At 38.1% G+C, this 144,179-nt stretch overlaps 2 protein-coding genes and 2 pseudogenes across 3 annotated transcripts; 2 read left to right on the top strand and 2 right to left on the bottom strand.

Moving 5' to 3' along the window:
* The first annotated feature begins 44,178 nt into the window (after positions 1-44,178).
* LOC149781371 (uncharacterized) lies at positions 44,179-55,015 on the top strand. The gene is made up of 2 exons (XM_089935459.1): positions 44,179-44,926; positions 50,430-55,015. The coding sequence occupies exons 1-2, from the start codon at positions 44,615-44,617 to the stop codon at positions 51,051-51,053; spliced, it is 936 nt and encodes a 311-aa protein (XP_089791585.1). The 5' UTR covers positions 44,179-44,614; the 3' UTR covers positions 51,054-55,015.
* Positions 55,016-80,768: 25,753 nt separating this feature from the next.
* LOC149781368 (cytochrome c oxidase assembly protein SCO2-like) lies at positions 80,769-135,819 on the bottom strand. The gene is made up of 7 exons (XM_089935458.1): positions 135,623-135,819; positions 128,086-128,247; positions 119,355-119,460; positions 111,478-111,675; positions 100,577-100,669; positions 83,225-83,340; positions 80,769-81,107 (listed from the first exon to the last, which is right to left on the bottom strand). Exons 1-7 carry the CDS (start codon positions 135,701-135,703, stop codon positions 80,970-80,972), a joined length of 894 nt encoding a protein of 297 aa, XP_089791584.1. The 5' UTR covers positions 135,704-135,819; the 3' UTR covers positions 80,769-80,969.
* On the top strand, positions 85,191-87,249 carry LOC149781370 (uncharacterized; annotated as a pseudogene).
* On the bottom strand, positions 87,435-90,203 carry LOC149781369 (uncharacterized; annotated as a pseudogene). The gene is made up of 3 exons (XR_016414502.1): positions 89,572-90,203; positions 89,170-89,281; positions 87,435-88,758 (listed from the first exon to the last, which is right to left on the bottom strand). The product of XR_016414502.1 is annotated as an uncharacterized LOC149781369 (transcript).
* Positions 135,820-144,179: the final 8,360 nt, after the last annotated feature.

The following is a 144,179-nucleotide window of genomic DNA, read 5'->3' as shown; positions in this document are numbered from 1 at the left end:
TAGGTCGACTAGACTATAAGTCCCCTCCCCCCATTTTAAGGTTATTAAAATGCTATTTTTTTTGGACCCTCCTATAAATCTGGAGTATTTTGCAAGCAAGATATGAAACAGAAAGATAAAACTGGTTTAATATACAATGGAATAAGTCACAAATAAATTGACAACGACATTTTACCCATCTGCGCATAAGAAAATCCATTAAAATCCAAATGACTTGACATTTTGAATCCATTTATATGATAAATCCATGAATTAAATTAGAAGTTTTATACCAGTATATAAATAGAGGTTCAAATTTCAATACACGGTCCTTAGTTAATTCCACACGGCTTATAAATAAACAATGGATGTAAAGTCCACATTTTTGTGACTTTCAATATTCTATAAGTGTCACTATGTCACATATAAATTGACAACTCACAATACGTCCATCTTGATACTAAAAATCCATTAAAATTCATAATATTTCACATTTTAAATTCATTTATGTGATAACTCCGTGAATTCAACTGTACATACATGTGCAGAAATTGTAATTCAGAATAATCAGCTTCACAGTATCCCGTAATAGGTTAATTCCACACTTCTTATAAATAATGAATGTTAAGTCCCGGATTTTTGCGATCCATGGTATCCAGTAAATGTAACTATTTAATGTCATCTAGTATAAAGACCGAAGTTTCATCTTCACTAGCTGATAAAGCACTGGACTCCTCCATTTTCGTCTAGTCAATAAAAATAGTCGTTTATTCAACGTAAATATAATCCGACTCCGTTTCCTCGGCTTCACTGTCATATGTAGGCGATTACGTTGACACATAGCTTGGGCTCAGTAACATTTTCATCACACATTCTGTGAACTCTATTTAACGAGGTTACTGAACACGTATCAATTGTACGTGAAGATCGAAGGGAGTTTGAATAGCCACCCTCTGCTACTTAGTACTGAGAGCGTATCAAACTCGCGGCTCAATCAAAGTATTCAGGTGAAAAAAGGGACTCTACCTTCACAAGCTAAGGTATTTCAGGTCAAACATGCAAAATATGTTTGTTGAACAAATATTCAACTCGAGATTTGATTTTTTTAAAAAAATGTTATCAACTTGAATAAAACAAAGTGAGGTTCCATTACAAGCCAAGGGCTTTTCTGGCGACGTGCAAAGTCAGAAAACTTAGAAAGTATCACTTCGGAATTAAATCTAACTTATGGAAAAAAAGAATACACAAATTAAAACAAACTTCTATGGCGTCAAACAGAGTGTTTATACAGAAAAACACTAATATTAATACAAATAAAGATTCTTCTGACTTGCTAGTAAACACTTAAAGCAAACAACATCGACGGACACATTACTTTCTGATGTGAAGTATTTAACTTACCGGTAATATGTTCAAATTATTAAAATCAAAATAACTGTAGATACCCGCGATATTTAATGAATACTGACATGAAACGGATAAACATAGTGCATTCAATATATGAATTCATGAATGGGAATAGTGGCATATAAAGGTAAAAAAATTTGAATTTACAGTATTTGTATGTACTGCAAACACATAGTTTATCATTTTTTTGTATGTCTTTCTGCTTACAAAAAGCCTACATTTCATGAATCGAATTTTCAGTAAACCAAAAAAGGAACATATAAACGAGTATATACGGTAATATACGGGAACAGCTCTACACCGATGTCTCTGATGTCAGCATTCTTATATTTTTCTCACTGTTTTTTCATTGCTATGTCCCCACCTAGACAATGGTAGGAATATAGTATGGACCTTATCCGCCATGACGTCGCGTGAGGTCTTGCGTTTAGATCAGTATTTAGGCATTGTATGTAGAAGAAGGGGTCTCCTCTGACACAGCATGGGAAGTGACTGTTCTTATTTCAGAATTATCACGATTTTGCAGTGTGCGTGACTATGTATAAGATTGGATAACTTTCAAACGATTGCTACTAAGACATTTCTGGGTCAAAAGAAGAAAAGACAGGGGAGAGATACAAATTTGGTTTTCTCTGTTAGAAGCAACAACAGGGTTTACATTATGCATACAGATTGATCGTCTTGATTCATTTAGGTTTATTTGTAACTAGTAGAAGAGTGGGTCACTAAAGAACCAAACGGGGAGCGGGTTTCTCCATGTTCAATAGGATCAAAATAGTATAGAGACAAACGAGATTATAACATAGGAGCCATAATTTTATAAGAGCATTTACAAGAGTATAGCATGTATAGCATAAGATGACAGTCTGCATGCGAACGGATGTACCAGATGACATCTGATGTTTCACAGGATGAGTCTGTAACATATTTGCGAGTGTTGAGCAGGAAATGCAAGTTTTTCTGCTCTCTAAATGAACTGCTGTACGGTAGTGTGTTAAAAAGGGTCGCATATTTATAGGGACAAACGAGAAATTAACATGGGAAAATTAATGGACAGAGTTTATAGGGACGAAGGGTCTAACATTTTTTGGACAACTAGGAAATTAGCATACGGCCACCATGTTGAAAGGTATATGCATGGACTCTAACATGATGCGACAGTCTGTTCTCGATCTGACACGTGTTTCACGTGTCTGTTTGCTACATTGGTTATTTTTTTCGGGTGGGGGGATGTAAAGGGTTAGAGCGGTAATGTGAGTTTGTTTGCCCTCAAACTATACTGACGAAACGCTTCTATGTTAAATATGGTAACAAATGTACCTAGACAAACAGGACTGTTGTAACTTCAGATAACAAATGTACCTAGACAAACAGGACTGTTGTAACTTCAGATAAGAAATGTACCTAAACAAACTGGACTGTTGTAACTTCAGATAATAAATGTAACTAGACAAACAGGACTGTTGTAACTTCAGATAACAAATGTACCTAGACAAACAGGACTGTTGTAACTTCAGATAACAAATGTACCTAGACAAACAGGACTGTTGTAACTTCAGATAACAAATGTACCTAGACAAACAGGACTGTTGTAACTTCAGATAACAAATGTACCTAGACAAACAGGACTGTTGTAACTTCAGATAACAAATGTACCTAGGCAAACAGAACTGTTGTAACTTCAGATTGCATTTTCGGTGCATACAACTAAAACAATGTTAGAATCAAGCTAAACGTTTTCAGTGCATATAAACTAACGAATTGTTGTCAAGCAAAAAAAATATGTCTGCAATGGAAAGCTTTGAAAGCTTTGAGATTACTCCATTCCTGATATTGAAAACAATAATATTAGGTAATCACCCAGTCATGTATCATTTTAGAGGTAACATTAGCATTATTCAATCATCCACACAAAATTATTATTATTATTATTATTATTATTATTATTGCACGATAAGAGGTATTTTTCGAGACAATAGTATCCAAAAGCAGAACAGATACTGCTGTGCTTTAATCTAAATAATTCTATAGGAACCTAAGTGTGCGTGTTTTTGAAACAGCGTAACATACAGGCAGATGAACCTACTAGGAAAACTACAGGCGTGAGCAACGGACCTTTGGATCACTGTATATGTATGTGAGTCAGAGAAAACGAAAACACACACACACACACATATATATATATATATATAAATATATATATATATATATATATATATATATATATATATATATATATATATATATATATATATATATATATATATATATATATATATATATATATATATATATATATATATATAATTTGTATTGTGTGATTGATCTATTTCCATAAGGAGTTGGGCCTACATGTCTAACATCATGTAGGGAAAAAACATGTTTACTCATCTGAATTCTGGATACAGCCATGATTCTGACTTTAGAATTTTCTAGAAACGAATTATGTTTACAGTTTGATGGAAACTTTCATTAGGATGACAGAATAGTGGGAATCAATAAAAAATTGTTTAGAACTTAAAATATTCTGAAATTGAACTTTTGACTCTTTTTTCGGACTAAATCACTATTTTGCTAATATTGTGAATTCATTCAATAACATTTTAGATTCTATCGTTATGATACATCAAGATTGTTGACACATTAGCGCATTTGAAGCTATTGGCACATAAGTGCATTCAAAATTTAAATTCATTCGGGACACCCTGGAATTCATTCGGAACTCTAAACTTCTGGACTTGCTCTAGCACTTTTAGGACATTTGGAATTAATTCACAATACTGAAGGTTCTTTTAAAATTTTCACTTTGTATTCTTAGCAAATAAATTATTTGTTAACATTTACAAAACGTGATGGTTTTCACTCATTTCTGCTGCTTAGTTTAAGACCATAGTGTCCTAACAATATATCTTCTCTTTTAAAGCCCCTTTTACCTTGTTTTACATTCTTTTTGAAATTCTTTGCCGGGATGGATTCTTCTGCTATTTCAGACATACTGTATTATTCCTTTATTACAAACATACGTATTTCTTTATATTTAAAATTCTATTCAAAGAAATAAAGAAGGACGAATTCATTATTGTATTATGTGTATCTGTACTGTGCTTTGCTTGAGCCCATGATTGTAGATTGTACTTTAAGATAATGATCGTTTGAAAAAGCTGTTTACATAGCTACTTTATTTTAACATGATTGTAATTCCGCTCACGGAAAGAGCAAAATAAAATTTGATATTTACAAATCGAGATGGACTTTATCAATATAAAGTGATGCCGTTTGGTATGAAAAAATATTCATTAATATTCTAGCATTTACTGAACATAACATCTGCACTAAATAATTTTGACGCGTACATCGATGACGTCATCAGCTACAACAATACCTGGAAAAATTTCTTGGAAGCTATTCACAATTTCTTCGATCGACTCAATGATGATTAGTTTAGGCAAAAGCTAGTTTTGCCGTGTTACATTCTAGGACACATTGTAGGACAAATTAAAGTTAAACCCGAAGAAGCTAAGGCCAAGACTATCTCGAAATACCATGTTCCTAGCCAGGGGCGGATTAAGGCTCACTGGTGCCCTAAACACCGACAAATCTTGGTGCCCCCCTCCTTTCCACGCTGACCCAGTCCATTTTAGTTGTTGACCTGTCTGACCAGATATACAATGCAGGTTGCAGCAGTATAAAAATTTATTCATATGATAACACAATATACTGTAAAACTAAGCCAAGCTCAACTTTGTGGTGCCCCCTTTGGCCCTGGTGTCCTAAGCACGTGTTTAGTCTGCTTAATGGTTAATACGCCCCTGTTCTAGCAACTGATGCAATTTAAGGTATGACTGGATACTGTTGGTAATTTTGCTCAACTTTATCAAATATTGCTGAACCACTACCCAATTACTGAATAAGAAATGCAAGCTTCATTTGTCTGAAAAATGTCAGGAATCTTTTGAAAAATTAAGGGCTATGCTTAAGAGTACACCAATTCTTTCAGCACCAAATTTCACTCATTTATTTAAAATGTCTATTAGGGTTGTTGGTGTATATTCATTCAAGAAGATACAAATGGTGTGGATCATCTAGCGTGCTTTTTTTCTACAAGTCTACACACGCACTAGAGAAATCATTCTGCAATAAAAAAAATGTTTTAATAATTAGCTTTGGAACACTTTGAAGCGTGAACTTGTTCAGCTACTCCTATTATTGTATTCAATGATCGCAACCCACTTTCTTTGATTAACAAAAATAGAAAACAAAAATCAGAGATTTTTAATTTAGAGTTTTATGTTGCAAGAATGCTATACTGACATTATGCATATCAAGTGAAAAGATAATCGAATTACAGATGCACTTTCACTTGTATAAAACTAATATATTGCTTGATACATAGTTTGTGTCATTCATAAGACATATTTTTATGTTATTTTAATTATCATAGTATCATATGTATATTTGACTAATATGCAGATGAAAGCTTTATCGTATAAATCTTTATTTTTGTTTATGAGGAGCTATTATGTTTAATTTATATTGAGTGTTTTACCTTTATCCATGATTGAGGTTAGAGTTTTGGCCAACCTAATTTTTGCCAATTTTAAAGATTTCTTTTCGGTTTGAGACGAAGGCCTAACCTTTTTAACAAACTTATACTGTTTTAGAAGAGTACTTTTTATAGTTTGATGGGATCTTCCTATCAAAATGACCCAAATCCTGTGCTTTTTATTCCGTCTTAGGTCAAGTGAAATTAGCATGTAGGACGAGGTAAACAATTTTTCACCTATGGGGATCTATGTTCATAGTATTTTTTAGTTCCGTTCAGATATAATTTGACAGGAATCATTTATTTAAATTATTCATTTTAATTACAAAGTGCTTTTTGACGTTTTGGACTAAAACACTTCCTTGGTATTTTTGTGAATTCCTTCAAAGACTTTGCCTATTACATGACTGTGATACGTCAAGACCATCGGTACGTCAGCACATTCAAGATCAATGGAATTCTGTCGGAACATTATATAATATTGGACTTGTTATAGAACATTCAGGATTATTTGGGATTTAATTTACAATGATGTCAGCGTCTTTTGAAGTTTCACTTTGTATTGTAAGGAAATAAATTGTTGGTTGAAATTTACTAAACTTGACAGTTTTGCTTCTTTCTGTTACGTAGTTTAAGACCATGGGATCGTAACTAAAGTAGTTTTACGTGTTTAAGCTCTTACGAAACATAAAAAGAAAATAGTGAAGACAACAAGCTTTATACAATCTATCGAATAATTTATTTCCCTCGAAAAACAAGGTAAAAATGAGAAAAGAACTTACGGTTCTACGAATCAAATCCAAAAATAATCGAAGAATAAGCAAATAATTAAAAAATAGAAGTCATAATAATAAAAAGTCCTAATTAAACTGAGTTCGAATCCCTATCAAATCCAAATATGAAAGGTAATGATGTATGATGTAGTCAGCTTCGTGCTTGATGTATCAACAGTTCTTTGTTCAATCACAGAAAATAATATTCCAGAGTAGTGAATGGGGGCGCTTTACGGACAATGGGAATTAGCATTAAAAACACCCCTGGGTCACTTTACGGACAATGGAAATTTAACATGGAGAAAAATCGTGGGTCACTTTACGGACAAGGGAATTTAACATGGCAATAAATCGTGGGTCACTTTACGGACAAGGGGAATTGAACATGGCAATAAATCGTGGGTCACTTTACGGACAAGGGGAATTTAACATGGGATTTTTTTTATAAAAAATTTTAAAAAAAAATTAAAAAAAGGGGTAGGCAATTCAAAGACTATCTCTTTTCGAGAAATATGGCTGGCCCTGAAAAGGGCCTTTGGGTTTTCTTCTAATTTCTTCTTTTCCTCCACCAAGTTCTTATTTTATCTCCTACACTCTTCTTCTCTTTCTTTTTTTTCTTCTCCTCTTCTTTCTTCTCTTCCTCCTCTTCTTTCTTCTTCTTTTCATTTTCTTCTTCTTTTTCAATTTTTTCGTTCCAATTGCGTATTCTTATTCTTTCCTCTTCATCCTCCTTCTCCTCCTTGATCTCTTTCATGACACCGCTAATCTTGTCCTTTGCTTTCCTTAAGTTATTAATTTCCATCTTCACACGATGGGGACTATAGGAATAATGGTCTTCAACCAGTCTTAATAGCATCTGTTCCATTATTCCTAAGTTGTCTAAAACGTCTTGCAAGGTTTGCAATTTGTCCATTTGGTTTGACGCCATCTTCTTTGCATTCTTTGCAGAATGGTTTGAACAACGAATACTGTGGGTTCTTATACGAAAAGCGCGAACGTGAAGGAAAACATCCCCCTAAAACATAAAATGGATCTTACCTAGATGATGACCAAACATCGCGCGGACGTGAAGGAAAACATCCCCCTACTTTCTCATTTCATATAATCAAACCCTAACTATACTCTCCACATACGTTAAGAAACAATAAAGAAACCCATAATCTACTATTCACACAAACTTACTTTATTAGTTACTAACACAAACACAAACACACAATCACATACACTTCCACTATTAATAAAGAGTTAGTGTTTATATTCACACTACTCTACCTACACACATTGGCAAATTGATGGTTATTTCTTTTCTAGAGTATTGGGTAGCCCTGAAAAGGGCTGTTTTGTCTGGAACTTCATGGACACCTGGTTAATGGTGGCACCTTCCAGGCCTGGCGCCACATACACATCTTATCCCCCAGTTACTTTTTACCTTTTGGGGGGAGAGAGCAGAGGCAGGATATGTTGCTTCAGAATCCCAATTTTCGCTCTCTGGGATTTTGAAATTTCTTCTCTCCTTTTCCTCCTCCTCTTCTTTGTTTCTTCTTTCCTCTTTATATCTTCTTTCTTCTTCTTTATATCTTCTCTCCTCCTCTTCTTTGTTTCTTCTTTCCTCCTCTCTTATCCTTCCCTCCTCGACAATGGCTTCCGCGGCCAGTTTATTTAATATGCGCCTGGCATATTCCAGATGCACATGAAGCTCCAACAGTTTCTCAAGTCTCGTGTTCATTTTTTGGTGTTGATCAATCAACAAGGGTAGCTGGACTGCCGAACGAGTTTCAATTTATACTGAAAGCGCGGACGTGAAGGAAAACATCCCCCTAATAACATAAAATTCATCTTACCTAGATCATGACCAAAAAACAACAACAACGCGCGGACCTAAAAGAAACACTCACTCACTTTTTATGCTACCCATCACTATTTTAAAATTTTTTTTATAAATCACTTCAATGGACTATCCATATACGCAAATCAATTCAATCTAACTCCAAATATACACCTCAAACACCAAAAAAACATCATTTTAATCTACTATCCATACCAACTTACTTTATCTCTTACTAACACACCATCACATACCCTCACATTTTTTAAGAAAAGAGTTAGTGTTTATTTTCACACTACTCTACCTACACTCACATTGGCAAATCTATCGTTACTTCTTTTCTAGAGTATTGGGGTAGCCCTGAAAAGGGCTGTTTTTTTGTTTGCTATGGCATTCTTTTTTAGTTTCTAAGAATGCGATGTCCTCTGAGGATAGACTTTCTGGCGATAGGTCTGCTTCTTCGGAAAGAGAAGAAGAACTCTTTGGTGTCGATACGGCAATCGACAAAGCCTCTGTCAGCTTCAGGTTGCTGCTGTTGTTGCTGTTGTTGCTGCTGTTGCTGCTGTCTCTGAAGTCTGTACTTCTCTGTCCATTCTTCTTTTTCCCTGTTCATTTCTTCTCGGAAGAGCTCTTCTATCAGGTCTTCAGTGATTTTTAACATTCTCACATTCTCTATTTCTTCTGGTTTCGGTATCAGACTGTGTCTGACCCTATGCAGATTCACGTAGGCTTCGTTGAGCTTAGCTAGTTTGGAGCACATCTTCTTAGGAGGATGAGTCGACAATGGATGGCTAGACTGGGAACAACCACGTTCTTAAAGTTAAAGCGCGGACGTGAAGGAAAACATTCCCACACGGTTTTCGAGCCGCAACGTTCATGAGAGGGATAGTAAGAAATGAAAGAGCATCAATCCAACATTCTTATAGCTAAACAAACCACAAAGGCATTTTTTTCTAAACACAACATTTTTTATTCAAAAATCACTTAACACTAACTAACAACAACAACAACTCTAACAATAATCCAACATCATAACATCAAACAATATTTTTTCAAATGACAAACATTTTTTTCTTCAATTACTAACTACTTTGAACAGGGCTGACAACGTTGTGAATGAAATTGTGATTTCCACTGTTGGAAATCATTAGGCCATTGATGGACACTACGTTTCCTAGCTTGAGACAAAAGATAAGCATAATGGTCACAAAACCATCGATCTACTTTCACATCGTTTCTAGCAGAAGAACGAGGATCAAAATGAGTCACTAAATGTTCTAAGGAATAGCCCAGGCTGCGATGATGCAGAAAATACACACAATATTGTCCACACACCAAGGAATCTGTGCCTTGTAATTTCACATTATTGAATCGGGTGGTCTGAGCATTTCTTCTCATAAAGTCGATGATATCGTCTTCCAAAGGGGGCAATCCGTACGAATCGAAATATTCCACACATCCTTCTTGAGGAAAGTAAACGGCTACCCAGTGGGTTCCTGGGAGATGACTGTCGTCCGTGTTGATCACGTAAGCTTGATGGTCTTTAGGTTTGCGATGAGGGAGTTCATCTTTAGCACAGACGACAGGATTCCAAGAAGCAGTGTACGAACTGTGGTTCAAAAGGTAATAAAGTTCCCAGGTATCCATTGTTTTGTGTTTGTTTTTCTTCTTCACAGGTAATAATACGTTGTCAATTCGATCCTGACTTTTTGCTTGAAAATGTCTGAGGAATAAACGGTTATTCGTTCTGTTTCCTCACTCTGATTCAGGAGAGCTTCGATACGATGGATCTCTTGAGTGGTTAATGGTGGACAAGAATGTTCACGCAAGTCTTTATACCACTGGTGCAACACGTCTTTGTTCGAGATGAGACTCCAAGCTTCGTCCAGATATTCGTCCAATTTTTCTTCTTGACTCAACATCAGGCATTTATCGTGTTGAATTTGACTGGGATGATCGTTTTGACATCCATAGCAATTTTTCTTGATCAATTCCGTCATTTTGTCGACCAAGTGTTTGGCAAAACAGGAGACTAAATGGGCTTCTTGTTCTGGCCATCTCGACTTCATCATGATATCTTCTTCGTCTTTGTCTTGAGATTCTTCTCCTTCCACGGTCTCCTTACATTCCATCTCCAAAGTTTCTCCACTAGGTAAAGAGGGATAACAGTCTTCCATGGCTTTCTAATAATCTAGAATGACTTCTCTCAAACTGTTGATTTCTATGGTATTATCGAATTCGGCATACAGGATGACGTTCACTGTCTGTTTCAGTGTTTCTCTAAACTGAAGTTCCACACGAATCTGGCCGGATTTTATAGGGTGGAAATGTCCTTCGTCGCTGCCTTGGTCTGGAGTGAAATCAAAACCCCACAAAGTATAGCCTTCTGCATATTCTTTGTAATCAATGCCGTGACTGGTGTTGGTTCCTAACTGGCCGGTGGCTTCGTACAGGGACAAGTACGATCTCAAGTAATTCATCTTTGTGGACTCAAAGTTAGGTTCGAAAGGTCGGGTACACAAGGTCTTGCCATCGCGACTGACTTCGATCTTGGACACGTTGAAGTGTTGAAAGTTGAAAGGATTTTCAGCGAAGGCTCCGTTGAAGGCTGCATTCGAGACCATACCAAGGATCAAACGTTTGGGTAACTGTCCTTGAAACAGATGATCTTCGATTATGGATTGCAGTCCAGTAGAAATGGTGAACGTTTTCACTTCCACACGTCGTATGGGATACTTGGCGGTCGTTCTGCTCAATGTCTGACTGATTTCGTTTCCCACTTTAGGTAACACTTCCACGCGTCGTACGTAGAGTCTGGCCTGTTCGATTTGACTTTTAGGATTGCCACCTTTAGTAGCAGTTTCATCAGCCAACAAATGGAAAGCGGCACTGCTGCGATTCAGTCTCAGGCGCACATTGACCCCGTTCAGCAAATATTTCTCTTGCAACCACATGTCCAAATGCAAACGATCCATCAGTTCTAAACTCTTTTTGCCTGTGATTCTGTCTCGTCTTGCCACAAAGCCGTCATTGTCACCTGCGTCAGCTATCTTAAACTTGCCCGCTTCGTCATCTACCCACAGCACACAGGCATTGAGATGACTTGTCTTGGCATCAGGTCCGTACGTCAAGAGATTTTCCAGGTAGGCACGGTAAGGGTAAGTATCCATGCTGCTGCTGACCAGTTTGTTGTTCAAGTACAAGTCCACTGAGCTGAACAAGGAATGCATGAAATTGTTGACGGGAGCTATAATCTCATCGCTTACTTCACCATCATCCTTATCTAGAACTTGGACTTTCAAGTACAAGTAACTGCTATTCAGATCGATGTAATCTTCGGGCTGTCCTTTGATTTCAAACTCGATGGGAGCTGAGGCTGTCAATGAGGAGACGTGATGAAATTCCACCCATTGGGATTCTTGCATCGTCATCATGGTGGGGGGCATGGCAAACAGATCCAGTTCCGTCTTGGAAATACTGGCCAAAAGACTCGTTGCTGTAAATGACGGTTTTTTGTTTTAGTGTATGTTCTACTTTCTTCCTCATCTTTACGTCACCACCCAACATGTCAAACAATTCATCACAAAAATAGAAACCCATGATTTTTTCCTCAGGAAATTTCATCAGGAAGCGACGAGCTATTTTGTGGTATTCCAGGGTGACAGCTTTGGACTTGAAAGTCTTAAAAGCTTCCCCAAACACACCATTTAACTTGGAGGCTATGGCGCTGACCAAATGTTGACCACTAAAATAATAGTCCGAGGGAATGAACAACTCATAGTCCATCCAATTTGGATTGACTTTGTTTTTTGTTTTATGGGGATATTTGTTATTCTCATTCATCCACTTTTGCAATTGTTCGTCATAAACTTCCACCGTAAATTTACTTTGATTGTCAATGACATTGAAGACTTGGGTTGGGTGAATTATTTCTACCAAAGCCACTTCCCAATGGGCTTCGTGATCTAAGGGGATGGCCTGAGGTAATTTGGCTGTGTAACAGCACAACTTGTTGTTGGGAAACACCTCCATGGAACTGTCACTGGGTAAGGTTAAGTAAAATTGGTTTTGGTGACTCATAATTCCAGAGTTCTGTGGCTGTCCGAGGGGTTAGTGGATGTCAGAGGCGTGTCTCCGCCCAAAATGGGGTTCTGGTTGTGGTTGGAGTGGTGACTGGCACTGACACTGGCACTGGACACAACGTTCCCGTTCGAGGAGAATTTCAGGGAGGGATTGGGAAGTAGGTAACCGATGCAACTGCTCAATAAAATGGTCCACAATTGTTTGTCTCCTTGTTGCAAACTCAAATTGGCGATGGCTGCCCCGATGACACAATACACCACGAAGATTTGGCAGAAAAAGACGATTTGCGTTTTAGGCACACGTTCTCCACACCACACCCACAAGGGTTGTTTTTGTAAATCTTGCACAGAAGAACTAGGGGAAGAAGGACTGGTCGACGTAGCTGCGTCTGATGTGTGAAAGGGCATGATGGTCACTTCTTCTTTTTATAGTCGATGACTTGCGAAGCGTCGATCCAAGAATCGAAACTGGGTGGATATCCTTTCCAACGTACTTTGACTTCTTTGACACGTCGTTTGCCCACTTTACGGGTTCTGCGTTCGAGAATGCTTTCGATGTCGTACACGTCGTCTTCTTTTTTGGTGACACGTTGTAACTCGGGCAAATAAAACGTTCCTTTGAGTACTTCTCCGTTCATGTCTTCCAATTTATAGACGGCAGGATGACGGCCATGCACTCGTCCAGTGACGCGAAACAATTCGGTCGTCCAGTTAGGTAAGTAACCTTTGTCGAAAGTGCGTTTGGTTTTGCCAATGCGCACCCAATCTCCTACGGTCAACTCTCCACCTTTCTTGGGGACAGCCCTCGTCGGGGACGTACCAAACAGGCGCTCGAACACCAACACTTCGTTCTCGGGGGTCACGTCTTGCGGGGCACGTCCGATGCTTCGATGGTAAGATTGGTTGTACGCTTGCACCAGGTGCGGTAAGATGTCGATGTACTTCAGAGTGTGGTGATGCGTAAAATATTTCCACATGCGTTCTTTCAAAGTGCGTTGAAAACGTTCCACGATGCTGGCTTTGGTTTCGGGATTCTCGGTGGTAAAAAAATGAATGTCACGTTTCTTTAATTCTTTTTGGAAAGCTTGGTTCAGAAATTCGGTGCCTTTGTCCGTTTGCCATCGAAGAGGGCGACGACCGCTTTGTTTCAACACCCGTTGCAGGGCTCGCACTAACTCGCTGCTCGATTTGGAAGTCAAAGGCACGACCCAGGCAAATTTGGAAAAGACGTCGATGACACAAAACAAATATTTGTAACCACGATTGTAGCTGGCCAAATGAGAGACATCGGCTAAATCGGCTTGCCATTGATGATCGATGCCTTCCACTCGGGTGCGACTTCTGGCAAACTTGCGTCGAATGGGTTTGTGTAAAGTGTAGGTAGCTTGTTCTTGTAACCATCGTTGCACTTGAGGTAAACGGAGACTTTTCAGTCGCGTTTTGGCAGCACGATACAATTTTTGAACTCCTGCGTAACCTGCAGGATGCGAGGGATCGTAGTAAATGCTGGCTAAGACTTTTTCCATTTTTGTGTTGGTGTGTTAATAAGTCACCCACTCTTCGGTGATGCTACTTTGGGTGGGTCGAAAGGGTGGTTTGGAAACAGATTTACGTGTCCGATGGGCTACGGGAGTAGAAGTCGAAGGTAGTGGTGGAGGTGGCAATGGAATGGCTTTGGTTTTCTTTTCTTTTTTCGCTTCTGGTTTCCCTTCTTTCTTTTTCACTTCTGTCGAAGGAGGCGTGGACATCATCTTTTTAACCCAAGCTTTCATTTCTTCTCGTTGGGGTGTGGGGGACGGGGTCAATAAGGATGCTGCAATCTTACTCGAAATGGGAGCTGCTGACGGTGTTTGAAACACTTCGCGCATCTCTTCTTCCTCAGGTCTTTGTGGGGTAGCATCTCTGGTGACCCTTGGGGATGGTAGTGGTGGTGGGGGTAATGATGATGATGATGGTGCTGGACTTTTCATCAAGGTCTTAAAATCTTTCAGAGTGGGTAAAGCTGTTTCGTCTAAAGCTTTCTGGTGAAAGAGTTGCAGTCGTTGCAAGAGTTGACCGTACTTTTGCGATTTTTCTGTTTCGGACAAATCTTGGCGATCCAGCAAGGATTGCAATTCGTGTTGTAACTGGGACATCTCGCTCAAATTGGGATTGGGAGGTAAATGCGGGGTGCGTTGTTCTTGCCACCGATGGTATTCCATCCATCGTTTGTAAGGCACTAAAGCTAGTTTTCGTCCTTCCATGGGGTTGTCAGGGGTGAATTCTGAGATCTTGGGACTTCCGAAGGCCTTTTTATCTTGCTCCCACCAGTCCTCCCAACATGGTTCCCAAGACTCCTTTCAGTATGGGGCCTAACAAGAGAGGTAAAATGCCTCCACGTTGGACCAACATCTTCTTTTTTTGACGAATGGGAATTTTCTTTTGAACCATTTTCCGAAGAACGTGACGATGTTTGCCTAAGCATTGTTTCTGGTGTTTGGACAAAGGGATCGTGCCTTTCAAAACGTTCAAACAACATTCGCACACGGTATCGATGACCTCTTTGGAGGCCGTTTGAATGAGTTTTTTTCGTAGGAGTGGAGAAGCTTTGGACAGGACAGATAACAGGTCCCCATGTTTGGCTAAACGTGGTGGTAGTCCTTTTCTTTTCTTTCCTTGGGGTTTTCTGGAGGGTGACATCTTTGAGTCTTTAGGAGCACCTAAAAACACTGATACCCTACTCGGTCACAGGCCTTTTTTATACTGGAACGCGTCGCCACTGATTGTCTTTACGTTTTATCAGTTTGAGGACAGGCATGACACGTCGTGCAGGGGTACGTAACGGACTAAATCGAGCCAGTTCTTGCTTGGACAAATCCAGTAAACTTTGTAACATGCCCGATCTTTCTTGAACTTTGATTTTGGGAGAAGGTACTTTGTGAGCAGCAGCCACTGCCGCTAAATGGGAAGGTCCTGCCACTGGGGAAGTTCTTTTGGGGGTCATCAACGGAGAAGTTCTTGGTGTAATCAACGTCTCCAAGTACTCTTCAGTTCCTGGTGACATCAACGGAGAAGTGGACAAACGTGAGGCTGCCGGAGACGTTGTGGCAGGTCGTGGCTTGCGAGTGTAAGGTTGCGTCCTGGCCGAAGTGCCTCTCTTGCGACTAGTTTTCTTCTGTGGACTTTTCTTTTTTTGAGGACTTTTTCTCTGTTTCTTTTTCTTGGGGCTTCTTTTCTTTTTCCGGGGTGATGGTGGTGGTGTCTGGTAAGAGGAGGGTCCCGCCACTGGAGAAGTTCTTCTTGGGGACTTGGTCTTTTTCTTTTTCTTCTTGGGGCTTCGTTGGACTTTTGTCTTGGGGATAACTTTGGGGGCATTAGGATCCCATCTTAAGAGTGAGCGAATGATGACCCCTCCTAGAGTACCGCTCCCTCCAGGTTTCAAAATGATTTGTTTTTTGGTTTGAGTGTCGATGCGGGGATCGGCCAGTTGGACCAAAGCGACTTTGTTTCGATCGAAAAAGCGTTGGGTTTGATGAGGAATCTGAATGATTCCTTGGAGTAATTGACGTGCCGTCACCGTGAACCATCGTAAGACTTCTTTGAGACTAGCTTCTAAGACACGGGCTCGTGTTTGTGGATCTTTTTCTCGACTGATGCCATACAAGGCACGAATCAATTTGACGGGAAGATGCGACTGAAGGGACGTCATGTTCACACTGTGTGAGACAGACGAAAAAGGGTCTGAGGTTTTTATAGATTTTTTTCATGGGAGGAGTGAAATGAAGTCGAGGACGGAGACGTGTACAGGACAGGCCCTCCGTCTTGGCACCAGTGGTGAAACAAGTGGGTACGAAATCGCAAATCCTCGGGGGTCGTAGGTTTCAAATCGACGAGTAAATAGGCGTGTGGAGTTTGAGTGGCATCGTCGTACGCCTGAGTCAGCCAAGGCGTTCCTAACTGTTTGGCTAAGACTTGCACTTGCGATTTATCTCGAGGGCTTTTAAACAAGACCACGTAATGCGCATTGAGACTGATGGTGCGATGGGCTTTACTTTGTTGAAACAAATTTTGGGTGATGTAAACGACACTGGCATTACGGTGATGCCCTTTGCGCGTGAACCACAATTTAATTTCTTCTTCGTCTTCTCCTAACATGTCGTCGAAAATGACCAAATGGGTTAGACGGGAGTCAGAGACGATGCCATCGTCTTCTTTAGGAATGCCTTCCACAAACACGATGGAATCGCCTTGACTTTCTCGCAAGAGGCTGTACGCCGATTGCCACTCTTTGTAACACCACACGATCCGTTGAGGGGGCCGATCGATCAAATGATGTTTATGTTCGATCAAACGTTTGACGAATTCGGTTTTGCCTGAACCGCTAGGTCCAGCAATGAGCATGTTAAAGGGATGCCGAAGATACAAAGCCTCCCAACTGGCACGATCTAAGTGTTCGTCGATGACTTTGACAGTAGAGGAAGAGGGAGCAGAGACAGCAGAGGTAGCCATGGTATGAGAAATGTCACTTGTGACACGAAAAAACAAACAAGACAAGAGTTTATATACTTTTTTCAGAACACGTTTATTGAATGTTTCAAATATGAACACGAAAGACAAAAATACATACAACCCAAATAGTGATGTACAGGAATATAAAACACAGCAAAGCGATCAAAGTGGAATATAAACAAGTGTCTGTACAACATGTTTTGGTTAACCAAGATGTCCTAGGGACAGTGTGTAATGTTCTTACAGTCTCTACATGAGGTATTGTCACACATGTGTCCTCCCGGAATGACCTTTCAGGAATGTCCATGACAGTCCTGTCCTGAAGCGAGTGGTTGTTCTCGGTGACGGGTTCTTCTGGCACCGTCACTAACACGGGTTGAAAAGTAACTTTTTTCCTTGAACAACTCTCGTGCATACTGGGCCACTTCTTGGGTCCAAGCCTCAAAATCCCATTCTTTCCAGGCACGGACATCTGTCCAATGGGGATGTAAGTCACAAGCTACACACACATCGTCATACACGTCTTGGGTCGCTAAAAGTTGACGAATCTTTTTTTCCCGTAGAGGCCGAGAAGTATCCAGATGAAAACGCAAGGCTTTGAGCAAAAGGAGTTTTTCGTGACCATTTAAGGCCATGGAGGTGGTAAGTACTGATCGTAAAGAGTCCACAAAGAATCGGCTGGTAAACGAAATCCCAGAAAACAAGTCACTAAGACACACACCACTTGTCGTCCAAAATTGAATGGATACAGTTCTTGTAATAATTGATGGTAATGATCCACGGTTTGAATATGGTCATTGAGTTCCTTCCACGGAATCTGTTGGATGACATGTGACATAAGTCGTGGCATGGCAGCCTGTTTTTATAGTCTCTTTGTTTCGGAAACAATAGACGTACTTTCTAGCCAGAGATCTTCGTTCTCCAGTAGGGAATCTAAATCTTGCATACTGTAACCGAAACTTCAGAGTTCGTTTAGAAGTTTCCTCTTCCTCTAAGTAGATTCCACGTAAAATATGTTGATAATCCTTTAACTTGTCTTCCTCAATGTATTGCTGTAGGTGAATCTCGAAGTAACCAAAATAATGAACGTTTCGATCATTCACTAACTCAAAGTGTTGAACAAGGTCTGACCACTGAAACAATTTCTGACGAATCAGTTCTCTTATACCATTCAGGTACCAGTGGTTAAAGATCTGGTGACGTAACGGATGCAATTGTTCTTTACGTTTCACTTGTATTTTGACCAGCTCTCGGTAAATGCGTTCTCTCAACTCCACAGGCAAAGCACGAATGTTCTCTTGTAAAGTATCCATGAATAGGTCATACTAAATCCTCTTTGGTCTGACACAAGAAATGTACTCTTTGCACAAACATGGTTTCACTTCAGTGTCGAATTTAAATCGTTGAGTCACTAATCTACACATTACAATTCGTTCAGAAGTTTCCTCTTTCACCAAGTTGACATTGTGTGAAAGATGTTGGTAATTCGTTAACTCTTCCTCTGGAATTCGATGCAGTACGTTTACAATGTAGTAGATAGAATCGTCAATACCAAACCATTCCTTTTTATAACCAGGAGGTCGTTGATCAATGTCTGTCCAATGGAACACTTTCAATTGAATCAGTCCTTGTATAGCCTTCAGGTACCAGTGGTTCAAACACCGGTGACGTAACGGATGCAATTGTTCTTTACGTTTCACTTGTATTTTGACCAGCTCTCGGTAAATGCGTTCTCTCAACTCCACAGGCAAAGCACGAATGTTCTCTTGTAAAGTATCCATGAACAGATTATTATTATGGTAAGAAGTTACTTCAATGTCTCGGTCCCACTAAGGGTAAGTAATGACAATTCGGTGACCATCGAGCATGTTCTACGTAGGCCGAATCTTGCGGTTCCCAGTGGTGAAGTGACACACCGCAACTGAAGCACTTAACTTTATCTCCTTCGCCCAAGTAGAAAAATCCGGCTCTGGCTAATTCTTCGGGGGTCGGTCCTCCCAGATACTTTGGCCATTTTCCTTTGAACGATTGAAGACGATTTTCAAAGTCGCAGTATTCCGACAAACGCACAGGAAACGAATATTCGTTTTTCACAGGTTCGTTTCGATGAGGGTTGAGTGAAATGGGCAGGAGTTTGCTCAGGGCTGGATGACATCCGTAGGGAGGTAAACGTGAAGGTCGACATTCCCCTTTAAAACGAAACCCAGTAAAATGTCCAAGAGGACGAGCAGCATCGCTTTCGCATCCCACAGGTTTGACACGCACAGCATCCCTTTCCATGACAGGGGTAGGGGCACTAAAGTTCCCATGATGCTTTACGGCATCGCTCAGGTCACAAGGTACAGCATCGGTCCCATCGCAAGGCTCACAATCGCACTCGTCTGCAAACTCCGTTACGCAATTACAATGGTAACCACATGGACAATCGCAGTTTCCTTCCGGACATTTTCCGTCGCAATGTCTGGGTCTTATCCATCCAGTATTAGTCACACTAGAGAAAGATACAGCTTTTTTACAATCCCCAAACTGGAACGATGTCTCTTTCAAAGTATTCATCTTGTTCGCTCGGTCTTGGTAGTCACAATGAACTATCGATCTTGACCATAGCCCCCTTTTTATACTAGTCTCAATGCAGTCTCCAGCTTGTACATCTTTCCTTTTTTACGTTCTTTATGTCTTGTTTCGGAAGGTACCGTCTCTAAGGTACCGTCAACATTGTACCGTAGTGTGATGGGTGGAAAGGCCATAGAAAGGTAAGGGCAGTGCGGAGACCATCGAGTATGTTCCAGAATAGCTGAATCTTTATAGATACATAGATCCATTCGTAACTTCAGTCCGCAAGCAAAACACTGTACCTCGTATCCCAATCCTGACTCAGGTCCCAAGTAGACAAATCCTGTTCTAGCTAAAACATGCGAAGAAGGTAATCCTTCCCTATCCGTAGGCCATTTCTGAAACGTGTCCAATCGACGGGCACAATCACAATAGTCAGGTAAGAAGACTGGAAAATGGTAGGGTTTGAACTTGGAGTTCTCATCGGGTTTCTCACTCGATTCTTGCTGTGGCGAAGTCATCTTTCTGGTGGGTGGCTATCCCCTTACAACCAATGTTTTATACCGACGTGTCCATACGGTAAGGTGAAATGATTGGGAAGTCGAACTCGCTTCTGGTACACGATTTGATAAACTTTTTCCAAAGGTCGACTGACGATGTGGTGAGTGGGTAAACGTACAATCTTGTTCGGTTGGTAAGTGGTCACTTTAAAGTTTCCATCCTCTCCCGATTGCAAGGCTTCTTTCAATACCCCAAAGTTGACCACTCGACTGGTACGATAATTCAGAGTCAGTCCTTTCACTTTGCACGTCGTGTGCACTTCTCCTTGTTTGTCACGGTATTCGTAGCCGTAATTTTTGGGACCGCCACTGACGAAACTTAGAATCTTGTCGTCGGGATGCTCGTCTGTCCAGGCTCCTAAACGGTCTCCTTCGATGTTAGGGTGATGTTGAATCGGGTGATGGATGTAAATGCAACTGTCCGTGTCAAAGTACAGGACGCGTTCTTCTAACAGTTCTAAAGCTTCGTACAATTTTAAGCGAGCATGGGCTGTCACGTAAGCCGCAATGATGACATTTCCAAAAGGGTCGTCTTGTACAAAGTCCAGATCTTCTTCGTAATTGACCAAGATCAAATTCTCTCGAACGACGTCCACGTGTTTGATGAATTTGGTTTTGTCGTGAATCATCTGGAAGTAGCGGGAAGGTTCTGTCAAATATTCCGTCTTGGGTAAACACGGTCGTTGTGCCATTTTACCCCACAAGCAATTTAACATCACTTTGGCAAACGATCTCCTGCCTTCGTTTTTCTCGATGTGGTCTAAAGAGATGCCTTCTTGTTCGTAGTATTTCTCTTTGAATTGTATTTGGTCTTCGGGAGTGTGACACCAGGAAGGATAGCCGCTGGCTTCTTGCTTCAGTTTCAAAAAGGCATCCACGTAGTCGGCGAAAATGCCTTTCTGAGTAGGGTCACCCTTGCGGTATTGTTGTGTCTTGGGAAAGTGGCAAATTTCGTACACTTCTAACAGTTGGTATCCCATGTCCAGAGCTTTGAACAATTCCACGCTGACCCAGGTTCCCGTCAAGGCCCGTTCTTCCTGGCTGTGATGGCAAGGTTGGTCCTGGTTGCACGTTTCGGCACAAGTACGGCACAAGGGAAACATCAGTTTGCCTTGACAATGGTGAGGTAAGACGGGATGGTATAGGTTCGTGGGAGGCAAAACTTTACACTTGATCAAGCCTTCGTATTGTCGAATGTTTTTCAGGTCGATGTGTTCCGTGAACAATTGCGGGTGCCCTACAGGAAAGCGACAATATTTGCACACGTAGGGATACAGCGAACACACGTCCAAGTATTTGATTTCTTCTCCTTTCTCTTCGTCGGCTTGGTACAGCAAACAGGTGGCATTGGTCCTTCCTCCGTACAAACTATCCCTCGGGTTCAGCGGGTCCATGAACTGGTAACTTTCCACGAGGCGTTTAAACTCGGGATCGGTTTTCATACGGTGATCGTACTCGTGTTCCCACATTTCCACCACTTGGTATCCTTGCTGTTCTAACTTTAGGCGTCGCTGACAAGTGTCCTGGTACAAGTCTTCCATGGTTCGTTGCAAAAACTGATTTTTAGTGCCACGGTCAGGGTAACAAACAGGACATCCGTGAAATAAGCAACCGTTAAACTCGTACACGATCTTGGGGTTTTCTAAGTCCCAGCCATCGACCGAATACGTTCCGATGGTCTTTTCGCCCCCTCCGTTGCGGGCATGCTGAATCCACTTGTCTTCCTTGTCGCACAAGTAATGTAACCAACGTAGGGCTTTGACCGAGTATTGACGTTTGACAAAGTGGGTCGTTTGAGGGCTGATGACAGCCACAGTGTTTTCAGGCATGAATCGTTGTCGATACACTAGGGAACACGCTTTGGCAATGGTGCAAGCTTCTTTCAAAGGATCCACCCCTCCGTGTTCCATGAACAGTTCTCGAAATTTTCCACAGCAACGCCGTAAAATGTCCACGTCGGAACGACAATACTTTAGCATTTCTTCCTGAAAGTCGAAAGGGTCCGAGGCGTGAGCCTGGTACCAAGCGTAGAAAGCTTCTCGTTGTTCGGTACGCATGTTGTCGGGGTCGTAATAGTGAGCCTCGGGCAAATGGGGTAGAACGGCGTGTTGATTGGCTTCCGTATTGAAAAAGTGTGGAAAGTACCCTTTAGCCATTTCTGTCATTCCAAACGTTTTAGGCATTCGACTCAAAGGCATGGCCAAGTAACTCATCGAATCTTTAAACTGCACTTGTCCCACTTGCATGAAAATGATTTTGGCTCCGTTCAAAGTCACTTTAGGACGCTCGGTGCCTTGTTCCGTATAGTACCTCAAAAGAAACTGTCCATCGTATCCGGAGAAATTGTGAGCCATCACCGTGGCATGACGATGACAATCTCCGTAACGTTCGATGTCCTCTTGGCTCCACGTCTTGTCGACGGGGTCTAAGACCCATTGGGCAAAATCGGCTAACGTGTTGGGTCCTCGAAAGATTTTTTCACGCCCTCCGGGAATCTTGCTGCAGTGAGGGCAATGACTGAAGATAGGTTCTTGAATGCACTTCTCGCACGCTCGATGAGCCACGCAGAAATTAGGAATGTGAATGCCGGTTTCTTGCATGCATTCGAAATCGAAAAAGATGAAATTGCCTTTCTTCTTGTGACCGTCCTCTTTCTCTGGTGGGGGTTGGTATTTTTGCACGTAACATTCGTGTTTCAAGTCCACGATGTGATGACAAATGTGACATTTCTTTTTTCCTGAACATACGTGTGCCTTGGCACTATTGGTACGTATGCCTTGTCCACACGTAGGGCACAATCTCAGGAGTTGACAAGCGCATTTCTTCTGTGAACCTTGCGTTTTCAGATGTTGTTGGTAACAGGTAGGACTGACAAACGTACGCAGACAAGTGGAACAAGGCACTGGTTCTTCGCTCAGACAGGGTGAAGAGGCCAAACATCCTGAGCATTTCGATCCACAATGCTTGTGTTGCTCTCGATTGTTATAACCATGGTCACATTTCTCACAATAATAACAGTATCTCAGGAATCCAGTGATACTGGTAATGGTATCGAAATGGTCATCGTGATGATAAAGGTGAATGTATTTTCCGTCCTTAAAATCTTGGCCTCGAAACAACAAAGGTCCGCGCACTTCTTGAGGGTGCACTTTCAAGGTGTATCGTGGAGCTAGGGCATCTTGCAATTTTTGCATCTCAGGAATACCACAGGGTGTGTCTTTGGACAGGCCAGCTTGTTGTAACAGGAGTTCTGCTTCGTTTCGTTGTTTGGCTCGGTCGGAACGTTGAATAGTGTCCCAGGTTCTTTTCCATTCTACCGTGTCGTTCTTGTTGGCATAGGTTCGTCCCACCACGATGGCACGGGCTAAACACATCTGGTCATGAGGGTTGTTAATTCGGACGAGACTCTTTTTGGTGTTGCGAAGGTCGTCCACCAATAACATCTTTTTGCGTCCTGTCCCTTGAGGAGGAGAGACGTGGGTCATGTCCAGTGTGGCTTTACCATCGGTGATGTCAAACTGATCATTAGATTGTTGTACGTGTTGAATCTTGTCCATGACTTTGGAAGCAGTCAATTCTGCAGGGGTGCTAAACTCGATCCAAACAGGGGATTTCAAACCGTCGTGTTGTATGGAAAGTCTCAAGCGATCGTCTTCTTTGGGTTGACATTGTCGCTTGAGTGCAGTGAGCAAAGAATCCCACACCTCGGTGATGAACCCTTCTGCTTTCTCTAACGGCACTTCAGCCTTGAAATCTTTAAACTTCACCGTGTATTTGTAAGCCGTGGTTCTAAATTTTCTAGAGGAGCGCTTTTCCGTCTCTCGAATGGAATAGTACTTTTCAGGGTTGACAAAGGGTGATGAACTTGGTTTAGAGGGTTCGGATTCTGGTTCACTCATGTCCTCTTCAAAATCACTGGCATGAATTTGTGCCAAGATTTCAGCCCTGGTTCGAGGCGATAGATCACGTTTCTGCCTCTTACTTTCTTCTTCTTTCTTCTCGAATGAATGGGATCGTTTCATCTTGAAAGCAAAAAGTCAAATGACTCAAGTTCAAACACCATAAACTACTTTATAGTCATAGCAGACCAGCGTATATAAAAGGGTGTGTGTCTTGTCCTTTCACTATTCATTTCACTCTCAAGCCGAGCACAACGATGGAAGAGACTAACCAGATGGAACGTTTCGTCAGAGCTTTGCGAGGAGTCATTAGAAAATTCTCTTCAGACCAGCCTACGGACTACTCTCCTTCCTTTAGAGATAAAAGTCAAGATACTTGCTATATCTGTCAGAAGAAAGGGCATTGGTCTTCAGAGTGTCCAGACCGTCAAAAAACAGGAGCTAAAAAAGACAAAAGTAAAGATACCTGTTATTATTGTAAAGAAAAAGGACATTGGTCTCCAGATTGCCCAAAAAAGAAACAAGAGGAGTCAGAAGAAAAGAAGGATTCTTCAGAAGAAGAGAGGGATTCTTCAGAAGAAGAGAGGGATTCTTCAGAGAAAGAAAGCAGACAGGTGAAGAAAAAGAAACAGGAGAAGAAAAGAAGAAGGGAAGAAAGTGAGGAGGAAGAAGAGGAAAAGAGTGTGACAGTGAAGAAATTCAAAAAACAGAGAGACTAAACAAGGAGAAAGAAGAAGTCAATGAACTTTAAATTAAAGTGTTGTGTTGTGAATTGGATTGTAAAAAATGGAGAAAAGAATAAATGAATGATATAAGGTAAGAGTCTTTGAGTTTTGATTTTAAAAAAATAAGAAGCTACACTCACGCACTCATACACAGACACGTAATATAAGGGTAAAATGGGTGAGTTTTTTTGAGTTATTGGCAAATTGAAATTGTATTTCTTTTCGAGAAATGTGGGTGGCCCTGAAAAGGGCCTTTTTTCTTTACGATGTAGGGGCAAGTTTAAGCAATCAACTTTAACTGCCTTAAGCCTTTGCCACGGCCAAGGCCTACTTCTGGACTGCGTAATGTTGATGATGATGATAATGATTGGGTTGAAATCACTAAGGGTGGTACGGTAGGCTTAGTCACAGGGTTGACGTGTTTAGCTCGGGAAGGTCGTATTCTCTTCGGTCGTGATAAAGAAGTCTGATACATTTGTTTCAGACTTCTTAACTCCGCTAAAATGTCCAACAGTACCGTGACCGTTTGATTTTCACCCTCTTGTTTCTTTGCTGCTACTTCTTCTTGCTGTTGTTTTTTTCTTACCTCTTCTTCTTGTTGCTGTTGCTGTAGGAGAAAAGCCTGTTCCGCTTCCTTTTGTCGTTGTATAAATTTCTCCAATTCTTCTTTCTGTCTCTGTCTAAAATTCTCTACTTGCGGTAATGAAGAAGGTAACGAAGGTTCCGGAACAAATTCTTGCGAGGAGAGAAAATCCACAAAATCCCAATTCACCTCTTCTGAAAGTAAGTCCGAGTTCCCTTGGGCAGTCTCCCCTGCTGGTGCACCCCAATGGATCGTTTTCTGAGTTTCCGTCATGTTGAATCACTGTCGCATAGACTGACTGCACACAAGCGCTAGCGAATCTATATTGACCACGTGACGTCACAGACTGCTCTCATCGGATTGGATGCGAGCTGACTGAATTCTGTAACGCGTGTTTGGATTGGTGAATGAACTCAATCCGTTTCAATCCTTTCTGTACCTATAAATAAGCGCCGTTCAATGCATTGATTCACCTGTTCTCGTCGCTTCAAGATGTGGACTACAGTTGAGTCATCCACCCTTGTGTCTTCCATGATGTTTCGGACAGACTTGCTCATGTATGTCCGATCCAAGTGGACCGTTGTCCACAGGACAAACACCAGCCTGTGGATACGTAGGATCTACGTCGAAAGACAAGGATGCCTGAAAAGAGTGCTGATGTACGGACCAACAGTAAGACGCAGCCTAAGGACAAGAAGAAGACCAATGCGGTGCCATTTATGTTAATGAATACATTAACATAAAACCCAAAGGCCCTTTTCAGGGCCAGCCATATTTCTCGAAAAGAGATAGTCTTTGAATTGCCTACCCCTTTTTAAAAAAAATTTTTTTTTAAATTTTTAAAAAAAATCCCATGTTCAATTCCCCTTGTCCGTAGAGTGACCCACGATTTATTGCCATGTTAAATTCCCCTTGTCCGTAAAGTGACCCACGATTTTTCTCCATGTTCAATTCCCTTGTCCGTAAAGTGACCCACGATTTTTCTCCATGTTAAATTCCCTTGTCCGTAAAGTGACCCACGATTTTTCTCCATGTTAAATTTCCATTGTCCGTAAAGTGACCCAGGGGTGTTTTTAATGCTAATTCCCATTGTCCGTAAAGCGCCCCCATTCACTACTTTCCAGTGTTTTAATTATGTGTAAATTTCGATAAATGTCTTTGTCCAAGAATTGATATAGAGTACTAGTGTTTCCAGGGAAAACAAACTCGAAATTCAAATAAATTAAATTGAACAAAATAATTAGCCCAAAAACTTTTACACAATATGCAATACTTTAACTTCTCAAGACTATTCTTTCTCAGAACATTAATAATAAATCTAGCTACAACGCAAAACAGATGCCCGGATGTGGTCAATCCTCTGGAAAAACCTAATTGATATATGTTATTTGTCACGTACTCCATTTCACTTTATGAATCTTACTCTTAGAAAGAATTTTAATAAATAAAAAGGTTGTTTACCACGACTCTTACTGGTTCGGAATCAAGGTCAGGAACTAATTCAGCATTACATACAACTTTTCTATTATTAGTTGTTTACTACTGAATTAAATTTCTTGACAGTGTCAAATCCAGTAAATAAAATTACATTACAATAACATGTAATGGAAGAAACAAAATTTAAAGCTAACAATCGAACAAATAAATTAAATCAGATATAAATTGGATAAAATATACATAACACTTTCCCCATAAAGAAAAGAAAAGATTTATATAATAAAGCTGTCTTTATACAATAGATTAATATTTTTTATAAAAATAACATAACAAGAACTCTTATGAATTATACAAAGTGTACATGAAATAAAATTTCTTTACATGGAAAAGTGCATCTGCTATTAAATTATCTTTTCCCTTGATGTGCCTGATGCCAATTTTATATTCCTGTAACAAGACACTCTACCTTAGGAGTCTTTGATTTTTATTTTTTATCTTACCGATGAAATTAAGGGGGTTGTGATCACTAAATGCAACAATCGAAAACCTCAAATTGTTGTAATGCCAATATCAATCCAAACATTCCTTCTCGATTGTTAACTAAGTTCTATGGTGCTTATTTAATTTCTTAGAAAAAATACCACACATAACTTGCATCAACAGACAGCTTAAATGATTGGCTGGAATTTGGAGCTGTAAGAAATGGCGCGCTTTTAAGTATGGCTTTTAACTTATCAAAAGCCTCCGGATGTTTTTCAGTCGAAAGACACTTGTTTTTCTTACTCAATAAATTTGTCGAGGGTTCAGCAATTATGGACAAATTGGAACAACATTTCCGATATTATCCAGTCATATCTGACAATCGCATCAGCTGCTTTTTACTAACAGGCACAGGGAAGTCAGAGATAACCTTGACTTTATGATCTATAGGTTTAACTTGTCTTTGTCCCACGGTATGTCCTAGAAATGTTACACTAGCACGGCAGAACTCACTTTTGAATAAATTAATTGTCAAACTTGCATCAGTGAGTCTGTCAAAAAATTTCTCAATACTCGCTAAATGTTCTTTCCAGGTGTCGTTGTAGATGATGACATCATCAATGCAAGCATCACAATTATCTAGACCAGATGTAATCTTATTCATTAGACGTTGATAAGTACTTGGCGAACCTTTCATTCCAAACAGCATCACTTTATATTAATAAAGTCCATCTGGAATCACGAGTGCTGAAATTTCCTTTGCTCTTTCCGTAAGTAGAAATTGCCAAAATCCTTTCAGAAGGTCAAATTTGGTAACATACTTGGCATTTCCGATTTTATCAATGCAGTCATCGATTCTTGGTAATGGAAATGAATCTGTTTTAGTCACACTATTCACTTTTGTATAATCCGTGCACATACGGAAAGCTTTATTTGATTTCGGAACAAGTATACATGGTGAGCTCCAGTGACTTTTACTGGGCTCTATGAAGTCATTTTCCAGCAAATACTGAATTACTTTTTTCAAATATTCCTGTTTGATAGGGTCCATCCTGTATGGATGTTGCTTTATCGGTGTGGAATTTACAATTTCAACATCAAGAACAATTTTGTTTGTTCTTGTAGGAACATCTGGAAATAAGTACTCATATAAAATAATAACTGTTAAAGTTCATTCCTTTCTTGCTGTTGAAAATGTAAAAGTTTCTGGTCCAGATCATTCATAATTTCTGAATTACAAAAATGTGTTACACCAAAATCAGTAGAGTCCGACTGCATTCCTTCAATTAAATCCTCACTGAGTGAGACAGGTACAACTAAATTAATTGGATGCTTAACCTGGCTATCTCTCTCAATATACTTCTTTAACATATTTATGTGGCAAATTTGTGTTTGTTTTTCGCTTCCCAGGAGTATTTATGATGTAATTTAAATCATTTGTATTTTTCAACGGTTTAGGGACCATAATACTTGGCGTGAAGAGGATTTTGTGGTATGGGCAAGGGAGCCAGAACTCTATCACCAGGCTGAAAACTCTTTTCCTTTGATTTTGTATAATACTTTAATTTAATTTTTGACTGAGTAGAGTGCAGATTCGCTCTTAAAACCTCACAAGCTTTTGACAAATTATACATAAAATTGGAAGCATAATGGAGAAGATTAATTTCAGTATCTTGATTAGAAAGAAGTTTCTCTTTCAACAACTTCAATGGTCCACGCACAATGTGTGCAAAAGCCAGTTCAAAGGGACTGAATCCTAAAGATTCTTGAACTGATTCCCTAACAGCAAACAATAGTAAATGAATGTCTTCATACCAGTCTTTACCCGTATTAAAACAATATGATCGAATTATATTTTTCAAAGTCTGATGAAATCTTTCTAAAGCTCATTGGCTCTCAGGGTGATAGGCAGAAGATTTGAATTGTTGGATGCCTTAATCGTACATAACTTGCTGGAAAATTCCAGACATGAACTTTGACCCTAGATCAGATTGGACAGATTTGGGAAGGCCAAATTGAGTAAAAAAAAATTATGAAAGCTTTTGCTATTGTTTTAGATTTAATATTCCTCAAAGGAATTGCCTCTGGGAACCTTGTTGACGCACACATTATGGTCAACAAGTATTGGTTACCTTACACGGTCTTAGGTAAGGGACTAACACAATCTACCATTATTCTGCTGAATAATAATAATAATAATAATAATAATAATGACTTTGTATAGCGCCTCATCTTTAGAAGCTCTAAGCGCTTTACAACATTAGACAACACCTATACCATATAAAACATATATAATGATATGATTACAAAAAACAAAAACAATGAAATTAGAAAACAAAAAACATGCTGAAAATATTTAAGGTAGGAAACATTATTAGGTCTTTAAGTTTGTTCTTGCAGTCGAAATATGTGAGTTTTAAGAGCACTCTTGAATGGTTCGTCAAATTCAAGAATATGTTGTAGATGAGCCTTAGGTATGTTCTGATTGGGTTTTCCTACAATTTGACAAGTATGACAAGATCTACAGTATTTACAAACATCACTTTTAATTTTTGGCCAATGGAAGTGATTCCAGATCTTGTGATCATTCTTATTAGTACCTAAATGACCAGCCAGAGGAGTTTCATGGACCAGGCTAAGAAGTTCCTGTCTGTACGATTTTGGAACTACAATTTGATAGTTCACTGACCACTCGTCACCAGCAGGTACCTCGGGAGGTCTCCATTTTCTCAGAAGAATTCTATTTTTAATGAAACAACAGACAGGTACTTCAGTGGCTTCAGTTTCACTAATGGCCCTTCTAAACAAACATGAGATCGTAAGGTCTTTTTCCTGTTCGACGACTAGTGATTGTCGTTTATCACCCTGATTAGAATAAAGAGAATGAGTGGTTAAAAGATGATCACTGTGAGCAATACTTTTTGAATGTTCCAAACAAGGAGTGAAAGTGACCTCATCAAAAGCCTGACCAATACATGTGTCAGCTAAAGGAATACTTTCCTGATGAACACCATTCTCAAGAGATATCTTTGCCATAGCTCTAGTAACTGCACAAGCTGGGTATAAATCAGGGAATTCTTTTTCAATAGGATCGACTTTCGAATCCAAACAAGGCTTGTCAATTACAAGTGGATTAACTACAACCTTATCTTCAGCTATGTCGTTGCTAGTAATAAATGATTGCCCTCAAGGGGTAAAGCAGACACTGTTCCGACTGTTACGGGTCCTGAGACTAAGTCTGATGACAAATTTACACTATGGAGAGGAGCATTAACAAAGCGGCACTCTACTCCCTGAATAAGAACACTCTCATTAGAAGACGACTTCTCATAAAAACGCAAAGTACCTGATAATAAAAGACTCTGAGAAGCTTATGTGCCCCTTAAAATTTTAATAGGGATAGGATTGGCCAAATCACCTAAGAGATATATAACCCTTTGACATGAATGGTTCATAAAACAATTCTCCATAATAAAATCAGACTGGGATTTATTAGACCCAACAAATGTATTGCTTTCAATACATGACCTAGACCATGACCTCTTAGAAATAAGAGGATTTTGAATAAGTCTGTCTTGATTCTGATGTTTATGTTTCAATTCGTAGCAATCAGAAATAACGTGTCCTTTCTTCTTGCAACAGGTATACGTAGGAAGATATAAGGATATTTTATCAAGCTTATCAGAGGCTTGATTTTTAAAAGTTGTGTGATACTGAGATTTAGAAGGGCTTGTATTAGGCCGGAAAAAACTTTTCTGCCAGAAGACTGCTGAGTGGAAGTCTTATTTACAAAAGAAACCTTATGAGCTAAGGAATACTCATCAGCAGCATGAGCAGCATTTTCCAAGGTTTTGACCTTATGCTCATCAAGACAAGTTGTTATGTCAGTATGGACACAGTTCATGAACTCCTTAAGTAACTCAAGTTGTCTAAGATTTTCATAATCTCGATCAACTTTCTTGGCTAAGCACCACCTATCAAATGTACTTTTTCCTGCACAATAATTTACAGATTCCTTGTATTTTTACCCTATTAATAACCCTGCCCTAGTTTATTTTGTTCCATTGATAAGGTCTCTCCAAAGTTAATCAATTTATCCACACATTTCTTTTATGTCTCTGAAAACGCATATAGCATATTTTTAGCCTCTTTGATAAATCTATATTATGCATTCCATCGATAAAGCAATGTCAGTTTATCCGTTACACTTTTTGATATTCCAGACGTTTGGTAAATTAATACTATTGTTAGGGACCTCCTAAAAATCCTTTAAAATATTTTGAGAATCAATCTGCATTCTTGCCATTTATATACTATAGTAATTTCTTTAAAACAAAATTAGATTTCTTCCTCCATACTGTGCTTGTATGTCTTAATTAGAACTTTAATTTATTCGCAAGCAATTAACTCAAAGCAAGATCCATGTGAGGTTTTACAGTCAAAAACTATGTGCAGTTTAGATCATTGTTAAGTATGATTCAAAGATTATCCATGCCACATATCCATCATTGATATCAACTATATATAAACAAATCATCAAAATGACTCATTTTTCACATTTCACCGTCAAAGACTTAGTTATCTCCCAATAATTAAAGCAAAATGTTCACTTTGAAAGTTAAGCTTGATCCAGCAATCTTGTGTTTGAAAGTATGACAATCTCAAAATTCCACGACCACTGTCTATAAAGATAGGCTGAATGCAAATTCTCGTGTCGCTTTTGACGTTAAGAAATCGCCTGGAGAAACCAGTGATAGCCTTTCCCATAAGGAGGCCAATATTATAGGATATGCCATTAACTATTTCCATCCTCACAGCAGAACTAATCAATCTTGTGCGTCTTACAATATTAGCAGTTTCTGTAATAACCGGTTCAATTTCGGCGTGTATATCATGAGTTTTCTCGAATTCTATGGCACGCCGAAATCAATACCACTGAATTAAATCAAAATATCTTATCTCTATCCGAATTTGGAGACGAACTGTTTTGATTTAAAAACCCGGTTTTCTGGCTATTTATATCACCTGCACATGTATAATGGATGACTAGTTATCGATCGAAACAGCTGTTGTTTTGTTCTTCTGTAGACTGGGTTTGCAGGACCTGTCGGTATCGCATGCAGCAACATCCATAATGAGCACGAGTAGTAAAAAATTGTTGTTTGGGCCTTTTTGCAGCTCTTTGGGCAATGATGCGCCATGCATGATCACATGTGTAGATAATCAAATTATTAAACATGACCCAAAGAGATCCAAAAAGGCAAAACAGACACTTTGCTACTCGAAATCTCTCTCTCTCTCTCTCTCTCTCTCTCTCTCTCTCATGTAACCATCGTAGGAAGATTCCACCAAAAATCCGTAAAAACAACGAGTGTGGAAAAATTTTCACCTGTGTCATGCGATGAAGTCATACAACCAACGGAAAGCAGACAGATATAAACAGAGGATAATAACAATTATATAGTCGGTAGGAATGTTAATTAAATCCTAATCATGACTTAGATCAACTTTAAATATATATAATTTTTTTAATTACCTCTTGTTGGTTCGTCATTTTGCTTAGTTTACATTTCCCACTCACCGTTAAGTCAGTTGCTGCGCGTTAGTGTTTAAGTATCGAACCTAATCCTAATGTGTTTGTTGAACACTATTTTCTTCATTTAAACACTCTCTCATACTTAATCATAAGTGTGTTTTATATGTATTTAATCAATATGAATTAAAATAGAAGTTCAAAAAATAACAGAAGCAATTTATCAATTGCAAATGAAGATTGCTATTAACTGCAACAGGTAAAAAGAACTATATTTTATTGCGGACACAGTGAGCGTTGATGTGCAGAGTTCATTCATTCACACACACTTGCTTGCAGTAAATCTTTACTGATTTATAAATTGTTTGGTATCTCAGAACGTGTGAACAAATACTGTTTGTGTAACAACTTGAGACTCTCTCGTTTTCATGACATGGTGTCTAATCTGACTTCGGGAAATACATAAACTTTTGCAGTGAGTGAAAATGGCGAAATTCCAGGCAACGGAGAGCTTTATCTTTTTGAAGCTAGTGGAGTAGCCGGATTAGAAACAGCGTTTTGCGCGCTTTAGGATCGCCACCAAACTAAATAAGGAAGATGACGCAATTCATGTAAGCTCACTAATATATGCAATGGGGAATGAAGCAGAACACATATTTAAATCGTTTGAGTTTGCTAAGGTTAAAAATGCTGACAAGTACTCCCAGTTATGCAGTAATTTGATGACGCAGCAATAAGGAATCGTTTTGTAATTGGAATTCTGGATAAAGAGGTTTCGGAAAAGCTACAAATGGAGACCGACCTTACCTTAGTGAAGGCCATACAAATAGCGAGACAGTCAGAACTGGTAAAAAGTCAGATATTCGACCAAGTCAGACGGTCAAAGATTTGGTTGAAATTTCTAAACAGAACAAGGCATCAATCACTAAACCAGGATCAACCAACAGAAATGGACAGCATCAATGGCGAAAACTAAACCAGACTGGTCAAACAACAGCAAACCAAACATGTCACAAATGCAACAGGGGGCATGGTAGAGGTGAGAGATGTCCCGTTAAATCTTGACCACTTTGCCATTGTCTGTCGCTCAAAAAGAGTAAATGAGATCACATTCAATGAAGCACCAACTACAGATTATGCAGAATATCAAGAAGCATTCTTCCTTGGCTCAATAACTATGTGCGATGATGATAATGAGGCATGGCGTGTGATTTTGAACATTTATGGAGCCTCAGTTCACTTCAAAATAGTCACTGGAGCAAACACAACAATTATGTCTGAAGCAACATAGAACTCTCTTCCAATAAAACCAAAGCTGAGACAATCGGGATCAAAGTTCTGCAGCCCTGGAGGGATTCTGGATTCAAGAGGCGAGTTTATGGCAAATACTACATATAAGAAAGTATCGTATCTGTTTCGGGTATTTGTCATCAAGGGACCACGTGCCAATACTTTCCATGGACGGGAAGTTGTACATGCAATGGGTCTTGTGAAAAGAGTTGAAGAGATCAACAAAACAGCCTTTGAGCACTTTGGCCTGTTGAAGTGTGAGCCAGTAAAGATCATACTCCATGATTATGCCAGGACATGCGGTATAGTTGTACCCAGGCGTGTACCATTTCCCTTGTTGTCTAAGGTAAAAGAAGAACTGATCTATATGCAGCAGGAATGCATCATAAAGGAAATAACTGAGCCCACAGAATGGTGAGCGCCTATGGTATCAGTCCCTAAGAAAAATGGCAAAGTCAGGATTTGTGTTAACTTGAAGATGGTCAATGAGGCTGTCAAACGGGAAAGATATATGCTCCCTATTCTAGATGATATATCACCAAAGCTGATAGGTTCCACTGTCTTCTCCAAACTTGGTTCAGACAGCGGATTTTATAAAATATATTTACATCCAGAAAGTGCAAAACTGACAATCTTTATTATACTGCTGGGTTACTTCTGCTTTAAACGAGTCCCATTTAGTATTACGTCACCACCACCGAATTTTCAGAGAAAAATGACAGAGCTGCTCACTGGCTATGAAGGGGCAGAGGTCATTATGGATGATATATTCATTTATGGCAGAACCTTAGAGGAGCATGACAGACGCCTAAATTTGGTACTGGAAAAGCCAAATAGGAGTGCTCTCAAGCTCAACAAAGAAAAATGTGAATTTAGGAAAAACAAACTGGAATTCTTCGGCCACGTGGCCAGCTCGGATGTCATAATCCTCAGTCCAGCAAATGTCGCCGCTGTGAAATAGCTATCTGCTCCATTAAATATCAGCGAGCTTTGTTGCACCATAGGAATGTAAAACTATCTTGGTAGATTTCTGCCAGACTTGTCTTCAATAACGTGACCAATTATGGACCTGTTGAAATCAAACACAGCCTGGTATTTCGGCCCAAACTAGGATTACGCCTTCAAGAAAGTCAAGGAGATGCAGACATCCACATCAGTCTTAGCATTTTATGACCCTGGGAAGTTAACAGTTGTCAACGCTGCTTCCAGTAGTTATGTAGATGGTGGGGAAATATTCATTCCACCAACATGGAGAGAAACTCAAGCCAGTTGCCTTTGTTCCAGAACACTCACCCCTGCAGAGGTTAAATATGCACAGATAGAGGTGTGCCTTGCATGTGTGTGGGCCTGTGAGAAGTTTTCACGATATCTTGTTGGACTGGACTCTTTCAGATTGCATACTGACCACAAATCTTTAGTGCGACTGATCAACTCACATAATTTAGAAAAAGCTCCTTTGAGGAGTCAACGACTATTGATGCGGTTGAGACACTTCAACGCAATGGCAGAGTATGTAGCTTGGAAGCTTTTGGTAGTTCTAGACACCCTTTCTCAGAGCCTTTTCCTAGGCCAGAAAGCCACATACGAAGAGGAAATGGAAGTTATATAGAGTCAATGGAGGGATGAAGGCCAATTTCCGATATGAAATTAGAATAAATAATAGAAGGATAAGAAAAATAGCTGTCCCCTTGATGTTCATCCATACTTTGCTGTACGCAGTGAACTCTCAATTCAGAACGACCAATTTCTCTTCAGGGACAGAGTTGTCATACCTACAGTCTTAAGGCCCGGAATTCTTGATAACATTCACTAGGGTCATCAGGCATTAGCAAAATGCCGTGAGAGAGCCCAAAGTTGTGTATGATGGCCTGGAATCACGAGACAGATCCAAGACAAAATAGAGACATGTGAATTTTGTCAGATTAGGAAGACAGCACAGAGGAGGGAACCATTGAAGACAACCTCTTTACCAGACAGACCATGGCAGAAACTTGCAATTGATATTTGTGAAGCCAAACAAGAACGATACCTGGTAGCTATTGACTACTTTTCACGCTATTTGTAAATTATGCATCTAACAAAAACAACCTCCCAGCCGGTAACTGGAAAGATAAAGAACACATTTACACGATGGGAAATCCCAGAAATCGTAGTATCAGACAATGAGACCCAGTTCACTTCCTCATAATTCAAGGAGTTTGATGAGAAAAACAATTTCAAACAAGTATTTACTAGTCCTTACTACCCACAAGCGAATGGTGAAGCAGAAAGTAATGTCCAAATAGCATAGTCCATACTTAAGGGTTGTCATCGCCGGGGCGGATGTGGGAGATAAGCACCCACTTCCCTTGAAAATCTCCCAATGGCTTGCGTCTGATAAAGCCTCTAAAAACCAAATCCAGCTCCAGGCCTTCACGAGTGGCGGAACCTGTTTAGACTGACTGGACAAAGGATGACAGGCGAGTTTCTGGCGCCTCAAAACCAGATGATTCGGGCAGATGGGGCTCGTTAACCTTGGGTGGTTGCCCATCTAGAAGAAGGTAAACTCCGATTTTAAACCTTCGCAGCCTTGCGACTATACCCTCTCATGGGGAAGGCTAAAGGAGTAAACCCCAACAGAAAATCCGGAGACGGAGTCCCTAAAGCGACTTGGCATTGATTTCAGTGTCATCTCGGCAACTCCTGCGACTCAGCTGGTGCATGACGTATCGGCTTGTCCTTTCCCTTGGATCCATCAGCTGCGTGGAGAGGGGGATTCAGCTGCATGAGCAACAGTTGATTCTCCATATCACCCTGCCCAGGCTTGCGCCCTGGATAGGACACTCCAGCTTCGCTCCACAGTGTCGACACAACACGGGAAGCAGCAGTTTACCGGTTCACCGCTCGATTGGCGTAGAGCCAGACGCCAGGGGTTGCTTCTGACGGTAGGAGAGACCAACAGGTTTCAGTGGACAGCTACCGCTCGCCTCAAACTGGGCAGCCCCCAGCCAATAAGGTGCCGTCCCGCCACAGTTCGCCTGCCTTGCTGGGTGCGTAAAGCTTAAGGTACGCGAGTACCAGACAAGCGGACTGCAACTATTGCACCAAGAAATAACAAAAGAAAACCAACAAGGAAACCTTCAATCCTCAAGCTAGGTACCTGGAATGTCCAGACCATGCTGACTGGGCTTTCAGATGATCTCCAGACAATCAGTGATATTCGAAAGACTTCAGTCATCAACGACGAACTTGCAAGACTCCAGGTCGACATTGACTCACTACAGGAGACACGACTACCAGATTCCGGGTCCCTCAGAGAAAAGAACTACACATTCTTCTGGCAACGAAAGAGCGCTCACGAAGCCAGAAAGTATGGTATTGGATTCGCTGTCAGGAACACTCTGCTGGGGATGATAGAACCCTGCCAACAAGCAAATGGAAGACTGCTATCCCTCCGCATCCACACCACAAACGAGTCTGTCAACCGGATCAGCGTTTATGCTCCCACACTAAGCTCCTCCACAGATACCAAGGATGAGTTTTACGATGAGTTAAACTCGCTCATCGACAAGATTCCAAAGGAAGAGAACTTGATTTTGCTGAGCAACTTCAATGCTAGGGTGGGTGCCGACCATGACTCTTGGCCCTCCTGTCTTGGCAAGTTTGGCGTTGGGAAGATGAATGAGAATGGGCAGCGCCTTCTAGAGATGTGCTCGTACCACGACCTCATCATCTCCAATTCATTCTTTCAGACAAAGCCACAGCACAAAGTGTCTTGGAGACATTCCCGGTCTAAACACTGGTACCAGCTAGACTTGATCATTACAAGACGGTCAGCCATGAAGGGTGTGCCTCTTACCCGTACCTTCCACAGTGCTGACTGTGACACCGACCACTCGCTGATGTGCTGCAAAATGAAGCTTCAGCCAAAGAAAATCCACCGCTCTAGGCAAAAGGGTCAACCACACATTGATGTGAACAAAACATCATATCCAGACAAGGCTGAGGAATTCACCTATGCTCTTTCCAAGACGTTTGATTCAGAACCCCCAACGGCAGTGCCAAAGAAAGATGGGATCACATCAGAGAGACTCTGTACAGCACAGCCACACGGATCTTTGGTAAGAAGCAATCAAAGAACAATGACTGGTTTGAAGCTAACTCTGCCACACTCATGCCAGCCATAGAAGAGCGTCGCAGTGCTCACCTGCAATACAAGCGATCCCCCTGCCAGAAGACACTACAGGCATACAGGTCTACCAGAAGCAACGTGCAGAAATTAGCACGGCAGTGTGCCAATGAATCCTGGATTCAGCTCTGTCAAAGCATCCAATCAGCAGCATATATTGGAAATATCAGAGGCATGTACGATGGTATAAAGAAAGCAATGGGTCCCACGAAGAAAGTGATAGCACCACTGAAGTCTGCCACAGGTGATACCATCCACAACAAGGGCAAGCAGATGGAGCGTTGGGTGGAATACTACTACGAACTGTACTCCAAAGAGAACCACGTGACAAATGATGCCCTCAGTGCTATTGAAAACCTCCCTCTCATGGCCGAACTGGATGAGAAACCTACTGTAGACGAACTAAAGAAGGCCTTAGAGAAACTGTCCCTAGGTAAAACCCCAGGGAAGGATGGCATTACGGCAGAACTCATCAAGTGCGGATGTAGCGTGCTGCTTACACACCTGCACGACCTCCTCTGCCAGTGCTGGGACGAGGGTGCAGTGCCTCATGACATTAGAGACGCTAACATCATAACTCTGTATAAGAACAATGGCGACAGAAGTGACTGCAACAACTACAGGGGCATATCACTTCTCAGCGTCATCCTGAACAGACTGCAGACGCTTGCTGACAGGGTGTACCCACAGTCGCAGTGCGGGTTCCGTGCAGAGAGGTCCACAATCGACATGATCTTCTCTGTCTGGCAACTGCAGGAAAAATTCAGAGAACAATACAGACCCCTCTTCCTGGCCTTTATAGACCTCACCAAGGCATTCGATCTGGTCAGCAGAGACGGACTCTTCACAATCCTGGCGAAAATTGGTTGCCCTCCGAAGCTGCTAAGCATGATCCAGTCCTCCCACGATGACATGAAAGGCACAGTGCAGTACGATGGCTCAACATCCGACCTCTTTGACATCCGGAGTGGAGTTAAACAGGGCTGCGTCCTTGCCCCCACGCTCTTCGGCATCTTCTTCACAGTCCTGCTCAAACACGCCTTTGGGACGTTCACAGAAGGGATTTACCTGCACACGCGATCAGACGGCAGACTGTTCAACCTGGCACGACTGAAGGCAAAGAGCAAAGTGCGTGAAGTAACCATCAGGGACCTGCTCTTTGCAGACGATGCTGCTCTAGCCACCCACACCGAAGCTGAGCTACAGCGCCTGATGGCCCGCTTTGCTAAAGCATGCGATGAGTTTGGGTTAACCATAAGCCTAAAGAAAACAAACGTGATGGTTCAGGACGTGGACCCTCCAAGCATCATTATCAACAACTACGAACTTGAAGTGGTCAGTCAGTTCATGTACCTCGGCTCTACCATCACCAACAACCTCTCGCTCAATGCTGAGCTCAACAAGCGGATCGGAAAGGCATCAACAACTCTCTCCAGGTTGTCGCAGAGAGTGTGGAACAACAGCATGCTGACCCTGAACACTAAGATCACATTGTACCGTGCCTGCCCAATAAGCACTCTCATGTACGTCAGTGAAACCTGGACTCTGTACGCCTCACAAGAGAAAAGACTGAGCGCCTTTCACATGCGATGCCTCCGACGCATACTCGGGATCACCTGGAGAGACGAGTAACAAACAATGAGGTGCTCGAGCGTGCCAAGATTCCCAAAATGGTCACACTCCTCGGCAAACGTCGCATCAGATGGCTGGGCCATCTACTTCGGATTAATGACGGACCGATCCCCAAAGACATTCTTTATTCGGAACTCGCCTCTGGCAAAAGGTCGATCGGACGGCCACATGTCCGCTTCAAGGATGTCTGCAAGCACGACATGAAAGCCCTTGATATCGATGTCAACACCTGGGAAGAGCTCGCTCTAGACAGATCAAGCTGGCGACATGCTCTGATTACTGGTCTGAAACCCGGAGAGGACAAGCTACGCTTGCTAGGTGATGAAAGACGATCGTAGAGGAAGAAGAAGCAACTCCAACCAACACCAGACGCAACCTTCAAGTGCAGCAAGTGAAGCAGGGACTGCCACTCCCGCATTGGACTACATAGCCACAGAAGACGCTGCACAACCACCAACCGGGACATCTCTCATGGGCGCGGTTCCATCGTCTCTCGAGACTAACGGATGCCAACATCTTAAACAGGATGATGTATTCTTTCCCTCGATGGCTTATAGAGCCACGCCGACAGATGCTACTGGTGCCAGCCTGGCCTAATTGATGATGGGAAGCCAGATGCGGACCACCTTGCCCACTACTGAAATTGAAATTAAACCCCAAGTGGTCAAACCTCAAAATCATCAGGCAGAAAGACCTTAAGACAAACCAAAGATATGAAATGTTTTACAACACGCTCCACACTACACATAATTTACCAGATATTACTGAGGGAGACAGCGTTAGAATCAAATAGCATGGAAATGATAACAATCGGTCAACACAGGGCATAGTTATTCAAGCCGACAAAGACAGAAGAAGCTACTTGGTAAAATCTCCTCAAGGGATATACAGGGGCAATCGAATCCATGTACAGGGGATGAAAAGCCCTGAGAATCTACTTCCAGTCAATACCAATTCGTCTATATACATTGCAATAAAAGTCCCCACAGTGTCCTGTCAGGACTCATTTGGAGTCCAGCACAAAGTCTCTCAATAACATGGAGCCCGTGCCACCATCTGATGATTCTACCACCCGGCGTGATCCAGTACAGCTGACCCCCAGCAAGCCAGCTGTACCCAACAGGCCCAACAGTCCAAATACTCCAGTGCGGATGTTAAGTGGGAGAGTGGTCTGAAAACAAGCCATATTCAGTGATTTTGTCTAATAAAGTGACTTTTAAAAATGTGACAACACGTAGTTAAGTATTCGATCTCTGAATTATTCAAGTAGAATTTGACTTTTAGGTTTCTATAGTATTAAAATCAGGACTATCCTGATCATGTTTACAGTAACCTATTATATAAATCAATTTATAAATCACATCAACTCTTTTTGGAGCAGTTTCCGAATCTCCTGGACTATGGAAATTCGATAGGTGGCAACCTGATTATTCTTGGAGATTTCAACTTTCACTTTGACTGTCCTGGAAACCCACATACATGAAAACTCATAGATTCCATTATTGTTTGCAACCTCAAACAGTCAGTTAACCAACCCACTCATAAACATGGTCACATTTTAGACTGGATTCTTCATAGACCTGATGATAACATTCTACGGTCCTCCCTGGTATCCCATGACCTTGCATCAGATCACCTCTGCATTATATGCCATATTGACGTATCAGTCCCTAACCCTCCACCTTTATCTGCTACTAAGAGAAACCTCCGTATGATAAATAGAACCAAACTAATGCACGACATCCAAGCTAACCTAACAACTTGCTTACCTCCTACAGCAGAACAACTCGATAACTCCCTGCGTTCATTGCTTGACAAACATGCCCCAGCTACCAAGTGCAGAGTATCAATTCAAAAGTGTTCTCCATGGTATAGCAGTGTTAGGGACCAGCTTCGCACTGCTAAAAGAGACCGCTGTAAAGCTGAGAGGCTTTGGCTTTCCACCAGACTCACTATTCATAAGCAAATATATGAAGCCGCTAAGAAGAATGTCACAAATATAGTCCATGCAGCGAAATCAGCCCACTACACTACTAAGATCATGGAAAGTTCCAGCTGCAAAGAGCTCTTCGAGATTACTAACAAGCTAATGTCAAGGAACGAATCTACACCACTTCCAACTACTTTCTCTCCAGTCGACCTTCCGGACATGTTTGCAAATTTCTTCCGTGACAAAGTACAAACCATTAGAGATAAGCTGGACACCACAATTTCAATTGACTCGTCGTCACCATACAGTTGGAATACAGAATTTGAGCGGCAACTATTAGCAGCATTTGAACCTGTCTCTTTGGATTCCGTACGTACAATCCTGATGAAGAGTGCACCAAAATCATGTGAACTTGATCCAGTTCCAACATCGCTGCTGCTTGAGTGCTTAGATCCAGTATTGCCTTCAATAACTCATGTTATTAATACCTCTCTCTCTCATCCGGGGAATTCCCATCATTTTTCAAAACTGCCATTGTAAAGCCTCTGCTGAAGAAACCAACACTAGACCATAACGATTTAAAGAACTACCGCCCAGTTTCTAATCTCCCATTCATAGCAAAAATCTTAGAAAAGGTTGTTCTATCCCAGCTTGTATCTCATCTAAATTCAAACAGTCTTTTTAGCAATGTACAATCTGCATATCGCCCTTGCCACAGTACTGAAACTACTCTTCTAAAAGTAGTTAATGACATTCTCTCTGCGTTGGATAGCGGAAAGATTACAGTCCTCACCCTCCTTGATTTATCTGCAGCATTTGACACAATAGACCATGACATATTACTTCACCGTCTCCAGCATGTATTTTGCATTCATGATACAGCCTTACGGTGGTTCAAGTCCTACTTGGTCAACAGGACACAAATTGTATTTGCAAATGATTACACTCAAGCCCAGTTGATCTATGTTGTGGTGTTCCACAGGGGTCTGTTCTTGGACCTGTTCTCTTCATTCTGTACACTCAGTCGCTCTCAAGTGTCATAGATCATCATCCAGTGTCTCACCAATTGTACGCTGATGACACCCAAATATACAAATCTAGCCACCCAACTGAAGTTGATGCTACCATCCGAGGTGTAGAGAGGTGTATTTCTGATGTGAATTCATGGATGACATGTAACAAGCTGCAGATGAATGATGATAAAACTGAGACCATTCTGATCAAAACATAAAGACTTTCTCATTCACATCCTTTACCTCAAATAATAAATAATCAGCAACACCAACATTAAATTCCCACAATCAGTACGAAACCTAGGTGTTACTCTGGACAGTACTCTCACATTGCACCAACATGTCATGAACATATGCAAGGCTGCATATCTTGAGCTGAGACGCATCAGCTCAGTTTGCAAATATCTTTCAGTTGATGCCACTAAAACACTTGTGTGTTCATTGGTACTTTCAAGACTGGACTATTGTAACTCAGTTATGTCTGGTTCATCTCAATATCTGCTCCAGAAACTTCAAAAAGTTCAAAACACAGCTGCTCAGATCATACTTAGAGTACCACGATCAGAGCACACCTCCCCGCTGCTCTGTACCCTACACTGGCTATCCATTCGATCCAGAATCAAACACAAAATTTGTTCTCTGTGCTACGTTTCACTATCGGACTCTAGTCCAACATACCTATCCCACCTCACCCATGTGTACACACCAGCAAGATACTTACGCTCTTCTTGTGACAATCGTATACTCATTATTCCCACTATGAAAACAAAGTCATATGGACAGCGTTCTTTTGCATATCAGGGCCCAGCAACGTGGAATGAATTGCTCACTGAACTTAGACACAAAGACGCAGTGATCACATTGAAGAGGGCTCTCAAAACTCACTTATTTCGACTGCAAGAACAAACTTAAAGACCTAATAAAGTTTCCTACCTTAAATATTCTCAGCATGTTATTTTTTTTTAATGTTTTCTAATTTCATGGTGTTTGTTTTGTAATCATATCATTATATGTTTTTTTATCTTATAGGTGTTGTCTAATGTTGTAAAGCGCTTAGAGCTTCAAAAGATTAGGCGCTATACAAAGTCCTCATTATTATTATTATTATTATGCAAGAACAAAGCGCTGAATGGAATACTGTCCTCTCATTTGTTAAAAGAAAATCACGTCCTTTGTTTATTTATACTTATTTTTAGTTGGCCAGTGAGAAGGTAGTATTCCATTCAGGGCGTTGATCTTGCATATTAAGCGGGCGCGATCAGTACCATATCGAACGGTACCGTGGGAAAATGATTTGGCATTCCTGAAAGGTATGATATTAAGTCAAACTTTTCATAGGAATACACAGTCGAATGCCTGAGCTAAATAACGGTACCATATGTATTAAGCTACGCAAAGCGTAGCTTGAGATATCAGCGTTTATTTTAAAATAGGTCGCTCGAGCAAGGAGAGAAGTGTCCTACCTTGTAGTTCTTATATAGTACATGCATGACAGGTCAATTTTAAGCAACGATACGAGCCCCTGTGTGATTGCATGAAATGAATTTGATCCTTAAATATGGAGAATGAATCTACAGTGTTTAAGTTCGACTGGTCTACCACACATCGTTTTTGTATGTGTTGATAAAAGATCGGCCACTTGTTTGTGACACGTAGAGCACCGCCTGTTAGATAAAGCACTAACGCGGAACACAAGTATAAATAAACCAAATAGATGACGTCCAGATTGAAATTACTTGCCTTGTGGATTCTTTTGTGTTTAGTGGTAGTAGTTGGATTGTTCCTGAAAAATGTATACCAAGATGATGATAAGAACAATCTACTTGTTGTACAAGTCCACAAATCTCAGGAATTATTAAAGAGTATCAGTGAGTCAATCCGATCTGCATATAGTGTACCAACAATCTACAATTTGACATCCAAACAAAGATCTGAAGAAATTATGGACATTTTGATACAGCAAAGGAATGACGCATCGAGGGAGGTGAATAAATTGAAGCGATTGATGGGACAAATTCAATGCCAGGTAAGATCTAATTCTCTTCCTTAGCCCTCATCCCTAACACCTGATTGTTCAGACCAGGCTATTGTAACCAGGTAACCAAATTGCAGGCTGTCTCTTAGACTTAAGTGTGATTTTTACAGTTGCTTCACAATATAATAGTTTTCATTATTTACCTAGTTCAAAACAGCATTTAGGAATACCACGAAACTACCGGATATAATAGCGTCATTATGTACACAGATCAAATAATGCAACTTTGGCTACTTAACAGTGCAATATTTTAAAACCAACTCATCGCCTTTGGGCAAAAACGAAATGGTTTACTTAAATGTATTGAGACAATACAGTTACTTAATAAATCATGAAAACATGGCAGTTGCAGTAACATTTAGTATATATATACTAACAGTACTGGATATCAAAATTGTGATCCGCCCATGGCGCATTATTACGCGTATACAAATATTGTCTCAACAGTATGTCATCGATTCTATCAATGAAGAATTTCAACTGAATAATCACTATCGACGTAAGTAATTATCGATAAAAATATTAATAATCCCCGTTTTCTAAATGAATTTAACATGGTACACAATTTCAGTGCAATCCTCTCTCTCTCTCTCTCTCTCTCTCTCTCTCTCACTCTCTCTCTCTCTCTCTCATGCATACGGGACAGATTACGCAGAAATCTATGAGTGAGAAAGAGGACTGGGACTTGATGAAACCCTTGAAACCGAACATACACCAAGTAACCTACAAGAACTTGGTTCGTCGTAACGGTATATGTACACTCTTCTTGGGGTTTATCCAGTGTTCATATAATCAGTGATGCAAAGTTACAATAGCCTAGCGACCTATAATGTAAATTTCTTGATTATGAGGCATGCATACTGTAATATATGTAATTCTTGTTTTGTTGTTATTTTGTTAAACCTATAATTCGGTTCTAAAAAAATCAGGAAAATTTTTAAATATCAAAATGTCTGAAGACCGCTATCTCTCACTATCTTTCACTGTGTTGCAGACTAATCAGTCAAAAGAGAAACACAAGGATTGACAATAACAAAATTGCCCGCATGGCAATTCTCCCTTAACCCCCAAACAACATATATCTCGATCGATCCATTCATCCGGTGACCTAAGTGGTTAGAAATTCGACTACTATTTTCGGCCCATCCCCAGATCTAGTTGAATGGTATATGGACAAAATATCTGTTTTTCTTAAATTGTGTAATTAATGTTTATCCAGGACAACTTTAATAAAGGAAATTAACAATTAAAGTGCCTTTGATTTTTTCTTCTCCATTGTGTTACCTATATATATATATATATATATATATATATATATATATATATATATATATATATATATATATATATATATATATATATATATATATATATATATATTGTGCATGTGAATGCAATGTGCAATACAGTCAATGATAAAACTTACACAACTTTAATTCGGTTTAGGAACAATGTCTAATTGTTGCATATATTTCCATTAGGTTGATTACCTCTGACATCTATTTTCGTTTTCATTTAAAACTCTTCGCTTATGTATATGATTAGCGTGTACCTTTCTGTTGCATTTTTCCAGAATCTCCCCACCCATAATCGCCCCAGAAAAGACCATTTTTGAACTTGTTGATCTTTTTCCCTCACAAAAATTGTACTGAATACACTTTGTACATTGCCAATAGTCGAATGTTGATACCATTTAAAGAGAAGAATTAAAAATGGTGAAAAATGTCAGCGACGAAAGCTGTTTTGAATATGCATCGTTCGGGGGAAACAATAGTTAATATTATCAATAATTCGAACAAAAATGTTCCTTATGATGAAGACTGATACCAAATTTTGATACATATATATTAAGTGTGTGTGTGTGTGTGTGTGTGAGAGAGAGAGAGAGAGAGAGAGAGAGAGAGAGAGATAGAGAGTGTACAATAGATTTAAACCATTCCGTGTGTGAGACACTCGTCCTACATATAAAGCACGATTTGTTTTCTTCACCGACCGAGGATATCAGTTTAGATACATTTATTTTCAATACGATGAGTGAACTGGCAATGTTTTCTTATTGTATATCAAATTACAATAAGAAAGTTTAATTTTAATGTATTTGTTCCAGCAGTGGCTGAGTTGGGTCCTTGCCACTTTTGGCCTCTTTGGGTCTCTGATACCAATCACAGCCTCTACACCTCAAGATTATTTAGGCGATCAAATATATCATGTGCAACCCATGGATGATTGGCATTGATAATCCACGCGTGTGACCTGTTATAGGGGTGGGTGGGGGTGTAGATAGAGCCTACGACGTATATCAGTGACCAAAGACCCACAAAAAATGACAAAAATTGGCAATTTACCACTACTCGCGCTTGTTAGGAGTGTGGTTGCAGGCCCACAATGTATTACTAGGGCAGCAGCTGTTTGATCAATAATCAGGCCTCTGTTAAGTAATAGATGTGCAAGTGATAAAAATAGGTAGACTGACCTGCTGCTTAAATCAGAGTAGTTCGTCTCTAAATTCGAAGAATGATATAAACTATTTTGATTTAATTCAGCGGTATTGACTTTGGCATGCTAAGAAAATTCAAAGCGAAATTGATACAAGCTAAATTTGCATCTGTTATTATTACAAAATCCAGTAAGATAACAAGGACCGATTTGAGTGAATGGGCTTGATATAGTCTAATGGCGTAATGTGAGATATTGGCCTCATTATGGGAGGGTTCATTACATGTTTCTCCAAGCAATTTCTTAACGTCAAATACTAACATTTGCATTCATTCTCTCAACAATGACAGTTAGGCGTGTGAGTTAGCGCGTCGTACTCTGAAACACATCATGGCCGGTTCGAATCTAACTATCGGAGTAAAAATTATTTATTTACATAAGCAGGGAGACAAACTAGTCCTGCTGGTGAAATGTATAAATGAAAGTCAATTAGATTATTGTAAAGCTAGTATAAGTGATGAATACGTGGCATGACTAATCTTTGAATCGTATCATAAACCAATATCGACTGCATGCCATTACTTGACCGTAAACATCACCTGATGTACATCTCTCACAGAATTAGTCGCGAGTCGCTTACTGTGACCACCAGCACAAATAATAGCAAATTTAGAAAATACCTGCATATATATATAGCTCTATTGAACTACAATGCTACAATTTAACATTGTAGTTCGAATCATTTGAAATCATTCTAGTGACTGTTACTCCGAACATTTCCGACCCTGAGTAGCTGTTCGCGAATAGTATCAGGCGTGTAAAACTAAATCGACACCACAAACACCCGTGGCTGCACAAAATTAAAATATGTAAAACAGAACTAAATGAAAAAATAACTAGCACTTAAACGATTACAGTTTCTGACTCTGGCAAAATGCAAATCAAAACAAGTCATTGACGGACTTCTTAATTAGAGACGCATCACACTTCTGTAAGCATATCTACCGTCCCTTCGCACGTTAACATGGAATATACATACAAAGTATATGAAAGACTGACGTACTTTAATTATTCAGACTCATAATTACACTAATAAACCACCACCGGTTGCCACTGTAACGGCAAAAACAATGTTTACTTATACAAGAACGATACAGCAACTAAAAAAGCTTGCACATGAGCATAATATCCGAATACCAGGTAAATATGAATAGAACGGTGGTCGTCGTATTGAGGATGAACAAAACCCTCGCCATATTGAGGATGAGCAAAAACGTCTTGCATCTACTATTGCTGTTGAATCGGCTGAGTATTTTCGTTAAAAGCAGAACAATCACAAGTACCTAAATTCAAATTTCAAACACATATAGAAAATCATGAGACAATTATCGCACGAACATACAAACACTCTCATTAAGAATAAATTCCACTTGAAGTAGCCAAATCGATTCTTTTAGTTAGAAACACTGTTACTTACAAGTAATAGTATATAAAAGGTGGGGGCCCCGAGTGGCCGAGTGGTCTAAAGCGCTCTCCGTTACGGACCACTGCCATCTCACCTCTGTCTGCGTGAGTTCGAGTCTAGGATTAGGCTAACGTGGGTGTGTGAGAAAGTTTGCCAGTAGCCTCTCGTGGTCGGTGGTTCTTCCCGTGGTTTTACTGGGTTGTTCCTCCACCATTAATACTGGCCGCCATCATAGCCTATCGTGTGCTGAAAAATGGCGTTAAACCCCACAACAACAACAATAACATTCTAAAAGGTAAGGTGATACACCCGATTATGGTTCTTCTATTTGTTGTTGTCGCCATTGTTGTCGCCATAACAATCTAAAAGGTAAGGTGATACACCCGATTATGGTTCTTCTATTTGTTGTTGTCGCCATTGTTGTTGTTGTTGTTGTTGTAGGGTTTAACGCCATTTTTTCAGCACAAGATAGGCTATACATGGCGGCCAGTACAAATAGTGGAGGAAGAACCCTGGAAAACCCCAGAGAGAACCACCGACCCACAAGAAGCTACTGGCAATCTTCCTCACATACCCACATTGGCCCTGACTATTCGTGATTTGGTGGCGTCACGTTGGCATTTCTTGAATGTAGATCAATGTCTTCGTGTGGTATTTTATACTTCTCCCCACACAAAACACGGCCGCGCATTTCCGTTATGCTAAGTGCAATGCAATGTCGATTACAGCAGCGGGGGAGGAAGGTTTTCAGGATATACAGAAAAGGGGTCACGAATGAATAATAGTGAGTTGTCAAAAGAAAGCGTAGTTTCTCATTTTCTTGTATATAATTTTCTTTTAAATCTAAGAATGCAATTCGACCCGTCCATCCCCTTTCTGTTTGCTGTCTCTTGCTTTGTCGCAAAAGGTTAGGGTCATAATATTAGCATTTCTGTCCGTCAGTTTGTCCGTCCGTCGTCATACTTTCGATGTAACTCTTTCAAGCTGTTCGAGATCAAGGATTAAACCTTGGTGTGTAAATAAATCATCATTAGAAGACGTACCGCGTACCACATTGGGGTCCTGTCTTAAAGGTCACGTCTCAATAGTTCACGTTTTCCATCACACTTTCTCTACCGAACTTTGACTTATTAATACCATTTGCATTTGGATGAACTAGCTTCAGGAGAATACAAGGTTATAGCCTGTGAAAGACCGTAGTTGGATACTTCCATGACCCCGCTTGAATATTTATAGCTGTTTTATATGTTATATTTCTAAAAAAACGCTTTCAAATCCACGGCCTGATGTTCGCTTTTGTTGTTGTTGTTGTTGTTGTGGTTATCGTGTTGTTCATACTCCATTACGTTAGACTTAAAACCATCCCAATTCGAACAACTGTATTATAGTCTACATGACCAGTAATTGTCTTTTTTTTTTAAAAACACGCAAAGTTGTGTTGCCAGTGTTTGGGGGTTATGTTCATGGATTCTGCTTTAAGACTTCATTTACATAATAATAATAATAATAATAATAATAATAATAATAATAATAATAATAGTAATAATAATAATATTGTTATTATTATTATTATTATTATTATTATTATTTCAGACCATAGCTGAAGAAGGTACAAAAACTAGCCATACTGGAGGATGGTGTCGCCAAGAGAGCAAGGAGGATAGCGGACAACATTGGACAGACAAGAATCTCGCGAAGGCCTTGGTCCAGCTCTTTAAAGGAAAACACGTGGCGAGTTTTGGAGATGGACCTGGAAGATACAAGCAACTCGTAGAGGATGGTAGGAAGGGAATTGTATATGACGCTTACGACGGTGCACCATTTTGCGAGGAAACAAGCGAGGGGAGAGTTAAATTTATGGATTTGACGCTTCCCCAGTTTGGATTGCCCATGTACGACTGGGTCATCAGTCTCGAAGTCGCCGAGCATATTCCAAAACAATTCGAGGGAGTTTATTTAGATAATATTAACAGGCATGCGCGAGAGGGCGTAGTTTTAAGTTGGGCTGTCCCGGGACAAGGTGGTTATGGGCACGTCAATGAGCACTCATTTGACTATGTTGTAAAAAGTATGGAAAAAAATGAACTATATTTTGATCATGAAAGATCTCAGGTCTTACGAAAGGCAGCTTCATTTCAATGGCTTAAAGGTAACGTAAATGTATTTGTCAAAGGAAATAGGTCACGATCAGAAAGTCTTGAGAAATTACTCGTTTAATAGTTTAGAAACAAATAATTCATATAAAACCTTACACCTTTTGATTGCTGGTTGAAGCATGCTGTGATTGATTGCAGTTACACAACTTATCCGTATGGATTAACTTTCCAAATGCATCTTGTATATTCTTCTAAAGCTAGAAACTAACATTCCTCACCGTCGTCGTACTTGTATATTATATACTTAGTACCACAATACTCCATTAGGAGACTACAGCATTACATGAAAAAGGCAAAAAATGTGACGTCGGATGCAGTCACATCGGTATCAAATTAGAAATGCTTAAGTTATGATGCAAGATTTTTTTTTAAATGAACATATTTCAGACTATTGCAGTAGTTTTTCAATTTTTGGACACATTTCTTCAACTTTCAGACGTTTTTGATATAGCCTTGTTATCAGTATTAATCATGAACCACATGAACTACACAAATTAAATTTATGTCTCGCCTGCGAATGTTGCAAACGGTGAGACAAAGAAGTCAGTGACCAGCGTCTGCCATGAACTTTCTGTTTTTTTAAAAAAAAAATATTGTTCATTTTGCATTTTTTATTTCGCAGTATCAACCGTTCTTATCAGGGGAACATCACTATATACTGACGTATGATGTATCAGTTGTACGAATATTTGTAGAGATTGAAGATTAAGAGTTTGAAGCTGAAGGTCATAGGGAAGGCTTAAGAGCTCGAAGATTTTACGTGGATCGCCAATGATTAAAGTTTGGAGACCTGACATCGCTATTTGTTATTGACATGAATGAATTGAAATGTCACTACTAGTGTGGAGGTGAAAGGGTCGATTTAGATTGTCACATATTTTCAGAGGAATGGAATAGTTAAATGTTAAAGGTCATGGTCACACATGTTGTGAAGGATGTGTTACTAGGTCAGTGGCAACATTGTTGTAGGATTGCAGTCGATTGATCAAATATTAAGGTAGATATCATCAAAATAAGTTTCCTATTTGTAGCAATGGTTTCTTATCATATGGCCATTATGAGTGTAAATGTTTCCATTCGTTATTTCTTTCATGAAACATTTCACCCTAAGCATACAAGAAAAACTAGTACCTCAGAAATGTTCTGGAAAATAATATAAAAGATCCAAGATTCTTAGTGATGGTAATTTATTGAAAAAAACTAGTCATAACTATTCTAGGTAGTTATCACTACACTATTTGGGCCAGTCAGCTGTTAATGCATGCTATTATCGTCTGTGGTGGTAAGGGGGCGCTCATCAGTTGTTATGTACTTTTGAGAGAGCTATGTATGTAAGGTGAAGTTGTTTGCATTTAAAACATGCACATTGGAGAGAATGTTGGCATACCTCTATGTTGCTTTAATGTAATGTGGCTGACATTTCTTAAGATATTGTACTTTTAGAAATTGTACATGATCTAAGCACACTGATGACTAAAATGACTGCTCCCTTGTGCTAAAAATTCAGCCTGAATTAGTCTAAAGTACACTATCAGTAGTAGTTATTAAAATAGGAAAATGAATTTTGCCAGACTAGATAATACCAGCTTCTGAAAGTGCAATGAATGAATTACCAAATATATAAAATGTAAAAAAAAATTATAGGATTTTTTTTAAATACAATTTACCTCTGAAGTTCAGGAAGTGAAAATGACCAAGTGGAGCTAGCACTTTTTTGATAGGGGCACATCTGGAGTAAGGCCAAGCTGTATACTCTCTAACCTATATTAAACCTCTCAATCATACGCGAAAATAAAGGGAATTGAAGGTTCTTTGAACTATACCTAAGATATTCAAGGCTTTTTTTAATAAAATAGCCAGTATATTTTGCTTTAAAATTCTAACCCTATGCAAAATACGAAACTGTAGAGCGACACCTAATTTATTGGACAAAGCTTGGCATAGCTTGTCTAGGTAGGTATCACCAAACTATTAGGCTAGGGTCGGTTTGGCTATTATTACATCCTATTTTCGAAGTTTATGGTGGTAATTTACTGCACTACGCTTCTCATAGTTATTCTAGGTAGGTATCACTACACTAATTGGGCCAATCAACTGTTACTGCATCCTGAAAATGTAGGAACCTGTGAAGGATGGTATTTTCATTAAATAGAAGCATCAATAATGTTTAAGCAAGATATGAATTATACGTTGACTTTAAGCTAATAGCGTTCGTACAGGATGACAAGGCACACGTAATTGATTAGGCCGGTTCTGGAAAGTTCACTATCACTATATTTTCAAGACATTTGTTATCAGTACATCTGTTATTAGAAGATGTAATATTACCTGTCTGTTGTTTCCTAATCAGTGCCCGGCATAAGTAGAATGGCTTTGGGGCGCCTTAACGTGTAACTAATGCACTTGATTTTAGCAAAAATGTAGAAAAAGAAAGGAAATATATAAATAAGATATTCTAGTAAGTAATACGGGACAGTTGGGAGCATCTATAGGAATAACATTATGACCGTAGGTTTACAATAATATGGCGAAATGGGGCATAAGGGGAATTTAACATTGAGGATACATTGTAGCACGCTAGAAATAGTGAAAACAAATGGTGTTTCATGGTAACAATGTTTAAGCTGATTGACCTCAGTAATACGGGGCATAACGGGAATCTAACATGAAATGGCACCTGGAAGCACTCGGGAAATTTAACATTAAGCCGTATGTTTGCAATGCGGGTTCATTTTAAGTCGTTAGTATTTATATTATAGAGACCTGGGTGGCCCTGAATAGGATCGTTGGGGTTCTTAACCAAGGAAGACGGTTAACACATGCTACACCGCTTTACATTTCTTACCGCAAACTTCTACTAAAACTAGGTCAGTAGACTAAGACACGCTTTAAACATCGTTGCCTCTCCACATAGATTTTACTCTTATATATAGCTCTCAGCAATCCTATTTATGCTGCATGATGCCTTGATAAATACAAGCAAGTCTTGATTAAATATCATGTTGAAAATGATGGTCGATGGCTTTTGTTTCACCCACACCTTGTCAGGCTATCTGAGAACAGATGGCACAATAGGCTAACGCACCTCTATATCATCTGGGCTGGATCGAAATGGATTTGAATGTCAGTTAGGGTCTGTTATCTCCCTTCCAGTCAGAAGACAGCGGACACGCGTGACGTATCTTTCAATATATATATATATATATATATATATATATATATATATATATATATATATATATATATGCCGTAATGTTTATTTAATTTGCATTGTTTGTTAGTGATGTTTTGGTTCATTATATGCTTTGGATTATTGTATTTTTAACTTGAACTTTTCCAAAACCAAGTTCATTTTCTACTTTATCTGAATCGCTGATTTTGATTTTGGTTTTGTAAGCAATTCTTATCTCAGTCTGAGTTCAGAACGTTGGAAAATCTACATGAAATGCCAGGTCTACCTTTTGTTTACCTACATTTTGTATTATAATTTTAGAAACAGACCTTATAATTATAATTAATATTTTAACTTGTAAACTCTTTGAACCTTCCTGAACGAAATAATTTCATTAGGCAATAGTTGTTTAATAGAAACTGTGAATTGTTACCTGCGATCAAAAAGAGGACTATATAATCATGTTTGTCTAGAAATTATTTGATTCGTGCTCTATGATCATAGCATAATCAGTTGTATTATTGTTGTGTCCATTATTTCATTTCGGCAGGAATTTATTTATTCAGATTATTTAATTCCAGTGATTCTTCTCTGGAAATACAAAGTACACAGAAGCAACATTCTTGTAAATAATGACTTTGATTTATTATTGTGATTCAACAGAAGACTGTTGGCACATCACTACGACACATGCCACCACGAGCACATCGACACTTTCAATGTTGAATTTATTTTAGAATACCACTAACGTTTGTTCATAGCTTTAATCATTATATATGTGTTCGAAATTCTAGGATCATTTGGGATTCGCATATATACCGTAAGTTCTTTGTGCATTGTTCACTTTGTATTCTTGGAAAATAAATTATTTGTTGAATTTTTAAAAACTTGTTGGTTCTCACTCCTTTCTATTACTTTTTTAAGATACCTCGTTAACCATGTGCCACTGCGGAAGAGTTAAAGTACGATACCTATGGCTGATCAAATGGGAGTACGCCAGACGCAGATATATCATATAACTAGAGTGATAGTACTACTACTACTAAGTCTAATATTACTACTACTGCAGCTGCATACATTCTTCCAGAGAAGGATGACTTCAGTTTGGCTTAGTACGTTTTCCTAACGTCTCTGCAATAGATTTTGCCTGTTGTTGTACAACATTCACCTCAGTCACCATCATTAGTAGCCAATCATGGCTTCATGAAGAACAAGAAGGAACAGTTAGCGCAGTTTTTACGTCAGAAAGGACTAATGTTTGTTCAGGAACAAGAACAGAAAGAGGGAGAAAAAAGATAGCAAGAGGAAGAAGAAAAGATGAAACCTTAGAACAATGAACATAAGGAAGAGAATGAAACAAAACGATTTGTCCACTACAAGCATTTTGGTAGGTTAAAACTGGAGAGAGAACTGTACCGACGTCCTTAAACCAACCGAAGAGCAAGAGACAATCACGATCCAAGACTTCTAAGCCATTTAGGACTACTTCAACCCTAACCACTGAGACGCAGCAACAGCGGTTGCTACTACCATACCACAGTAGCAGCAGGAGAAAGACAACCGTGAAAACATTCTTACAATTGATGATATCAAGTCAAAAAAATCTTTTGCTTTTTTAACCCACCCACCCCCAGAAAATACACTAACGGCTTTTTTCACGGCCACCTACATCTTTTAGAAGGGGATACTACTCAATGATTGCCCAGTCAAATTAAACTTAAATTCCTCCATCATAAAATGTATGAGTGGGTGAAGGTCTTGCCCAACCTTAAAGGAGAAAGTAAAGATAAAAGAACACGTATTTTTCTTCTTTGGTACATCCACCTTGAATCAGAATTACAATGAAATTACAAATCACATCACCACGTTCTCCATTCCTTCCTTACTGATTTTCTCTTTTGAATTTCTTCACCGACTTGGGTTTTTCTGCTTCATTTCCCTCTACTTGTATCTCCTTCTTGAATTTCTTCACAGGTATGGATCTATCTATTGTTTCTCTGCAATACCTCTTTTCATATTTGGTCTCTTTTGCTTGGGATGCTTTGAAAGTCAGTGTCCTTTCTCTTGACATTACTAACACCTATCTTTATTTTTGTTGTGAAAATTATGGAGCCCATTGTCCTTTTATCCTGACAGGTGTAAAATGTGTCTTTACCTTTGTCTGGAGTGAAATAGTATGAAGTCTTGCTGGTAGTTTACATTCGAATAACTCTCTCTGATTCTATGATAAAATGTGCGATCTTATGCGACTCTTTCTTCTTCGCAGACTTTCAACGTGTCCAAGACAGAAGTGATCCTAGGTAATCGCTGGGCACCAGACCCTTCGAACATAACTTTGTCCATACAATTTTTTGAGATTGTACTTGATATTGTTAGAATCCACTGGACAGTGAGGCACCAACAGCAGCCACTGTATTTCAATCAACGATTATTCAGCAGGATAGACATTGCAGGGTTTTGGTTTCACTCCAGACAAAGGCACCGACGAATGACATTTCTACCAATAAAATCGGCCCAACTTCGTGCGGAACTTCGTTTTTACTTGCATTGGCGAGCACCATGATCGGCATCTTGTATGCACAATCTGACCATACTATGAAAGAAGTTTGAGAGAAGTGACCATAGAGCATTAGAAAAAAGATGGAATATGAACCAATAGAAATAAACAAAAAGGAAGGTTTGTAATCCAGAACAACAACAGTCACAAACCACGTATGGACAATATAAAATTACAGTGATTTTTATATGCCCTGAACAAGAAAGACTTTGGGTTTTGCTCAAGTCTTAGCTGAAAGAATGTCAAACCTATACATCGAGCATTTGTATGGGTGTCAAATCAATCACCCTAGTCAGAAACAACAAGAAAAATGTTTGCGAGTTCAGAAGACAAGCTGGAAAAGAATTTGATTCCACTGCATGTGGACAATAGTGTGTATTTTCTTTATCAATGCAGTATTTGATTTCCCTCGGGACATTTAGTGTATTGTTTTGACCGTGGGTACTCCAGGAACAATAACAAAACAAAAGGATGGTTTTGTGCACGGTATAGCTTTCTGTTTACCTCAGCTCAGAAACAGTGAGCATCAATGATACAATGACGCTGAATTAGATCACTGAAAGTCTAGTCTGACTCCACAAAGTTGACAACCTTGTAAATGCGTTTATGTTTTAGGCTTTGTAAATAAATAGAAAGGGACAAGCCATAATCATCCCTCTTCATGTAGTTTTCAGTTAGCGGCTTATTAAATAAAACAAAAATGTCGACTTAGAGAAAAATGGTATCATGGTTTCAAACCATAAGCGCACTTGCAAATATTCACTCAGTAGTACTGACTGTAAATCAGAGTAGCTAATGTTCATGTTCCCTATCTGGGAGCAGAAATGCATGTGGTTCTCCGTTTCTACCAATATGGTGTTGAACTCATCCATGCCTATTGTGTTATCCTCAACAGCATTAGAGTACAACTTGGTAATTGTATTGAGACTTCTTTGTACCGCCTTGAGAAGTTCTGAATAGACACGTACTTACGAATTGCAGCTATGACGAGATTATTTTACCACCGCCGACAATCTCACCGTTTATTATCGATATGGCTTTAACAATAATTCCGATTGATATACATACAGTAGGTAACGTTCTGCAAATAGCGTCAACGACCACACGCATGTCCTTCTATGTCACTAGTACCGCGGTTCTCTTGGTGATTTCATCACGCAGTTGTTATTCCCCTTCGATATTTTTTCTCAAGTAGGTAACATAATGGGTTTATCATAGTTCTTCTACTGAAAATTTAGGTGCAACACTCACTTCTAACCAATTCCTCATTTTTCCTGGTACAACTATCGTACAAATAGAAAATATCTGCCCGGGGAATGTGTAAGTCTCAAAAGATTGTGCGTTCTAGGCCAGGGGTCTTGCCCCATGTTAATATAGAAACATACCTATTACACTCTTAAATGATATCTAAAACGATCGTTCTCGTCTTCGCCAATTAACTGTTACATGTAGAAGTGCGTCCTTCTTAAATAACAGTTGAGCTTTTTCTTATCTTGTTTGGGTAAATGTTGATACAAAATAAGCAACGGAGAATAAGTATCGGTGAATATCATTTCATCTTTGTACAGTCAATCCCTAAGTGTTTTCATGTTTGACTGTGCAGTCAACGAGTGTGCGTTTTTACGTGCCAATGCAATTATTCCAAGCTGGCTTCAAGCTGGTATTGGTACATCAGTGCGGTCCCAAAAGTGTCGATTTGTATTGGCCCTTAGCAAAATTGTATTTTATTGAATACGAGGGCCTTTTCAAACCCTAAATGTCAAGCAGATATTCGTCAACAATGGTAATGAAATTGCAATCAATCTTAGCATCCGCGTCAGCCGAACAAATTTTGCGACTTCGTCACTACTGTCGGAATCTATCGCTTACATTTAATGATCAATTTAATCTTTAACACAAACATCAAAGACGATTATTTGCGAGTCCTTCGAACTGAATTTTCATCGACAACAGCTAATGGTAGTGATTTTATGCATATCAAAGGTATTCGAAGAATGCTTTCTTTGAAAACAAGCATTAGTGGTACTACGCCAGTGCTCATTTAAAAATATTACTATTGAAAAACATCCGCCTCTAAATCTGGTTTAGATAATAAATACGATTCAGACTCGCGCACCTTTAATATGTTTGTTTAAATTCATCAAAAATATCTCTGATATCAGCGATACAATGTTCGAACATATACTAGGCCAGTTCCTGTGTTTCTTTGAATAATATTTTTAGAATGGTTCCTTGTGAAGTTACCACGTGTGGTAGTGGGTACAACTCAGCATAATGGGTACAACTCAGCATAATGGGTACAACTCAGCAATTTTTGCATCCATGTTTGCTTCACCGCTGCTTCTGCTATATCAATGTAATTATTGGTAAGCACAATCAGCTTACCCGAGTATCTGATATCCCCAATGTCTTATTTGCGTTAGCGCCTGACAGCTTTTAAACTATATGATGAATGTCTATGTTTGATGTTTTGAGTTTTCCAAAGTTATTTTCAAACAGCACATGCTCACCTGGATCGACGTCAAAGACAACCCGGTACGTAAACGCAGTCAAATTCGCTTTCGTGGAAAATCTGGTCAGATCACATCAGGGCCTTGTCACCAGCAGTTAAGTGTCCGTAAATGTCAATAGACATTTTGTGTACTAATACGCTCACCGTCTACGTGATAATGTAAAATCAACAAGTGTTTGCGGGGTTGGTGAACGCTTCAATGCACAGAACAAGATATCTACATATGGGGCCTTACAGCCGAGCTAGCAAAGGCAGCGTTGAATAAAACAGTGGTAAACGTCGAGTGGCAAAGTCACCATGTAAAACATCAGTAACCTCAAGTTATAAAAGATATTTGGGTGTCACCACATACGCGACCCCATGCTTCCCATATCTTGCTGTTAAATCCAGGTTGATAATATAAAATGCACTTATACAGGACATCATAAAGGCACATCGCAAATTTTGAATGACTTTGCCATAGTGAGCTTAAAATTCATCATTGGACGGGTCAACGGCGAGACCAAGACCGATGGCCTTGACACAGTTCTGCTCTAGACGCTAAGAAGATTATCGAAGACCTTCAATATTTTTATTGATTTGCAAGGAACCATGAACCCACAAACGCATTTGTCAGAGCCATCTCGGATGCAGGTAAAATGGCACCTAATTCAGCCGCTTTTGCAACCGCTGGAACTGTAGCCGCTAACAATGATGGAATAGCAGAGAAGAATGGAAATATTCTAATGTGAACTAAGTTTTCTTTCGTTTCGCTGCATAAAGCTGAATAAGTTGCGTTTGAGCCCAAGAAAGCTTCAATGTAACACCGCACTCGTTTCGCATTGTGCTAAAAAAACATTAAACAAAAATCAACATTAAAACACGATCTAAAGAAAAGTAATATGGATTTGTATTTTCATATTTTAACATCAGTGAAAAATATTATACATTACAACACTCTTTCTTGTTCATATTTCGATTTTAGTTACTTTTTGATGCCCTATGGACAGGCTCAAACTTTGACCAGATAGGCTCCACTTATTTTAACAGTCTCCAAATTTATCAAATTTTAGACGAAACCTATATGACATGATTGAATGTTTTAGGAAATTGTATTAAAAGCAATTTGTATTCTTATCATTCAAATGCAGATTACTTTAGTAAAGATTATGGTTCCTAAGTAAGAGACGTAGGACCTTTCTGCATTGATCATGTGTATTTTCTTTCAATATTCTAAGTCAGATAACTTAGTATTCAGTGATATTAATACAAGGATTGCTAAATCAGCCAAATTCATTTATCCTAGCATGTATCAGATAAGTACTTATACTTCATGGAAAGTACTGCTACAGCAAATATTTCTGTAAAAACTCCTCTAAATCAGAAGAGCGGGTATCAGGAAGGTTGCAAACTCCAAAGTCAGACGGAAATTATAACGTGCACGGGCAGGCGATCATATTGTCGAACGCCGAAACATAGACTAGAGGTGATGACCTTATACGGAAGCGAATTATGATTCTCTACTCTCCGGAATCGCATTAAAACAACAAACGAACAGATCGGGACTAATTCGGTCAGATTTTCACAGGGAGTTCGCCTTCCTTACAGGTAATGGAAATTACATACTACATTTTATAGATTTTCTTTCAGACCAACAGTGGAATAATTTGAATGTTTTAAGACATTAAGCCTGATTTAATTTGGAACATTTTATATCCTTTGTATTCTATATTATTAATGATAATATATATCGTGTATAGGAAAGTAAAATCGTATTAAGAAGGAATATTTATCTGTAATCGTTGTTTTTGAATTATTGTAAAGATAATTTCGTTACCAGCTTCATGCTCAGTAATGATTAATTTAGAAACAAAACATCATTAAAGCTACAGAAAATGATATTTTGGTATTTAAAGTCAAACATTTACTAATTTGTAATTACTACAAACAATTTTTGGTGTCGGTCTGAAATATTGATTTCTTAAGCATTCGTCAACTCATTGGATATTTACTTATCTACATTTTACTTTAAATGACAGAAAATCCAGAATTTTATGAAGTTGGTAAGTTTGAAAGAATATGATCAATATATATATATATATATATATATATATATATATATATATATATATATATATATATATATATATATATATATATATAATTTCTATGTCTGGAATGAAATTTTCTATATTAGATATTCTACATTTCAGTAAAGTTCTGACAAACTTTCACGATGAGAGTTCGCCTTCCTTACTGCTCGAACACAGTACCCTTATCTGCATACCAAAATGATGTGAAATAACACCATCATTGCAAGGATGACAAAGTTATTTCATATCATACATATGAACCACATTCATAAAACTCTTGGAATGAACTGAAAATATTTTGTTTATGACCAACCAGGTGATTTTCTATAAGACTGGTCATTTGAAGAAAAACAAAATCGATGCCCTCGTGAGCAGAGGTTTGTTTAAAAGTACTTTTAAACGTACAAGTGACGACGGCATCTGCAATATCCTGCATTCCACTTCCTTTAACCACACCGTTTTCTTAAATCTATTATTTGTGATCACTCTTGGAAAATATATTTTCTATCTATAATTAAACATTTCTTTACTTATCGCAGAATGTAGACTTTTAATATATAAAAGCAGTTTGTGTTTGCCAACTTTTCAAAATTTTGGCCTTCTAAAGTGGTTTTGTAAAAGTTATTTACAATATTAAGCATACTCGCGTGGCGTGATAGGCTAGATGTACCATTGAAGAAGTGTACATTGTTATAAAATTTACTGAAACAGAACAATTATCAGGAATAAAGTACTTCTGGGGTTAAAATGTTTCTTTTTTCCTTTGAAAAGGAACATGGTTTTAAAGTTTATACGATGAATCTACAAACAACAAGAGAAGCAACTCTGCTGTAAAAATTGATAACACAGAGAGAGAGAGAGAGAGAGAGATAGAAAAAATGTATTCTACCCTGATGTCAATGGTATTTAAAATAAGCCTCAGCTACTTCTGGTTAAAATGGGTGTAAATTCAAAATCAGTCTCGTGGTCAATATTAAAAATATAAATATTCATGGACCAATAGAGCAATGACGCATCTGGGCGTGATGTTATAGATTTGGTACGTTGTGGATCGGGTCAATCTGGATACAGCGACGCACGAAATGGGTCATCTGCGTACTATCTAAGGTACATAAACGGCAACAACTCTACATTGATGTCTTTAATGTAATCATTCTTATCTATTTCTCCCTGTTTTGCATTGTTATGCCCCACCTCGACATGGTACTCATTTAGTATTAACCTTATCCGTCATGACGTCATTCCATATCACCTGCGGTTTTGCGTTTATATCAGTATTTATACGCTGTATGTAGAAAGGGGTCTCCTCTGACACAACATGGAAAGCGACTATTCTTATTTAAGAACTATCACGATTTTGCAGTGTGCGTGACTATGTATAAGATTTGATAACTTTCAGACGATTGCTACTAAGACATGAATAAAAAAGAAAAGACAGGAGAGATATACAGATTTGGTTTTCTCTCTATGAGCTAAAACAGGTTTTACCTTTTGCGTACAAATCTATCGTCTTAATTTATTTAGATTAATCTGTAACTATTAGTAGAGTGAGCCATTATAGAATGAGGGTGGTATAGTGGGCTCCATGTTAAATAGGATCAAAATATTATGAAGCCAAACGAGAACATAATATAGGAGCCATCTTGAAAGGTATTTTTTATCAGAGTTTCTATAAGAATGAAGCATGAGGTGACGGCCTGCATGCGATGTGAAGTACCACATAACGTCAAATTTTTCACAGGAAAGTCATAGGGATGCGCGTGTTGGTCACAAATGTTTAGGGACAAACGGGAGCTTAACATGGGAAAATTAATGGATGAAAGGAAACGGGAAATTAACAAGAGGCCACCATGCTGAAAAGTATCAATAGGTACTTATCAACAAATAATTCATTCCTGTTTCACGATTAGTCTTGCATGATCTGATGTATCAAATGATATAATCCAGAATGTACTTGAATGAATTCACAATATTCCCAAAATAGTATTTTAATTTTAAGGTCAATAATAATAGCAATTAATAATAGCAATAATAATAATAATAATAATAGATACTGATCATTTCTCTCTCTCTCTCTCAATGAAGAATTTCAACTGAGTAATCACTATCGACGTAAGTAAGTATCGATAAAAATATTAATAATCCCCGTTTTCTAAATGAATTTAACTTGGTACACAATTTCAGTGCAATCCTCTACTCTCTCTCTCTCTCTCTCTCTCTCACGCACACACACACACACACACACACACACACGTAATCACTTAAAGAGCAAGGAAACCGTAGCTTTTTAATGTAAAATGTAACCTACCGAACAGAAAAAATCCATATCCATAGTTCGACACATTTTTAATTCGATATGTAATTATACATATTCATTTCCACGTTAAAATTTCCTCCTTGCAGTCTTTTACTCTTCCTATCACGTGTTCTTTTCCTGGATATTCGTATACTCTTCAAAAGACATTGGAATCGAAAGCTGAAGATTTGAAAGGCCGTAAATATTTCTAACGCAATGCCCTTTTAGTTTGTATAACCCCACTGAAAAGTTACAAACAAAAAATGCTGTTTACTACTGCAGTGGTATACGTTTTAGATGCAACTTTGCTCAAAACAATATTTAAGCCGTTTTCATATAGTGAACAATTATATACTAAATACCTACACATGTATTTATTTTGAAACTCGGAAGAAAACCTGTACTCAAACAGCACGGACTATTCCAATATTTAACTAAGTATGACGTCATAAAATTGTTCCTTGTCAAACTGGAATTTTATTGACGTGCATAAGAGATGCACAACATCCTCTCGGTTTCACAGTCCCACTTTAAGGTCCTCTCCCACCCAGGCATGTTCAGTTTTGTAGTGGAATGAGAAAGCTTTGCCTTAGGAAGCAAAGAAGAATCCGACACAAAATCAACACAGAAAGGTATTGACGTGCATCATGAACGCACAAAAATCATTCCTTATTCGATGGTAATAAGCCAACTTTAAGGTGTTGTGTTTAGAAGCGTTGGGATTATTTTGTTGGCCAGTGGGAGTAAAGTTATCCAACAGGGCACCCGTCTGTAAATTCCGCAACACTGTCATCGATTGGCTGTACAGGATCAAACACACTTATGTAATGATAAATATGAAACACAAACACCGACTTTCGGTACACCACCAAATTCAAGCTTATCTGAGTTCATTAGGAAAACTCAATAATTTGGGACTTGTGATAGAACATTTCGGATTATTTGGGATTTAATTCACTGACTTTTGCATATTTTTTGGGCCATTTCATTGCAATAAGAAGAATGTGGTTTCAGTTGTAAATGTAGTCGAAATTACAGTACAACTTCGGCGTGTTATCAGGTTTTCCATGACATGGGTCATGTCATTCGGATTTGTAGAACTAAGAAATCATGTCTTGAGAAAATTCAAGTTGCATAAATGTAAGTATATTGATTACCATCCTTATTACCAGCTAAAGAAGATATATGTTTATGCCCTGTCACTTGTATGCTCGCTGTTGGAAGGGCCCCATCTGTGATATGGATCATGGTGTGTCTGCTATCACTAGCCTAACACTTTATCAAAATAGTTAAACGAGGAATACTGCAAAACAGCTGTTGTCTGACAATCCATTTAGTCAGCAAAAACAATAATTTTTCGTCGTATTGGCTTATGGGCTCTGAAGCTCTTAATTTCCTAACAAAACTTTCAGTTTCATTTTTTCTTCTAGGAATTTAGTGTTTTTACTGACTAGTACAATGGTACATCTCTGATAGATACGCCATAGCCCTTGTTTTAATATGAGTAGTACAGTGGAATACCCTAGCAACAATGAAAATCCCAGTCAAAAAAGTCGTGGGAACGTTTGGAGACATGATTTTTTACGGACCGCCTGGGAACGTTTGGCGACAAGGGGAATTTAACATGGGGAATTTTAACATGGGTGGGACTATAGGCGACCAAAAAGATGGAACAGTATAGTGACAAGGGTATGGAACTGTTGAGAGACAATCGGAACTGACGTAACAGTACTGAACATTAGTAACAATGCCCCAAGGGAGTGACCTCAATCGCACCAAACAGCGGGGAAAAACCTAGAACGCTTGGCGGGATATAGACATTTATAACACATACAACATACAGGCATAGACTGGTGAATCAATGCGACAAAGTTTTCAAACATGACGGAAACTAAGAAGACGATGAATTGGAGTGCACCGGCTGTTGAAACGAGAAGCGATGGCATAGAAGCGGCTACCAAAATCAACACAATCTTCTTTCCAGAAAAGACCGATTTTAATTAGAATTTAGTGGATTTTCTCTTTTCGCAAGAATTTGTTCTGGTACCAGCACCTTCGCCACCTTCTCCTTCTTTACCACACGTCGAGGATTTTAAACAGAGACAGAAGTAAGAATTGTAGAAATTGTTTACATCAGCAGAAAGAAGCAGAACAAGATTTTCTCCTTCAACAGCAACAGCAACAAGAAGAGGCAAGAAGAGGGAAACGACAGGAAGAAGAAGCAGCAGCAGAGACAAAAAAAGGTCTATTACAGAAGGAGGACAGTGAAAGTCAAACGGTAACGGTACTCTTAGACATTTTGGCAGAGTTAAGGAGTCTGAACGAAATGTATCAGACTTCTTTATTACGACCCAAGATAAAAAGACCTTCCCGAGACAAACATCCCAACCCTGCTGCTACACCCGAGATACCAGCACTAGTGATTTCTACCAAATCATCATTGACAGGAGCAAGGCCAGAAGTAGGCCTTGTCCGTGACAAAGGCGAAAGGCAGTTAAAGCTGATTGCTTCCCGTTCCTGAGTTTTTTATATATAAAAAAAACAAACACCCAACGGTCATTTTCATGCCACTCACCTCTCTCTCAAAATCTTTTTTTATTTTGCTCATGATGTACGTGTGTGTGAGTGCGTGAGTGTAGGTTCTTATTATGATTATAAAAATCAAAACCTAGAGACACTTAGTTGTTCTGTCTTGTCTATTCTGTTACAAATTTTAAAATTCAGTTCACAACACAACACTTTAAAAGGTCCATTCACTTCTTCTGTGTCTTTGTTCAGTCTGTTGTTTTTTTTTTCTTCACTTTTACAGGTTTTTCCTCCTCGTCTTCTTCACTTTCGTCTCGGCTTCTTTCTTCTCTTTTTTCTTCCTGTACAAGACTGGGTTCTCCCTTTTGGGGGGTACCTCTTCTTCCTGTTCTGATCCCCTCTTCCTCTTGCTCCTGCTGGTTTAATTTTAGAGCATTTCGAAGACCAATGTTTTTTCTCTTGACAATCATAACAGGTATCTTGACTTTTGTCTCTTCTGACACTTGTCTTGCTTTTATGACGGTCTGGACACTCTCTAGCACAATACCCTTTCTTCTTACAGATATAGCAAGTATCTTGACTTTTATCTCAAAAGGAGGGGGAGTAGTCTGTCGGCTTCGTATGACACCTCGCAAACTTCGAACGTTACGGAGATTTCATCGATATGCCACGTTGATGACTCACAATTTCTCGAGATACGATTCTCAGATAATATACGAAACAAAGTATCGAACGTCCTAAAGTAACTTTGAACGGAGCCAAAATCATTTCCATGCAAGTGGGACAAGTGCAGTATAAAGATTCGATGAGTTACTTGGCCATGCATTTGAGTCGAATCCTAGAACACTTTTTCATTACCGAAGCCAATCAACACGCCGTTCTACCCCATTTGCCTGAGGTTCACTACTATGACCCCGACAACGTGCGCACCGAACAACGAGAAGCTTTCTACGCTTGGTACCAGGCTCACGCCTCGGACCCCTTCGACTTTCGGGAAGAAATTTTAATGTATTGTCGTTCCCACGTGGATATTTTAGGGCGTTGCTGTGGAGAACTGTTTATGGAGTACGGAGGGATCGATCTTTTGAAGGAAGCCTGCACCATCGCCAAAGCGTGTTCCATAGTGTACCGCCAAGATTTATGCCTGAAAACACCTTAGCTGTCATAAGCCCTCAAGCGAAGAACTTTGTCAAATGTCAATACTCGGTCAAAGCCCAACGCTGGCTACATTACTTGTGCGATAAGGAAAACAAATGGATCCAACATGCCGCAACGGAGGAGGAGAAAAGACCGTCGGAACGTATTCGGTGGATGGTTGGGACTTAGAAAACCCTGAGATCGTGTAACAGTTTAATGGATGCTTATTTCACGGATGTTCCCTCTGCTACCCTCAACGTGACACTAAAGATCAGTTTTTACAACGAACCATGGAAGAAGCGGCGCTTGAAGTTAGAACAACAAGGATACCAAGAAGTGGAAATGTGGAAACATGAGTACGATCACCGTTTGAAAACCGATCTCGAGTTTGAACGCATCGTGGAAAGTTACACGCTGGTGGACCCTCTGAACCCGCGAGACAGTTTGTACAGAGAAAGGACGAATGCCACCTGTTTGCTGTACCACACCAACGAGGAGAAAGGATAAGAAATCAAATACTTGGAAATGTGTTCGCTGTATCTTTACGTGTGCAAATATTGTCGCTTTTCCGCAGGGCACCCGCAATTGCTGACTAGACACATCGACCTGAATAACATTCGACAATACGAAGACTTGATCAAGTGCAAAGTCTTGCCTCCCATGGGCTTGTACCATCCCGTTTTACCTCACCATTGCCAAGGAAAACTGATGTTTCCGTTGTGCCGTACTTGTGCCGAAACATGCAATCAAGATCAGCCTTGTCAGCACACCCAGGAAGAACGTACCTTGACGGGAACGTGGGTCAGCGTGGAATTGTTTAAAGCCCTGGACCTGGGGTACCAACTGTTAGAAGTGTACGAAATTTACCACTTTCCCAAGACAGAACAGTACCACAAGGGTAACGAGACACAGAGACACAGAGAGCCATTTTCGCAGACTACCTGGATGCCTTTTTTAAACTGAAACAAGAAGTCAGCGGCTATCCTTCCTGGTGCCACGCTCACGAAGACCAAAAAGAAATTCAGATAGAAATACTTAGAGCAGGAAGGCATCACTTTAGACCACGTGGAGAAAAACGAAGGAAGGCGATCGTTTGCCAGAGTGATGCTAAATTGTTTGTGGGGCAAAATGGCACAGCGACCGTGTTTACCTAAGACGGAGTATTTGACAGATCCTTCCAGCCACTTCCAGATGATTCGCGACAAAACTAAATACATGAAACACTTGGACGTCGTTCGTGAAGACTTGATCCTGGTCAATTACGAAAAAGAATTGGACTTTGTAGAAGCCTACGAATTTGGAAATGTCATCATTGCGACTTACGTGACAGCCCATGCTAACTTAAAATTATACGAAGTTTTAGAACTGTTAGGAGATCGTGTGCTGTATTTTACCACTGTAAGTTGCATCTACATCAATCGCCTGGGTCACTGTTATCCTAAAATCGAAGGAGACCTTTTAGGAGCCTGGACAGACGAGCACCCCGACGATAAGATTCTTAGTTTTGCTAGTGGCGGTCCTAAAATTTACGGCTACAAATACCGGGACCCACAAGGAGAAGTGCATATGGAGTGTAAAGTGAAAGGATTGACTCTCAATCTACACACCTGTCGGGTGGTGAACTTTGGCGTACTGAAAGAAGCTTTACAGTCTGGACAAGATGAAAAGTTTAAAGTGTCCACCTACGAACCGCTCAAGATTGTACGTTTACCAACACACCAAATCGTCAGTCGACCTTTGGAAAAAGTGAATCAAATCGTGTACCAGAAGCGAGTGCGGCTTCTCAACCACTTCATTTTGCCTTACGGACACGTCGATATTGGATACAGGGACAGCGTTCAAGACCGATATTTCATTGTAACTACCAAGTAAACTTTACTTGATCGCTTAGGTCACAGCGTACGGCATCGCTCTCATCACAAGGCACAGCACCGCACTCCACCTGAGAATCACCGAACCTGAATGATGTATGTTTAAAAGTATTCATCTTTCTCGCTTGGTCTTGGTAGTTACAATGAACTATCGGTCTTGGATGTTGTCCCTTTTCTATGCTGACCAATATCGACGTGCCCGTACGGCAAAGTGAAGTGGTTGGGAAGCCACACTCGCTTTTGGTACACGACTTAACCCAAGTAATGTGTCCTCAGTCTCATGCCAGAACTCTTACCCCTAGACATTTATCCCCACTGTCAAGTCAGAACTATTAACCTTACTTATTTCCAATCTCATGTCAGAACTCTTAACACGACACATCTATCTCTCGACCAATGTCGGAAATCTTAACCCAAGTAATGTATACTCAGTCTCATGCCAGAACTCTTAACCCTAGAAATATATCTCCAGTTTCACGTCAGAACCTTAACCCGAGAAATTTATCCCCAGTGTCATGTCAGAACTATTAACCTGACTTTCCACAATCTCATGTCAGAACTCTTAACACGATACATTTATCTCTCGACCCATGCCTGAAATTTTAACCCTAGTAGTGTATCCTCAGTCTCATGCCAGAAATGTTAACACTAGAAATTTATCCCAATCTCATGTCAGAACTCTTAACCTAACCAATTAAATATTCAGCCCCATGTCAGAACTCTTAACCGCGAGAAATTTATCCCCAATCTCATTTTTAGAACTCGGAACCTTACTAATTTATCGACTGAACTCTTAAGTCGGATAATTTACATTTTACTCGAAATAAAGCTAGATTAATTTAATGAATGATTGATTTTGTTATGGTGTGATGCGACATATAAATCTCAAGAAACAACACAGTTTAAGGACTGTCATAGCTCATGGAGCTTTAAGGACATATACCGAGTCAGTCGTACTGTCGAATGAACGAATGGCGATTTCTAACTGGTTAATACCCTGTACGATGTGAATAATCAAAATTATCGAGTATATATGAGATCTGTGCATATTAATAAACTTTCTGGCATTTGATTGGTTGACTTATTTTCCACTCTGAAGGCTCTATTTCTGATCAAATTTGTGGTTTGATTATGGTTTGTGCATCCTTTTTATATATCCTTGATGCTTTTATTTTTTCAAATTCACATAATTTTTTAAATTATCAAAGAAGACGACGAACTACATCACATACGTTACTTGTAAACATGGATCCGTCCATGCAAATATGGCGACCGTATTACTAAATAAACCCATGTTCGATTCAAATCGCCAACACACTGACAGTGTTTGGGACCATCCATCTGGTTAGAAATTTTAAAAATGATGAATGAAATGACTAAATTTTGATTATTTTTATAATTTTGATGTCGTTTGCTTTCAAAATCGGTTGGGAGTACAAACAAATGGGAAAGTGTGCGAATACACAGCGACCTTGGGTTTTACTTTGTCTTTCTTATTCAGAAACGCCGCATGCTGTGGGCAACAGTAAAAACAAAATTTGATGTTACATGGCAAATTGTGTTGATAAAGTCGACTATTTGCTGCAGGTACATGTTATTTATCAGCCAAAACGTTGTGAATTAAATGAACATGGAATGATTGATTTTCCAATTCCTTCAGTATCCATGTTTGATGGTGGACCTATTAACACCATATACCATTACCGCCATCATCATCATCTAATTTCTTTTTGAACCTGTCATGAATAGTCGAGATTTGGCCATCATGTATTCATCCGAGTTGTAACCTTATTGTTTAAAAATTAACACCTCCATTACTTTGACACGGTTCATACAGCTCCAATGAGTTGTTTTTCAGAGACTGAAAAACGTTTCAGGAAATTTTTCTTATGGAAATTAAGCTTTCTTATTCTGTTTATCACTGCATAAACAGAAACAAGAGTATAAGAAACAAAATTAAATAATTAGCATGACACTACAGAAAAAGAGACATTACTTCATCTGGTAACCAGCCATATTTTGTGTCATTTGATCCTCACACTTGTATCCCATTTCATTTTTTTTTTATTTAATTAGCTTTATAAAATAAGTATATAGCAATAGTTCTAAATTTCAAAAGCCCATATGTCTTATTTAAGCTTTAACTTTTTTGTAATCCCACAGAAAAAAGTTTTTCAAGAAATTCAAGGTTTTCAAAGCTATATCTCAAAGTCACTGATTTGTAAAGTGTGTATCATGTAGAGAGAAGCAATTTCAGCCAGAAGTTTTACCTTTGTGTACAAAGAATTCATTTCATCAGCTGACAGTATTCTCCAGTACCTGCTGCTAGTTATACTGCCGTTATTGTTATTGGTGTAGGGTTTAACGCCATTTTTCAGCACAAGATAGGCTATACATGACGGCCAGTATTAATGGTGGAGGAAGAATACGGGAAAACCCCGGAAAGAACCACCGACCCACGAGAAGCTACCGGCAAGCTTTCTCACTTATCTACATTGGCTGAGCCCGAGACTCGAACCTACGCAGACAGAGGTGAGATGGCAGTGATCCGTGACGGAGAGCGCTTTAGATCACTCGGCCACTCGGGGCCCTCTATACTTACGTATTTAGGCAGCTAACACAACAGTAGGTGTACATTCCTGAAAACCTTAGTGTGGTTTTATGTTCTTTAGCAAAAAAGTATGTTTTTTTTTTCCTTGTGAGGTATCTCCAGTCATGCAGTGGTGCAATTTCACAAATTTCAAATTATTGTGGATGAAATTTCAGATCCATGTTATTGCTGTTCAATTTGAATGCATCATCATGTATTTGTTTTGTGTTCTGACAGATGTTTTGCATCGGAACATAAACAAAAATTAGCATACTGCTTTTTGACTATTTCTGGTACGTGTATGTCTATTAAATGCCAGACAGAAATTCCACAATCAGCTGTTCCCCACCAAACTGTCCTGTTTAGATGATTTTACCAAAATCTCATGATGCACTGTGATCTGCATCTTTTCTCAGGCATTAATGCCAAATTTGAAAGTGCTGTTATCAAAATGTTGAAATAAGTTTTAGACTAAGAGGTTGGTAAAAGTGTTTAATTATATACATCAACTATATAAAAGTATTCAAATAAATTCACTTGTCTATTCCACCACTGAACACAACCTGTTGATTCTGATGTCCTAGTCTTGCTTTTAATCAATCATTTTATAAACATACCTCTTAGGACAGTTTAGTCCACAGCAATCATTTTATAAACATACCTCTTAGGACAGTTTAGTAAACAGCAATCATTTTATAAACATACCTCTTAGGACAGTTTAGTCCACGGCAATCATTTTATAAACATACCTCTTAGGACAGTTTAGTAAACAGCAATCATTTTATAAACATACCTCTTAGGACAGTTTAGTCCATAGCAATCATTTTATAAACATACCTCTTAGGACAGTTTAGTCCACAGCAATCATTTTATAAACATACCTCTTAGGACAGTTTAGTCCACTGCAATCATTTTATAAACATACCTCTTAGGACAGTTTAGTAAACAGCAATCATTTTATAAACATACCTCTTAGGACAGTTTAGTAAACAGCAATCTTTTTATAAACCTACCTCATAAGACAGTTTAATCCACATCATTCATTTTATAAACATACCTCTTAGGACAGTTTAGTCCACAGCAATCATTTTATAAACATACCTCTTAGGACAGTTTAGTCCACAGCAATCATCTTATAAACATACCTCTTAGGACAGTTTAGTCCACAGCAATCATCTTATAAACATACCTCTTAGGACAGTTTAGTCGATAGCAATCATTTTATAAACATACCTCTTAGGACAGTTTAGTCAATAGCAATCATTTTATAAACATACCTCTTAGGACAGTTTAGTCCACAGCAATCATTTTATAAACATACCTCTTAGGACAGTTTAGTCCACAGCAATCATTTTATAAACATACCTCTTAGGACAGTTTAGTAAACAGCAATCATTTTATAAACATACCTCTTAGGACAGTTTAGTCCACAGCAATCATTTTATAAACATACCTCTTAGGACAGTTTAGTAAACAGCAATCATGTTATAAACATACCTCTTAGGACAGTTTAGTAAACAGCAATCATTTTATAAACATACCTCTTAGGACAGTTTAGTCCACAGCAATCATCTTATAAACATACCTCTTAGGACAGTTTAGTCCACAGCAATCATTTTATAAACATACCTCTTAGGACAGTTTAGTCCACAGCAATCATTTTATAAACATACCTCTTAGGACAGTTTAGTCCACATCATTCATTTTATAAACATACCTCTTAGGACAGTTTAGTCGATAGCAATCATTTTATAAACATACCTCTTAGGACAGTTTAGTCCACAGCAATCATTTTATAAACATACCTCTTAGGACAGTTTAGTCCACAGCAATCATTTTATAAACATACCTCTTAGGACAGTTTAGTCGATATCAATCATTTTATAAACATACCTCTTAGGACAGTTTAGTCCACAGCAATCATTTTATAAACATACCTCTTAGGACAGTTTAGTCCACAGCAATCATTTTATAAACATACCTCTTAGGACAGTTTAGTAAACTGCAATCATTTTATAAACATACCTCTTAGGACAGTTTAGTCCCTATCAATCATTTTATAAACATACCTCTTAGGACAGTTTAGTCCACAGCAATCATTTTATAAACATACCTCTTAGGACAGTTTAGTCCACAGCAATCATTTTATAAACATACCTCTTAGGACAGTTTAGTAAACAGCAATCATGTTATAAACATACCTCTTAGGACAGTTTAGTCCACAGCAATCATTTTATAAACATACCTCTTAGGACAGTTTAGTCCACAGCAATCATTTTATAAACATACCTCTTAGGACAGTTTAGTCCACAGCAATCATTTTATAAACATACCTCTTAGGACAGTTTAGTCGATAGCAATCATTTTATAAACATACCTCTTAGGACAGTTTAGTCCACAGCAATCATTTTATAAACATACCTCTTAGGACAGTTTAGTCGATAGCAATCATTTTATAAACATACCTCTTAGGACAGTTTAGTCCACAGCAATCATTTTATAAACATACTCTTAGGACAGTTTAGTCCACAGCAATCATTTTATAAACATACCTCTTAGGACAGTTTAGTAAACAGCAATCATTTTATAAACATACCTCTTAGGACAGTTTAGTCCACAGCAATCATTTTATAAACATACCTCTTAGGACAGTTTAGTCCACAGCAATCATTTTATAAACATACTCTTAGGACAGTTTAGTCCACAGCAATCATTTTATAAACATACCTCTTAGGACAGTTTAGTCCACAGCAATCATTTTATAAACATACCTCTTAGGACAGTTTAGTAAACAGCAATCATGTTATAAACATACCTCTTAGGACAGTTTAGTCCACAGCAATCATTTTATAAACATACCTCTTAGGACAGTTTAGTCCACAGCAATCATCTTATAAACATACCTCTTAGGACAGTTTAGTCCACTGCAATCATTTTATAAACATACCTCTTAGGACAGTTTAGTCCACAGCAATCATTTTATAAACATACCTTTTAGGACAGTTTAGTCCACTGCAATCATTTTATAAACATACCTCTTAGGACAGTTTAGTCCCTATCAATCATTTTATAAACATACCTCTTAGGACAGTTTAGTCTACATCAATCATCTTATAAGCATATTGTTGGTCAATTTGACTATAACATGATTTTATTTAGGGTTAAAGATTTAAACTGTGTACTCAAGTTGAGAAGTTTTACAAAACTGGGGCCAGATGCTTCAAAGCAATGCCAGTAAACTTATTCTACAGCAGAAAGAAAACTGTGATGTAAATTATGTTTCTCACATTAAGTTTGTTTGCTCTCAAATCCAGCCCTTCAAACAGATGAAAAATTTATTTTCCTTATGTATCATATAAATACAGGTAAATAGCCCTTGCTGATGTCTCTGGTAAGTAATGGATCAGTGAGTATGCATGCATGGCAGGGAGTTGAGAAAGTTTCAGTAATGTTATCAGGTAAGTATTTTCAGAGACTTAATTTACTTTAAAAATTTGATTTCTCTTTCAAATATGTTCCCCAATTACATTAATGTTAGAAGAATAGATAATAGGAGGGAATGTTAAGCATCCTACCTGTACCCTGGGCATCCTTTGAGGGAAGAAAGGCTAAATTCCCTATACGAAATTTAGCTCTCCTAACTGTGGCAAAGCACAGCTCATAGTCACACAGCCTGTGACCATTTTAACTGGTTCAGAAGAGAGATACTGAACACTTCTTACCAACTAAATGTGGGCAAATCCAACAAAAGCACTAGAAATGATGGTAATGAAGGTTTTGCTTGATACTACCAAGGTCTGATAGACAACAGAGGTGCAGCCACTGGACCCACCTGATTCAAGCTATGTCCTGGATATAGAGACTTGGAAAGGTTGAATGTACATGTGTGTGACAGCCAACAGCTGACATGTCTTATATTGCAACACTGCATTTGAAAACATGGCTCACTGAGATTCCTCTTATTCCATAGGCTGAAATCTTAAGGAAGCAACAAAGCTCTCTTGAAACTTAGATAACACCAAGTGCATGACCCAATTTAGCCACCATGCTAGGGATTGATGGGTAATGTCCCTACCTTGACTGGGAGGAACAGGAAGAATCATTTTCTTGTTCCCCAAAAGTAACTATGTGCTTTGTATGAAAGAAGTTTCATTGGGACCCTGGCTAATGGCTAAAATTTGTCTGGACTGAGCCATGTCAGGACCCATGAGAGATTCCATTTTGGAAACAGGGTGATGGACTTTGGTCCTTTCAAGTCAAAGCTGGCTAGAAGATCACTAAGATAATTCAGCCAGTTGTGAGATGTTATTGTCTATGCACAAGCCTCTGTACATCTTCAAAGTGGATGGTCATCTTCCTCATGAGATTCTTTCCATGATCAAAGGCTTGAATTCTTTCCTTGCAGGGCACTCCTGAAAAGAGCTAGGTGTGATGGAATATCTGTGACTGTGGCAGTTTGAGAAGATTCAGCTGTACTTGTATCTTCTGGGGTAGATCAATTGTCAGATCAAGTATGTCACTGACCCAGGACTTGCCTATCTGAGAGGGGTGATCAGGATCAGTTTGCAATCTGGATTCCTGAATTTCTAATATATGCTTGGTACTAAGACTGTGGGTTTGTAGGCAAAAACTCACAGACCCTCCCAACTGATTGAAAGTGCATCCACATTGGATTGTGGATGGGTCCAGGATTGGGAGACAAAGCTGAGCAGTGTGTAGTTCCACCTTGTCACAAAATGCTTTTTCACTGTTTGCCCCCTAAGTGTACAAATCTGATGAAAGAATGATTTGTGAAAGGGACATTTTGTATGAATGCTCTAACCCTTTACTGACAGAATTTGCCAGGACACTGAGTCTGCTTGGACAGTCTGATATGAGTTTTGAGTGCAGGAATTGACAAAGCAGAAATGCACAGGTTAGGTTACCTGGTTCCCCCTTGTTTGAGGAAGTAGGTCACCACCACCAAGTGGTCTGACACAATTAAGACAAATTTTACAAAACAGCTAGTCTTTCCAGAAATGAAAGGTAGTGATTAATACAATATATTTCAAGAAGGTTCATGTGGAGAGACATTTCCTCAAGTCCCCACATACCGCTTGCAGTCTTGTTGTTGTTGTGGGGTTTAATGCCATTTTTCAGCACACGATAGGCTATACATGGCGGCCAGTATTAATGGTGGAAGAAGAACCCGAGAAAACCCCGGAAAGAACCACCGACCCATGAGAAGCTACTGGCAAGCTTTCTCACATACCCACATTGGCTGAATCCTAGACTCGAACCGCCGCAGACAGAGGTGAGATGGCCTTGAACCGTAACGAAGAGCACTTTAGACCACTCGGCAACTCTTGCAGTCTTGAAACCTGGCAACAGGTGGTTTCTTCAATTACATGTCCACAGACACAGTCACTACTGGTTGAGGTTTTTCCAGAGGAATCACTGTCATGAACCAACCATAGTTGCACCAGGAATGATATTATCTCATGTGTGATTCTAATCTTTTGATAAAGTGGTCTGGAAAGTGGCTCCACTGAACTAGCCATGTCATTTGTAAAGGTCACGTAAACAGACAACCAAGTGGAATCAGATCTGCTGCCACATTGAATAATCCAATGAGTTGCTAAAACTCTTGCTGTTTACCACTTCCTATTAGAAGTGGACTGTACAAATGTGGCAACACACATCATCTGAACATGAGGTGGACAAAATGCTGGGAAAGTGAGAGATCAGCAAATCAATGGAATTTCAGAGAAAAGAATGTATAGAGATGTGGCAGTATGCATCAGTCAGGTACAGCATAATGGCAAATTTGTCCCTTCTGAAAGAGTTTCTTCAATTGAGCATTAGCTTGGATGTATATTTTGTCAGTTTGGGTTGATAATGCACCCAAGTTTGCATTTGTCTTTTTGTACAAGGAAGAGACTTGAATGACTTTTTGAACAAGAAAGAGCTTTGCATAGAACCCAGGTGATTGCAGTTTGAAAACAATCTCCACCACCCGCTTGTTGATTAGTGAGCAGATCTGCTGCATGATTTTGGCCATCTCTGGCTGTAATGGGACTATCAACATTACTAGTGGTGAGGATGAGAGGGAAGAGGTTGGATAAAAGAAATGTAAAACCATTTCAAAATGACTTGGATTGCCCACTCAATTTGCAGAAACAGAATGATCCAACAAGAATTTAAGTGCAGGAGTCTGCATGATCTAACAAGAATATAAGTGTCTGTGGTCAGTCAGGGTGGTAAGTCAGTGGCAGAAGATAGAAGGCTCTGGTTGCAAGAAACTCGGTTTCCCTCAACTTGATAAAGCTGCCTCTTAAACTGAGTGGGCTGCTGACATTGGTTTGGGGTCATGACTGGTTCTATGTTTGTTAAGAGAAAAATCTCTTTTCTGTTTGATGTAGACAGTCAGTCTTCTCCACTGTAGTCTAGTAACTAAACTTTGTTCTTCCATAGTTAGATTAAGTAAGATAGATTGTCAGGAGGGTCTGCACACTCACCATGTGGGATATCCTGGTCTACCTTTACATCCCCCTGTCCAAATAAAACATGCCCATCAGCATGGAAAAGGCATTGCTGTTTTCATTATACGAGTCCTGGTACCTAACCAATGCTCCATACGATGAACATGTCATCCTGGTATGGATGACTGGTTCACTGGGAACATGGGTGGCACTGGTGTGGACAGTGTAAATGAACTGTATGGATGGCTCAGTATGAACCAGCCATTCCAAAGAAGTAATGACAGGGCAGATCATTCATTAAAATTTCCATACATGTCTAGTACTGGCCATGTTAAAGGAGTGAAGAAATGGATAGATCTCTCACTGAAATTCCCATACAGTTCTGGTACCTGCCTTGTCATATTAGTGGCAAAGCAGACAGATCAAACAAGCAGGATCCCCAGAATGTTCTGGCTCTGGTTGTGCCATATGAGAGAAAAGATGGATGGATCTGTCACTAGGATACATGGATGGTTCAATATTGGGTGGCCCTTTCAGTCTGGCATGGTTTTCAGACCTGACCAATCTATGGTCAGAAAGGTGGAACATGTGGTTGGATGGAAGGTTGGACAATTTGGTCGTGAACTAGAAAAGCACTGTACAGCATCATTTTCTTAATTGATGATTTTTAAGATTTATATTAAACTTTCATGGACCCTGGTTTATAGTCATGAATGCCATACTCAGGGAGGCAGGACTTACAACAAGTTGCCTGCCAAGAAATGTGAGCATACTACCCCATAGTTGTTGTTGCTATAGGGTTTAACACCATTTTTCAGCACAAATTAGGGTATACATGACAGCCAGTACAAATGGTGGAGGAAGAACAAGGATAACCCTGGAAAGAACCACCGATCCACAAGAAGCTAATGGCAAGATTTTTCACGTACCCACATTAGCCAAGCCTGAGACTCAAACCCATGCAAACTGAGGTGAGATGGCAGTAATCCATAACAGTGATCACTTTAGACCACTTGGCCACTCAGGGCCCCATAGTACATTTATTTTTCAGGAGTGAGATGAAACTAGAAGCATTCATTGCTGCAAATTGAGAAACTGTGTTGTTGCCACCTGTATCAGGCAAGGCACATGTTGCTACAGCTATGACCTAGGTGGGAATGACAAATTTCAACATCTGGCTCCTCCTCTTCCACCAAGGTCACCAAAGCTGATGGCATCTTCCATCTCAAATTTAATGTGGGGAGGAGGAGCCATAAAGTCCTTCACTAATCTCACTTTTGATTCAATTATTGGATATATGCTCAAGATATCAGACTACCTGATGCTGATATTCTCTAGTGTTGCCATTTTGTACACAAAAAAGTAAACATGTATTTGGATCAAGTTGTGCAAATGTTGCAAGTCCCTGAACAGGTCCACTTATTTTAAACAAGGTACAAGTCATGGCTGTTCTTGTGAACTTAAAATTTCTTGTATTTGGGACATTTAGTCATCATTCTTTGATTTCTGAAATGACAACAGCAACAAAGATTCTTAGTAAACTAAGCATACAAATGTCTTTTTATGTTGCCAACACATTGCCTATGACCAACAGTGTGAGCTAATGCACACACACTGCAAACTAACATGAAATACAACACACAACAAAGATACTCCGCTGAAGCACACATTCCAAAAATAGCAAAGTTGGCAAATGTGACAAATTCATAAAAAATTGGTATAAATAAAAAAATGTGTACCACCTGCAGTAATGTTATTAAACACAAAAATCCAAATTTGATAATTGATGGTTGAAATTCCAAGAGTATGCTGAAGCGGATTTTCAGGAGGTTCCTGCAAGACGTTGACTGATCAAAAAGAAAGCTTAGTACTAGTGACAACTGGTTGCATCAAGGGAGGTAATTGGAATGGTTATTGCCCTTTGTCTGCATCATACAGATGAAAACATCTTTTGTTTTTTCGGAGGGCTGGACTTGGGAGGTACCAGATTTATATTTCTAACATTAATGTGATCAGGAAACATATCAAAAGGGAAAAAATGCATCATGACTTGAAAGAAACAACTAGGAACAATGACAAGTCTTAATTTCTTGCAAAGGTCACATCTCTATCCCATTATTGATATAGTTCTATAAATTTATTATGATATTTGGTTATTAAGTGGTTCACACTTCTGTTATACCCAGGTTTCTTTGTGCAATCATCATTTATTAGTATGTGTTATGTTGATCCACTACTGACTGAAAATATTATCCAGGTTCAACTCCAACCATCCTGGGAAAATTGTAGTTCACTCAAACATATACCATTTTTTGTATTGCTGTTCACTTTGTCAAATACTTTCCAATTCCGGTCATAAGGATATCCAATACAAACATCATGCACTCTTTCATTAATCCTTATTTGAGATAAGAGAAAATGCTTCTGTTATTTGTGCTTCTTCTAGTAAATTTTAAAACACTTTCCTGACAAATTTCCACTCGAATGCAGGTCATGACCTAGAGATAAGCAGGCTGTTTATTTGTTTTTAAGCATTTATTCTATCACCTCTGTCTTACAAAAAAATGGTCTCTTAAGACGGATCAGTTTTTCAATATTTAATAAGAAACTGATACATGCATTAATATATCTTGACAAAAAGGACAGGGTATCGTGTGTAACAGTGATCTGTCAAGTCAAGTTTTATGGCAATCCTCGTGCATTTAACTATACAAGATACACTGTTCTATCTTTCTATTCTTCATGTACAAATTTCTTCATGTGTTTCACAATGCATGTACCTATTATTTATTGAGCTGTTTATATTTCTTCATATGTTTTGCTATACTAGATATAATCTGATCTTCGGTTCTTTCTCTTCCATAATAGTCTAGGAAACTTCCATCAGGGGTCACCAGGTACATCACTACTGTGTGATCAATCTAAAAAAAATATAAAATTAAAATGGAACTTTTATAATGTGTTAAATATAGCAACTTGTAAAATGAATGCAATTTCCAACAGCATCACAAATTATATCTGCTGTTACATAAAAAAATGTATTAATTCAGGCGGAGTGAAAAATAGCTAAAAAAGTTTAGTTTTTTAAGAGCTTCAGTGGCAAATAAAAATATTTTCAATCATCATGTGAGATCACGTGAGCAGTAACAGTGTTATCAAACATTTTTCTAGTCAATCGAAGTAACTGCATGACAAGGGGTTCATAAAAAGAACCATTGTTGAATTCAAAATGATTTCAAATTAACAATTTCATAAATGAATGGATACAGTGTTCTGTGAACCTTGCTATGAAGTAATCTCATAGTTTATGGCTTTCATAAATGCAAACACATTATCTTTAACACAGAATCTTAACACTAAACACATTACCTTTCACACATAATCTTAACACTAAACACATTACCTTTAACAAATAATATTAACACTAAACACATTATCTCTAACATAGAATCTTAACACTAGACACATAAACTTTAACACAGAAACTTAACACTAAGCACATTAACTTTAACACAGAATCATGACACTAAACACATTACCTTTAACACAGAATCTTGACACTAAACACATTACCTTTAACACAGAATCTTGACACTAAACACATTATCTTTCACATAGAATCCTTACACTAAACACAGTACCTTTAACACAGAGTCTTGACACTAAACACATTATCTTTAACACAGAATCTTGACACTAAACACATTAATTTTAACACAGAATCTTAATACTGATAATGATATTACTACTGCTATTATTACTGCCATTAAAGACCACTCCACTGGCCTAATTGGTTAGAGCATCTGCCTCAGATGCGGAAAGTTGTGGGTTTTAACCCTGGCAGCATCATACCATGAATTTATTTAAATCCAAGAAAATTCTTTAAATTATATTAAGTGGTAATTAAATTCATGACATAAAGGGCTGATGTGTAGCGAGACATGCACAGACACTGGTAACATTATATACTCCCTAAATTCAGGACATAAAGGACTGATGTGTAGCCAGACATGCACAGACACTGGTAACACTATACACTCCCTAAATTCAGGACATAAAGGACTGATGTGTAGCCAGACATGCACAGACATTGGTAACACTATACACTCCCTAAATTCAGGACATAAAGGACTGATGTGTAGCCAGACATGCAGACTGGTAACACTATACACTCCCTAAATTCAGGACATAAAGGACTGATGTATAGCCAAACATGCACAGACACTGGTAACACTATACACTCCCTAAATTCAGGACATAAAGGACTGATGTATAGCCAAACATGCACAGATACTTGTAACACTATACACTCCCTAAATTCATGACATAAAGGACTGATGTGTAGCCAGACATGCACAGACACTGGTAACACTATACACTCCCTAAATTCAAGACATAAAGGACTGATGTGTAGCCAGACATGCACAGACACTGGTAACACTATACACTCCCTAAATTCAGGACATAAAGGACTGATGTGTAGCCAGACATGCACAGACATTGGTAACACTATACACTCCCTAAATTCAGGACATAAAGGACTGATGTGTAGCCAGACATGCACAGACAATGGTAACACTATACACTCCCTAAATTCAGGACATAAAGGACTGATGTGTAGCCAGACATGCACAGACACTGGTAACACTATACACTCCCTAAATTCATGACATAAAGGACTGATGTATAGCCAGACATGCACAGACAATGGTAACACTATACACTCTCTAAATTCATGACATAAAGGACTGATGTGTAGCCAGACATGCACAGATACGGGTAACACTATACACTCCCTAAATTCATGACATAAAGGACTGATGTGTAGCCAGACATGCACAGACATTGGTAACACTATACACTCCCTAAATTCATGACATAAAGGACTGATGTGTAGCCAGACATGCACAGACATTGGTAACACTATATACTCCCTAAATCAAATATAGCTGGGACACAATTAACACTCATGTAAAATGATTTTCATAAAAAACTGAAGTTCTATTTTTACAAAATGAAATATAAGAATGGTACTAACTATGTAATCATCATCTTCACTTTTGGGTCCAGTGCTGTAATACACTCTGTAATTTTTGGCCACTTTTTTAATCTCATCCTCAGAGCCAGTAAGGCCAATCATCTTTGGTGAAAATTCTGCAATAAATAACATACAAGTTTCTAGACTATAGTCATGATTCATATAACTCCAAAGAGATGTTTTCAAAAACTTCAGAAGCTTTCAAACAGTAATTTTTCTTACAGAAACTAAACTTCCTGCATAAATTAATTTAATCACTGCATAAGTAGGTATGAAAGCATAAGAAAAAGCAAGTTACTAAATGGAATATTCCTACAGAAAATGGATGCTACTCCATATGGGAACTACATGTTTTCTATGTTATTTGATCCATCCAGATTTAGCTCATTTTGTTTAATTATTTATTCATTATTTTCTTAAAACAAGCAAATAGCAAATTTCTGAATTTAAAAAATGTTAAATTTTACATTTTATTTTATAGCAATTTTCACTATTCAATCAGAAAAATTTAAAAAGATATGGGAAAATGCTAAAAAAAAATTTGAACTTTTTGAAAATTCAAGGAGTTTTAAAGACAAACACTCATACTCAAGAAATTTTCAAGTTTATATGAACCCAAGGGAAAGAAAAGAGCAAAATCAATTTCCATTAACTCAAGTTTATATGAATCCTGGGGAAAGAAAAGGGCAAAATCAATTTCCATTAACTCAAGTTTATATGAACCCTGGGGAAAGAAAACGGCAAAATCAATTTCCATTAACTCAAGTTTATATGAACCCTGGGGAAAGAAAAGGGCAAAATCAATTTCCATTAATTCAAGTTTATATGAACCTTGGGGAAAGAAAAGGGCAAAATCAATTTCCATTAACTCAAGTATATATGAACCCTGGGGAAAGAAAAGGGCAAAATCAATTTCCATTAACTCAAGTTTATATGAACCCTGGGGAAAGAAATGGGCAAAATCAATTTCCATTAACTCAAGTTTATATGAACCCTGGGGAATGAAAAGGGCAAAATCAATTTCCATTAACTCAAAAGCGAAACAAGACCACTAAATTCCAATAACCAGAGTGAGATTACAAAAGGATTACAAAGGTATACTAAAATCTACCTAAAGTAAACCCATTTCAATGGTTTTTAGAAGTATGTTGGAAATTGGTTACAATGAAATTGTAATTTTGAAAAAAATAAGTAAGCATACATGATTTAATTGTTGACTAAGTTGTAATGACAGCTACTGTAAATTGAACACTATGAAAATTCAGTACATGCATCACATATTTTGAATTGCCTACTCAATCCTGAGGACATGCACACAGTGGTCAAGGGATTACATGTCCACCACAAATGGGTAAATGTCCACTACACCTGGTGGATGTCCACTCAACTGAACAGTACTCAGTCATGGATTTTATTTCATTCATTCCAACAGTCAACATACAAAACAGAAAGATGGCAGAAACCCCTATGCTGTAAATCTTACCTTCATACCTCTAAATGTGCAATCTATACATTAGTAGCATTATTTGTGGTATTTATCAGTTGCCTAGTTATGGCTTATGCAATGACATAGCTGCCAACCCCAGAGTATAAAAATACCGACTGCTTATGACAAAAATACAGATTTTCAGAAACAAATACTGATTTTAAGGACTTAAATGCATATATAACTATTTACAACCGTCCATATAGTAGGCCACTAACTCAATTACTTAATTTCAAAGAAGCATTTGTTGCACTCTTGCACCTTCTCACTTGAAGCTTACAACCAGTTTGTCAATGGTTGGGTCAAAGACGTCCTTGCTGTTGAAGTGAGCAACAAGGGTGAGTTCATTACATTTGTTACTTCATACCATTTCGTATAGAGCATTACAAAAGTAGTTAAGAGTTATACCGGTATATATTTTATGGGGTTAATTTATGAAGTATTAAATTACATTATACCATTGACACAATATTGTTGTCATCCTTGTATATCTGATAAATTTAATGGTATTTTTTATAAACCATGGCAGGGTGGTGGTGCTAGGGTTGGCAAGGAAAAACGGGGATGGAGGGGAGACCGTATACAAACGTATATTCGCTTTCGTATGCATATGTTGCAAAAGTTTACATATGCACATATTTCATTTAAAAATGCTCAAAATAAGCGAAGAACTAACTGGAAGTCTCTCTGCATTTTTAGGTACGACACTCACAGCGTATGAATGACAAAGCATTAAAGCCATGGATAATTGCAGTAAAAACAGGAATTGTTGAGGCAGCCCATTGTAATTGTATGGCTGGCCTTGGGGAGGCATGCAGTCATATTGGTGCACTTCTTTTTTACATTGAGACAGCTGTGCGCATAGAAAATGCAAAGACAGTTACTCAAGAAAAGGCCTACTGGTTACTACCATCAAGCATTGACAAGGTCGACTATGCGGAAATTTCTCAAATTGATTTCACGTCAGCTGAAATTAAGAAAAGGAACCTGGAAAATGCCATCTGTGGAACCACCCAAAACAAGGAAAAGAAACCGAAGCCAACTCTCCCACATGTTCCTGCACCAACAGATGCTGAATTCGATGACTTCACATCAAAGTTATTTTTAACAAAAACCAAACCTGTGGTGCTTTCAATCATGCCTAAGTATGCAAAACACTTTATTCCAAGAATAATATCAAATGATCTTCCCAAGCCTCTCTGTGAACTCAGAGATGACAAATGTACTCTAATGTCTAAACATGAGCTTGTAAACTATTGTGAAAATCTGTTCCGTGACATTAATGTTACTGCAGAACAGGCAAAACATGCATAGAGGCTCACTCGTGGACAAGCTGAGTGTAAAGATTGGCACCGGTTAAGAACGGGAAGAATAACAGCATCAAGAATGAAAGCCGTGTGCACATCTTCCATTGATAAGCCATCGATTTCCACCATAAGAGACATATGCTACCCAGTGAAGTTTTCTAATAAGGCAACAAGGTGGGGATGCCAGCATGAAAAAGATGCAGTGAATGCATACAGGAGAAAAATAGGGCCTCTCCATGACAATCTCATAGTTGATGAATGTGGTCTCATAATCAACCCTGAATTTCCCCATATTGGAGCATCTCCCGATGCTCTTGTTTCATATAACTGTTGTGGAGAGGGAACAGTGGAAGTGAAGTGTCCATATTGTGTGAGAGATACCGAGATTAAAAATGAAAGTATTTCATACCTGGACAAAGACAAACTATTAAAAACATGCCATCAGTATTATTATCAGGTGCAAACACAAATCTTTCTAAGTAAAAAGAAGTTTTGTGACTTTGTTATCTGGACAGAGGACATATCTGTGGAAAGGATTCTGCCAAACCCCAAGCTATGGCAAGATATAGAAGCAAAGTCAGCATCATTCTTCATTCATGTTATTCTGCCTGAACTGACAGGGAAATTATTCACCAGACCACAGTCCGCAAACATTGAACCTGTTGCACAAATGGAAAGGAAGCTGCATGCATCTGTGTTGCAACCCTCTCTCACCAACAGTGATAGACAGACTGTGTCAGGAAATAACACTGACCTCATTTGTTTATGTCAAGTACCCTATGATGAAACATTTGATAATGTTGTTGGTTGTGACAATGAAAACTGCAGACTGAAATGGCTTCACTTTAAGTGCATTAATATGACTAAAGCACCAAAAGGAACATACTATTGTCCAGAATGTTGTCCAATGTATGGCAGTAAAGCAAAAAGGCCTAAAAAGTGTTAGAAGGCTATTCTCAGGACATTTGCATGTAAAAAAAAAAAAAAACAGGATACAAACGTATTGTGGTCGTTGTACAGTATGACTGGCATGGGGGTGGGGCTAGATATTGTGGTGAGTGTTCTGTGTTATCTGGCACTTTTTATTTTCATGCATGCTTATCTATTAATAAAAAGTGAATAAATCATTCTCCTGTACAAATGTGTTTTTTATTCTGTCTGTATTCTATATATCTTGCTTATTCTATAGCACACCTTGTTATGACCATCTATGCAGAGTAGTAATAACAAGATTTTTATGACGGTTACAGTGGCAACCATATTGACAATCCCCCAGCTTGTTAAGAATGAGTGGCGTTAACCGACTAATGGTAACAGATGGACAGACTATTCATAACATCTTTCTCATCAATAACCAGTAGAACTAAACTAAAGAACACAAGTCAAAAAGTTTAGAATTAAGAACACAAGATAATGATTTGTAATTGACAAATATTTAATGGTGACACAATTATGTAAGAATATTTTGTATGCAAAGTTATGAGATGTACAAAAATAAAAGACTAAATCTCATATATATGTAATAAATCTATGATTATTTCACAAATCCTTACTAGTCAAATGGAACAACAGACTCGCACATATTTATAAGACAACATGCAACACTAACAATTTTGTCAACAACTGGAATTTCTCCTTTCTCATTCATGAGGAAATCAATTGGGAGCTTTCCCTGAAGCATGGTATACTTATTTCGCACTAGACCGATTACACGTTCCACATGAATTCGCAAGTGTGCAATTTTTCTACTATTTTCTACATCAATAGGAGACAATTGTGATTTCCCCTTAGTAAAACTAGGGGTAATAACTTTAGCACAGTACATTCCAATACTGTCTGAAATATTAAATCCCCTGTCTGCTAACACAATATCTCCAGGCAATAAATTTTATAAAAATCCACAGTTTTCAGTTATGTATTTGTCACTTGCCCTACCTCCCCATGCTCTGGAAAGAAAAGAAATAGATCCCTGAGGTGTAATGCCAATAAGAAATTTTATGGTGTTGTTGTGCTTGTATGATGACCAAGTCTGAGCTTGTGCCATTAGGCTTTTAGGTCTCTGTATAAATATTTCAAAACAGTCAATAATGAAAGCCACTTTTCCACCAAAATCTTGCCTAAATTCCATGGGCATGGTAAGCTGAAGCTCCTCCCTCTCGGGCCAAAACAAAAGAGGCTTTAATCTAATATACAAAACATGAATAACATTTAAAAATGTCCTTGACACGGTTGATGTTGATATCTGAAATCTGTGTGCAATATCTTGCAAGGGGAGGTTGATCTTAAGTCTCATTAGGATCATTATGATTTTTTCAAACTTCCCAACTTCTAGTCCTCTACTGGTTTGAATGTATGGAGCAACAAATTCAATCAGGGTCATTAGGGTCATGTAGCTCGGCATTCCAGTATAATACTTAACTTTCTCGTCATTATCACAAAATGATTCCTGATTCATTTTGTAGCTGCTTAATTTATCTTTAAGAAGTGTATTTTCAGTAATCAGGTGTTGAATTTCACTGTCAACTAAACTCTGGCTAATGGAGTTAGTCTCTGGTGTTAGTTCTTGATCTGGTTCCATCTTTCCATTGATTGTAAAAGAACAAACAGAGCTGCCCCTGTGACCAGCAGATTCATCCCCTTCCTGGGCAAAAGATGTTTCAGGAAAATGCTGCAAATCCAGCAACACTTTAGCTATATCATGGTCTTCTCTGGTCTTCTGTCTGTGTTGCATTCGGTTGTACCTATAATTCAAAAATATTTTAGCAGGAAGCTCTATCAAATAGAATATATCAGAGTAAAACCAGGTGTGTAGTGCTGGGGGAATGGCGTTCCCTTCTCTATCTAGCACCACACCACTGATTATACAACATATCAACTTTTTTTAACACATTTCGTAGGAAAAGCACATGTTAGTTTGTTTTATAAATGGAGTAATATGGTATCTTTAATATTAACAACGTAATTACTATTAGAAAAGTACAACCTTATTAAATAAATATGAAATTACAGGATAGACTCTATCATGATAATTTTCTTATTTGGTTATGAATATAATTATCTGTATTAAACTGAGTAACATTTGTCAAACTGAGGAAATGATACAATATATAAGGGAAACTACTTTGACATGCTAATGACTGATCAGTTTGTACCTTTCCACTGTTTTCATTTTCTTCCTGGATTTCAAAGGTCCAGATAAGTCACCAAGTTTAAGGGTGGGAGCCCAATCGGGATGTGCTCGACTATACAAGTCTGCAGGTTTTCCTGAAAAAGAAAATAAAACAAAACATAGTAAATAATTCAAAGTGACTAGATACATAATATATGGCATTGTTAAGATCTAGTTAGAATCGTGAATGCATATTTGAAATATCAACATAAATTTTCTTAGAAAAACAATTGTAAGAACTGTAGTTCACATGCACTTTAAGATTTAAAACAAAGCGAAACCAGCCACAAATTTCTATGTTTCTGTGTTATTCACTGTAAGAAATATACGGTATACTACTACTAATAATAATGATAGTAATCTATGCAACATTCAATGAAAGTACCTTGAATAAAGTGGTCTGAGCAGATTTTTGAATGCTTCAATGGCAGGTCCTTTCTGTTGATGTTGGCCAACCATGTCCGTCATCGCTCTTCACTTAATGTTTTCGTTTGCTCTCCTTCAAATTTCTGACAACAGGTACAGTGTAAAAACCACGTTTCACAGAATCGTCTGCATGGTTTGAACAACCTTTAACCCAGCATGTATTAACCATTGTGCGATTGCAAATTTTATTCAGGTGATAAACAGTCACGCGCATGAAACTCATTGACCCACAAAATGGCGGATGACCTTATGATGCCCGTATGTTATGATGTCATATGATAACTATGTATAAGTCTATATCCCTATACAAATACAACACATTTACACTCAGAATAGAACTGGGTGCTCATTCTAAACAGACAATTGGCAAGAAAAGTTTGAATTTAATTTTTTTTTTTTTATGGATTTTTGACTAGAAAAATGTACACCTGTATTCAGGTACAAAATATGGAACAACTCCTCCCAATGACAGAATATACCAGAATAACTGCCCTAATAATATGCAAGTCTTCTTTGATCACTTATATGTACATGTTAGAATTTACATGCTGTACTGCTATAGTTTCCCTTTAATTTCCACACTATTTCCTTTTGACTATTTATTGAAATAAGTATATGAAAGCATATATAAAAATATACAAAGAAAAGCAAAAAAAGCCCTATCTTATCACCACATAATATATTCATGTAAGATTGGTCATAATTTATGTAAACAGGGTCTTTAAATATTTAAAAAATTAAATAAATGTCAGCTTTGTCAACCACACATGACAATATAATTTTTCAACATAAAACAAATAATTATGACCAATACCAAATACAAATAAATACCATACAATATATAGCAGTCATGTGATATCATGACATATGTCACAATTCTTTCTAAAATTTATCCAATAAAAATAATGCAAGCTATGCTATAAAATGTTCTTTTGTGGATATATCTGTCGACTTGATTAGACATATTATTTAAAAGTATAACACATTTTAAATGCATTTATCAACACTATGTTAACAGCTGAATTCTAACAAATGGCATTCATATTACTAAGTGGTTTTCATTAAAAAGGTTATTTTTTAGTCAATTGTTTTCATGAATTTATTATCATGAACCAGCAGAGAAGAGACTTCACCTCCAAGTCAGCTATTTACAAATGCCACCTTCAAGCTTTGAATTAACAATGGTTTGCCAGGAACATGAACACGGCTTCTAAGAGACACTGGTTGTCAGCCTTTGATGTTAAGCTTCAATTTTATTTTTTCTATCCAATGTTCTAAATAAACATTAACTGGCACATGAAAATGCTTCCTGTTGTCACAAAATCAAATATAAAACTAATATGATATAACTTTGTGAAAAACAAATCTGGATTCATAATAATGACATGGAAACAAAATAGGTTAAGTTCCATTATTTTCACATAAAATTGGTTTCCAGCAGTATATACAGCAAATCATATGCAAATTAATCTTAATTTTTTCCTGTTAATATTTTGACATATCAGAAAGTCTCAAATTACTTAAATCACAGTCAAACACGTCATGGGAATTATTTTGAAAACATCAGTGGCCTCTGTTTTTAATGATGCCATTAAAGTTTGGATAACATAATGCATTAGCTCAAAAGACATGAATGAATTCACTTTGATACCTCTCTTTTTGCAGGATAAATAAATAAACTGAATAGACCGAAAGTCTGCAATAATAAAAATGTATACACCAACATTTTAATAACCCTAAAATGAATGTCATTAGCTCACAATAATAGGCAATAATATGGACTGACAGCCTTTGATGTGAAAACCTTCCCCACTTGCCACTTTACCCACTAAAATGGGAGCCATGGTAGCTCAGTAGATGTAATCCAAGAGTCTTGGCTCCAATAACACCCAGTCCAGCCCAGATTGGCTGCCTCAGCGTGTCCTTGGGAAATGCTCTTGGCTCCAATTTCACTGGCATGGAAAAGCCAATAATATGTTACAAGTGCCATTAAAACTAATAACAGCAACATCCTGCTAGACTGTGAAATCTTGTTTTCTATTCTTTTGCCCACAGGGTTTCAACTCTTGTGGATTATAAAATAAATCCCTAGTAAAATTGATAATTCCGTCAAACATATAACCAGCTACTGGAATACAATCAACTTAAATGCAGGAAATAAAATGATAACCATCTGAAAACAATGTATTGTGGTATGTGACAAATAGACTGGAGAAAAGTAATTGTACCAAATGAAGTCATAGTAGCATCAACTTAAGTATATCAATTTAACTCCAAACAAAAATAATTCACATTCTGAGCTATTTATCACATTCTCTCATAAACTGACCAATATAAAACAAGCTCTTATGAGGATTTACTGGAGCTGTATAAAAAGAAAATACAGCAGCAAGTACTTCTTAGAGTCTTCTTATAAACAGCATGTCTCAGTAAATCTAAACATGTGTCTAGTGTTGTCTCAGTAAATCAAAACATGTGTCTAGTGCTGTTTCAGTAAATCTAAACATGTGTCTAGTGCTGTCTCAGTAAATCTAAACATGTGTCTAGTGCTGTCTCAGTAAATCTAAACATGTCTAGTGCTGTCTAAATAAATCTAAAAATGTGTCTAGTGCTGTCTCAGTAAATCTAAACATGTGTCTTGTGCTGTCTCAGTAAATCTAAAAATGTGTCTAGTGCTGTCTCAGTAAATCTAAAAATGTGTCTAGTGCTGTCTCAGTAAATCTAAACATGTGTCAAGTGCTGTCTCAGTAAATCTAAAAATTTGTCTAGTGTTGTCTCAGTAAATCTCAACATGTGTCTAGTGCTGTCTCAGTAAATTTAAACATGTGTCTAGTACTGTGTCAGTAAATCTAAACATGTGTCTAGTGCTGTGGATCCACAATTCTTCAGAAAATTTCTGCATACATATATATTTAATGCAGGAATTATTATCAGTATGTTTATAGCACTGTGCTTCAACAAGTTATGTAAAAGACTCCAATATTGCTGATAGAATAAAGCAAAACAGATCATCATATTTTTCTCGTATTCTTTACTTTTTTTATGAACAGTCCATGCAATCATGTTCCAGATTGTCTGAATGTTGACTTCTTTCATGTATTAACCTGTCAATACTTTATGGGGCTTCTCTTTTCTTATTTATATATTTAAAAGCAGAATATCCCTCTCTTAGTCATGGTTAAGTTCTCTTAACCTTCATATATTTTGTGAAGCACCTTAATATTCCTTTGGATTCTTTGCTCAAAAATGTATCTTTCATCTCTAGCGATACATGCATGATATGTGTACTCTTTTGAAATCCACAATGTATGGATAACTGTACATGTATATGTGTACTCTTCTGAAATCCCAAATGCATGTGCTGTACATGTATATGTACTCTTTTGAAATCCACAATGTATGGATAATTGTACATGTATCATATGTGTACTCTTCTGAAATCCCAAATGCATGTGCTGTACATGTATATGTACTCTTTTGAAATCCACAATGTATGGATAACTGTACATGTATGATATGTGTACTCTTCTGAAATCCCAAATGCATGTGCTGTACATGTATATGTACTCTTTTGAAATCCACAATGTATGGATAATTGTACATGTATCATATGTGTACTCTTCTGAAATCCCAAATGCATGTGCTGTACATGTATATGTACTCTTTTGAAATCCACAATGTATGGATAATTGTACTTGTATGATATGTGTACTCTTCTGAAATCCCAAATGCATGTGCTGTACATGTATATGTGTACTCTTTTGAAATCCACAATTCATGTACTGTACAAGTATCTGTGTACTCTTTGAAATCCACAACGCATGTACTGTACATGTGTACTTGTGAAATCCACAATGCATGTAATGTACAAGTATACATGTACTCTTTTGAAATCCACAATGCATGTACTGTACATGTATGATATGTGTACTCTTTTGAAATCCACATGTATGAACACAGACTAACACTAAACATAAGAATGTGTATATAGTCATAATGAATGCACCCCAAAATTATAATGCTTGGCAAACTTAAGGGCATATAATGTTACAATAACTATGCTCAAAACATGATGATTGGTATAATTTACTGTATAAAGTCACAAATCACAAAGCTAATGCCCAAATCATAAGAGCTGACATAATTTAGTGTATCATGTTGTAATATTTATGCCCAAAGCATAAAGATTAGCATAATTTATTGTATAAAGTCTCCTGCAGACAGATTATGTCAACATTATGACAGTGGGATATAGTGCTGATGATGGTTTGTTTGGCTGCTGAGAGACCCTCAATGTTAAGTTGTAAAACTTGTAGAGCCAGTCTGATGATTTCAAAGTCAGTGGACATTGGCACATCGGGGGCTGCTCTTGATAGTGGCATGAAACTGGGCTTCATTGCTGAATTCAGTTTGCAAGTTGGATCCTTTGTTTCCACAGCCTGAGATGGAGCCTTGGCTGAGTAATGATGGGGAGTGCAACATGAACTTGTTTCCATGCTCCCCATCTGTCTGCCCTCCTGGCTTCAAACTTCCACAGCATCTGTGGACTACACTGAACCGCTTTCAGACAGGACAGGGTCATTGTGCAATCAACCTTGTCCAACCAGGCCAGGACACTAAACTCTTCCTGTTGCTGTGGAGCTCTCCAGGCCATATCGCACATTGTGAACAACTGTCCACTAACAAAGTTCCCTGGTGTACTGTAGGCTCTGCACATTGCTGATGATGACATTGTTAAATGGATGAGCTTGCACTGCACACAATAATAATTGTATAAAGTTACAATAAGTATGCCTTAATCATATTACTTATTGATTAGCATAATTCAGTGTACACCACTCCCTCGATAACTCGTACCCTGATAACTCGCGAACCTGCTTATACCACAGGGTCAGGCCTGTATCCCATTTTTTTTAAAACCAGAAAATAACAAAAAAAACTTATACCTGAATGTTGAACTTGAAGAAAATCGCGATCAAAATTGGTAACTCTCACGCTGATATGCATGTTTTACAGTCAAATGTGGTAGATAGGACCTGGAAATTTTAATTAACATTATTAAATTATAAATTTTTAATAAGAAGTCATATAATTTGTTACATTTTCTTTCCAAATGACATTTTTAGTAATTAAAGATATTCATAGAAATTTCGATGAATGAAAATGTCCCTTATGCCTAGTGTAGGCAGTACATTAATATTTAAATGCCAATTAAATGATTTTTATTAAGTGAAATTTGTGTTTGAGTTCCTCTTAACTGTAAAGCTATACCAATGCCACTTTTTGCCAATTTAGCCGATACCGCATACAGCTGATTATTAAAATTGCTGATACCGATTATGAGACCGATTATTTCATTATTATTTGTTTTATTACAATGACTGTATTTTGCTGTGTGAGTTATAACAAGGTTGTTTGTGCAGCAAGTGAATTTGAACTTCTATTAAAAAATAAACAGAAACCGGATAAGAAGTACATTGCTATTTGTAGAAAACAACACTCACACAAACATAAAACTTGAACAACTTTAAAACTAACACTGACAAAACTTATGGTTTGCCAATTTAAGATATAAATGAATAAAATTGTATTAAGCTAGTCTTTGAACTTACATTCAATGATGCAGGTCACCATTACTTGATTTCAATAAATGACTAAAAAATGTTAAAAACGATAGCCCAATAATAACTAAAATTAATAATACGCATGCTTTAAGACTAAAGTTAAACGTCACTGTACGCTGGCTGCAGCTACTTCTGAAAGCCTAGTTGAGGTAGGTTGTATTTAAGCATCAAAAACATTTCTCCCTTCTCGCCAAGTAACCTTCCACAACAATCCGAAAAAATCTGGCCTGTGACTCTAAACAGCTGCTGGATCGGAACACTTGAAACTGGAGCAGACAAATAGCGTCTAGCTAATTTGGCCAAGTAGGGGAACTGAAACCTGTGAGTGTTCCACCAGCCGTATATGTCTTCTTCTTGTGGCAACAGATCGCTGATACAATTCAAGCATCGCATCAAAGGCATCCAAGTGGGTTGTTTCACTGACAGTATGGACAGGTTCTTCACCAGCCAAAGAAAACAAATCCCAGAGACGCAACGTTAAAGGTCCAGTGGCGTTTGTTTCAGTTTCAGTTTTTCTTTTTCAGTCAAGGGTTCCTCCTGCTTATCAACTGATGCATTCTGCTATAAGCCATTCTTTGGATCTGATCACAAGTAATTCTTCCCTGAATAGGCAATGTTTGAATTATGGATCCATGATGGTGGCCAAGACAAGCTTCTTGTTGCTGGTAACATCAGCAAAGCGTGTGTTGAGTGATGTCAACATATAAAGGCGCATTGTCTGAATACCTTGACTCTCTTCATGCTCTCGAGCCAGCAATATTTGGAGCATTTTCAGCATTAGGAAGAATGATCGATACTGATGTTTGGATATCAAATACTTCCCTGGTAATGTCCGCGAATGGGCCTAACGTGTCGACATTATGCATATGCTTGGTAGTATATTTAACAGTGTACAATCGCTAGGCAATATTAATAATCCAATCCATTCGCGCTCTTGAAACAATGTTTTAAAACAAGTAAGTTACTACTAAGTTGTCCATGTGGCTGGCTGAATGCACGCACCACGCTGTGAGTCACACACTGAAGCAGCTCAGCAGCTGGGGTAACATCGCTGGTGCTTGCATGCCAATATCAATGCTGCATAATATTTGTATGTCAGCATTCATCAGCTTCAGTGTGTGACTGCTATTCGTTGATTAACAGCATTGCAGGACTGGCTAAATAACAGATTAACTATGGTAAGTCATAGTTTCGTAGTAGTTGGAAATTTCGCTAGCTATCTAATCTGCCTAGCTATTTGCTAATGTGTATGCTGGAAGTTCAAGAGCCACACGAGGCCTCAATGGCTGGTTGGCCGCTGTGATTGGGATGAGTGCATGAATGGTATTGATAATTTGTTGTGTGCAGACAATCAGCAGTAGTTTACAGCAAGTGTGTTATAAGGTATTTACTTTTAAGAATATATTGTCTTTCAATTAACCCTTAAATCAAAGGTTTATTTCTTAATTTTCACTATTTCATTCTGATTTAAAATTCAAGCCATGTCAAGATGAGTGTTATGACTGAATTTATATTTTGTTAATTTGTTTACATTGGCACCAATTAATTCTGCTGATACCAATTGTTCTAATAATCAGCCCAATTATAAGTATGGCAGATTAATCAGTACAGCTTTACATAACTGTAATCATCATAAATGCAATGTGTATTTAAACGTAAAATATGTAAATCTACCCATAGCAGCTATGTCCACAAGCATTTCACTGAGAACCTAATTAAGTGCCGACTGTGTTTTGATAACTGACTTATAGAAGTATTTGTTGTGTTGTTGCACTGAATTAAAAGCTGGCCTCCACTGTATTATCACACTAATTACTTCTTTTGAATTATATAAATGAGGTGGATTAAAAAAAGGATACAAATCATGCAAATCCTACATGGTTAACTTATTAACCCCTGCCGCCTCTATAATGTGTCATACTTTACATACTCCCGAGTGCCATGATAACATGGCGCAGTTTACCTAGCTAGTTTCCAGCTGAGTCTGAGTAGCAGTATTAGTCTAAGCCTGTATCCCACATGACGAGTCAAATTGGCAAAAACCATTGGTTGATTTCAAGCCATTTCCTAATTATGCAGGCATTTTAACCAATAATATTTTAGCTTACATAGAGTGAACATTGCTGAAAAAAGGTATAAAAAGAGACTCCAATAGCGGCACAAAATAGTGGAAATATTTTGAATAGAAAATGATTAAAATTATGAGAATCAGCCACTGGAAGTAGACTTTTACTTGACAGACTGATGGAGTATTAACACGAGGGTTAAGTTTGCAAGAGAGGTGAAAAGTGGAATTTCTGTGTACATAAAATGGAATGAATTTCATGTGTTGGTAGTGTTAATTATTCAGTGTGAATTCATCATGGATTTTATGGATTATTCATGGCAAGAAACAAATTAGTAAGAAAATAATTTATTTTTATCTTTATGCATGAGTTTTATTTCTGCATGTAGCATGAAATTAAAGGAACATAAATAAGAAAATAACATTTATTGCATGTAGCTCCCGCTGTACAAATATGCAAGCCAAGTACTCTTAGCAAGTACCAGGGATACAGGCACTAGTAAAACTAACACTGCTCTAGGTGATCTCTCTGCATGTATGCTGTAGGGGAATGCCTAGATGTTTGGCTCAGGGGTTAATGAGTTAAGATCTAGAGGCCCCGGTCATATGTTGGGTCAACTCAATTCAGTTCATCAATCAAACACTGTTATAAATGTTATTGTGTATGTAATCTAATTAAACTACCTTAAAATAACCAACTCATTCATAACTGTGATCAAATATAGAAATACAACCAAGCGAAATGATCGTAAAATAAAGAGCATGGTTTCACAGATAGACCATTGTGGGCAAATGAGTTTCAGAGAATTTCTGAACTAGCACTTAGAGATATCATCAAGAATGATAAAAAGTTTCAGTATTACTTCCAATGAAATCACAACATCAATATTGTACTAACTGGACAACACAGAAGCTGAGTTTTGATGTAGACAATTGTCTCACAAAATAAATGTCACTAGTTTTTGAGGGAAAAAAATGGAATCTTCTTTGATGGTGTATCAAAAGTTAGTCTAGTTCCCTGCTACATTCACTCCCTACTTGGCACTATACCATCAAATACCACTCAGGGAACCAGACTAATAAAAAAACAAAAAAGTAGTGATGTAATACATGGATGTTTTCATGTACATGTGATGGTTGTTGAAACCAGTTGGATCAATGTTAACGATATTTCACATGTTGGACATAATAAAAATAAATTTAATTTATACAGAATCACAAACAACTTCATTAGAAAAAGTGCATTAATAACTTATTACTGACATATCGATTAAACTGTAAAACAAGGATTCAGTCATTAAACAGCCCAGTTCCCTACACATACTCCCCATGGCTTTCTCAATGTTTAGCAGATTTGTTGAAGGTTCCTTGGTAACTTGCACCCTTGATAATAATGCGGTCTATGTTTGTCGGCCCTGTTGTGCATGAGTTATCAAGGGAGAGGTGTATAAAGTTCCAATGAGTATTCCTAATCATATTATTTATTGGTTGGCATAATTCAGTGTGAAAAGTTAAAATGATTATGTCCATGTCATTATGGTTGAATGGTATGTCCTATGTAATTGTAACCATATAGTCAATCAAAAGTTTGAAATTCAGATATTTCTTCTTTTTCCTGCAAAACATTTCATATCAAATAATTTTAAATTTTTCATATCAAATAACTTAAAGCTTTGCATTTTTGATGAATCAGTTCAGATCCTGTTTTCAGTTAAACCTCTACAACAAATCTGGGGGACATTTAATGATTCAAATGGGAGTTACCTTCATTTCTTAAAAAAATCTGAAAGTATAAACCAGTTGGTGATTTTTCTGGGTTAAACATCAATAAAAAAAAGACTTTTGTTTGTACAATTCTGTCCTCAATTTTAGCCCCCACCCCAAAAAAAATAATGTTAAAAAAAAAACCATGCCAAATTCATTGAAGTGACAGGCATAAAAGCACGCCAATTATATATACACTATAAACAGGCACAGCACCAAAACAATATGCCACCTTAAACATGGGGACAGGGGGCCCCGAGTGGCCAAGTGGTCTAAAGCGCTCAATGTTACGGATCACTGCCATCTCACCTCTGTCTGCGTGGGTTTGAGTCCAAGGCTCGGCTAGCGTGGGTATGTGGGAAAGCCTGCCAGTAGCTTCTCGTGGGTCGGTGGTTCTTCCCTGGGTTTTCCAGGGTTCTTCCTCCACCAGTTATACTGGCCGCCATGTATAGCCTATCTTGTGCTGAAAAATGGTGTTAAACCCTAGAACAACAACAACAATAAATATAGGGACATGCATAAAAATATGACAGTGGTGTAGTTTTAAAATTCTCACTGAATTATTTGAAAACCAACATGGTCTCTCAACAATGGTCTGAGGCTATCAACTACAGCTTGAGTCTCTTAACAATGGTCTGAGTCTCTCAAACACATGAGTCTCTCAACATTAGTCTGAGTCTCTCAATAAAGTTTTGATTCTCTCAACAATGTTCTGAGTCTCTCAACAAAGGTCCAAATCTTTCAACAAGTGTCTGAGTCTCTCAAAGGTCAGAAGTCTCTCAACAATGGTCCGAGTCTTTTAAAAAGATCTGAATCCCTCAAAAAGGTCCAAGTCTCTCAACAAGGGTGGAGTTTCAAAACATGGTCTGAGTCTCTCAACATGGATCTGGCCTGTGACCAGTACCATATTGTACTTTGCATCTTTTAAATACTGTGACAGAAAACTATCACAAAATGGCTGACACTAACAATAATGTTGCTGTCTTGAAAGTTGTTGTTGTTGTTCTAGGGTTTAATGCCATTTTTCAGCACAAGATAGGCTATACATGGCAGCCAGTATAACTGGTGGAGGAAGAACCCTGGAAAACCCTGGGAAGAACCAACGACCCACGAGAAGCTACTGGCAGGCTTTCCCACGTACCCACGCTAGCTGAGCCTTGGACTCGAACACACACAGACAGAGGTGAGATGGCAGTGATCCGGAATGGTGAGCGCTTTAGACAACTCAGCCACTGTGTTTCGAAAGTGTTACATGATTGTCATAATATCTAACATATATAGGAAACAAAATAAAATTTCATAAACAAGGATTACTATTTATATGCCTGTAAAATTTGTCTTTCAAAGCAAAAAATGCAAGGAACATTATAAACACAATTAAATCTAATGTCATTAAGTGTATCCCACATGCCTTTTTCACAAGGGCAAACTCAAATGGCAAATAAAGGAATGTGAGTAGAAAACTGCTTTTGTTGTCAAATTTCCATCTTGTTCAGTAGCAGAAAATGTACCTTTAATGTATTTCCTTACAGCAGCCACTGTGTCCCTGGCTGGGTCAACTGTAATGAATACTGGGGTGATGTTGGGAAGTCTGGTTATAGAATCTGAAAGTAAATTATAAAGGCAATATGAAGAACAGTCCAGTTCCACAAATCTAGATCACACAAACCTCAATAAATATGCTGGATAAATGTGTACAATCATGTGATTTAGATTTTTAACATAGCTTTAACAATTTTTCAGTCATATCGCTATGATATCTGCATTGTTGCAGTTTCTATTTGATTTCATGCACTGGGGCATCAAGCCACAGACATGTGGCATCATGTCCCACCCTGTCACATTATCCTGATACCAGGCGGACCAGTCCGAATAGCCTCTTAATGCTTTGTGACAAGCAAGACAACTGTTAGTACCATTCTTTAAAGTCTTTGTTTAGAACTTGCCCAGAGTTCAAACCTGCAACCTCTCACATCCAAGGTGGATGCTCTAATCGCTTAAGCCGCTGGAAAAAAAAATGATAAAATAGATTTAAAAAAACTAAAAGAAACAAGAATCCCTTGAAGGGACTAAAGCTCTATTGACCAAAAAAAAAAATCTCTGGAAATTCAAGATTAGACCATTTCCTCTATTTCACTGCTGAGTGTTGAAACCATCTCTTGCATCTGTTGGCAATATTAAACAAGATTTTCAAATTAGTCACCCTATTGAATTTAAGATCAGCATCATTTTTATTACAACTAACTGAATATTCTTAAAAGTCTTTTGCGTAATACCCCATGTGACTATGACCATCCACTCAGGCGGTGTATCAATAACAAAAAATTTCAAGATTTCCACTGTGACAGTCATATTTGATGTCCAAGCAGAACCATTTTCATGTAGGACGAACTATACATTAAAAAAGTCTTTTAGTGAAAACTTCATACTGACATGGCCATCCATTCAGAAGAAGCAGCAATAACAAGTTTTAAACAAGATTTATAACACAAAAACATTGGATGTTTCAATAGCAACATTTAGAATGAACTAGATTATGGGATGAATGTGTAAAGTTCCAAGGCAGTCCTGGCAGTAGCTTAAAAGTAATAGTAATTACAAATGTGTGGTAACAGACAGACAGACAATGTAAGAGAGATGAATGACAGCAGGCCATCCCATAAACTAAAACCGATTTCCTATAAATATCATAGTATCAAACATGACAGGCTAAAAGAGCATAAACTATGTACATATTTGTTATAAAAAAGCTAGCTTATAATTGTGTTATTGTAGTAGCTAATAGCTGATGCCTATGTCAAAACTGGGTTCAGTCAAACCTGTATCACAATTTATTAATTTTCAAAACAGGTGATGCTCACTTTATGTTTTATTAGATTTAAAATGTGCTTTTATTTGAACACCATTTATAATGAAGAAATAATATTCATTTTCTGCCCCCATCCTCATTTTTAGGCCATCACTAGTACCCTCTGCTGTGATTCTCCTACAGCTCATGTACATGCATTGACGTTACTTTTGATTTAAGCCATGACCTCCAAAATGCATCTATAGCATAAACTGAGCATCACCTGTACTTACTACCAAATATAAATACCAATTTTCTTCTACTAAAATATGTTTCTTCAAAAATATGTACCCAATCATAAAACCTTAGGAGAAACAACTACTACCTCGTAAATCAAAGCCTCCTGGGTTGAAACCTTTTACCTAAAAAGCTAAAACTATCTGCCCACCTAGATGGCAATTAGTCTTATCTTCCCTTGATACTGGAATTGGTGCCAAATCCCATGAATTTGTCAGTTACTACCAGATCGGAGGGCATGCTTTCTATATGGATGTAACTGACGGAAGGCTAATAAGGGTTACGTTTATTATGACTGGGTAAGTATTATTGATGAAACATATTTTACAAGAAGAAAAAAGGTTACTTCAAATATGTTAACCAATCATATTACCTGAGGTGAACAGGTAAGAAATGGAGGGAGGTACAGCCCATAACCCCAGAGATACCATCTCAAGACTCCTAAGGTATGTAAGACAACTTCCAGATAACCTGAATGGAAAACAGACTCCATATGTCGGGGAGCAGCTTCAAAAGGGAAAACAATTTCCTCCAGCAAATTCAGTGGAAGTTGTTGTTGTTGTGGGATTTAATGCCATTTTTCAGCACACGATAGGCTTTACATGGCCGCCAGTATTAATGGTGGAGGAAGAACCAAAGAAAACCACCGACTCACAAGAAGCTGCTGGCAAGCTTTCAGTGGAAGCCATGAAGCCATATTTTTATGAAGCTGTCCAATGACATAGAAAGGTAACCTTCTGCACTTTTGGTATAGGCTTCACCATATTGAATTGAGCCATTTTGGATGAAAAACATATGACAAAAACTGGAGAAATGTACTCTGACCTGCATCCATCAACATGGATAATTAGTGTAAGACAACAGTTTCACTCATCTGCAATGTTTGTGGTGACTGTCCTAACTTCTTGAGCCAATATGCAAAGCAAATTCGTTGGTGTGGGTTTAGTCCAATATGCAGGATAGATAGCCCATATTATTCAGGATGAAAGTGTCCATATTTATACTGTCCTTCCCCTCTTGGAAGGCAAATGAGCCATGATCTCCCTCAATGCAATGGCATGGTCTTCCTGAAAAACCACTTCATAGTTCACACTGGTCATTTAAATGAATTTGTGATGAAGTGTCTAGAGTAGATAGAAATTATTACCAATATCTGATTACTCAGGAATAGTAGCCTGTTCATGACAATGGCAGCATGGGGTTTCATCAGTGATAATAATCCATCTTGTCAGAACTGCATGTAGATGGGTTCACCAATATGAGATATATTTGCTGATTTTGTCTGCTGATTGCCTTACTTGGGCAAGGGTCCAATGCCATTAGCTAGGAGAAATCCACATGATAAAATTCCACTTGGGCAAGGGTCCAATGCCATTAGCCAGGAGAAATTCACATGATAAAATTCCACTTGGGCAAGGGTCCAATGCCATTAGCCAAGAGAAATCCAATATGATAAAATTCCACTTGGGCAAGGGTCCAATGCCATTAGCCAGGAGCAATCCACATGATAAAATTCCACTTGGGCAAGGGTCCAATGCCATTAGCCAGAAGAAATCAACATGATAAAATTCCACTTGGGCAATGGTCCAATGTCATTAGCCAGGAGAAGTCCAATATATAAAATTCCACTTGGGCAATGGTCCACTGCCATTAGCCAGGAGAAATCCAATATGAACAAGAAGACCAGATACTAGGTCTTTGTTTTGTCCGACTCTAACATTTAGTTTGGGAAAACTGTGGTTTTCTTCAATGGTTGTAAATTTGGTAGGACTGCTTCCCAGCTGCTATGCTTTATGGACATCCATGCATCCTTTTGTTGGCTACCTTGCAAATCCCTCTGCTGTAGCTAAGACCGTGAGGGATGGAAGGAATGCATCCTGGATGACTCATTGTGAATTACATCAACCTGATCATTAAAATGGGGATTAGATGATTAAGGTTGCAAGCACAGCTTGATCAATGATGGTCTTTCAGAAAGGAAGAGGTAGAGAGCATTGCATCTTGTTCCATCTGTTGTAAGTTCATAGCTGCTGTTACAACCATGACCATAGTGTATTGGACCTCTATGTTGCAAGGTGGGCCATTCTATAAATATGCTGTTACAACCATGACCATAGTGTATTGGATCTCTATGTTGAAAGGTGGGCCAATCTATAAATATGCTGTTACAACCATGACCATAGTGTATTGGACCTCTATGTTGAAAGGTGGGCCATTCTATAAATATGCTGTTACAACCATGACCATAGTGTATTGGACCTCTATGTTGCAAGGTGGGCCATTCTATAAATATGCTGTTACAACCATGACCATAGTGTATTGGACCTCTATGTTGCAAGGTGGGCCATTCTATAAATATGCTGTTACAACCATGACCATAGTGTATTGGACCTCTATGTTGCAAGGTGGGCCATTCTATAAATATGCTGCTACAACCATGGCCATAGTGTATTGGACCTCTATGTTGCAAGGTGGGCCATTCTATAAATATGCTGTTACAACCATGGCCATAGTGCATTGGACCTCTATGTTGCAAGGTGGGCCATTCTATAAATATGCTGTTACAACCATGGCCATAGTGCATTGGACCTCTATGTTGCAAGGTGGGCCATTCTATAAATATGCTGTTACAACCATGACCATAGTGCATTGGACCTCTATGTTGCAAGGTGGGCCATTCTATAAATATGCTGTTACAACCATGACCATAGTGTATTGGACCTCTATGTTGCAAGGTGGGCCATTCTATAAATATGCTGTTACAACCATGACCATAGTGTATTGGACCTCTATGTTGCAAGGTGGGCCATTCTATAAATATGCCGTTACAACCATGGCCATAGTGTATTGGATCTCTATGTTGCAAAGTGGGCCATTCTATAAATATGCTGCTACAACCATAGCCATAGTGTATTGGACCTCTATGTTGCAAGGTGGGCCATTCTATAAATATGCCGTTACAACCATGGCCATAGTGTACTGGACCTCTATGTTGCAAGGTGGGCCATTCTATAAATATGCCATTACAACCATGGCCATAGTGTATTGGATCTCTATGTTGCAAGGTGGGCCATTCTATAAATATGTCGTTACAACCATGGCCATAGTGTACTGGACCTCTATGTTGCAAGGTGGGCCATTCTATAAATATGCCATTACAACCATGGCCATAGTGTATTGGACCTCTATGTTGCAAGGTGGGCCATTCTATAAATATGCCGTTACAACCATGGCCATAGTGTATTGGATCTCTATGTTGCAAGGTGGGCCATTCTATAAATATGCTGCTACAACCATAGCCATAGTGTATTGGACCTCTATGTTGCAAGGTGGGCCATTCTATAAATATGCCGTTACAACCATGGCCATAGTGTACTGGACCTCTATGTTGCCAGGTAGGCCATTCTATAAATATGCTGTTACAACCATGACCATAGTGTATTGGACCTCTATGTTGCAAGGTGGGCCATTCTATAAATATGCTGTTACAACCATGACCATAGTGTATTGGACCTCTATGTTGCAAGGTGGGCCATTCTATAAATATGCCATTACAACCATGGCCATAGTGTATTGGATCTCTATGTTGCAAGGTGGGCCATTCTATAAATATGCTGCTACAACCATAGCCATAGTGTATTGGACCTCTATGTTGCAAGGTGGGCCATTCTATAAATATGCCGTTACAACCATGGCCATAGTGTACTGGACCTCTATGTTGCAAGGTAGGCCATTCTATAAATATGCTGTTACAACCATGGCCATAATGTATTGGACCTCTGTGTTGAAAGGTGGGCCAATCTATAAATATGCTGTTACAACCATGACCATAGTGCATTGGACCTCTATGTTGCAAGGTGGGCCATTCTTTAAATATGCTGTTACAACCATGGCCATAGTGCATTGGACCTCTATGTTGCAAGGTGGGCCATTCTATAAACATGCTGTTACAACCATGGCCATAGTGCATTGGACCTCTATGTTGCAAGGTGGGCCTTTCTATAAATATGCTGCTACAACCATGGCCATATTGTATTGGACCTCTATGTTGCAAGGTGGGCCATTCTATAAACATGCTGTTACAACCATGGCCATAGTGCACTGGACCTCTATGTTGCAAGGTGGGCCATTCTATAAATATGCTGTTACAACCATGGCCATAGTGTATTGGACCTCTATGTTGCAAGGTGGGCCATTCTATAAACATGCTGTTACAACCATGACCATAGTGCATTGGACCTCTATGTTGCAAGGTGGGCCATTCTATAAATATGCTGTTACATATTTGCTCCTATATATTTCCAGTGAGATTTATTGTGAGAGAAGGTAATCTGTGTTCTGCCTATTGAAGACTGCCATAGATATTAAATGCAATGTTGATCAGATGGTCATGATGTTATGGATCAACTCATAGTAACTCAATTCTGTCTGGTTTGTCTATTGAGACTCCAGAAATTTCAAAACACAGCTGCTCGGATCATCCTTAGAGTATCACGATCAGAGCACTCATCCCCCTGCTCTGTACCCTACACTGGCTATCCATTCGATCCAGAATCAAACACAAAATGTGTTCTCTGTGCTACGTTTCACTGATGGACTCCAGTCCAACAAACGTTTCCAAACTCTCCCATGTGTACACACCAGCAAGATACTTACGTTCCTCTTCTGACAATTGTATACTCATTATTCCCACAATGAAAACAAAGTCATATGGACAAATTTTTTTTGCATACCCGGGCCCAGCAACGTGGAATAAATTGCCCACTGAACTTAGACACAAAGACACAATGATCCCATTCAAGAGTGCTCTTAAAACGCACCTATTTCAACAGCAAGAACAAACTTAAAGATCTAATAATGTTTCCTACCTAAAATATTTTCAGCATGTTTTTATGTTTTCTAATTTCATGGTGTTTTTTTGTAATCATATCATTATATATGTTTGTTTTTTATGTTATTGGTGTTGCCTAATGTTGTTAAGCGCTTAGAGCTTTTAAAGATTAGGTGCTACACAAAATCATCATTATTATTATTATTATTACAGGTATCCAAACAGAAAACTGCTGGAAGACATTTGAGAGAAAAAAAAGTTTGTAGATGGAATAAAGTTGTAGTTGATTTTGGAAGATTCTTCCATAGAATATGATCACCTAATGTCAGAAATGTAGATCACACAGGTTATGTAGAGAAAAGAGGAGAACAGAACTCCAGTGGAAAACTTTGTCACTCCAAGACTGCAAGGTAGTAAGATCTAATAATATAAGGCAATTTGAAGGCCATTGTTCATCAGTTTTGAATTAAGGCCATGAAGCCAATGTCTCTTATGCTATCAGCGATGCAGATGGAGAAGAGTGATGGGGATGGTGGCTCACTACATTTGCAACATTTTGTGAATAAATCCCCTTCCTTATAAGGTGTTTTTAAGTAGAGGCTCCCTTTGGGTGGCACAGACCCAAGGGCAAGTAAAGAGAACTCTATTAGGAACTCAGGCACCAAGACAGACATTGTATGCTGAAAGTGACTATAAGTATTATGTTGGCTAGACTGATCCACGAGAGTGCCTGTACAGACTATGCATCATCCACAGGAAGTGCTTAGCAGCACTATGTGGGTTAGTCTGCTGTATAACTGTTTTCATGAAGTGGCTTCTTTGGTATTGTGGCACTAAACTGGGCAATGTATGCAGGAAGTGCCCAGGAGCACTATGTGAGTCATGGATTAACTGGACATGTTCATCTTCTCAATTCTGATACTATATGACTGTGGTCACCGCTCATTGTGATCAGAGTGATATAGCAAAGTCCAGTCATGAAGGAACATGGTTATCTTGACTGGTATGATGTTGTCTAGTTCATGAGGTTGAGACAGGGTACAGAATATTGATCCACCTAGCTGGTAATTAATTCTAATATGCGAGACTGTACCTGAGGCTGTCAATCTCACTACCAAGTAAATGATATGATTTTGAACCCTTGCATGCAACCTGATGTTTTAATCCCTCAAGCTATGCTTCTGCGCATTCCCCTTAGTATCCAAAGAATTGCTGCCCATTGACTTTTGTCCATAATATGCAAGTCCGACCTGTATTTAAGGAAGACAACATGATGAGTGGTCATCAGACTGATCTCACACATGGTCTTTACTGTAAGACAGAAAAGAGCAGACAATATATGCACAGTGTAGTGACACTGAGTGTCCTGCTTTATGAACTGATGAGTGTCAGTGTAGAGATAATCAATTCTAGTAACAAGTAACCTGTAGGAAGGTCAATTTTGACAGCCTATACAGGTAAAATCACTAAAGCATTGTTTAAAGTAACTAAATGTATAAAGTGGAAGCCAAATAATCAATTATAGTAACAACTTACCAGTAGGAAGGCCACTTTTACACTGCCTATACAGGTAAAATAACAAGTGTTGCTAATAGTAATTACATGTATGAGATGGACACTACTGAGTAAACCATGTATAAAAACCTTACTTATATTTATCTGACCATGACAGAACCAATAACAGTAAAATAAGCAAGTTTTCTATACTATACACAAACCTTGCACATAAAAAAGGAACTACAGAAGAAGCAATATTGATACTTACGAAGTAGATGATACAATATCAATTATGAGACACTTACCTGTAGAAAAGGCTCACTGACATTATATGCAAGTAAAACATGTATACAACTATGAAATTAGATGCTAAAACAAGATAACACAGAAACTTAACTATATGTATCCTGACTCAGAAGAAATTATACAACAATACTAAATGAGTTTTCTATATCACGCACCAGACATGCACCTATTAATATGGCTATAGCAATCTGAGGGGACACCATCATGACCTATGCAAGGAGATCAAGTGTGTGTGAAAGTGGCAAAGTGATAACATATTGAAAGTTGGGAAACTCTGTTGTTGCAACAGGAAGAACAGAGAAGTTGGAAATTTATAAATGAGTCAACTTCCTAATAAAGATGAACTCCTCTAATTTGTTTTGAGGTAGAAAACTTCCAAACTGCCTGTGTGGTTTTTGTGAGGCCTCTCTGTCTGTGCGATTATGATTTTTAACATAGCTTTAACAATTTTTCAGTCATATCACTACGATGTCTGCAGTGTGGCAGTTTATAGTGATGTGTAGCACTGGGGCACCATGCCTTAGACATGTAGCATGATGTCCCATCCAGTCACATTATCCTGAAACAAGGCCGACCAGTCCTAACACTAACTTCTTAAGGCTGAGCGCCTAGCGAGGCAGCTGTTAGTACCATTTTTGTAAGTCTTTGGTATGACTTGGCCGAGAATCAAACCCACAGCCTCTCGCTTCCAAGGCAGATGCTCTAATCACTAGGCCACCGGAGCGGTCGCCTCTCTGTCTGTAGAGAGCACAATACCCAGGACAAGCAGAGTAGTAACTGGCAAATTTGTGGGATTTGGCATCAATGCCTGTATCAATGGGAGATCACACAATCTAACTGCTATCTAGGTGGGCAGATAACTTTTAGCTAATTAGCAAAAGAGTTTTAACCTGGGAGGGCTGGATCTGCATGATAGCAGACCTGCCAACTTGAGTCAAATGAAAATCATTATGCCAAAGGAAAAAATTAGCATTTTGAGGAGAAAAATCAGGATCAGAGTTTATGACAATATATTTTTAAAAACTCTGCAATATAATTAACAAGATTTAGAAATCTAGACTAGATTTAATGATTTTCAGAAAACATTAGTTGTCTGAACTTTTTGTGCACTCAGGAGATTGTCAGATAGCTGGAAGAAGTAACAACACTCTTCAGTTGTCAGCATCCTACTCTTGTGAACAATGAGGTCACATAGAAGACCTATGGTCATCAAGGTTTTGCAGTCTTGTTCTTTCTGATGAGTGAAAAAAACATGTTCTGAATCTTCATTGCTGTCAGGCAGAGCAATCAGTGCCCTTATGACTTTATATTACATGGTTTACAAAGTAGTGTTAAATTCTGAAAATAGAGAGAGAAAAAAAAGGCGGGGAATGGCATTGAGTTCTCAATAAATATCTATGAATATGTTTTCCTTTTTAAATAGAGAAATGCTACAGTTAGATACACTATTCTTTATAATGATATTTATTCAGATTGATATTCACAAGAAATTACATGAATATGCAACTGGTTTTCTTTTTTTCAAAATTATTCAAAATAGTTTAAATTTTACCTCTTTTTTGCCTATGTTAAAAATGCAAATTTGAATTGAAATACCAAAGTCTATTGACACAAATCGCATCTAGAGCACGTGATCCGACAGTCATAATGTCTAGGCAATCACAATCACATCACTGCAACTACTACTAGTATTAGCATCACCCGACATTTGTCAAGTCCAAGTCTAACCTCGAAAATATATTACACACCAAAACTTGTACAAACATTTTGTAATACATTTAGTTTAATGATTAACAACATGTTTGTATAATCCGATTCCTTCATGTAAATGTCTGCTTTTTCCTAAAATAAAGCTTTTGTATGTTTCTGAACTCAATAAATGTTGTGTCGTTGCCATTGATTAAATTTGTTTCATACGCATATACCTTTTGCATTAGGCATCTATCCATATTATATCTGGGATTGTGTTATAGTGAGGCACCAAACTAGTGAGGACTTTTGTATTAGGCATCTATCCATATTATATCTGGGATTGTGTTATAGTGAGGCACCAAACTAGTGAGGACTTTTGTATTAGGCATCTACCCATATTATATTCGGGATTGTGTTATAGTGAGGCACCAAACTAGTGAGGACTTTTGTATTAGGCATCTATCCATATTATATCTGGGATTGTGTTATAGTGAGGCACCAAACTAGTAAGGACTTTTGTATTAGGCATCTACCCATATTATATTCAGGATTGTGTTATAGTGAGGCACAAAACTAGTGAGGACTTCTGTATTAGGCATCTATCCATATTATATCTGGGATTGTGTTATAGTGAGGCACCAAACTAGTGAGGACTTTTGTATTAGGCATCTATCCATATTATATTTGGGATTGTGTTAAAGTGAGGCACCAAACAGTGAGGACTTTTGTATTACGCATCTACCCATATTATATCTGGGATTGTGTTATAGTGCAGACTTATGTATCTGTGTTAGTTAATTATCTACTATCAAAGGCAACAGAGTAGGGGCTGAAATATCATATCCACATCTAACATTATATCCATCTTGGAGCCAATCACAGTACTGACAAGATTTCACTAACAGGCAATGGGGTTAATAATATGTCTGACTGAAAGGCTGGAACTATCACTTGCTATTTTAACCCACATTATGTACAATTCTGAGCAAATGTATATTTACCTATTTTTTCTGTTATCTTGACCATTCTCTCCAGAACATCCGGGCAGATATCTGGACAATGAGTGAAACCAAAATATATCAGCAGCCACTGTCCCTGAAGGTCTTCACTTGTCTTCATGTTTCCATTGTGATCAACCAGGGTCCAAGATCCTCCCATCCCTATCTCCTTCAGTGTCTTATTTCTTTCTTGTACCAGTTCTGATAAAGAGAATGATGAGTACTCATTTCGGACTAAATATGTTCATAAAGTTTTTTAGGTCTAAAATTGATGTCCATGCACTGCCAAATTGTATTATGGAATTTGGTGAAATTTTATTTATCACTGCACAGCTATAATTGTATCATGGAATTTGGTGAGATTCTGTTTATCACTGCACTGCTATTATTGTATCATGGAATTTGGTGAGATTCTATTAATCACAGAATTGCTATTATTGTATCATGGAAGTGAGTGAGATTCTATTTATCTCTGCATTGCTATTATTGTATGATGGAATTCGGTGAGATTTTTTAAATCACTGCATTGCTATAACTGTATCATGGAATCTGGTGATATATTTATCACTGCATTGCTATTATTGTATCATGGAATTTGGTGATATACTATTTATCACTGCATTGCTATTATTGTTTCATGGAATTTGGTGAGATTCTATTTATCACTGCATTGCTAAAATAATCAGTAGCAAGAATTAGACCGGAATATTTCTGGACATATTGGTAAATTCCATTTCAGACATAGTGTATCCATGGTAAATTCCATTTCAGACATAGGGGCCAAAGTATGTGGTTATGATATGTCAAAGTTAACCAGAAGGTTGGAGATGTTTTGTGTTTAGTCTTACTGCATATACTTGCTTATAAATCAACTCGAGTAAAAGCTGACCCCTCCGTTTTAGGACTATATGACCCTTCTATCAGTAGAGGTAAGAGGCATTTTTGCAAGTCATGTCCATCTACAATGGGTGACATGTGGTTAGTAAGTAAGAGTTGCACTTAGGGAAAAATAAAATGTCCAAAAAAAAGTCAAACTTGATAGCTGGATAGACAGACAGATAGAATATCTTGCCCTCTATCTTCATTTGGAGACAGAGTGATGAGTGTTCCTGCTTGAACCACTGAAGGACACTCTCCACTTCCCCTAATATGCATCCAGAATGGTGGGCCTTCTCACACAAGTGATTCTGTTCACCACTTAATTTTGAAAAATATTTGCCCTTGATGGTTTGTTTTACACGTTATATATATTTAATTTGTTTAATTGTTTGTTTGTTAGATTTAAAATAAAATTTTATTCCATTACATGCTATTGTAATGCAACAATGTTTACTGGAATTGACATTGTCCAGAATTGAAACATTGTAACTAGTTGCTAACCTTAAAATCAGTGACAGTTTTGGTAAACAACTTTTTTAATTTTTTAAATTCTTTCTCAGAGTAAGAATTATTAAGTTGAGTCAAGAATGCGAGAATCCAAAATTCTAATATCACCATAGCCAGTATGCTTTAATGGTAAGCTGTCGTGTTCATTGTGTGAGCCATCAGTGGTTCAAAAATGGTGCTAAACAAATGGGACTGGATTGTCAGTACAAGTCGGAAAGACATGACATGCTTTGCTGGAGCTGTTCAACACGAGTCCATGCTGATCATTGACTGATATGGATCTGTAATGGGTAAAAATATATCTGGCTCCATATCTGAGAATGGACCAAGATGGACCTATCAAGGCAACAGGCCTACATGGATTCATAATGGCCCCAGACCAGCCGGGGTCTGTAATGCCACCATGCTTGCAGTGGATCAATATTGGTCCATACTGGAACTATGCTGGGTAGAGGTCATTTCTCTTTTGATGCCAGTGACATTGTTATGATGCCAGGAAAGGATACCTGATATTGAATCACCATAACCTCTCCATTTAGGCATATGCAGAGACTGCATCATTTTCTGTGTTTATCCTATCTGACCCTAGTTTGGTGACATAGTCTCATCACGATAGAACTGGGCCATAGTACCATCATTATGGTGCCCAGTTCATGACGCCAGGATGGGATATAGCAAGGCTGGGCACAATACAGCATGCAACCTGGTTTTATCCATTAATTCATGTTATACAGTGTGGTTTTTGAAACTCACTTATCCGGCCAAAGCCCTGGAGAAAGTTCCCCATGCCTAGGATAAAAGATATTAGATCCCCATAACTGGTCCCTCCCCGTGTAAGTTGAGGCCACGCTGGAACTGGTGTTGGCCACTGCTGATCAACCTTTAGTGCCACTGCTTGTCCAGATGGGCTGCTTCACCAATTAGGAACTGGTCCTAAAGGTCCTTTCACAAAGATCAGTTCCAACTGTGAAGGTAAAAGTCTGTAATGAAATGGCTGTTGGATTTTCATTTGGGCCAATGAATTCTCTGCTTTCAAATTTTCTAAGAACAGAAAGTTGTTCAATGAGGCAGGGTTGGCAGCAAATGCTAATGGAATTCTCATTTATAACTGTGCATTTTCTTGCCTTCACTTTAACTTGTGTGCACTGTCTGGCCATGATAGCTACCCATAGATTTTACATAAAGCATGGGCAAATGTCACACATATAACTCGAATGTTATACATTTCAGCTTAAAGTGTGTGCTATCAGATCACTAAGTCCTACTCATTGTGGTGACACCTGTAAAAAAAAGAGAGCAAAATGATAGCCTATACAGTCAGGTGAAATCGGTCAAGAAGTGAAGAGGATCCTAATGACCAATACAAATGTCTACAGTAATTACATGTACACCCTTGAAGATCTGTACTATCTGACAGCTAGTTGCAAAATTCGTATCCTAGGTCAAGTACATGTTATTGAAATATTTACAACTTACCATGGGGCAGGTAACCAAAATTGTGCCAACATATTTACCACATGATCATGTAAGACAAACAAAGTGAGAAACTATGTCTTGGATACAACAAAGAAATAGGCAGAAATATAGATCGAGTATTTGGTGTTAGAAAACTTTCCAGAATTGCTCCAAATGTACAAAATGCACTAACTAAAAACAGCTTTGTAAGGTTTCCAAACATCATTCTTCCCTGCATGAGAAGTAATAACTTTAGTACAGATGGGATTCAGCACCAATCCCTCTATACAAGATGAGATCACTCTTATCTGACTCTCACCCATGTGAGCAATTGATTTTTAGTCTTTTGACTCGATAATATATCTCAAGGTATCATGACTGGGTAATATATCTCAAGGTATCATGACTGGGTAATATTCTAACGTGTCAAGGTCAAATAAAATGGAATAGATGGACAGCTCACGTCTTTTTAAGTTACTAGATCTTTCCAGTGCATTGTTTTATCTACCCACATGTCATGCGTCAAATACGCAGACTCTTCCAATTTGACGCACAAAATTAGTTGCCGGTATGTAAATTGACACACACAAATGTTACATTTTACTCACCAACAAAATACAAAGGTTTGGTCTAAAAATGGTCGCCAGCAGATAAATTGACACATCCCAATATTATGTTTTGTTGATTAAAACAAAATTAAGGTTTGATCTAACTACTTAAATGGCTGGATTACAACTCTCCCAACAGTTTCTTATGCTAATGTTATCATAACACATAGGGTTAAAACTTAGTGTGGAACCTGGAGCTGACCTTATGTGACCTGTAACTGTCACATCACTTGTAGCAATATGATGTTAGAACCATATAATCACCATACCCAAGAAAGAGGTGGAAAATAAACATGATTTTAAAGTGATTCTCACAAGAAACTATTATTTTATGCGCACCTTTGTCATGCAATGAAGCAACAATTTCCATTCATTCGATTTTATGCCTTACGTTGTTCCAATATACTGTCAGCATTTGATTGAAAATGGCATCCAAGGCAAAAATAATTAAAATTGATCCAAAACAAAATCATTTTTTGGTCTGCATTTATGACTGACTGATGATAATAGTAGAGGTCTCGCTAGGATATTAAAACTAGGAGTCCTGGACTCCTATTTTGGAGGGAAAAAAATGAGTCCCACCAGTAAAAGTTGCAGTCCCATAAGCATATTGAGCATACCTGAAGTGGCTAAATTTCCTGATGAGTAGAACCAGTGGATGCCATTGAGATTAATTTTCTAACTTTCTTTGCACCACTGACATAACTCTTGTTTGTACATTAAAGTGAGAGTGAATTATGTCAGGCCAAGTAAATGTCTTACTCCATGCACTAAGCTGAGCATCACACATAGCGTTCCATGTGAAATATCAGTTCTAGCAACTTCTAGCAATCTGTTGAATCTCATTACAATATTCGCCAATTTGCCCCAAAATACTTATCCAAATTTGCAAACAGCATTTGTCTAAACATGTCTTGATTTCAAGGTCACATGCACTGCTTATTCAGCTACACTTGGAAATGAAAAGAATAATGAAAGGTGAAGTTGTTCATTTGATGTACTCTTACACAAAAGTATGTCACTAGGTCTTTCTGCCTTTGATTTCAGTCATAGTAAATATAAGTACATTTTCCCACCACTCTGCAGCTAGTCAAGTCTTTGGACTTGCCGCCAAGCTATTGGGTCATGTTCTTCAGATGTACTCTTACAATGACAACATGTACATCTGGGGGTCTTTCAGCCACTGAATTTTCTCATTGTAATTATCAGCACAGCTAAAATGATCATTTGATCAACACATTTTTCCACTCAGCAGATGGTTGAAGCAGGACTGGCAAGCCCTTGAATTTGCCACCCGGCAAATGTGTGTGTAAGAAGGACTCCTGTATAAGTGATTTTCTGCATCGCAGGTAAAAACAATTTTGTCCAAATATGCGTGATTAAGCATTTCTGAGACCTCTGCAGTACTGTTATCGAACCAGTGGAGACTTCATCATCCAAAGATGAGGCAACGGTTACTCTTAAGATAAAATGTAGTTTGTACAGCAACGGTTGAAAACATAGCTGGAAACGTTTTTAAAAAAAAGTCAAGTCAAGTAAAGAATGTGACAGTTGAGATGCCATTATATTTCGCCATTTATGTACAAAGGCTAAAAAATAACCACACCATGACCAAATGTGCAAAAAACCATAACTTTAACAACAGTACACTGGCAAGGCATTCTGGGTTGCCAGAACACAAACTGCTGATTGAAGGTCCACAAATACCAGGCAGATTTGAATGCTGGATTACAAAAACATTCTTCCAAACAAAACTTAGCAGTAAAAGCACAACTTTAGTGTGTACATTGGTTGAGTGTAGAAGACCCTTGTTTTAAAATACAAGTATGATGCGGCTACTACCTGTTCAAAGTTACTGGAGTGCCTATCAAACTTTGTTGAGGTTAGTCTTATACGTGACATGCAAAATTCATCATTTGTGATAGCAATGGCAGATTCAGATGCTTCTGGCAAGGGAATTAGTTGCCTTATTGGCTTTAGTCACATTAAATAACTAATATTTTCTTTGTGTATTTAAACAATGTAATTATATTTTTAAAAACTACTAAAAACTGATCATTGGCTAGAATAAGACTCATAGGTTTTGCCTTGATAAGTCAAATGACTTACATGAAGCCATTTGTAGATAAAACACTGCCAGTGTATTGCAGTGTCAAGAAATGGCGTGTTCACCACAAATTCTTATTTAGATGACAAAGCACAAAACAAAATAAATATAAATAGCCAATACAGTTTATTACATGACTTCCAGGCTTGTATGCATTTTCTCACAAAATTAAGTGCTCAAAATGGTGAAACAGAAATATAACGATTGCCAATTTTCAGAACAGATGTTTGATAAAGCATGTTTTAATGACAACAAATTCGGTGGTAAATTACATGTGAAAATCAGCTTCAATGTTCCATTTGTCCTAATTCACATAATCTCTAACTCAGATAATCCCAATTCCCAAACTAATCTTGTACAGAAAAATAGTTAATAGTTCTCAAAATTTGTTCCTATCACGTACCGAAGTGGTAATGATTTTGTGCATCCAATCAAGGTTCGAAACCAGATACTGGTTTGTGTTTTATAGTCCAATGGTAAATATGTTAGAGGCACAGTCTGGAACCGGATGTTAATAGTGTGTTGCGTTTGTTGGTTGAGACACAGTTTGTTGTTTTGAGCAAGAGTCTGGAACCAGATGTCAACAGTGTGTCGATTGAGTTGAATGCAACAATGTGTGTCCTTTTGTAACAACAAAGTGTGTTGTTGTGTCGGGTATATTACTTTGACATCTAAAGGACACAACCACTACAAAATGGATGGAAATTTGTGTTTTGAAAATGATACATGAAATTGAGTAGGAAATTCGATAATTTCCAATGGATAGCAGACGGCTGTGTTGATGACAACACGGTGACAGTGTCGTCAGCTAAATCCCTCTATGGGAAATTTTATGTGATATAATGAGGAAATAAACACTGGAACAATTTCAGAGAAACATTATATTTGTCATTATGAGTACTAAATTTAATGTGTCGGTAGTAATTAGTCTACCTTGCTATTAATGCTTGAAATTATCTGCTGAGATGACTACAGACTTTTGCTCGGTCTTGAGACCTTTACTGGAGTCCAGTAGAACCACAACTGCCAAAACAGTGGATCTCACCCCTATTTATAGGTTTTGGGAACACACTCGGGAAATTCATGACAAAGTTTTCACGAATATGACTAAATATGGAAGACTTCGGAAAGATTAACCTGAGTGCCTCCTACTGGAAAGCTGAGTGCCCAATACACACAGTAGTAAAATTGGCTCCCGATTTCAAATGACAAAAATAGCAATTATTTCACAATAAATTATACAAAGATTCAGCATTGATGATGAACAGTTTCATCACACTGGTAACAAAAAATTATGAACTTATATGAATATTACCTTAATCCTGGAGAAAAATGGATACAATTGCCAGTTTCTCTCTCAAAATAGAAGGTATATGATAACAGTTAACAATCCTATCATGTACACACTAGGCTTCAAAAATCATTACCCAGATGATAAATATTAAAACAAATCATTTTTATATGATTTACATATTGTATCAGATTACTTTACTTTTAGGCAATAGTCATACATAAAAAACTTACTACAGTTACTATTATCTGCATTGGAAACAGAGGTACAGCTTTCCAACATGAAGGGAATGTTAACAATAAAAGGAGATTATAAATTATCTCAAACATTAATGATATGTGCAAATGCACTTTATAAGAATGTAAGTTGACAGGTAGTCAGATTGTTTCAATATATCTCAAGGTATCATGACTGGGAAACATATCTAAAGGTATCATGACTGGGTAATGTATCTCAATGTATCATGACTGGTTATTGTATCTCAAGGTATCATGACTGAGCAATATATCTAAAGGTATCGTGACTGGGTAATATATCTCCAGGTATCATGACTGGGTAATATATCTAAAGGAAACGGGATTATGAGCAACAGTACCCTATGCTTTTGATTGCAACTTCCTTGAGCAAACAATTGTTCTTTTTGGTAAAATTGTAAAAACTTGAAAAAAATACTTCTGTGTCTACAATTTTTAAACTACTGCCATCCATGATTTGTTTGGTAACATTGAAAAATTATAATATTTTTTGTTCCACAATTTTTAAACTACTGCCATCCATGATTTGTTTGGTAACATTGAAAATTTTTAATGCTTCTGTGTTCCACAATTTTTAAGCTTCTGCCATCCATGATTTTTTCAGTCAGATCAGCCTAATAGGAGAGAAAAATCATATGAGCTGAACCCAAAACCTTGAAACAAAGCCAGACACAAAAACATTAAAATAAATGCACTGAACCAACAAGCTGGTGGTAAGTGACCTCATATGTAACCTCTACTTCTATACCTACAATTGTATCACAAAAAGAAAATCTTACCCAACTCCTTTTGGTTTTTCAGTGATAAATAAAACATGATAAGTCCTCCACCCATAACTACAGCCAGTACTTTCATACCCCAAAACCTGATTCTCTCTGCTCTTGCCTGAAATAAACATACCATAAACAGTCATTCATCTTTGTAACAATAATATCAGGTGTATCACATTACAGGCTATTTATCCTATGAATGGGATCCCTGATTATATCAATGTTAATACAGGAACTATGTTATAATGAAGTGCATTATCATGAGGAACCAATATACACTGAACTTTAATACACTTCAACATCCCATTAACAAAATCTCCATGTCCTATGAATTCCAGATCTATCTTCCAGTCATTTATCCTTTATCTACATTTCGAGTGAATCCCTACTAGAACATGATGGTCATGGTCCACAAAATGTCATCATACTATCTCACATCTCATGCAATATCAAAACATGTCAGTTAACAGTCTGAAGCAAATATTGCATTATACCCTCTTATACCGGGAGGGGGCAACCACAAAGATAACGATATGGGATACAGTGAGGCAGTGACCAACTTAATTTGATGCATATTGAACTAAAAATACCTCAACCAGTTTTAAAGTAATCAAATGATTTCAAAGATAATAAAGAAGATCTATATTCATTGAAACATGTGCTGATAACAATGATTTTGCACTGCTGCTGAGCAAATATGGAAAGTATGTTTGATTATAATAGTAAAACTCTCCATTGTCACTACTGTACCCAAATAGTCCAAAACTTACTATCACCAGTCCTTATGAATAAAGTTCTAATTAAATTCCAGTGATGTTCAAACAAAAATTCAACACTGAATGTGTTTATATGCCTGTAGTGGCCTGTGATACAGAGATGTGCCAACAGTCTTTTTATGAATCACAATACCATAATCCAAGATGTCCTTGTCAGAATTCACAATAATTCCAAAATGTAGCTTTTTGGGTGGGTAAAACTAATTTTAATTATGCAATACTTACCCAAGAATATTGTTTAGCTTTCTTTTTTGTGTCCAAAAACATGTACCGTCCATTTCATGTGCATACATCCTCCCTTAGAATGAAGAATTGTCAGTATGACAATTCCTCATGCAGCTCGCTTGTTCCTGGTATGTTATCATTGCAGTGGCCTAGTGGTTAGACCATCCACCTCGGAAGCGGGAGGTTGTGGGCTCAATCCCCAGCTGAGTACCAAAGACTTACAAAAATGGTATTAACACCTGCCTTGCTAGACGTTCAACATTAAGTCATTAGTGTTAGGACTGGTTGGCCTGGTGTCAGGATAATGTGACTGGGTAGGACATCATCCTACATGCCTGTGGCATGATGCCCCAGTGCTAGACATCACTATGAACTGCCACACTGCATACATCATAGCGATATGACTTAAAAATTGTTAAAGCAATGTTAAAAATCATAATCACACACACACATCATTTCATAGACTCCTGCTACATCAGGACATCAGAGTGGGTAGGAGGGCATTTGACAATAGCCATGGGTAAGTACTGCATAATTAAAATTAGTTTTACCCAAAATAACTACATTTTAATAGCAGCAATAGCTTACTCGTGGCTATTGTTTAGCTGAATTTGTCAGTAAGGAGGGTTGGCTGATCAAAAAACAAAATGGAAAATACTCACTGTTGGTGAAGAGGTGCATGTTATGGAAGGATGGTATTTCTCTGGGCCACATGTTGTGCTGGAACAATGGGACCCAGAGAAAAGCCAAAATGCTGCCTTCATGATGTCTTCCAAGAAGGAATGATTAAGGTAAGCCCATAAGGTAGGAATGGCTCAAACGCCAAGGACTTTTAAGTTTCATAAACGAAAGGTCTCGATCAGTAAGAGACTGGTATGCCCTTTTGATTGTGGTGACAATCCATCATGAAATAGTGGCAGCTGAATTGCCTATGGAGCCCTTGAGAGAGAGGAAAAGATGCTTCCTACCCTTTATTTTTCCTTTGGATACCTTTAGATAGAAATGGAGTGCCCTCGCAGGACATAAAAACCTATCTGATTTATCCGCAGCACAGATTCGACTGAGACGGGGGATTTCGATTGGTAGTGGAATTATGGAAGGTAATTGCTTTTTGGCTTAAAATCCTGGTTGACAAAGGAGGGAAACTGAATCATAATTTTCATTAAACTGGAGACAGCCAGTGTCAATAGATAAGGCATGAACCTCACTTCATTGTCACACTGAGGTGAAAGCAAGTAGAAACAGAGTCTTGACAGTGAGGTACTGAAAATAAGCCTCACAATGGTTTATATAGGGTTTTGGTTAATGACCATAAAACACAAGAAAGATTCCATCTAGGCATAAGAGAGCACAAGACAGGTCTCTGCAACTCAAAATACTTAATAAGACTGACAAGGTGTGAATCCAAACCAATTACCATGCCTTGGGAAAATTTAAGTGTGTTAGAAATGGCAACTCTATAACCCAAGATAGTGGATACAGAGCATTATTTTGTTCTCAAAGAGAAACAAAAGATGTGTAGATAGGCCTCCTGATGGTCGATGGAGACTGCCCAATCTGACAGTCAAAGTGCATTCTGGATTGAGGAGGTGGTCTCCATCTTGAAAAGTTATTCCAAAAGAAACTGGTTTAAAGGGGAGAGGTCAATTACAATGTGAAACTTTCCACTGTTCTTGGTGACTAGGAAGATACAGGAATAGAAGGCAGATGACTGATCATTCATGACCCTCTCAACTGGCCCTTTTTGTAAAAGGATGTGTGCTTCCTCCCTCAGTTTGCCCAGATTGGATTGGTGAAGAAAGATGGGGGTCCTGGATTGAGAAGGTAGTTCCCAAAACTGGAGTCGGTACCCCTCTTTCACTATAGAAAGGGCCCAAACATCACCAGTCATGCTTGACCATGCCTCTGAAAAAAAAGCCAAGGCAAGCACATACTGGTATGCCTGGGAGAGGGATGTGCAGCAGAAGAGGATTCAAGTCTCTACGGCTGTCCCCCACCCCTCCTTTGGAAAAAGAAGGGGATGTGGAAACTACCTCCTTCCTTTCCAGGTTCGTCAGCCACATCTGTTTTTCAGTTTCCAGAAACCAGACTAACGAGAAGGAGGAGTCTCATTTTGAGGTTACATATTGGACTGAGGCTCTGTCTGCTTGAAGAACTAACCATATGGCCCTTGAGGGCAATTCACAATGACAAGCTTCCTGGCCGATTGCGATGGGCCAGGAGTGGATGTGAAGGATATATGCTGACAATCCAACAAGTCCTGAGATGCCACAGAAAGAATGAGGCTTCCAAACAGACTCGGCTTCAAGTGGAATAGCCCTAAGAATGCCTTTACTGTGATCAAGAAGTACCTTTGAAGATTCCAATGCAACATTACAGCAGATGTGAACAAGTTTGCCAACAAAACCATAGAAACAGAAAGTACATGCCAAGATGTGTTGGCCATAGCTTCCAGCACACATCAAAGGGCAGCTGGGTTCAAGGATACTTCCCTCAGCATACTAAAAGAAGAAGCTGAGAAGAGATTGGCATGAGAAGCTATGGTGACAAGCAGTTGGACTTTCTGTTCCATAGTTTCAATGTTTTGAACAGGAAGGCATGCCCAGGCTCCATTTGAAATGCCCACGTTGGATGCACCGGCATCAAGCTGGTGCGGTTTCATGGACAACTGTGGTAAAAGTACTTGATAGCTGGCAGAAGAGAACAAGGGTCACAACGTTGAGGAGGGAACAGTCCACCCTCAATGCTGTTGATTAATATTTTGGTCTGTCCAAAACCTCCCAGCAATTTCTCAATCATAGAAGAATGAGGAAGCAGAAGGAGGTATAGATGAGGTTGAGCCCCTGAGATTTATTCCAGACTGAAAAGGATGTTTGAGACTTCTTATGTCACGTGTTCAGGCTTGAATAAACAGTAACACAAGAAAGAGTGAAAACAACAAGCTTTGAAAAAAATACAATAATTTATTACGGTTTTATAGAATCAAATCCAAAAATAATCAAAGAATACTCCATGAATAAAATTTTGAAGCCCTAATAAAAATAGTTCTACTGATTTCAAGCTCGAATCCCGACAAAGAATCCAAGATGGAAGACAATGACATATGGTGAAATCTGTAGTGTTGAATTCTACAGTTCCTCCTAGAAACAATTATCACACTGGTTACTGATAGCTGAATACATTTTTATAAAAAACTGTCCTTGTTCCACAATATTACATGAGCACACTTATTTTCCAGAAAAATAAAAGAATTAATCCTTCTGAATCCAAGTAATTTGAAATAACTCCAAACAGCACAACATACAACTTCTAGTGTAAGAAAAGGCCCAGATGCAACTAAGTATAATTCTCCAAAACATGGATTATATCATATTCTTAACGCAAACAAGGGGTCATGTGATCATCTTCTTGAAGGATATAGAAAGCAAGTACTTGTTGCAGATCACGTTTAACCAGTGTGATCCTGACAAAAACCAATCATTTTACTCTAAGAAATAAAAAATAAAAGAAATTGTTTACATCTTAAAGATAAAGTCAGGATTGGGATCAACACCTCGTGTTTATCAACTAACAGTCAAGGTCAAACTATTTTCTGAAAAAAAATGTCATCTCTAGTGAATAAATTTACATTACAATATAACATGTAATGAAAAATCAAAATTTTAAAACTGACAAACAATTAAATTAAAATAAATATATATTAAATCATTTACAAGTAAATAAAATATACATAACAGACTGTGCAGTGGGTTTTGGGAACAAGTCAGAGAGTAAGAGGCAATAGACTTCATTTATTGCCTTGTCAAAAGACCATACCTCCTCTTCCAAATGTAACAGAGATGAAGGGGCAGGCGTAAGAACAGGTGTCACTTGTGCTTCCTCTATGTCAAACTCATTAGAGTCTACCATAATGGACACAGCATCACCGAGGACATTCTGAGCTAAAGAGTACGTAGGAATCACTAAATCCCTAGGAGGTGAAGAGGATATAGGAACACTCTGTGCTAAGCCCATGCTGCAACATGGTAAGTAGGGGTTGAAGGAGTGGCAAGAGCTGGAGAGAGATAAGAACATCTGTAAGTCCTGGAAGAAATGATGCATCAGTCCTTCTAAATGATTCCACCTGATGATGGGAAATGAGCCACAACATCACCTCTGTTATGAGGTCAAGATACAAAAGCCCATGGGGGATACATGACCAAGATCCCTGAGGTGGAGGGTCCCACATCCCACAGAGATTCATTGGGATAATAGTTATGGGGGGAATACTGATTTGATCCTAGTCTGAACCCACTGGTTGGACTCCCAATGTTCATAATGAGATGCTAGAGGGTGAAGAGATGGGGAACTCAGTCCAAACCCTATCCCCATACCATGAGGCCTTAGAGTGATGATAAGAGGATACAGGATTGTCAACTGATGCATCACTAAGAAAGGTGTGTTGCTGATCCCTCCCAATGCAACACACTACCTCTGAGAATGTGGTGGTGGTGCATCTCCTCCTTGATGGGAGGCAGCAACACGCTATGAGAAGAGTGGTGCATCTCCTCCAAGTGAGGCAGTGACAAGCTATGGTATAGGCAGTGCATCTCCACAATGGGAGGCAAGGACACAAAAAGAGGCAAGCATTGCATCTCCTACACAATGGGATGAATGGTGCATCTCCTCCACAATGGGAGGCAGCAACACACTATGGGAAGATTGGTGCATCTCCTCCCTGGGAGACAGTGACAGGCTGCTATGTGGTCACTGTCTTTCCATAATGGGATGTAGCGATGTACTGTGAGGGGTATTCCTGTCAGAAGACACCTTATTTTAAGTAACAGAGAAACCAGAAAATTCAAAGGAAGAAGAAGAATGAAGTTTCTTCTTTCTCTGATAAGTGCAGCTGGGGTCTGGAATATTCCAGCTTTCTGCTGACCATGATTTACAAAATGTAGAACGATTTTTCCTTGTACATTTGGAACATTTGATACAGTCTAGATGAGTGTCCATATTTCTTGTGGCCATACTTTCCAACAGACTGTGTTGACATTGTTTCTTAATATAGTAAATAAATTAAAATTTCTAATGTTATACTGAACTCACCTTGTTTGTATGTACCATGTACAGAGTACACCCCTGTGATCTCTACAGATGTAGTAAACTGTAGCATAAATTTACCTGTCTTTTTCCTTGCAAGAAAGCAAGCTCTTGGTGTTTTTAAAAAAAAATTTATTGAGAAAATGAATAATACATGAAATTATTTTTTTTAATTAAATATCTAGTATAGATACCATATACGATGTGACTCCTGCGGTGTCAATCTAAACTGAAGGACATGCACTATCTAGAGATTCCTTGCATAAATGACTTTTACCAGTACCTAGATACAAAATGATTTTGTATGTAAGTGTATCCAACCCCTGAGGATGCACACGAAGTAACACCAAGTCCCTGGAGGAACCAAAACTGGAACATTTTCCCAAAGGTTACCACATAAATATTTGGGAATAAGAACGAACGGATAATGTAACACCATAAGATATAATTATTAAAAGGCCATTTCACAACTGCAGTTAGAAAAACAATGTAACAGGCAAATTTTCTCTGGTGTTTGGCACACGTCTGATCACATCAACGTCCTTGAAAAAGATGAGCTAGCTTTGCTTGTTTTGCACACAACATACCAGGTACAAGTGAGCTGCACAAGGAATTGTCATACTCACAATCCTTCCCTCTAAGGAAGGATGTATGTACATCAAACGGACAATATGTTTTTTGGGCACAAAAAAGAAAGCTAAACAACAGTCACGAGTAACCTAATGCTGCTATTAAATTAATGTTTCTGTAGAAAAATACTGTTAAAGAGCATTTTGTATTTCCAGTAAATAATAATATCAATAAATAATTCCACCCATATCAAATGCTGAAAACAAGAATAACAATAATTCTGCTAAAGATGTTAAATGCAAGAATAATTTCTCAAGTAAATAAGATTATAAACCCTTCTACATGACCTAGGTCACAATTACCATTTTCTGGAAATACTGTCACTTAATGGAATTTTACATTCAAGAATATTCTAAGTTGTAAAACAAGATAAAATCTGTACTAAAGTTATAATAAATAATGTGATAAACATCAGGTAGACCCAGTTTATCATGGGGGTGGGGGTGGGGGTGGAATTCCAATATCCAAGACACAGACCCAAATAAACATGTGTACCTCTATTTATAACTATCCAAATATTTAACCCACTCTCACAGAGAAAATATTACCTATGTATTAATATTTTGTTTACAGAATGACTGGCTTTAGTCAATTACACAATGAACTTGACTTTGGTCAAGTCCAAGATATAACATATAATCATGAAGAAAAAGACTATCAAATTCTGTTGAGTGCTTTCTAAGGGTTGTTCCATTTAAAAAATACACGGTACCCTGGGAAGGCATTTGTCAAAAAATATATGCCAGGGTACTTCAATTTCACAGAATTCATATTAAAATGATAAGATAATTCTAAACTGCATCTGTGGTTGGGTACCCCACATTAAAGTACCTTCCCTGGGTCCCACGTATGTTTTACTGGAACAGCCCTAAGATGATGTTAAAAGTTTTTCTACTATTTTAAATAACAGTGGCGATACTGGATAATGGATTGACATCATCTGAACCAACCTGAAAGGCCTTCAAGCCAGAATAGTTTCTTTCAAATCTGCTGATATTCTAAAAAGTTAATTTCAGAGAAGTTGTGGAAAATGCTTATCTGTATGTCAACAGTAGCCATAATGAATGGCAGATGAGAATGTTTTCATGTTAGGATACTTTTTGTAAAATTTAATCAAGTTCTGTTGAAGGGGTATTGAGGAAACGTAAAGATTTATTCTCTGTATAATAACAGCAGTGATTTCTCCAGGACTTTCTAATACCATTTTTGGAAGGGGGAATTTACAGCTTTTTGTGGGTGGGGTGGGGGTGAGAACAGTATCAATCAACAGACAAACTTAACTGCTCAATAACCAGATACTATTAACTAATAGACAAACCTAACTGCTTGATAACCAAATACTATTAACTAATAAACAAACCTGACTGCTTGATAACCAAATACTATTAATTAATAGACAAACCTGACTGCTTGATAACCAAATACTATTAATTAATAGACAAACCTGACTGCTTGATAACCAAATACTATTAATTAATAGACAAACCTGACTGCTTGATAACCAAATACTATTAATTAATAAACAAACCTGACTGCTTGATAATCAAATACTATTAATTAATAGACAAACCTGACTGCTTGGTAATCAAATACTATTAATTAATAGACAAACCTGACTGCTTGATAACCAAATACTATTAATTAATAGACAAACCTGACTGCTTGATAACCAAATACTATTAACAGACAAACCTGACTGCTTGATAATCAAATACTATTAATTAATAGACAAACCTGACTGCTTGATAACCAAATACTATTAATTAATAGACAAACCTGACTGCTTGATAACCAAATACTATTAATTAATAGACAAACCTGACTGCTTGATAACCAAATACAGTATTAATAATTAACAACTAGATTAAGTGGAATAACATAAATCTAAGATGAGCCTGTGATTGAACACGGAGTTCATTGGCTCAGTGAAATACTTGAATACAGAATTAGTGAACTGCCATCATGTCATAAATGGAAGTTAACAGAGATAACATCTGGAGAATGAGGGAGAATTTGAACAGCTATACCTTGGTTTCACCCTTTTTGTCCTTGGTACTTGTTTTATCCTTATTAGCATGTTTATTGATTGTTTCCCCTATAGTCTTCTCATCTTTCACTTGTGGAGATTCCGTTGAGAGCTGCCGTAATAAGCATTTAGGTACAGAGCCAAGAGATTTACTTCTAAAAATCTGTAAAAGAATAAGAAATTAAATGTCTCATGAGACCAGTGATCTCTGAAAGTGAAAATGGAAGATGCAATCTCATCAACTGACATGTATGCTGATGACACATGTTCTCTGATGCTCAATGTACTGAAGCTATCTTGAGAAAAATCTTCAAACTGCTCCCAAAAATCTCCAAATATGGTGCATAGAAAAATGAGGCAACAGAAACAAAAGTCCTGTTAATGGCTACACAGCAGAAAAAATCAAGACTGCAGACTGGTATGCTGCATGGTATCCATGATTAAAATGATAAAACAAATGGCTAACTTGTGGAAAATGATTGGAAACATTCTCATAATCTTTAAAAGCAAATAAACTCTTATGGCTTGCTCAAGGCCCTCATTCTATTACTGGACAGTGTCTTCATATTTAACCCCATCTTTACTGCTGTCAAATAATCTGAGGAAATACACATGCAATGAATATGAAACAAAATGATCAACTACGTGAACGGGAATAAAACACAAATCATGAACAGCGAACAGATCAAGTTCAGAATCTAATGCTGACAATCAACATAGTATGAATAAATATACTTGTGAAAGCCATAAGGTTTAAGGTCCAATTACTTGTCAACATTTTCCAGCAAGGAGAATTTACTTTAACACCAAATCTAAGAACAATAACTGGTTAAAATATCAAAGAACCAAAGTCAAACAAGGAGATATTCAAAAGTAGTTTTTAATATTAAGATATTCTTGTTTAGAATAACATTCCTTAAGATACCAAGTCAGCCCAAAATATCTCTTACATCAATTAATAGTGTATTAGATTGATAAAATCCTAATTTTGTTTACTTATTAGAGTGCAAAATACATCACCCACCTCCTGATCTTCACATCTGCATCAATACAACATTTCTTTTTAGAGTTGTTATAGCCTGAAGATTCCTCCATTTGTTTGTATCGCCAACCGATTCAAAAATGAAAAGTACCAATGAGATAAAAAGATGCACTGAACTAAGTCAGTTCATTCACTGAGGGTGGTGGTGTCATAACACCATTATAATCTGTGTGTTTCTTTTAACAAATTATCCAGTGTAAAAGACTACCCTGCTTGCCAGTCATTTCCAGTTAAAGAACAAATACATTTTCAGAAAAGGGTTGATGCACAACTACACATGTACAAAGAGGGAAAATACTACATCTGCTTCCGATAATTACAATGTTGAATCAAGCATCCAATAATTACAATGCTGAATCAAGCATCCGATAACTACAGTGTTGAATCAAGCATCCGATAATTACAATGCTGAATCAAGCATCCGATAATTACAACACTGAATCAAGCAAATTGTTGTTGTTGTTGTAGGGTTTAACGCCATTTTTCAGCACAAGATAGGCTATACATGGCGGCCAGTATTAATGGAGGAGGAAGAACACAGAATAAACCCGGAAAGAACTACCGACCCACGAGGAGCTACTGGCAAGCTTTCTCACATAACCACATTAGCCGAATCTGAGACTCGAACCGACACAGACAGAGGTGAGATGGCAGTGATCCATAACAGAGAGCGCTTTAGGCCACTCGGGCCCCTCAAGCAAATTGAAAACAATGAAAACTAGAAATCTGCCTTTCAAGTGCATTTAATAAGCAGTGTAATTTCTATGTACATGTGTGCAAAGGCATATAACTCTCATCTCTCAACTGGCAGTTACCAAATAGGATGAACTATGTCATTGTTGTCTGTGGAAAATAGACTTGCCCATAGTGTACACAATATGGCACAGTCTTATTATGGAAACTCAGTCAAGCATGAAATGGGCATACCAGGGATCTCACTGAGCTACACCAATTTCACAAATTGCAAGAGAGAAAAAATCCCATATTGGTGACAAAATATACCACAAGGTGATTTTTTCAGTGACAACATCTTTGGCTCTTAAAAACCGTATATACAGCCTTGGGTTTCGAGTGTAGAAATTCAAAGTCACCACAAAAGGAAGCCACAAACTTGGATATAAAATGCACTGGAATCTATTGATACATAAACAAATCCTTTGTTCATATTAAAAAGCCATGCTAACAGTACATTGTTATATCATAATCCACTTAATAATTATGCTGATGTCTGGCCTTATTGCTGTATGCTTCAATATAACCCAAATAGTCATGTTACCAGTCAATCAACCACCTCTAAAGGTGGGAAGGGGAATGACTACAATCAACCAGATGACAGTAATGGGTTTTTTTTAAAAATGTACCAGAAAAAAATAGTTTTGCTGAAACTTTTTAGAAAATTGATTTACTCTGAAGCACTGATCATTCTATATCTATACTAAGCAAATGAAAAACAAACTTCTGTCTCAGACAATGTTCCATAATTATTTGATGCTGCTGCAGCAATAACAAAATGGGTGTTTGTTTGGTCCTTCAAAGAGGGCCTTTAGAGGCACCTTCAATAACTCATCAGGTCTCGCTAGGACGTTACAACTTTGAGTCCACAGGACTCCTATTTTGGTAAAAATAGGAGTCCCACCAGCAAAAGTTGCAGTCCCCTCCCGTAAGCATACCTGAAGTGGCTAAATGTCCAGATGAGAAGAACCAGTAGTAGTCATTGTGTAAATAATTGCCAAATTCTTTACACCACTGACATATAGCTCTTTTATGTCCATAAAAGTCCGTCTGAATTTTGTCGATTCAAGGAAAGGCCTTATTCCAAATACTGTCTTACACTTGGCTACTGCTCCATCTAAGCTATCAGTTATATCAACTTTAGCACTCTTTTGAATATCATTACAATTAGGGGTAAAATAATACACCTGTGCTGCGTATCGATAAGATACACGATACGCAGCCTGTGATATGATACATATCGATACACATATGAACTTGATGGTCTTTACATCTTTGGAAGGTAGGTGGTGCTCTTTTATGTATCTTGACATACTGGTTGTATTTCCAGTATACAGACCACAGACAGACATATACAGTAAAACCTGTCATGAGCGACCTCTGCTATGAGCGACCACCTGTCATTTCCGACAACAATCGTAATGCACGGATCGATTTTACTATATAAACGCTCTGTTATGAACGACCACCTGCTGAACGCGACCAGCGACCGCGATTTCTTGGCAAAATATGCATTTTGACACTGCTATGAACGACCGCATCGCCAAAAAATCAAAACAGATTGACACCACTGATCTTAACTTAATCCTTTGTAAACACTAGAGCTCGGAATAAATGTAGTATGCAAACAAAGTGCACATTAAATAACACTATAGTTGAACAACCATATCGGGATAAACACCTCTAACCATCATTTAATCCTTTGTAACAAAGACTGCATAAATAGCAAAGATTGCTCTAATAAAGTATTTAAAAATAATTTGTCTTGCTACAGTACCAGTTTTGTGAAATTTACAACTCCAGCGTACGGTGTCATTTGTAAACTGCAGTAAACCAGACTAAAGTACATGTCACTAACCGCCATAGTATTGCCGAAGTCATGTGAATAGCCAGTAAGAGTAACATCAAAGGGAGTAATGATGGATATGCGCAGTCAATTTAGAGGTTTGTATTTTTTTTTTATCTTTATGAAAACTCACAAAACGCCGGTAGTCCTTATGTCCAAGTGAGAAATCGTTTGAAAGGGCTTCAGTGTTGGTTTGAGTACGTCGTTTGCTTTCCAGTTAATCCATAATGCCTGGAGGGTGAATGAGCTCATTGTCTTTAATACTAGTAAGTGAGAATCATTTCCGGATTTTTTAAAAATTATTTTTTATTTCTTTTGTTAGTGTTTCACCAAGCCACAATCTGTTTACGTGGGTGCAGATGGTTGGAACATTTGTTTATCGAGCTATAACGCTGTTGATTTAAACTTCGTCTCAGAATAAATGTATTGTTTCTTGATGAGTTAATTATGTCTTTTGGTTTCATTCATTGGTACACAATATATATTTATTCCACAATTCCCCAAAATCTGATCAAAACCGATAGTCTTTATAACGTCAACACTAATAACAATGGCAGAATCTCCGCTGAAAAAAAGAAAAATTTTAACACTGGAAGAAAGGATTAATGTCATTGAAAGAAATGAAAAAGGCGAGACCACTCGCAAAATAGCAGTCAGCTTAAGCGTCGGTAAAACGCAAGTTCAAAATGTAATCAAAGACAAGAAGTCCATTAGAAACGAATGGCAGAAAGGTGCACAAGCACAGAGGAAATATGCCACAGCACGACGGACTGTTTACGGAGATCTGAACGAGCAAGTATGGGAGTGGTTTTGTGTTGCAAGGAGTAAAAACATACCAGTAAGTGGAGAGTTGATTCCGGAAAAGGCAATAACTGAGATACATGTTCAGACCAAATAGCTGAGTAAAACATGTCAACAAAGAAGTATAATGGATTTATTTTAAAAAAACAAGTGAATAAGTGTATAAAATAAGATATATACATCATATCTGTTCATTTTTTGCACATATTAATGTGATGCTGAAATATAAATTTTATTCTCGTTGTTTGATAGATGTATATCTTTATTACAGTATATAAAGATATTTTGAGAGGAATGCATGCAATATTTAACAAGATTCATGAATAAAGGATATGATACATGTACAGTGAGTATGGGTATTATTTATTTTTCAACAATGCTAACTATTGACCCTGAAAACCAGTCCATTTTCACACACCTCTTATGAGAGACCACCTGTCTTGAGAGACCGCTTTTGGTTGGCAGAAGGGGTGGTCTCTCATAACAGGTTTTACTGTAGTTATAATATACTTATATGCAATTCTCATTGATGAGAAGATATAACAGTTTCAAACAGACTACCTGTTGGTTGCAATGAGTTTCATCCAACTTTTAGGCCATTTAACAGTGGATATATTTAACTCCCTTTGTTTTGTACAACATCAATGATTTGAAAACATATTATTAACAATTCTGTGTCTCAGTTACACTTGTAAGACATTAAGATGTTATCTTCAAAACAGAAGAAATAATGTAATTTCCTTGTGCAAAGAAAATCTCATCTAGAACAAATTCTGGATTGGGAATAAGGCTGAATACCAACAAAATCCATCACACTTTATTTCCAGCAGATGCAAAAGACTGCTACAGCCACTGGTACTTGTATTTATTAATGAAGAAGAAACTATTGACTATACTAAGTACTGTTCTACAATTGTATTTTAACTTACGCATGGTGATAAACCTGAGCAGTTTGAAATCTGCCCTAATGCTCATTCTATGCTAATTTCATTTATTTGATCAGCAACTTCATTCACTGCTTGAATATCTTTGCATAAAAAAGAGAAATTCCAAATTAGTTTCCCATGAACAATTTAAGGAGAGATGATGACAGGATTTTATCTAAAGGGAGACCTCCCCCTTTATCAAAGAAAAAAGGAGGGGAGGAAGAAATGGTCATAGGTCAATCTTTATTTTAAACTTCAATATCTGGCTTTCTTTCAGCTCCACTTTCTTATAACTCTACAGAAATCAACATTTTTGACAGATGTCACCTCTAGTTATATAAGCATGAATCTGTCAATTAATTATGAGAATACTCTGCTCCTTTTTTTTGTAAGTTCTGTATATTATTTATCACATGAAAGATTTTTGTTATTAAAATGGTGGGAGGATTACAAACAAATGGGGATTTATGCAAAACTGTAATGTTTTGTGAATTTTTACGAACATGTGGCTGTGTATGAGTACAAAGTCTTTACTTTTAGCTTATAAATGTAAATAACAGTGCTTCAAGGTAGATTAGTTTTTATATTTTTAAGTACAGCACTTGCTCAGTATAAGGTCATTCATTATACAGCATATCAGCATTGTTGTTACAGTATAACCTGTCTTGAAAGACCACCTCTTCTACCCCAAAATATTGGTCTCTCAAGACAGGTGGTCTCTCATAACAGGTAATAACACTATATAATCAATAAACCTGTGCATGGAGATCCTAGTCTCTCAAAACAGGTGGTCTCTCATAGCAGAGGTCTCTCAAGACAGGTTTTACTGTATATGGTGAACATGATCATGGTCCTATTTCATGAAGTGGTATAGTATTCACACACTTTACCATTTATTTGTACCCCCTACTGATTTAAAGGAAGAAAAAAAAAAACAGGATTACAGATTTAAAAAATGTACAAAACTTAGTCATTTCATTCATCAATTTATAATTTCTAAGCTGACTCACCAGAAGGGGTCCCAAACAGTCAACTTGTTGATGTTTTGAATCAAACAGGAGTTTCTTTAATACTACAGTTGCTATATTTAAACGGGCTGCTCTATGTTGTCAAGCAACAGATGTAATGTAGTACATAATTCTATAGTTTCATCTCTTTGAAAACATGTGTACAAGTTAGTCCATCATGTAAGCCCTCGACGTTGTTAAACCAATTTACAGGATGATAAGAATCTTGAACAAAATGAAGCTGTCTAAACACTTTTTTCAATATTAATATATTTTTGTTCATTTCGTTAAAGGATACTTCAACTTAACCTAATATTGGCATTCCTGGCTTTCATCGCATTCCAGCAAACTGAAATGTAGGCCAACGAAACTTGAAAACTGGTTTGTTTATTTTGTGAGAATTTGAATTTATTAGAGAAAAGACATCAGAATAAAAAAATTCTGACTAAAACATTATGCCTACTTTGTAGAAAAGAGTCGTTATTGGCTGCCTGTGGTGTGAGATATTCTTGAAAATCTTTCATTATGATACTAGTCAACATTAAAACATGCTGCACATCATGGTTATTTAGGCAGTAACACAGCCACACCAAAACATAAATATAATATTTGAGTTCTTACATGTAGGACTAGAATACAAGTGTTTTTCCTTTTCATTTGTTCAATTTATATTAGAACTATTCAAACTTTACATTGCAAATAGTGGATGCAGACAATGCAGTTTTTACTGAAAGAGCCTATTCTCGAAACCAGAAAAGATCAGTGAGCAGTCTGTTCACTCGTTTACATTGCGGGCTTCAATTTAGTTTGAAATGCAATTAGAGTGACAGTGGCAACAATCAAGTCAGAAATTATAAACTGTTGAATGAAATGACTAAGTTTTGTGCGTCTTGTTTATATCACTGATGCTTTTCGTTTTAAAATCGTTATCGGGTACAAACAAACGTCCCTAATTCTACGAATACTGTTTATTTAATAGAAAAATTATATGCATCAAGAATTTCATTAAAAGACAGTCAAAATATTAAACACAAGGTCCCTCTAATCTTAGCCTAAGACCAACAAGTTCTTATCCACATCCTTATATATATAAAAACAAAATATTAAAGCAAAAATTAAAAAAGCAACCGGAGAAAAACTAGTTGATCTAAATGTGACTCTATTACAATGTCATATAAAATTACATCAACGTTCCGTAAAGGCATGCTGTAATACGAATGTTTTAAGCACGCGGAACATATTCTTCTTGCAATAAATGCGGCCATCTTATCTCGTTAATGGATCACGGCTGCTTTATAATCGAACAATTTTTTGATGACTTTCACATGGACGCAGACATGATGGTTGACTGGTATACAAACACATTTATTAGCATATTCTGCAGCCGTTAACAAATGTAATCGATGAACCAATCGGATTACCCTCCGCCTTTTCCCTTATGTCCAGAAAGACTCGTTGCCATTAAGAACTAATTTTGCACTCAGCGCCATAGTCGCTAAGGGTGCAAGGGACAGATTTCATGCACAAATTTAATGTTGCATACACATGCCTAATATAAATATTCATGTAAAATAACACACATGAATGAGATTGAAAAGGCTCATATCTTTGGACACGTATAATAAAACAAAACATAAGAATATCATTCACTTGACCTAAAAGGTCAGCGGAAATCCATAGAATCTGAAACGGACCCAAGATGTGCGTGGCCCAAGGCATCGAGCAATGAGAGGGGCCCAAGCAAAACAGTTACATTACGGAGTTGATTTCCGTCAGCAGCGCGGGGCCCAAGGTGGCTACCTCGTTCTCCTTGTCCTAGGGCCGGGCCTGCATAGAATAAAAAGTTAATGCACCCCATCCCCATGCATTTTTCATGACTAAAGGGCATTTAGGAGGGCATGAGATGCTTGCTGTGCAAATACAAGCCCTTTCCCTGTGTGATGATTTTGAAATACATTGTGCACTCAATAGTTTTATGCGATTGAAAAAAGTTGTCATCCAGGCAATTTTTGAGATATTCTACTTGACTTGAACCAACATGCCTCCTGCTATCAGTGGCTAGCTCTCCTTCCTGCCAGATTATTATTTCACTGGCTGCATACCGTGCAGTGACTACATGAGATGTTCACACCTCAGATCAGGTTCAAGAACAACACAAACCATTTCTGAGAATAAGTGATGCTCATAGTGAACAGTCAACATTCAAAGAACATATCAAGGAACCAATTTCATTTCTAACTGTAGTTGGAAGGGCCTTGAAAGATAATCGAGACCGAATTACATGAGAGGGAATGGGAAGGGATAGGGTGTCAACCAGAGGCAAAAATAATAATAAAGACTCTCAGCCATGAATTTGAGAATTTTCTAATTTGAAGTAATAGTAGTTTCATTAACGACAGTTATGTATGTGATACTAACGCTAATCTAAAACTTTGCAAAGGAGAAAAATAGTTATAAATTTTTTTAAATGATGGTGTGGACTACTAACAGACTGGATGATACTTTTAAGTACATAAAGTGTCCTTGAATGGAAACAACAACAAAAAACACACATTTCATGCGATCTGGAAATATTTTTAAATGATTTTATTTCGCAGATAGAATGATTTAATAGAATACTTCAAATGGAGAAAGGCCTAAAAGAGTAAATGCCATCAAAATTAGGCTTTATAATTTGGTTAATTTCCAATTTACAAAAGGATAATTATATAATGGCGTCATGCCTCATATCTTAAAACATCCTCGTGTTAATATGTTTAATAAGCGACAAAAGAAAGAGATATAATATTTGTCGTCTGCGAAGTTGCATCATAGTTCTCGCAGAAACGTAAGTTCGAAATATACGCACTTCGCGATAGAATAGTGTGTGGGACTAATTCTGCTCTCTGGTCCAGTGTACATGGTCTCTTAAATGAATACTGATTCTTGTTATCTTTACCAAAGAATTGTGTTAAATATTATAATACTCTAAAAGCGTTATTGAATAAGGTCAATCAATCTCGTCTATCTTATCAGTTTTCCGCCCGCTGTGTCTGTCAGCACCATTTCTGTTCAAAAGTGTGTGCACGTTCAATGCGTCCAGGTTGAGAGCAACGATCTTTATCTTTTTCTTTGTAGTGTTTCCATACTGATGTAGGGTCCCCGCCATCCGCGGTTAGCTGGGTATGAAAATATGGAACAGGCCATTTTTAGGCACCTTTTCTAATCCCTTCCTTATGCCATGGAGGTGAGCGGCGCCAAGCCTAAAAAGGACTGCCCAGTGACAAAGGGGGAAATCGAACTCAACCAGTGAAAAACGACCATATAACCTGAGCCGCCTGTGTGTAGATTGGCGGTTACGGCTGCCAGTGTACCCACAGGACTTTTGGGAGAAGGATGACCAAGTTATTTGCACGGTGACCTGGTTTAAAGTGAGGAAGAGTTGCGCGTCGTAGACCTCACTCTTTCGTCCAAGACCATCTGGATCCAGCGGCAAGACAAGGTCATGAAGGCTGGAGATGAAATAGGATACATTGGCTGACCTGGACTACCTACATGCCTCGTCATGCTATATGCGCTCCACAACCCGTTGCTGGAAATCGCCTTCCTGTCCGTTGAACTAGCTATCGGTTTCCTCTGCGCAGTCTGCCGAACCCAGTCTTTACATGCTTGGGTAGGCATGCTCGAACTCACCGAGTGTTTAAGACCCGTCCGCTACACTCACATGCATTAGCCCGCCAGTCAAAGTGGTTTATTGGAGTGTGTCTGCTGTGCAGGTTTCAGCTTCTTGGAATCACAGGTGAGAGCTGGGTGCACGTGGGGACCAACTGTGGACGAACTACCCATGAAGAAGTACGAATGCCCCCACCCACCCATCCGAGATGTACCCATGCAATACACTCACGTACACCCCTTCCTTTGGAGCGTAGGAGGAAGTGGGGTGCTATGTGAGACCAGAGTCGGCTTTGCAGTGAAATCAGTGCTGGTAAGCAAGCTAGCTGAAGTTCCAAATGGTGTGAACGAAAGGTTTATGACCATGAAACTCCACCTGTTGAATGGAAGAAAGCATATCACGATCGTCTGTGCCCGCGTTCCAACTAAAGGCCAATCCGGAAGAAGTAAAGGACAACATCTCCTGAGAAAGATTGATTGGAAAGTATGGTATCGGCCGCTGATACAGCAACGGTCTTCTATTGCTTCAGACTTATCGCCTCCCTATCCGCAACAGGATGATATGGATGCATCCCCGATCTAAGCATTGGCAACTCATCGACTACGTGATAGTCAGGAAGAGAGACAGACAGGATGTACGGGTGTGATGCAGAATGTTGGATTGACCACTACCTTCTAGTCTCCCAGCTAAACATCTGCATTCAAACTTAGAGACGCCAGTAAGGCAAGAAGATTCCAAAATGGCTGGACATCTCAAAGTTAAAAAAAAACTCCAACTCCAAAACGACACTTGCTAGCACTCTAGAAAACCGTCTTCAATCCACCCCTCTGGACACCAAGAATGTGTAGCCCGACTGGGCGACCCTTAGAGAGATGGTCTACAACACCACTAAAGAAAGCACAAGGACTAGTTTGATGAGAATCGCGACAACATCAAGCAGTTGTTGGCTTAAAAAAAAAAAAACATTGCCTCCACAAATAGTACCTCAGTTGTCCTAAGTCAACCTCAAATAAAGATGCCTCCAGTAACATCCAAATGAGTGTTCAACAGGAACTCTTGCAAATCCAGAACTCTTGGCTGAGTAACAAAGCCAAACTTGTGAATCCAAATCTACGTTGACAAGCATAATATGAAGAAGTTTTATGATACGCGGAATGACGTCTGTGGCCCTTCATCATCAGCATCATCCCCTCACCTCAGTGTGGATGGGAACACGCTGATCACTGACAAAGAGAAGGTTCTCGAAAGGTGGGATGAGCACTTCAGTTGTGTCCTGAAGCGCCCAACATCCATCATTGATGAAGCCATTGATCGTCTGCTCCAGGTGCCAATCAATGAATCACTGGATGATCCACCAAACCTGTTAGAGACCAAGATAACGATACGTCTGCTTTCTAGCAGAAAGGCTCATGGCTTAGACTCAGTCCCAGCAGAGATATACAAGGAAGGCAGTGCAGCTCTAACTCATAAACTGCATCGGTTGTTTCAGCTCATGTGGCAAACAAAATACGATCCAACAGGTATTCAAGGACGCTACTACGATACATCTGTATGCGCACAAAGGAAATCATCTGGCCTGTGACAACCACCGAGGTATATCTTTACTCTCCACAACAATCAAGATACTCGCCAGGAGTATTCTCAACCGTCTCACTTCACACCTTGATCAAGGACTCCGACCAGAAAGCCAGTGTGATTTTCGGAAGGAGCGTGGAACCATTGACATGGAGTTCGCTGAGAGTTAGTCTCAAGAAAAGACCCAGGAGCAGATGCCGACCTTTTCTCCACCTATGTCGACTTGACCAAGGCCTTCGACACTGTTAGTAGTTAGGGCCTGTGGACGATCAATGCCAAATTTGGATGCCCAAGGAAATTTATCGCCAATGTGCAGCAGAACGTCTCAATCGATGATGAAGTTAATGTCAGGGCTGCAAAGGCCAACACAGCCTTCGGCAGACAAGACGCCAATATCTGAAACAGAAGAGTCATTAGTCTACAAAGATGAAGGCGTACATGACGATAGTGCTCCCTACGCTATTATATGCCTGCGAAACATAAACATTGTACCAGCAAGTTGAACCACTTCCAAACAACTTGCCTCAGAAGACTTCTCAACATCAAGTGGCTAGACAGGATCCCGAACAATGAGGTCACTGCCCAAGCAAGCCATCCCAGCATCTATACCATCGTGATGCAGTCACAGTTCCGATGGACATGCCATGTGGGTGGCATGGCAGACCACCAGCTTCCATGGCGAGCTTGAACAAGGAAAACACAACAAAGGATGCCAGTGAAAACGATATAAGGGCACTCTGAAGACGTCATTGAAGAACGTGTGCATTAACCAGGACATGTGGGATCAAACCGCTTTGTGGCGATCCTCCAGTGGTAAAGGTGCTGCAGCGTGCAAGGCCAACAGGACAGCCACAGCAGAACAATGGAGCCAGGCTAGGAAATCCACGATCTGAGTTGCTGCTAACCCCAATCCACAATGCCATAGAATATATATATTGTAACGTCAAGGGTCTGGAAAATTAATCAGGATTTTAGATTTGTTTTGGTCAGATCTTGAAGCTACAAGGGTTTGGCTGACTCTAGCAATAGAGATAAATACAACAATAAAAAGAAGATAAACATTCCTGACAGATTTATTCAATAATTTCTCATCTGTAAAAAAAAAGTTACAGAATCAATTTTACGTACAGAAATATACCTGTAGATAGAACCATAGTGGATATGTCTCGATTATCTAAACAAGTTCGTAATTTACTAAAACTAAGCCTGATCGTTAAAAATATGTGGGCAAAAATGTTATTTGAGATAAAAAGTTTTTAATTTCGGAATCTAAATTTAGGTTCCGAAATTCGTGTGTATGAAATTCTTCTGCTTATGAGAACTTTTAGTTTGAAGTCTATGTTCCAAATTACACTTCAAAATTTCTTACATGAATTTTCCTTTATCAAAAGTTTTCGTATATTACCTCTCTCATTTTTTTCTGATTTAATCAATTTTTCTCTCAAATCTTTATTCTAGGGCTTGATCGGCCAGTCCTTTCCTCCATCCTTTTTCTTTTCTTCGTCTGCTCCCTTAGCTTACTCCTACGTGCGCCCCCTTGGTGCAATGACGCTGATGATATATAATTTTGACACGTGTAAGCAATCTGCTAAACAAAGCATGGATTGGTGGGTATTGCAATCGATCGGCCTATCCAAATATGCAATGCTAACGGAACGTGACCTCACGAGTGTAGTACAAAAGGGCTCGTATCGTTGCTTACATGTGCTACATGTATATCACAACTAGTTATTATGTTGTACATGATTGACAGGTCATTTGTAAGCAGCGGTACGAGACCATGTGGTGTAGTGCACACACAACTTCATGCTTCAATTCTTCTAATTTAACGTAATATTAGAAAATATGATCAGTCATGACAAACCTACCCAAATATATGATTCTCATCTTCGGATGTTTGTGCAGGTAATTTAATTTTAAAATCTTGTATTGTTGTCCAAAATACGCAAACGGGTAGCAAGCATTTCGATATACGAGGGGATATCTCAAAATGGATACACTCGACTACAACAAGATGTTGTAACTAAAATCAGCTGATCGGAGGATATATCAAGTAGCGGCATAGTACTACCCCGCCTTCTAAGAATTGGTCCCCCATTCAGCGATTATAAAAAAGAAGTATTTTGGAATTAGAGTAACTTAAGCTTGAAATACACGTTACCCAAATGTTCATTTTGCATGTATTACATCACACAATGCTTTGAGCAAACAAAATACAATATGTAAAAATGCTGTTGAACATTCAGTGCCTTGTGCATGGCATTCATACCTCTCCCTCTCTCTCTCTCTCTCTCTCTCTCTCTCCAATTTCTGTCTCACATTTCCAAATATTGATTTCAAATGTTATAAGTTAATAGAACTTTGATTTGAATTTAACATAGGTTTGAAAGACATTAACCTTTATCTTCAATGTGCATTTACATTACATTTACATTTTTTATAACAAATGGAAACTATCTATTCATAAAACAATACACAATTATATATTGCATATTATCACTTATAGTATATTCTACACATGTAATTATTTATGAAATACCTGTATCAACAATAATATGAAATGTATTTATGTACAGATTTAGAGACATTCTTTTTTTGTTTATATTGAAATCATTCAATATATACTTTACATATATTATGGATGCAATATTTCACGCTTACCTACATGAAAAATTTTAAGAACACATATATAAAAAAATAATGTCATTCTGTTATAATAAATGCCAATATTATAACTTAATAAATAGGAGGTCTATGTAAAGTTGCACTGATTCCAGAAGTTCATAGTTCTTGAATCATTTGTATTCACTTGAAGTTACACAATCCTCGAATCCATTGCTGTCCTTCCGAGACGTTATGAATGTCACTTTTAGAGGATTAATCCCAGGAAGAGTTTCTTGATGAATGTCAGCACTAGACAGTTCAGAGAGAACTCCAAGACAGGAACCAGTCTCATGTATTCAACTGTTGTCATACATCATTTTCATAGACAATATCTCGACTCAAGCATCTTTTTCATTTTCATTATAATATGTCTTCATGTCATCATTTCAAAGCAATAGTCATCTCTTCATAGGAACATTAGGCATCAATCCTTAATTTATAATCACTTTCAATTGCTATTCTCCAAATACTTTCTTTTGAAACAATTCACATGAATTGTTTAATCTGTTTCCAGAACTTTACAGTCCATGACTGCATAAAACCGCTGGATTCTTACTGGAATATCAGTCTGCAGTAAGTAATGTGACTAAACCGGCACTTAAAATAAATACTATTCATAGAACTTTTAGATTTCCAACTATTTTCAATATTACTAACATTCGTTAGAAATTTTTTTATTAATATAAATCTTTACCTATTCAAAGTTTCCATTTTAAACAACTGTTATATATATATATATATATATATATATATATATATATATATATATATATATATATATATATATATATATATATATATATATTGTTTATGGATACATATGGAGTCTGTTATCTTATGTTCTCTAATATTTTCTCAACTAACTTGACGAGTCCCTTAACATTATAAAATATAGCTTCTAACAGTATCTCTAGTAGATCTTTGGATACTTTTGGGAGAAGACCCATTGTAAAATCGTGTGCATTTCTTATATAGTTTAATATTACCCTAAAATGAGTTGGAACTCGATCAAAGAATATGGAATTCTGTTTTCCCTCCTTTCTGGCGTCTATATTTTCTAGTCTTGTATTTTCTGTTTTGTTCAGAGTTGTTCTTGTTATAAAAAAAATTCTTCCCTACCCCACGTTTAGGTTTATCAGATCACAGTTGTCATTATTCTCTTTTGATATTGTGGATATTTTGGATATTTGTTCATTTTCATTGCTTTTAAATTTTTCTTTCTCTATACTTGGAGTTTCTTTCTCCTTTCTTTCTGCTCTTTCTTTATTCTGTTGTGATATAGTTATTTTTATTTACCATAACCTTCTTCTCATCTCTTGCTATGAGAAGGGATTACTCATAAGTTAAGAAATGTCTTTGTCCATGGTTAGAGAGAGAAGAAGGAGTTCAGGATCTCTAACAAGGGTGTCACCAATAACCGTGTAGATACGGCTACATCTTGGGGAACGAGGTACGGAATCGCTGTAAGGAAAAGACAGAGCTGTTCTGACTCGAGGAACGAAATTTATATTGATATATATAATGATAAATTCTAAAGATACATTTCTAAAGCCTTTATATTAAGAATACACGAAATACATATAAACTTACACTTTCCCATCGTGCTTACCAACTTCATCGTATAATTTCTGCCTTTTAGAATGTAATACAGATAGTTAAATCTCGATTAACTTCATGATATCCAATGAGTATAAAATTCAATAGTTGCGATTAATGCAAAAATCATTTTGAAGAAATGTATTATACTAAATTTAAAGTAGAATACTAATTTGGAATAGGTTACTAAACATTATTCAATATTACTTAAGGAATCTTTTATTTCCAATTTAAATCTAAACATGAAGTTGGTA

The sequence above is a fragment of the Sinohyriopsis cumingii genome, chromosome 15 (genome assembly GCF_028554795.1).
Source record: "Sinohyriopsis cumingii isolate HCF-2022 chromosome 15, ASM2855479v2, whole genome shotgun sequence".
Taxonomy (NCBI): domain Eukaryota; kingdom Metazoa; phylum Mollusca; class Bivalvia; order Unionida; family Unionidae; genus Sinohyriopsis; species Sinohyriopsis cumingii.
Note: the sequence above shows the minus strand (reverse complement) of the source record. Positions and strands in the feature narration are given on the sequence as shown.

Bases quoted from the DNA above. Each gene is read 5' to 3' on its own strand.
- LOC149781371 (XM_089935459.1), top strand. From the start codon at position 44,615: ATGACGTCCAGATTGAAATTACTTGCCTTGTGGATTCTTTTGTGTTTA. The intron at 44,927-50,429 runs GTAAGATCTAAT...TTATTATTTCAG, and splicing joins TGGGACAAATTCAATGCCAG to ACCATAGCTGAAGAAGGTAC.
- LOC149781368 (XM_089935458.1), bottom strand. From the start codon at position 135,703: ATGGCCGCATTTATTGCAAGAAGAATATGTTCCGCGTGCTTAAAACAT. The intron at 128,248-135,622 runs GTAATTTTATAT...ATTCTTTTACAG, and splicing joins TGCCTTTACGGAACGTTGAT to ATTTTTAGAAGTAAATCTCT. The intron at 83,341-100,576 runs GTACATTTTCTG...TATTTATTGCAG, and splicing joins TGTAAGGAAATACATTAAAG to AATTTTCACCAAAGATGATT.